The following is a 109,201-nucleotide window of genomic DNA, read 5'->3' as shown; positions in this document are numbered from 1 at the left end:
AGTCAGTCAACAACTCTTCGCAAAGTTTCCTTATGAAACAATATGCTCGCTGAAATTATGGCAGGGAACGCCAGATTAAACATTAAAACTGCCTTCTGAGCACTGTATCTACAGGCTTCCACCGAAAGAAGGAGGCTACCAGAAAGGCATCTCTACTCCGTACGATTTTACTTTCACTATGACATTACTTTGAACAGACTATCAAAAAATTGCAAGGTGATATGATAAAGTAAGGCACAGTTTACTTACAGTCGTTGTTTTTTGAAAAAACGATGCAATCGTTTTCTGCCTTTTCGGTTTGGCACCCTTCATCACGCCGTGTTGGGGTCCTGAACTAGGAGCTGTCCCCGATATGCCTGTCAAACTTGTTGTGGGTAACCATAGCAACCAAGCTCGAGCTTGCAACCTGTGCAGTCTGCGCAGCTCAACCAACCGAATATCAGTCTTTGTTTTGTTTTATGTGAGTTGTTGCAACTATGTATGTACTGCTGTGCACCTCAATAAACCGAATGGTAATTAGTCTTTTGATTTTTCCGTGAGGTTTGCCTTATGCAAAGAAAGACAGCATAGACGGTTTTTCCTCCCTATAAGTGGGGGGGACCGAACGAGGTGAATTTAAATCTGGGTGGGACGAATCCCACCCGTCCCCCCCTCTATCTGCGCCCGTGGCATCCTATATAGATTTTTGGCCTTGTCCATTGTGCACTGAGATTTCTCCAGATTCTCAGAATCTTTTGATTATACTGTGTACCGTAGATGATGAGATATTCAAAGTCTTCACAATTTTACATTGAGGAACATTATTCTGAAATCATTCCACAATTTGTAGACGCAGTTTTTTGGCAGATTGGTGAACCTCTGCCCATCTTTACTTCTGAGAGACTCTGCCTCTCTAAGATGCTCTTTTTATACCCAATCATGCTACTTACCTGTTGCCAATTAGCCTAATTAACTGCAAAATGTTCCTCCAGCTGTTTCTTTTTAGTACCACTTACTTTTCCAGCCTTTTGTTGCCCCCATCCCAACTTTTTAAAGACGTGCTGCTGCCATCAAATTCAAAATGAGCTAATATCTCTCATCTCATTATCTCTAGCCGCTTTATCCTGTTCTACAGGGTCACAGGCAAGCTGGAGCCTATCCCAGCTGACTACGGGCGAAAGGCGGGGTACACTCTGGACAAGTTGCCAGGTCATCACAGGGCTGACACATACAACCATTCACATCTATGGTCAATTTACAGTGGCACTTGAAAGTTTGTGAACCCTTTAGAATTTTCTATATTTCTGCATAAATATGACCTAAAACATCAGATTTTCACACAAGTCCTAAAAGTAGATAAAGAGAACCCAGTTAAACAAATGAGACAAAAATATTATACTTGGTCATTTATTTATTGAGGAAAATGATCCAATATTACATATCTGTGAGTGGCAAAAGTATGTGAACCTCTAGGATTAGCAGTTAATTTGAAGGTGAAATTAGAGTCAGGTGTTTTCCATCAATGGGATGACAATCAGGTGTGAGTGGGCACCCTGTTTTATTTAAAGAACAGGGATCTATCAAAGTCTGATCTTCACAACACATGTTTGTGGAAGTGTATCATGGCATGAACAAAGGAGATTTCTGAGGACCTCAGAAAAAGCATTGTTGATGCTCATCAGGCTGGAAAAGGTTACAAAACCATCTCTAAAGAGTTTGGACTCCACCAATCCACAGTCAGACAGATTGTGTACAAATGGAGGAGATTCAAGACCATCGTTACCCTCCCTAGGAGCGGTTGACCAACAAAGATCACTCCAAGAGCAAGGCGTGTAATAGTCGGCGAGGTCACAAAGGACCCCAGGGTAACTTCTAAGCAACTGAAGGCCTCTCTCACATTGGCTAATGTTAATATTTGTGAGTCCACCATCAGGAGAACACTGAACAACAATGGTGTGCATGGCAGGGTTGCAAGGAGAAAGCCACTGCTCTCCAAAAAGAACATTGCTGCTCGTCTGCAGTTTGCTAAAGATCACGTGGACAAGCCAGAAAGCTATTGGAAAAAATTTTGTGGACGGATGAGAACAAAACAGAACTTTTTGGTTTAAATGAGAAGCGTTATGTTTGGAGAAAGGAAAACACTGCATTCCAGCATAAGAACCTTATCCCATCTGTGAAACATGGTGGTGGTAGTGTCATGGTTTGGGCCTGTTTTGCTGCATCTGGGCCAGGACAGCTTGCCATCATTGATGGAACAATGAATTCTGAATTATACCACTGAATTCTAAAGGAAAATGTCAGGACATCTGTCCATGACCTGAATCTCAAGAGAAGGTGGGTCATGCAGCAAGACAACGACCCTAAGCACACAAGTCGCTCTCCTAAAGAATGGTTAAAGAAGAATAAAGTTAATGTTTTGGAATGGCCAAGTCAAAGTCCTGACCTTAATCCAATGGAAATGTTGTGGAAGGACCTGAAGCGAGCAGTTCATGTGAGGAAACCCACCAACATCCCAGAGATGAAGCTGTTCTGTACGGAGGAATGGGCTAAAATTCCTCCAAGCCGGTGTGCAGGACTGATCAACAGTTACCGCAAACGTTTAGTTGCAGTTATTGCTGCACAAGGGGGTCAGACCAGCTACTGAAAGCAAAGGTTCACATACTTTTGCCACTCACAGGTATGTAATATTCGATCATTTTCCTCAATAAATAAATGACCAAGTATAATATTTTTGTCTCATTTGTTTAACTGGGTTCTCTTTATCTACTTTTAGGACTTGTGTGAAAATCTGATGATGTTTTAGGTCATATTTATGCAGAAATATAGAAAATTCTAAAGGGTTCACAAACTTTCAAGCACCACTGTAGAGTCACCAGTTAACCTAACCTGCATGTCTTTGGACTATGGGAGAAACCGGAGCACCCGGAGGAAACCCACGCGGATAACATGCAAACTCCACACAGAAAGGCCCTCGCTGGCCACAGGGCTCAAACCCGGACCTTCTTGCTGTGAGGCGACAGTGCTAACCACTACACCACCGTGCTGCCCATGAGCTAATATTTTTCATGAAATATTAAAATGTCTCAGTTTAAGCATTTGATATGTTGTCTATGTTCTATTGTGAAAAAATATGGGTTTATGAGATTTGCAAATTATTGCATCTTGTTTCTATTTACATTTTACACAGCATCCCAAATTTTTTTGGAATTGGGGTTGTATCTCTGAACATTAAATGGTCTGACCTGAATTTGCTGGGACACCCACTGCTGGGATGATTGGTAATTGTCTTGAAGGCTCTTCATTTGTAAACAATCTTTCTCACTGTAGAATGGTGAATTTCAAATTGTTTGGAGATGGCCTTATAACCCTTCCCAGATTGATAAGCAGCAACAATTGGTTCTTTGAGTTCATGGCTGGTGTCTTTTCAAATTGGCATGATAGACATAAACAAAAATGCTCCAGAAAATCAAACTGTCAAAAATTCTGCTTTTATATAGATAATTACACTTCTTGATGATTAAATAGTCTCGTGTATTTCATTAGTAGCACCTGGCTGATAATTACTATTTAAATGATTGTAAAAGCAGTAAGGGTGTACTTACTTTTTCCAATCTGTTTAAAAAAAAATCTGTTATGTTTTTGTTGTCACCTGAAGTTATTTGCTTCTTTATAGAAATTAGTGAAAACCATCCAATTGTTATTTAGGTGTTGATAAATAAAAACATGAAGGAGGGTGTACTTTGTCTTTCCCCTGACTGAATATAGTATACATAATACATTATGTAATAAGCAGCATAAATAAATGCCTAAATGTACTGTAGTTGTAGTTAAATACATAATACAACACAAAGTTACATAAGTTATTATAATGTCTGTTCATAAAATCATTATAGACACTAAAAGAAATTTCATTACGCATTACATTTCAAATCTTACATTGCCTAAAATCTGTAATGACCTGGTATTATGCTTTGTATGTTTAGAGCTCATATGTTATAATGCAGTGTAACTTGCAACTACAGTTATAGTGCGTTACAGATTTTGTTTTCACATTGTTCTTATGAGTAGCTCATCTAATGCATTATGTTAAATGACATGATGAATTCATCTAAGTTATGCAGGCTTATTCAAGGTTTAATAAGATACTGTATTTATGCTATATAACAACCCAAATGCACCTATAATGCATTATGGATACAGAATTAATACTAAATATTGAAATATTTCCATTGACTCTTGCAGAACTGGTTGACTTGCAGCACACAGATACAGAGTGCTTTTTTTTCTTTTCTTTTTCTTGCCAGGACTGCTCTGAGGAATGCAATTTGAGTTAGAACAATTTGTCAGGAAGAATGCGTGTGTGTGTGTGTGTGGGTGGAGGTGCGGGAATGGGGATGAGCTATATGGGGTTATATACCTGAGAATGTAATCTAACTGACAGGACTCAGAGGATGCAAAAGACATTGGATGCAGCAATAAAGGCAGCTGTCAATATTTATATTCAGAAAGAGAGATGGAAACCATTCAAGTGATGTAATTTTTACATACAGTACCAGTCAAAAGTTTGGATGCCCCAACTCATTCATAGGTTTTTCTGTATTTTGACTATTTTCTACATTGTAGAACAATACTAAAAACATAAAAGCTATGAAATAACATATTGAACATATATGAAATTATGTGTTAAACAAAAAGTGTTTAAAAAAATCAAAATCTTTCATATTTTAGATTCTTCAAAGTAGCCACCGTTGACCTTGATGATGCTTTACACACTACTGACATTATTTTAACCAGCTTCATGAGGTAGTCACCTGGAAGGCTTTTCAATTAACAGATATGTCTCGTCAAAAGTTGATTAGTGCAATTTCTTGCCTTTATTATGTTTTTGAGATTGAACAGTAAATAGTGAATAATAACAGTACAGTAAATAGCCCTATTCCACAACTGTAGTGATCCATATTACAACCCCGATTCCAAAAAAGTTGGGACAAAGTACAAATTGTAAATAAAAATGGAATGCAATGATGTGGAAGTTTCAAAATTCCATATTTTATTCAGAATAGAACATAGATGACATATCAAATGTTTAAACTGAGAAAATGCATCATTTAAAGAGAAAAATTAGGTGATTTTAAATTTCATGACAGCAACACATCTCAAAAAAGTTGGGACAAGGCCATGTTTACCACTGTGAGACATCCCCTTTTCTCTTTACAACAGTCTGTAAACGTCTGGGGACTGAGGAGACAAGTTGCTCAAGTTTAGGGATAGGAATGTTAACCCATTCTTGCCTAATGTAGGATTCTAGTTGCTCAACTGTCTTAGGTCTTTTTTGTTATAGCTTCCGTTTTATGATGCGCCAAATGTTTTCTATGGGTGAAAGATCTGGACTGCAGGCTGGCCAGTTCAGTACCCAGACCCTTCTTCTACGCAGCCATGATGCTGTAATTGATGCAGTATGTGGTTTGGCATTGTCATGTTGGAAAATGCAAGGTCTTCCCTGAAAGAGACATCGTCTGGATGGGAGTATATGTTGCCCTAGAACCTGGATATACCTTTCAGCATTGATGGTGTCTTTCCAGATGTGTAAGCTGCCCATGCCACACGCACTAATGCAACCCCATACCATCAGAGATGCAGGCTTCTGAACTGAGCGCTGATAACAACTTGGGTCGTCCTTCTCCTCTTTAGTCCGAATGACACGGCGTCCCTGATTTCCATAAAGAACTTCAAATTTTGATTCGTCTGACCACAGAACAGTTTTCCACTTTGCCACAGTCCATTTTAAATGAGCCTTGGCCCAGAGAAGACGTCTGCGCTTCTGGATCATGTTTAGATATGGCTTCTTCTTTGAACTACAGAGTTTTAGCTGGCAATGGCAGATGGCACGGTGAATTGTGTTCACAAATAATGTTCTCTGGAAATATTCCTGAGCCCATTTTGTGATTTCCAATACAGAAGCATGCCTGTATGTGATGCAGTGCCGTCTAAGGGCCCAAAGATCACGGGCACCCAGTATGGTTTTCCGGCCTTGACCCTTACGCGCAGAGATTCTTCCTGATTCTCTGAATCTTTTGATGATATTATGCACTGTAGATGATGATATGTTCAAACTCTTTGCAATTTTATACTGTCGAACTCCTTTCTGATATTGTGCCACTATTTGTTGGTGCAGAATTAGGGGGATTGGTGATCCTCTTCCCATCTTTACTTCTGAGAGCCACTGCCACTCCAAGATGCTCTTTTTATACCCAGTCATGTTAATGACCTATTGCAAATTGACCTAATGAGTTGCAATTTGGGGCGGCATGGTGGTGTAGTGGTTAGTGGTGTCGCCTCACAGCAAGAAGGTCCGGGTTCGAGCCCCGTGGCCGGCAAGGGCCTTTCTGTGCGGAGTTTGCATGTTCTCCCCGTGTCTGCGTGGGTTTCCTCCGGGTGCTCCGGTTTCCCCCACAGTCCAAAGACATGCAGGTTAGGTTAACTGGTGACTCTAAATTGACCGTAGGTGTGAATGGTTGTCTGTGTCTATGTGTCAGCCCTGTGATGACCTGGTGACTTGTCCAGGGTGTACCCCGCCTTTTGCCCGTAGTCAGCTGGGATAGGCTCCAGCTTGCCTGCGACCCTGAAGAACAGGATAAAGTGGCTAGAGATAATGAGATGAGTTGCAATTTGGTCCTCCAGCTGTTCCTTTTTTGTACCTTTAACTTTTCCAGCCTCTTATTGCCCCTGTCCCAACTTTTTTGAGATGTGTTGCTGTCATGAAATTTCAAATGAGCCAATATTTGGCATGAAATTTCAAAATGTCTCACTTTCGACATTTGATGTGTTGTCTATGTTCTATTGTGAATACAATATCAGTTTTTGAGATTTGTAAATTATTGCATTCCGTTTTTATTTACAATTTGTACTTTGTCCCAACTTTTTTTGGAATCGGGGTTGTATGTCAAGAACCGCTCAACTAAGTAAAGAGAAACGACATCCATCATTACTTTAAGACATGAAGTGTCTTTTAATTAATAAAAATAAAGAAAAACCATTGAATTAAAAGGGGTGTCCAAACTTTTGACTGGTACTGTGTGTATCTTAACATAGACTATATATCAGTACCATCGTTATAATAGTGAAAGATCTGTAAGATATGATATATTAATTGTTTTATTGAAAATTCTTGGTTTTGTCATCTTGTCCTAAGGGTGTAAACATTTGCCTTTTATTGTATAATACTGAAGAATATTGGTTTATTCAAATAAAGTTTTCATATTTAGTGGTGTGTCATTTGGTTAAGATAACACTCAAATGGTTGAATATGGTATATGCTGGATTAAGAAAACACTGGACTGTTAGACACAGTAACAAGAACCAGATTCTGGGTTGTAATGGTACAACAATCAAGCTGTATGATTTATATTTATTTTCTTTGGAAAATATACCAATATATTTATTATGTAAAAACATCTGAGCAGCATTTGACAGAACATCAAAAAACAGTTTCACAGATTTTCACTGAGTCACAAACACAGCCCCTGGTACCCACCATGTCAAACAGGTCCTCACATTGCAACACATTGTATTTTTTTTTTTTTAACAATAAAATGGCAGATGATGTTCCTCTTTTCCGAGAAGCTCCTCTAACTTCAGGATCTCCCAGTGGAGAATAGATATTTGGAGCAAAACACTTCACAACACAGCACTGCTGAGGCTTCTTCCTGTATATAATTTACTTGTTGGGGAAGACAGTTTGAGTTTTTGCAGCAATTCAAAGGTTAACAAGAGTGGAACTTAAAACGTATAAATAGACCATTTTTCCCTCACAAACGTGATATTTATACAACAATGTGCTTTCTGCTTATGTCTGTGCTGTCCAAATAATGCTTTCCAGACAAAACATTGCAGAAGATACGCAAATACTTTTTTTTTGATAATTGACTCTGTTGGATAGTATGTGTAAACTCTCACAATTGAATACATCCATATAATATAGACACACACATGCCCATAAATGCACGCACTATATTTCAATTGGCATACGTACATTCATATGTACGTACGTCATAGGTACGTCAAATGTACATTCACACTAAAGCACACAAACTGAAGCAGTGTGCTGCTTATCTTGTCAATCTCTACTGGCCACCATGGTTACAGGTCTTTCTCTCTTTTTTCTTTTTCCTCTATCCTACAGTTTGGCTATCAGTGGAAAGGTTATACTTTTGGAACCATCTGGCTCCTAGATCATCTTCATATTGACACGTCTCGGGCCGCTGGTCTCAGTAAGATCACTGCTGGCTCCTTTCCTCTTGCGTGGAACATACTGGATGTCCACACTTCCTCTGTGCTTGCCTTTGCCTCGGCTCCAAGCAAACAGAAGCACAAAACAGAAAAGGACCACACCCAAGAAGCTGAGGCAGCCCATTGCCGTAGACACAAGAATGGTAGTGAAGTCCAGCACCATCCTGATTGTGTAATGCTCTGTGCCATTGATGAAGGAGCTATTGTAATCAGGATCAAAGATGAAGCTGTGGTTGGCATAGAGAGCCCCATCCCTAAGACCCATGCTTTTGACAGCTAGTGTTATAGACAGGGTGGAATTGCCTGCAGGATTGGATGCCACACAGACATAAATACCGCTGTCCTGAGGCTCCACTACACGGAACTCTAGCGAACCGTTGCCATGGACAACCATGCGGCCTGTGCTTTTGGTGGTGATGTGCCTCCTGTGTGGTGTCAGCCAGGAGACAGAGGGGGGTGGAGCGCCATCTGCTGTGCAGTACAACCATGCCTTTTGTCCCTCTTCTGCTTGGGCCGGTTGTGTCGACATGGCAATGACCCTGGGTTTGGTACATATGACGTAGCGGGAGAGCAGCGGCTCTACTACATCACTGAAAGGTTTCCCAGCCAGAGCAGTAGGGGTTGTACACTGAGGTTGCACCTCCCCAAACTGTAAGGGCAGCGTCCTTTGAAGTAGCCAGCGCAGGCGGCAATCACATACCAATGGGTTCTGGCCAATCAGGAGGTTCTGCAGGGTCACAGATGCTGGCAGTGTAGCTTTTTCCAGTGTAGTGAGGCGATTGTAGGAGAGGTCAAGCAGGCGAAGTGACAGTGCCCCTTGGAAGGCCTGGGCCTCCACACGCACCAACTGAGCCTTGCGTACACGCAGCACTTCCAGCCGGTCCAGACCACGCAGCCAGCCAGCTGGCAGCACCCTCACACTGCTGTATGACAAGTTCAGATGGGTCAAGTAGGACAGGTGGCTCAGCACTGGTACCACTGAAAGGTTGGTATGGGTGATGAAGAGCATACTAAGATTCAGACCCTGAAGCGCAAGAGAGGGCACAATTTCCAATGATGGCCAGTGATCCACCTCAAGATGACGCAGGTGGCCCAGGCCCTTGAAGGCGTGTGGTAGCAATTCTGCAATGTCCAGCTGTCTAAGGTGAAGGCTGGTTAGGCCGTGCAAGTGCGCCAGTGCGTGGCTTGGCACAGCACTCAGGTTACAGCGCTGCAGCATCAGCGAGCGCAATGCAGGCAAGCCACTGAAGGCACGGGGTGCAACAAAAACCAGCTCGTTGTCAGCAAGTTCAAGCACACGCAGACGCCGCTGGTCCTCAAAGCCATAATCAAGCAGGATAACCAGACGGTTCTGGCTGATGTCCAACAGAGTGAGCTCACTCAGGCCAGCAAGTGCACCACGTGGCAGCAGAGTCAGCTGATTGTTGCGCAAACGTAGCGTTCGTAAACGTGGCTGGGCACGAAAACTTCCGGGCTCCACAGATGACAACAGATTGGTGCTTAGGTCAAGCTCCTCTAGCAACAGAAGGCCAGAGAAGTTCTGCGGTGTGATAATGCGCAGACGGTTTTTGCTGAGGTCCAGTGCTCTTGTCTCGATGGGGATGCCCTCGGGCACCTGCGCCAGCCGCTTGCGGTGGCACGAGACTGAACGTGTGGGCACAGAACACTCACAACGGGCAGGGCAAGTACGGACAGGGTACGGGAACAGGAGGAGCAGTAGGAGGGAGAAGCCCACAGCACAGGAGAACAAAGAGAGCAGCATGACCACCTGCAGGATGGGGGAAGGTGCAGAGAGAGATGCAGAGAACAATAAAGATAGAGATGTAATTAGACAGTTTCACTTTTTCACAGACACAAACATACCCAAAACATAAAGAGTATATACCAGCTTGTTCACATGCATACACAGACACATACAGGCGCACACACTAATACTTTTATAGTCAAATGCTTACTAAACCTTTAATGTTTTCACTCAACATTTTAGTCCCCTCTTTTTTGCAAGACATGTCTCACTCTTGACAGTTGTTCTGAATTGGTTGTAGCATGCACATACATACACACACATGCACAAGTGTCCCCTTCAAGCAGCCTTCTCCAAACATGTTATTTCTTTGGAAACCCGACATCCCCTTGGCACAAGTCCTGCTTTCCACATCACAGTCAATAAAGAGCAGGGATTCTAGAGGTATAATCTATAGGTTTTCAAGATTTATATCATCCAAAGACTCTACCTGTCATTCTGTCTCAGACTGCACTTGTTTAAACCTCACTGACAGCAAACAGGAAGTGTACTTATGGTCATCAAATCATCATTTGACAGAAATGAAAGAAAAGTGTTTTACACAGGGTGTTTAGATGTAGTTGAAGCTGAAACTACAGGGTCATTCATTAATGCCATTATAAGGATGATTTTTTTCCACTTATCAAAAGCCTCACAGTAGGCTCAGCAGCTCCCTGAAGAGGTGCAATCTCATTTCACATCCTTACGTGCTTGCAGGATCTTCATATACCCTCAGCAGATCAGCAGGGTGCTGTTCACAACTTGCTTCTTGCACTACTCTATTCCTATTTGCAGGGTGATTTTAAGATCAGAGCATTTTATCATCCACCTAATGTGGAATGCGAAAGAGAATGAAGAAAAGAGTGCAGGCAGTGTGGAGTGGGTGGAGAAGAGTGTCAGGAGTGATTTGCAAAAAGGGTACCAGCAAGAGTGAAAGAGACGGTGTACAAGATTGTAGTGAGACCAGCCATGTTATATGGATTGGAAAATGTGACACTGACAAAAAGACATGAGACAGAACTGGAGACAGCAGAGGTAAAGATGCTAAAATTTACAATGGGAGTGATGAAGATGGACAGGATTAGGAACAAGTAGATTAGAAGGACAGCCCAGGTTGGACAGTTTGGAGACAAAGCAAGAGAGATGAGATTGAGTTGGTTTGGACATGTGCAGAGGAGAGATACTGAATATATTGGGGGAAGGATGCTGAAGATGGAGTTGCCAGGCAAGAGGAAAAGAAGGTGGCCAAAGAGGAGGTTTATGGATGTGGTGAGTGAGGACATGCAGGTGGTTGGTGTGACAGAAGAAGATGCTGAAGACAGGATGAGATGGAAACAGATGATCTGCTGTGGTGACCCTGAACAGGAGCAGCCGAAAGAAGATGATTTTATCTTCCATGTTTTTTTTTAGACATTAATGTATTTCATTAATCATGAGGTGGATGAATTATTCCTATACTCATCTCATCTCATTATCTCTAGCCGCTTTATCCTGTTCTACAGGGTCGCAGGCAAGCTGGAGCCTATCCCAGCTGACTACGGGCGAAAGGCAGGGTACACCCTGGACAAGTCGCCAGGTTATCACAGGGCTGACACATAGACACAGACAACCATTCACACTCACATTCACACCTACGGTCAATTTAGAGTCACCAGTTAACCTAACCTGCATGTCTTTGGACTGTGGGGGAAACCGGAGCACCCGGAGGAAACCCATGCGGACATGGGGAGAACATGCAAACTCCACACAGAAAGGCCCTCGCCGGCCCCGGGGCTCGAACCCGGACCTTCTTGCTGTGAGGCGACAGCGCTAACCACTACACCACTGTGCCGCCCCTATTCCTATACTCTCATATAATATATGATGAGTTATTTGATTAAATGTAGTCTTCATAGTGATTAATAGTTGGGGGAATATATTTAGATGTTTGACACAAGTAATGGGATTTTTAAACCTTCATATGTGTCTAGAGTGCCAAGTGCTACATTTGCTTGGGTGATATGATTAGTCTCTTTGTTGCTTCTGACTGGCCATAAACATAAATGGCAGACATCAATAATCATAACAGTGATTAAAGAATGGGGCACTTATCTCTGAGTGCAATTCTGCCCCATTATAAAAACCTTTGAAAATCTATGAGGATACACTACAGGCCACAAACCATGCTGAAAATATTAATGTCTGCGATATGACTTTTGCAGCATTAGAATAATGTATCATTCCTCCAATCTCTTGAAGAAAGGCTGACTATTGTAGGCTTTTCATTAGTACCTCAGCAGATGAAAAATTGTTTAATATACATTTCTTACATCTAATCTGACATTTGTCACACTTAACATATGAAAAAGGGAGCATACTTGGGAATTCATAAAATCACTAAAAAGATTTAGAGCACAAAATGCAAAGACTGTTTCACCTTCTTAATCTAAACAATAGAGAATGTGCTTTAGTGTAAATGACAAGCTGTTGGCCAGATCTCTTAGGGTTGCTTTGCTCGATAACTCGGAGCGATTAGCAAGTCCTGTAGTAGGCTTTCCTTTCAAATCAATATCAACGGATGCTGTGGCACTTATCATATTGGCTTCTGAGAAGCAGCGAGATGGAGAACAGGTTTCTGTGTAAGAAAGAAACCATTGCCATAACCCCACAGAGTTCAATATTAATAGCTATCTATCCATCTACACTCACCGGACACTTTATTAGGAACACCCATCCGCCTGCTGTTTTATACAGTTGTCTAATCAGCCAATCCCGTGACAGCAGCACAATGCATAAAATCATGCAGATACAAATCAAGAGCTTCAGTTAATGTTCAAACATCAGAACGGGAAAAATTGTGATCTCTGTGACTTTCTCTGTGGCATGGGTGTTGGTGCCAGATGGACTGGTTTGAGTATGTCAGAAACTGCTGATCTCCTCGGGTTTTCACACACAACAGTCTCTAGAGTTTACACAGAATGGTGCAATAAAAACCCAAAAAACATTACATAACCCATAGCAACTCTTTACAACCGTAGTGAGCAGAAAAGTGTTTCAGCATGCAACAGCAGAAGACCACATTGGGTTCCACTCCTGGCAGCCAAGAACAGGAATATTAGAATCAAGAACAAGTTCCTATTAAAGTGGCTGGTGAGTGTATATGTACATTTTTATTTACAGATTTGTCATTTTAGCTTGTTTTTATGTCCCAAATTTCTAAAGTCATATATGCGTATTATTATTATTATTATTATTAACAACAATAATAATAATAATAATATGTTTTCATATGGGGCGGCACGGTGGTGTAGTGGTTAGCGCTGTCGCCTCACAGCAAGAAGGTCCGGGTTTGAGTCCCGTGGCCGGCGAGGGCCTTTCTGTGTGGAGTTTGCATGTTCTCCCCGTATCCGCGTGGGTTTCCTCCGGGTGCTCCGGTTTCCCCCACAGTCCAAAGGCATGCAGGTTAGGTTAACTGGTGACTCTAAATTGACCGTAGGTGTGAATGTGAATGGTTGTCTGTGTCTATGTGTCAGCCCTGTGATGACCTGGCGGCTTTTCTAGGGTGTACCCCGCCTTTCGCCCGTAGTCAGCTGGGATAGGCTCCAGCTTGCCTGCGACCCTGTAGAACAGGATAAAGCGGCTAGAGATAATGAGATGAGATGAGATGTTTTAATATGTAAAAGTATTAAGTCTTTAGTAAAAGTCTTAAGTCTTTAAGTGGTTTATAGGTAGAGCTGATAAGAGCACAGTCAATTTCAGATCATTTTTTGAATGATGATGAAGAGCAGATCTGCAAGGGGGGTTGACGCTAAAGGCTGTGATTCATTAGAGAGAGAGAGAGAGAGAGAGAGAGAGGACAGCTCACTCTCTGAAGGAGTTTATTAAGTTTTAATGAGTTAATAATTCAATTCATTCCTGTGAAAGCTTGAGGCTGACGTGATGACAGTGGCCCTGACTGGGGAGCAGATGCGTGGTGATGTAATTCATCCTAATTTTGGCCGAATTAAAGATACATTTTAGACATTGACGTGATGATTAATCATCATCCACAGCACGAGATCAGATCTATTATGTCAGAGATACCTAGTCAGGCAAGTGGAGACGACTTGTTCTCTTGCGCTTTCTCTCTCTCTCTCAAACACAAGAGACAGAGATCCACCTTCACGTATGTGCTCATACTTCAAGATCACGCTATACAAAAACATCAAACATTAGCAGAGCCACCAATCCAAAGGCTCCCCTCTGTGCTGTTGCTGTGCTTATTGTCTGTGGTGTGTGTGGGTATATAACGCCTCTTTACTGTTCTCTGTGATATTCATAAGAAGAATGGGGGGTTCATTTGCCTTGCTATACTGTTTTTTTTTAACAACAACTAGACACCTCTATCTCAGTGTTTATCACCTCTGCCTGTCTGAGCCTTGCTACCTAAGAACTTGATTTTGGAGCCTGCGGTTTCTCTTACTTTGTCTAATTTTAGTTTATCTAATTTTAGTCTCATCCATTTTTCATTGAGTGAAACCAGTCACTGTGAGCCAAACACCCATCTCCCACAGGGTATGCATGTGCATATATGAGTGAGAGAGAGAGAGACATATGCATATGTATGTTTACGTATGTTATGTATGTAGTGGTATGACCTTGCTCTCGTTGGATCTGTGCAGAATTCAATGCTCCAAGCTAAACTACTTTTGATGTCATTATTCTGTATAGATGTATCTAAATTCAGCTGTCATGAGTCATGTGTATTCTGTCTGTGATCTTTCCTTATAGGTGTAGGTGCTGTAGGATCTCCATGGGTGTCTGATCCAGCAGAGCGAAGCACTATTGACTCCTGTTATTGATCTCTGGGTTCTCACACATTCACTCTCACACACATCCCTCATATCATTACCTGACAAAAACGTGGTTCTGTGCCCCCCATATGGCAATCCAGCTGTCAGCCCATACCTCTTCACGTTTCATATCTATAGAGCTCAGGTGAGAATCCAAACAACCCCTTTAAAAATATTGCATTATGTGTCAATCTTCTATTTGGCATGAGTATGCATTATGAACTATACTTCATGGGTGGGGCTGTGTTACTGAAATATAGTCTGAAAGGAGAAATTGAATGCTTGCCACCTAAACCAATCATGACACTTCCTGCTCTGAGAAAGCATTTTCATAAATAAATCTCTGATTTGCACAAAGACTGTCTTTCATGTGAGCGTGAGATCATCACAGAGATATATAATGGGTGTGCTTTCTTTGTTTTAGTATGTATTAAAGATTTTTTTTCAGAAAACCTTTGCGTATGTTAGAGTGTTTTGAGGGTAAATATGGATTATTGGTCTCACTCTCTCTCTTTGCATGTGAGCGATAATGGGAAAATGGAATTATTTAATGGGCTTCAGTAATGCACCTTAATTCAGAAAGTGTTTACTGAGCTGTCAGTGTTTACTCTGTTTTTCTGATCATGGAGTAAAAATGCTTTCTCTCTCTCTCTCTCACACACACACACGAATCTATTTGAAGAGTTTTAGATATTATATTTATATTAGCTTCATAAGTAAGTACTAAAAAAGATTAAAGATATGTTTGTCATTATTTTCCACACTTCTGTCCAGTCAAGAATGAAATACCGTTCCTCCTAGCCTAAACAATGTACATAAATAACTATGGATAACATCTTTTATTCTATCCACATTCACTGGATATGAGCAATCGCATACTCTGATTGGCTACTCTACTACTTGGATATCAGCTCATATACTGGGAGTAGAGCAAAACAAAATGGTGGATGTTTTGCTGAACCAACTGAGGACGAAATAAAAACTCTACTCGAAAACAACCCCCCCCCCCCAAAAAAAAAAAAAATACAAAAAGGCAACAAAACATGGAATAAAAGTATTTGATGGTAAGAACATATCTTTATTTTTCAAGAATTATTATTATTGTAGCATTTTCCACAAATTGCTACTGTCATTTTGCCAGTTTGTTTAGTCTTCATCTTTAACCATTAAAACTTGACATTTTTAAAAGTTTTTATTTATTGAATTCAAAAATTTAAAAAATGCTCTGTTTCTCAAAATCCAGTAAATGTGGATAGAATAAAACAGTTATTCCACTCAATCTCATCATACATGGCTTATAGTTAATTATGAACTATAAAAAAATGTATGTATATAAAAGATCATAAAAGACTTTTGGACAGAACTCTTTTTGACAGGGAAACAGTTGCCATACTCTACATAGGATCTTTAAATCAAAAAAAGATTGAACCTTTTTATTAGTGTACACTGTAGATGCTTAAATGTTGTGTCAGGATAATGCTGTGGATTTTTTTTTTTTTGTCTAGGTATATCGTCACTGTTCAAGAAAACAGAATGTCACATTTGATTTTCTGTAAATGTCTTACCAAGTTCATGATTTATCCATTTGCTTTATGTTGTGTACTGTATGTGTGGAATGAATCTACCCTAAAGAACATACTTAGGGCTTTAATGAATGAACTGGTGCTCATCAATTGGTATGAGCAAAATCTGAAGCATGTGCGCACGCACACACACACACACACACACACACACACACACACACACACACACACACACACACACACACACACCAGGTAAAATACAGAATGATACAATGTAGAGGCAGAAGAACTGTTACTGTTAAGAGAAATATTCAAAGATATAAAGCAATTAAGCTGTGAAAGAGAAAGAAGGAGACGGGACAAACAATTTCCTGACTATTTCGAACATAGATAACATGGAGTGATGGATAAATTGAAAACAGAAATAAATATGAAACCATACTGATTCATCACACCACCTGCCTATCTCAGATAATAACTCTAACGTGTGTGCAGTCACGTATGTTTGGCCAATAGGTTTGTGTGTGTGTTCGTGTTCATTTCTGTACTTCATACACAGAAGATACCTGCAGTTAAAGCACACTTTATATATAGAGGGACAGAAGGACTGACACACACACACACACACACACGCAGAGAGAGAGAGAGAGAGAGGCAGAGAGAGAGGGTTTGATCAGCCGACGCCTGCTCCAGACATCAACTCTGCAATGCTAATTAACCCTGCAGGCAGAACTGAACAGAGAGAGAGAGTGTAACTCTCACCATCATCTCTCTCTCTCTCTCTCTCTCTCTCTCTCTCCATGACAGAATAACAGACACACCTGAAATGGCTTGTAATTAAATGAATAGCAAAATAACAACATGCTTGTTAAAAGTATTTAAAATAAACACTACAGAATGTAATGCCTAGTTGGTCCAGTACATTCTACTGAAATAACAACCAGTGCTGTTCCTATTTCTGTTCCATGCTCAGCCTCTAACTACACTGCAATAAAGCAGGACACATGGTGAGGTGTTCTCTCTTCCTCTATCCCACACGGTGAAGGCAACAGCTTTTGAACATGACATACAGTACCAGTCAAATGTTTGGACACACTTCGATTTCAATTATTTGTTTTCTTTATTTTTACTAATTAAAAGTCACTTCATGTCTTAAAGTAATGATGGATGTCGTTTCACTTTACTTAGCTGAGCAGTTCTTGATATAATACAGATTACTACAGTTGTGGAATAGGGCTATTTACTGTATTTTTATTATTTACTATTTATTGTTTGATCTCAAACACATCAAAAAGGCAAGAAATTGCACTAATTAACTTTTGACGAGGCACCTGTTAATTGAAAAGCATTCCAGGTGACGACCTCATGAAGCTGGTTAAGATAATGCCAATAGTGTGCAAAGCATCATCAAGGGAAACACTGGCTACTTTGAAGAATCTAAAATATGAAACCTATTGTTTGTTTCCTACCTAATTCCATGTATGCTCCATGTGTTATTTCATCGTTCTTATGTCTGCAGTATTGCTGGACAATGTAGAAAATAGTCAAAATACAGAAAAACTATGAATGAGTCGTGATGTCCAAACTTCTGACTGGTACTGTATCATCTGTTCAAGGCAGATAGGATTGGCTTCCACAAAATGTACTACTTCTATAGTGTAAAGTTGCTTGAACAGAGCAGTTAGACGAGGGCAACATTTCCTTCACAATTCTGGAAGAAAGAATCTCAGTAAAATTGTACACATGTACACCAGACACCCGCTGTGATTCTTCAGCTCTCAGCGCAAAATAACATTAACTGAAAATCTAATAGAATAGAAAGTGAGTCTGCATAAGTTAATGTGACATCTGCTTAAATGCAAATGTAAGCTAGGTAAAAACAAACATTCTGTCATGTTGGTCTTCATTTTGTGCCTTTCTAAAATATCAGGTTTGAATTTTAGCTTGCTGACTCACTTTTCATTTTTCAAAAGATGACTGAAAAAATATCCCCCCCCCAAAAAAAAAAAAAAAAATTCCAATTTCCTCTGGGTGCTCTGGTTTCCTTTTACAGTCCAAAGACATGCGAATTAAGTCAACTAGCTGCTCTAAATTGCCCGTAGGTGTGCATGGTTGGATGCATCTGTGTACCCTGCTTCTCACCCAGTGTCAACTGTGATTGGCTCCAGCTCACCTGTGGCCCTCAACGGATAAACAGTATAGACGATGAAAGAAAGAAACAATCGGACAAGGTCTATAACATATAGATAATAATATATACTCTATAATATATAGTATATAACATTAAAAAAAAACAAGCAACAACTAAAATTATGAGTGGAACATCAGCAAAAGGTCAGCATGAATAAAAAATAAGACTCTTAGCTCTAGAAAATGAATATGGTTTGTATTCTTGTACATTACCACTGTAGAACTTTTACTTTGCTTCATATTGACCCAATCAAGACTAAATTAAAAATTAACTCAATCAAACTACATTAAAAAAAGCTATTAAATGTTTTGGACTTTTGGTACGTAATTAAAGAGCTCCAGCTGCACATGCCACAAAGCAGTTTCATAGCAGCTCAAGTGAACAGATCGACGACGGTCTGCCAAACACACAAACACACACATCTCCTCACATACATATTCAGTTTTAGGCCTGATGTATGCTAATTCATGCACACAATGCAGATTGCGAGTGGGGCAGCTATCAGGCCTCAGCTCTTCAGAGAGTAGTTTGTTCCCAAACAAGCTAACAAGCCAGCAGGAATAGCAAATATGTAAACTCATATGCCCATGCACTTCTGTGCAAAGAAACAGCGGTCACAGTAACAAATACACTAATGATTACCTCGAGTGCTTGGAATTTGCGAAGTGTGCAGTGCATGTAGAAGTAAGCTTCCTAAAGCCAGCGTGGAGCCCCATTCACAGAAGGATCACTACTTCAATGTATTCATAGCCACAGGGACATTGGATTAGTCAGGTATAGGGGAAAGAAAAAGGAGCAGGAGGGAAATATCCAAAAGTAATAACGAGTTTCAAAACCAACTATTAGTAGATGAATCATACAGCTATATGGGTGAATAAATTTTATTAAAAGGCTGTTCAGTGCTCATATTTAGAAAATTGCTTGAAGTCACCAGGTCAAGCAAATGTGGATTTGTGCCATGTATGCTTTTTAGAAGAATTAAAGGGCACAAATGTGGAAGGAGAAATGAGACAATGTTAATTAATATTTAATACAAATCTGTTTGACTTTTTAACAAGCTGAATTTTATTTTATTTTTTAAATTTCCTAAAATGTGAATTTTAAATATTAAGAATTATTCTATCCACATTCATTGGATATGAGCAATTGTGCACTCTGATTGGCTACTCTACTACTAGGCTATCAGCTCATATACCATGAGTAGAGAAAAACAAAATGGCTGAGCGTGTTGCCGAACCAACCGAGGATGAAATAAAAACTCTACTCAGAAACAAACACCCCCCCCATACAAAAAAGCAACAAAATATGGAATGAAAGTATTTGATGGTAAGAATGTATTTTTTTTATTTTTCAAGAATTATTATTATCGCATTTTTCACAAATTGCTCCTGTCATTTCACCGGTTTGTTTACATTCTAAGCGGAAATTATTTTGTTGGACATTTTGTAAAGTTTTTATTTGCTGAATTTAAAAAAAATGCTCCGTTTGTCAAAATCCAGTGAATGTGGATAGAATAAAACAGTTATTCCACTCAATCTCGTCATACTGTACATGGCTTATAGTCAACTCGGCGCTATGCACCTCGTCAGTTATCAGCTCATATACGACTCGATTTTGTGGAATAACTGTTAATTATCTAGGCGTAAATTCACCAATTTAAAATTCAAGACCATTCATCTGAGATTCATCTTGAAATTGCGCACTATGTTGTGTTTTGAATACCGTCACTTCTGGAGGGGCTACAAAGCTGACTACATGCACGATTTCTCAGTTCAGAGACCAAACTCTTGACCATTAGTCCATGATTTGAAACTAATTTTACCCTTGAAGATCTTATGTTTGAATGAAATGAATTATAATCGCATCCATATTATACAAATAATAACAGTTAAATTCAGATCTTTTTTGTCTCTTTCTTTACTTAGTGAGAAAATATGCAAACATATCACCTGTGTCACCAGCTGTGATACCATATGACACAGTGACGCTCAACCACACACACACACACACACACACACACACACACACACACACACACACACACACACACACACACTGTGCTAGGCAACAACCCTTTCCCAGATAATGAACCTCACCCTTTCTTCTGCAGAGCCTAATATTAATACTTAAAGGTCAAACATAAATATTTGAATATTTCTGAATTCACAGAAATCGTTGGTAGCCCAAACCCAGATTCTACTGATTATATTTGACAGCTAAACATCCTTAAAAGTGTCAACAAACCCTCCGATACTTGCACCAGACAAATAAAACTCACCTCCTAGGGGGAACTGACAGGTTCGATTCCATTCTGTAGCATCGCATGTTGTGAAAATAGCCTAGATTTGTAGTTATATTTCTCATATCAAATCTCAGGCTGGTTCTACTGTCAAACTTATTAGCTTGGTTCTTCAAGCACAGCCTGGTGCTTAACAAACCCTCTAGGGTCATTTGTCAGTATTTTTGACACCATTTCATTGATATGCAGACTAGCATACAATCAGCTAATGAATACCACATTTCTCACTTTCTTTGAGTTCAACAGTAACTTTGCCATTAACTACATACTCAACAATGTGTTTTAAACCTGCTTGCTTCTATAGAGATCTTGCAGTCACGTGACCGGAAAGTACACAGCCGCCATCTTGTCGGTCAACAGCACAGCTGAATACTGCTGCACTCGTGTACAGAATGGATCAATTTCAACCTACGGACTACACGGCTCATTTTTCTAATGAACAGATAACTAGATATATGTCTAAAATAAATGATCTACAGATTAGTGACCCTTATGGCTTTCCGGACGGAGTTTTCACGACCGTGTCAGTGGATATGGAACTGCCAGCAGAATACCCGGACGTGTATAATTACCTCATCAACTTTCCCTCGCTGTTCAGTGGTGAAGCACTGCGTGCCTATAAATCTCTGGACAGTTATCTTTACAGAAATTCAGGATTTGTCAGCGACTCAGATGTGGCATCTTGTAAACAAGAAAATGATCCTCACTGGATGGATAAATCACTTAAGTATTGAGTATAGCACTGACCAGCCGATTACAGAATAGAATAAGGTAATTCCAGCTGTAATTTCAAATCGTCCGTCTTGTTTACCTGGCGTTGGAGAGGTAGAGGCTTAGCAGTGGAGGTTTGAGTGGCTGTTTTCTGAGCTTAGTCAACAGGCCGCTCTGCAGCCTCGCTTTTGCTCCCGGCGCTGCCTCCTTAGCTTTGCTTCCAATAACAATCCACGGAGACCCCGCTGGTCTCGCTATCTCGTCTGGAATGTTTTTTTTTTTTCTCGTCCGGAATGTTGTGCATGCGATGGAAATCGCTACAAACCGTCATTTTCTGCTGGAAACCAATGTCCAGTAAGTCCATACGGTTGTAGTGGATATTGAAGTCTGGTACAGACGAACAACATGCAAAAATACACACAAAAAACATAAAAAAAACGTGCACAGGTAGGGAGAGCTTGTAGCCGCAGCCATTGTAGTAGAATTGTATATAGTAGGGTTTTCCAGAAGAAAAGGTAGAAGTAAAAGCAGAAGTAGAAGGCGGAATATGGCGTTTGACCGACACGATGGCGTCTGTCACAATCTGGATCGGCTGTGACGTCACATGCAAGTGCTCCATTGTCAGTGGTTTACTCCTTTAACCTGATCTAAACACTGGTCACCAAAATAAAAGCATACTTCTACCATAGTACAATATAAACTGGCCCAAAAGTCATAAAATATAGTACCTTGCAAAAGTATTCATCTCCCTTAGTGTTTGTCCTGTTTTACTGCATTACAAGCTGGAATTAAAATGGATTTTTGGAGGGTTAGCACCATTTGATTTACACAACATGCCAACCACTTTAAAGGTGCACATTGGGATTTTTTTTTATGACACAAACAATAATTAAGATAAAAAACAGAAATCTGGAGTGTGCATAAGTATCCCCCCCCAAGTCAATACTTTATAGAGCCACCTTTTGCTACAATTACAGCTGCAAGTCTCTTGGGGGTATGTCTCTATTAGCTTAGCACATCTAGCCACTGGGATTTTTGCCCATTCCTCAAGGCAAAACTGCTCCAACTCCTTCAAGTTAAATGGGTTACATTGGTGTACAGCAATCTTCAAGTTATGCCACAGATTCTCAATTGGATTGGGGTCTGGGCTTTGACTAGGCCATTCCAAGACATTTAAATGTTTCCCTTTAAACCACTCCAGTGTAGCTTTAGCAGTATGTTTAGGGTCATTGTCCTGCTAGACCGTGAACCTTCGTCCCAGTCTCAAACCTCTGGCTGACTCAAGCAGGTTTTCCTCCAGAATTTAGTGACATCCATCTTTCCTTCGGTCCTGACCAGCTTTCCTGTCCCTGCAGATGAAAAACATCCACACAGCATGATGCTGCCACCACCATGCTTCATTGTGGGATGGTGTTCTCAGGGTGTTGGGTTTGCGCCACACATGGGATTTCCCATGATGGCCAAAAAGTTAAATTTTTGTCTTATTTGACCAGAGAATCTTCTTCCATGTGTTTGGGGAGTCTGCCACATGCTGTTGGGCAAACTCCAAACATGATTTTTTTAAGCAATGACTTTTTTTCTTGCCATTCTTCCATAAAGCCCCACTCTGTGGAGTGTATGGCTTAAAGTGGTCCTATGGACCAGATACTCCCATCTCCACTGTGGATCTTTGCAGCTCCCTCAGTGTTACCGTTGGTATCTTTGTTGCATCTCTGATTAATGCCCTCCTTGCCCGGTCTGTGAGTTTCGGTGGGCGGCCTTCTCTTGTCAGGTTTGTAGTGGTGCCATATTCTTTCCATTTTGCTATAATGGATTTAATGGTGCTCTGTGGGATTTTTTTATAACCCAACTCTGAGCTATACTTCTCCACAACTTTGTCTCTGACCTGTTTGGAGGCTCCTTGGTTTTCATGTTGCTTGCTTTGTAGTGTTGCAGAGTCAGGGTCCTTCCAGAACAGGTTGATTTATATAGACATCATGTAACAGATCATGTGACACTTTGATTGCACACGGGTGGATCTTAATCAACTAATTATGTAATTTATGAAGTTAGTTGGTTGGACCAGCTCTTATTTAGGGGTTTCATATGAAAGGGGGTGAATACTTATGCACACTCCAGATTTCTGTTTTTTCATCTTAATTATTGTTTATGTCACAATAAAAAAAGTGCACCTTTAAAGTGGTAGGCGTGTTGTGTAAATCAAATCGTGCTAATCCCCCCAAAATCCATTTTAATTCTAGCTTGTAATGCCACAAAACAGGACAAACACCAAGGAGGATGAATACTTTTGCAAGGCACTGTAAAACTGGTTTTCTTTATAGAGCTGCTACTACATATAGCCCACACAGAGCACACACTGTGCACAGGGCAGGATCTCTGTGCTGTGCTTGCCAAAATATAATCACTAATTAATTTATTCAACTCCGCAATTATAAAAAATAAAGATTATAAAATATAAAACCTGCATGTTCATTGCACATTTCTCACTGCTCTTAAATGAACATTCTCCATTCTTATTAAAAGAAAATCTTCCCAGAAATTCACATGGACATTATAATGAAATGATGCTATAATGAAAGGACCACATTTTGACTTGTAGCTGCACTGCATCCCGTTCGTAGTAGATTCTGATAGCATGTCCATCAAACGTCCCTGATGTTTCTGTAATATAAACTAAAAAAAAAAAAATCCATCCATCATCCATAACCACTTATCCTGTGCAGGATTGCGGGCAAGCTGGAGCCTATCCCAGCTGACTATGGGCGAGAGGCGGGGTACACCCTGGACAAGTCACCAGGTCATCGCAGGGCTGACACATAGACACAACCATTCACACTCACATTCACACCTACGGTCAATGTAGAGCCACCAGTTAACCTAACCTACATGTCTTTGGACTGTCGGGGAAACTGGAGCACCCAGAGGAAACCCACGCAGACACGGGAAGAACATGCAAACTCCACACAGAAAGACCCCTGTCAGCCACTGGGCTCAAACCCAGAACCTTCTTGCTGTGAGGCGACAGTGCTAACCACTACACCACCGTGCCACCCCTCAAAAAAATCTGATATATTAAATCTGATAATATAGATACGCGTCTATTGGTGGTGTAGTGGTTAGCACCGTTGCCTCACAGCAAGAAGGTCCTGGGTTCGAGCCCAGCGGCTGACAGGGGCCTTTCTGTGTGGAGTTTGCATGCTCTCCCCATGTCCGCGTGGGTTTCCTCCGGGTGCTCCGGTTTCCCCCACAGTCCAAAGACATGTAGGTTAGGCTAATTGGTGGCTCTAAATTGACCACAGGTGTGAATGTGAGTGTGAATGGTTGTTTGTTTCTATGTGTCAGTCCTGCAATGACCTGGCGACTTGTCCAGGGTGTACCCCGCCTCTTACCCATAGTCAGCTGGGATAGGCTCCAGCTTGCCTGCGACCCTGCCCAGGAATCAGAATCACTTTTATTGCCAGGTACGTGAACACACATGAGGAATTTGACTCAGGTTTCACTTAGCTCTCTTAGTACAAACAGATAAAAAAAGCGTAGACAAAAAACAAAACAAAAAGCTATGTACATGTAGAATCTTTTGGTGCAAAATGGTGCATAGTGCAAGGATGACTTAGTAAATATAAAAATAAATATACAGTGTGCACAGAATGACGGTATGAGTGTGCAGATATTTCACAGCTGATGTTAATGATAATTGAGTCCGGTTTTAGCTGTTCATCACAGAGACAGCCTGAGGGAAAAAACTGTTCTTGTGTCTGGTTGTTCTTGCGTACAGTGATCTGTAGTGTCTCCCAGAGGGGAGAAGTTTAAACAATTTGTGACCAGGGTGTGATGGGTCTGCAGAGATGTTACCTGCCCGTTTCCTGACTCTGGACAGGTACAGGTCTTGGATGGAGGGCAGGCTGACACCAATAATTTTCTCTGCAGACGTTATTGTCCGTTGCAGTCTGTTCTTGTCCTGCTTGGTGACCGATCCAAACCAAACAGTGATGGAAGAGCAGAGAACAGACTGAATGATGGCAGAGTAGAATTGTGTCAGAAGCTCCTTAGACAGGTTGAGCTTCCTGCGCTGGCGCAGAAAGTACAACCTCTGCTGGGCCTTTTTGATGATGGTGACTGTGTTGGTCTCCCACTTCAGGTCCCGGGAGATTGTGGAGCCCAGAAACCTGAAGGTTTCAACAGCAGTCACAGTGTTGTTGGTGATGGTGATGGGCGGCAGGGTGGGGGGGGCTCCTCCTAAAGTCCACTGTCATCTCCACAGTTTTGAGCGTGTTCAGCTCCAGATTGTTCTGACTGCACCAACAGACCAGCCGTTCAACCTCCCGTCTGTATGCAGACTCGTCACCGTCTCGGATGAGGCCGATGACCGTTGTGTTGTCTGCAAATTTCAGGAGTTTAACAGACAGGTCTCTTGAGGTGCAGTCGTTGGTGTAAAGGGAGAATAGCAGTGGGGAGAGCACACACCCCTGGGGGGCGCCAGTGCTGATAGTCCGGGTGCTGGATGTGATTCTCCCCAGCCTCACCTGCTGCTTCCTGTCAGTCAGGAAGTTTATAATCCACTGACAGGTGGAGGAGGGCACGGTGAGCTGGGTGAGCTTGGTGTGGAGGATGTCTGGAACGATGGTGTTGAACGCCGAACTGAAGTCCACGAACAGGATTCTGGCGTACATCCCTGCAGAGTCAAGGTGTTGCAGGATGTAGTGCAGTCCCATATTGATTGCATCATCTGCTGACCTGTTTGCCCGGTAGGCAAACTGCAGGGGGTCCAGCAGGGGGTCTGTGATGTCCTTCAGGTGTGACAACACCAGTCTCTCGAAGGACTTCATGACTACAGATGTGAGGGCTACAGGCCTTTAAGTCATTCAGTCCTGTGATGGTGGTTTTCTTGGGAACCAGGATTATTGTGGAGTGTTTGAAGCATGAGGGGACTTCACACAGCTCCAGGGATCTATTGAAGATCTGGGTGAAGATGGGGGCCAGCTGATCAGCACAGACCTTCAGACAGGAGGGTGACACATTGTCTGGGCCGGGTGCCTTCCTGATCTTCTGTCTGCGAAAAAGCTGACAAATATCCTCTTCACAGATCTTGAGTGCTGGTGTGGGGTCAGAGGTGAGAGGAGGCAGAATAGCAGGGGGTGTAAATGGGTCTTTAATGTCTGAGGGGGGGAGAGGTGTGAATGTGTCAAATCTGCAGTAGAACACATTCAACTTGCCAGCCAGTTGATGGTTCATTGCAGTGTTGGGGGATGGTCTCCTGTAGCTGGTGATATTCTTCAGGCGTCTCCACACTGACGCCGGATCGTTGGCTGAAAGGCTGTTTTTGATCCTTTCAGCGTAGCTCCTCTTAGCTGCTTTCACCTCTTTCATCAGTCACTACGTTTACATGCACATAGAGAGAATCGAATTTCTGCCGTTGCTCGACTGAAATCGAAGTTCAAAATGCCATGTATACACCTTAATTCGGCTGAAATTGAACCGAACTTGATTTCTCGGAATCGAGCTACACGACCTAGTTTATGCGATTTCTGCCGAGCTATTTTGCGCATGTATACCCTATCGAGCTAGTTGTCGAGCTACTTCCAGAAGTGACGAGTGACGAGACCACAAGCGGGAAACACAACAGCCTCGGTCGGCATGACAACGAATCATGACAACGGCATGAATCTTTTCTTTTTGTGGCATTGTTTGCACTGTTAAAATTTAGCTCACTTACTGTATCACCAAATACATCTGTACAGCTGTTGCATAGCTGTGAATTGTGTACATAAACAAGTCATTGTATTTGTGTGTGTGTGTGTGTGTGTGTATATATATATATGTCCAACATCTGAAGAATGTCAATAAAAACAAAACAATTGAACTTTTTGTGTGTTTATTAAGACATAAGTTAAATTGTAAGCAAAAAAAAAAAAATTTTTGTAAGCAAAAAATGGACTTTAGAAAAATATTATTGTGCAAAATAAGTTGTCTTACAAAACAGTGGTCTGCGCCGGACAGTTTGTAGCCATAGTCTGTTAGAGCAAGCCTAACAGCTTGAACACGGAACTGCTAGTGTTGCCAGATTGGGGGTTTTAAGTGCATTTTAGCGGATTTGAACATGTTTTGGGCTGGAAAACGTCAGCAGTATCTGGCAACACTATGCTCTTCTTCATGACGACAACCGGAAGTGTACCAACATGATGGGGCGTGTAGCACCACGTGTGGCTCGGGTGCACAATGCACCTTGCACAATAGCCCGATTTCACTTGTGCATGTAGGATTGGATTTCTCTGGCACCCCTGCTGGGACCCTTTGCTCGATTACCAACAGCAGCTCGATTTGGACGTGCATGTAAACGTACTGAGTGTGTTTCTGGCCTGTTTGTACAGGACTCTGTCCCCACTTCTGTAGGCCTCCTCCTTGGCCTGGCGAAGCTGCCTGAGTTTTGCAGTGAACCAGGGTTTGTTGTTGTTGTATGTGCGGAAGGTCTTGGTGGGTACACACATATCCTCACAAAAACTGATGTAAGCTGTCACGGTATCAGTCAGTTCATGCAGGTCTGAAGCTGCAGCCTCAAAAACACTCCAATCAGTGTAGTCAAAGCAGGCTTGTAGTTCCACTTTGGCCTCATCGGACCATCTCCTCACCATCTTGACTACAGGCTTCGCAGATTTCAGCTTCTGCCTGTAGGTCGGGATAAGATGAACAATGCAGTCATCAGATAGTCCCAAGGCTGCACGGGGGACAGAGTGGTACGAGTCCTTTAAAACAGTATAACAATGGTCCAGAGTGTTAGAGTCCCTGGCGGGACACTTAATGTGCTGTTTATATTTTGGCAGTTCGTGGCTGAGGTTTGCTCTGTTAAAGTCCCCCAAAACAATGAGCAAAGAGTCCGGGTGTTTTTTTCTCCATGTTGTTTATCTGGTCAGCCAGGTGTTGTAATGCCTCAGTAACACAAGCCTGAGGAGGGATGTAGACTCCAACCAGAATAAACGAGGAAAACTCTCGCGGAGCATGATTTGTTTAGAACCGTGACATCAGTACACCAACCTTCGTGAACGTAAAAGCAGGCTCCACCTCCCCTCGTTTTCCCCGTGAGCTCCGTTTCGCGGTCCGCTCAGTGCAGGTGAAATCCATGCAGGTGGAGAGAAGAGTCTGGGATGTGCTCACCGAGCCAGGTTTCGGTGAAGCACAAGGCAGCAGATCTGTTAAAATCCGTGTTGATTGTGTTGAGGAGCAGCAGTTCGTCCATCTTGTTGGCCAGAGAGCGGACGTTAGCCAGGTGAATAGACGGGAGCGCAGTGCGGAACCCCCGCTGTCTCAGCCTGATGAGCGCGCCGGCTCGCTTCCCCCGGTGTCTCCGGTGGAGACCATAGAGAGCTGCTGCTCCTCCAACAAGTAGCTCTGGAAAACTTTCCGGTTCGATGAAAACCGATGAAAAAACTTTACTGGTGGTTATTCCAATGTTTATGAGTTCTTCTCTGGAGTATGTGACCAAAGAAGAAGCGCAAGAAACACAACAAATACACAAAAACATAGAAAGTACAAGAGAGCGAAGTACTGAGACAACCATCCGTGGCGCCATCTTTTTATCAATCAATCAGGATGAGCGGTTATGGATAATGGATGGATAACCAACCAGGCCCACTTCCAGTTCAAATCCAAATACAGAACACTACAAATTTATAGAAACACAAAGTGGCACTGCATTATACAAGTACCTCTGGTAAATTATTTGATGATTGATATTTACACTAACATAATTGATCTTCACATGCAAAAGAGCTCTTTCTCCTTTTTCACCGATGATGACATTAATTATGAGATTGGGCAATGCTGTTGCACCCTTCATGATGTTTTTGACTGTCTATTCATGAAAGAGATTTAGCCCTAAACATTATAAATCGCATTAGTAGTGGACAATATGGGTCTCACTGCAGAGTCGATTTGAGAAATAGACCTACATGTATACAACCCACATTGAAGAACAGCTTATAAGCATGCTTAGTTTGCAACTCAAGAACTGTGTTGAGGAAATCTCTCTTGAAACACCATAGAGCTGAAAAAACAACTTGCTACTTCACAGGCTGTCTCACCCTCACAAGCTGTCTCACATTTTCACACTTCTCTTAGCACGCTTGGAGTTCCCTTACTCCCTGAATTATATTCCCACAACAACCAAACTACACTCACCGGCCACTTTAATACAACCCCGATTCCAAAAAAGTTGGGACAAAGTACAAATTATAAATAAAAATGGAATGCAATAATTTACAAATCTCAAAAACTGATATTGTATTCGCAATAGAACATAGACAACATATCAAATGTCGAAAGTGAGACATTTTGAAATTTCATGCCAAATATTGGCTCATTTGAAATTTCATGACAGCAACGCATCTCAAAAAAGTTGGGACAGGGGCAATAAGAGGCTGGAAAAGTTAAAGGTACAAAAAAGGAACAGCTGGAGGACCAAATTGCAACTCATTAGGTCAATTGGCAATAGGTCATTAACATGACTGGGTATAAAAAGAGCATCTTGGAGTGGCAGCGGCTCTCAGAAGTAAAGATGGGAAGAGGATCACCAATCCCCCTAATTCTGTGCCGACAAATAGTGGAGCAATATGAGAAAGGAGTTTGACAGTGTAAAATTGCAAAGAGTTTGAACATATCATCATCTACAGTGCATAATATCATCAAAAGATTCAGAGAATCTGGAAGAATCTCTGTGCGTAAGGCTCAAGGCCAGAAAACCATACTGGGTGCCAGTGATCTTCGGGCCCTTAGATGGCACTGCATCACATACAGGCATGCTTCTGTATTGGAAATCACAAAATGGGCTCAGGAATATTTCCAGAGAACATTATCTGTGAACACAATTCACCGTGCCATCCGCCGTTGCTAGCTAAAACTCTATAGTTCAAAGAAGAAGCCGTATCTAAACATGATCCAGAAGCACAGACGTCTTCTCTGGGCCAAGGCTCATTTAAAATGGACTGTGGCAAAGTGGAAAACTGTTCTGTGGTCAGACAAATCAAAATTTGAAGTTCTTTATGGAAATCAGGGATGCTGTGTCATTCGGACTAAAGAGGAGAAGGACGACCCAAGTTGTTATCAGCGCTCAGTTCAGAAGCCTGCATCTCTGATGGTATGGGGTTGCATTAGTGCATGTGGCATGGGCAGCTTACACATCTGGAAAGACACCATCAATGCTGAAAGGTATATCCAGGTTCTAGAGCAACATATGTTCCCATCCAGACGACGTCTCTTTCAGGGAAGACCTTGCATTTTCCAACATGACAATGCCAAACCACATACTGCATCAATTACAGCATCATGGCTGCGTAGAAGAAGGGTCCGGGTACTGAACTGGCCAGCCTGCAGTCCAGATCTTTCACCCATAGAAAACATTTGGCGCATCATAAAACGGAAGATACGACAAAAAAGACCTAAGACAGTTGAGCAACTAGAATCCTACATTAGGCAAGAATGGGTTAACATTCCTATCCCTAAACTTGAGCAACTTGTCTCCTCAGTCCCCAGACGTTTACAGACTGTTGTAAAGAGAAAAGGGGATGTCTCACAGTGGTAAACATGGCCTTGTCCCAACTTTTTTGAGATGTGTTGTTGTCATGAAATTTAAAATCACCTAATTTTTCTCTTTAAATGAAACATTTTCTCAGTTTAAACATTTGATATGTCATCTATGTTCTATTCTGAATAAAATATGGAATTTTGAAACTCCCACATCATTGCATTCCATTTTTATTTACAATTTGTACTTTGTCCCAACTTTTTTGGAATCGGGGTTGTAGGAACTTGTTCTTGATTTGAAGATTCCTGTTCTTGGCTGGCAGGAGTGGAACCCAATGTGGTCTTCTGCTATTGCATGTTGAGATGCTTTTCTGCTCACCACAGTTGTAAAGAGTTTCTATATCCTTCCTGGCAACTTGAACTGATCTGGCTAGTTTCCTCTGACCTCTCTTATCAACAAGACATTTCCACCCACAGAACTATCACTCAGTGTTTTTTGTTTTTCACACCATTCTGTGTAAACTCTAGAGACTGTTGTGTGTGAAAACCTGAGGAGATCAGCAGTTTCTGAAATACTCAAACCAGTCCATCTGGCACCAACACCCATGCCACAGAGAAAGTCACAGAGATCACAATTTTTCCCGTTCTGATGTTTGAAGTGAACATTAACTGAAGCTCTTGATTTGTATCTGCATGATTTTATGCATTGTGCTGCTGTCACGGGATTGGCTGATTAGACAACTGCATAAAACAGCAGGTGAATGGGTGTTCCTAATAAAGTGGCCGGTAAGTGTATATTTTTCCAGAGCGCCCTAATGATTTTTGCACCAAATAAAAGGGGAAACAGAGATAAGGAATTTCAGAAGTCTTCCTGACCTGTCCAGTCTCTTATCGTAGGATACCGTATGTATTTATGGTTGCGTAATGCACAATTACCTATAATTACACATAATGCATACTAAACCACAATACTTGAGGCAGATGTGTTATATAGCTTAAAACAGTAACTTTAACTACACTGAATCCTACACATTTAAATCCCCAAGGATCAGTTAAGTCATATAGATTTAATGCTCTTTTTTCCAGCAGGGTTAATTCACTTTAATCCTGCTTAAGTAAATTTCACACCAATTTTCCTGTATACACAAAACAAGTGTCTTACATTTTTTCTTTTTTCAATTCCCAGTGTGCATCATTAAATACTCCCCATACTCATCTAAATAATGAATAATGATTATGTGCATATTATAACCTTAAGAACCTACACAATGTACCATAGTTATCATAGTACAACACGAAACAAGGCTCATGGTTACAACTTCTATGTCGAAAACAGAAATTCCAACCCATCTCCCTCCATCATCTCTGCCCATTTTCTTTCCCTCATTTTCTGTCTCTGAATTGGATCATGCTCTTCAACATCTGGGGGAAACCAAAAAGCTCGTAAGTCACCTTAAAAAGGTTCTGAACAAAGAAGCATAATCTCCCATACATCTTTATTATTGGGCATTGCACAGAGTGAATAACATGCTAGCACTCATTTTTCATTTTTAATGTATTTTGATGTTCACTTTAATGCTCAATGTTTGGCTGGATCTCTGGTCAGAGGGCTGCTGGAGGCACAACTTTATCCACTTTACTTTCTCCTTCTCAGGAATATCAGAGTTTTTCTGCTTTAGAGATGAGCAGCATCCATCACTGTCCCACTGCTATCAGCAGAGGAGATAGCTTCTACTGCCTCTATCGCTTAGAGACAGATCTGGCAAGAGCAAGCATATTAACACTGGCACCTTCCCGTCGCTGACGGGAGGTGAATTAACTATCAGGTCAGTCAGTGACACACTTACTTTTGCACACAGGCAGACCCTGAGATTTCATAATTTTCTAATGAACTGTCCCCTGTCACAATTTCATTGGCTCTGTTGCATACTCAATACACAAGTGTCTCCTCCTAGACCCCCCCCCCACACACACACACACACCACACACACACTTCCTGCTCTTCTTCCCCAAGCGCAGCAGGAATGGACCGTGGGTTACCACTGTGGGAATCTGCTGCATCTCTTTCTGAAGCCATAGGCAGAGTACATTACCACATCCTTGTTTATGACTCACAACACACACTCACCTCTGATCTGTTCCTGTATCCACAACATACATCTACTCTGTAACACGTCTTGATCATACACACACAAATGCACACACACACTTTCTGTCTTTTTGATTCGGCACGAAATCACTTCAGAACACAAATGATAACATTCTCTCGCGGACACCGATGCTTCCCTTTGAATTTGTACTCAGGAGTGGCTGTGTGAAGAGGTAAGTGAGTGTGTGTGTGTGTGGGTGGGTGGTGATAGTTACCTGTGGCTGCGGCTCTTGCCATAAGGATCAGCTTCCTTGTGATCAGCTTCTTGGTGATGAGCCTGGAGGAAGAAAGACAACAGTGCTTGGCCAGTCCTCTGTCTCCACGACAACGCCCGGAAGATGCCACACCTCCAGTACACGCTGCTCAAGAACAATAAGACTTTATCCCCTCCCTCTCTCTCTCCCTGTCTTTTTCTCTTCTCTTATTCTTCTTATGAAGCGCGCGCTTATTTGGAGAACATGACGTGCTCTCCTATTGTGTGTATGGGAATGACGTCTCACTGAACACAGAGGATGATGAGCAAAGAAGAACTGGGATTTTGCAGGTGAGTGTGCGTGGGGTGGTAGACTGAGTTCCAAAGGGAAACCAAGCACTTTTCATGTGCATGACGCACACTAGAGTGAGTGAGAGAGTGCGAGTGCGAGAGAGAGAGAGCGGATGGGGTCGTCATGGAGATATTCAGCCATGAAAGAAAAGTAGGGTGAATTACTGAGGGGAGAGGCAAAAGGGAGGCACCTACTAATTCTCTCTCTCTCTCTCTCTCTCTCTCGCTCACACACACACACACACACACACACACACACACACACACACACAAACAAATATTCTCTCTAGTTCACATTCCCAAGTTAGTCTCTTTTCTCTTCAGTGTTATTAGAGACACTGGACAGTCCTGGACGGAAGCCACTTACAACTGTAGCGTGAGTCTCAGTACTCTGACTTAATGCTTCAACCTTAAGATTAAAATAGCTGCAGTCAAATGCCCTAAAGCTGCCTCCTTCTCTCAGATTACAAGGACTACAACACCATCTCCAGCAGCGACACAACATGGACTCTAATGCTTTCAGCCAGAGTACTGAGACAACAAGGAATGAAACTACATTTAATTTCAGTCACTGAATGTCTGTCTAACATGAATCATCACTGATGATATTCAGAATTCTTCAGTATAACCTCAAACCATCAGAAATTTGGACGCAACTGGGTGTTTCAACAGGACAATGGCCCAAAATACACATCATAGCTGGTTGTGGAATAAGCAGGCAAGCAGGTTAACGTTAAGCTTAAAACAAGTCCTAACCTCAACCCTATTGAAAATATTTGGACTGTGCTTGAAGGTTGGGTCTGTGTCAGGAAGCACACAAATTTAATTTAACTCTACTAATTCTGGGCAGCACGGTGGTGTAGTGGTTAGCGCTGTCGCCTCACAGCAAGAAGGTCTGGGTTCGAGCCCTGTGGCCGGCGAGGGCCTTTCTGTGTGGAGTTTGCATGTTCTCCCCGTGTCCGCGTGGGTTTCCTCCGGGTGCTCCGGTTTCCCCCACAGTCCAAAGACATGCAGGTTAGGTTAACTGGTGACTCTAAATTGACCGTAGGTGTGAATGTGAGTGTGAATGGTTGTCTGTGTCTATGTGTCAGCTCTGTGATGACCTGGCGACTTGTCCAGGGTGTACCCCGCCTTTCGCCCGTAGTCAGCTGGGATAGGCTCCAGCTTGCCTGCGACCCTGTAGAACAGGATAAAGCGGCTAAAGATAATGAGATGAGATTTCTGCCAAGGAGAGAGGTCAAATATCCAACCAGAACTCTATCAAAAGCTTGTAGATGGTTACCAAAAGTGCCTGGTCATGGTGTAACTCGCTTAAGGACATTTAATCAAATATTAGGTGTGCTGTACGTATAATTTTGACCCTATGTTGATTTAAGAAAGCCTTAAAAGTTAAAACTTGTGCAGTAAATTCTTTTTTTCTTTTAAAAAGGCTGTACAATCATTCTGCCACAGAAAAAGAACAGTTCAAATAAATCACTGAATATTGCCATGACATTCATGTTCATGTATGTAAATGCAACTGTACGTCCTGTGACTTACACACACTGTGGCCTAAATGATATAAATCTATCTTGTGTGGTGTCCTAAAGGGAATTAACTCCAATCCTACGCACCATCCACGAAGTAAGAGCTTTCCTTACTGAGAACTTTAGTAAATGGAGAGATGAATGAATGGATAGCCACTGTAGCTAACATATTATACATCACAGATACAGTGGTACTTGAAAGTTTGTGAACCCTTTCACGTGATCACGTGGACAAGCCAAAAGGCTATTGGAAAAATGTTTTGTGGACGGATGAGACCAAAATAGAACTTTTTGGTTTAAATGAGAAGCGTTATGTTTGGAGAAAGGAAAACACTGCATTCCAGCATAAGAACCTTATCCCATCTGTGAAACATGGTGCTGGTAGTATCATGGTTTTGGCCTGTTTTGCTGCATCTGGGCTAGGACGGCTTGCCATCATTGATGGAACAGTGAATTCTGAATTATACCAGCAAATTCTAAAGGAAAATGTCAGGACATCTGTCCATGAACTGAATCTCAAGAGAAGGTGGGTCATGCAGCAAGACAATGACCCTAAGCACACAAGTCGTTCTATCAAAGAATGGTTAAAGAAGAATAAAGTTAACGTTTTGGAATGGCCAAGTCAAAGTCCTGACCTTAATGTTGTGGAAGGACCTGAAGCGAGCAGTTCATGTGAGGAAACCCACCAACATCCCAGAGTTGAAGCTGTTCTGTACGGAGGAATGGGCTAAAATTCCTCCAAGCCGGTGTGCAGGACTGATCAGCAGTTACCGGAAACGTTCAGTTGCAGTTATTGCTGCACCAGATACTGAAAGCAAAGGTTCACATACTTTTGCCACTCACAGATATGTAATATTGGATCATTTTCCTCAATAAATAAATGACCAAGTATAATATTTTTGTCTCGTTTGTTTAACTGGGTTCTCTTTATCTACTTTTAGGACTTGTGTGAAAATCTGATGATGTTTTAGGTCATATTTATGCAGAAATATAGAAAATTCTAAAGGCTTCACAAACTTTCAAGCACCACTGTATAGGGCAATACTAAAGTTATGCAGGTCTGTAATGAATATAGTTTCACAACCACATACAAAAACGGCAGCATCAGAGAAAAATGTGACCTGGCTTGTTTATGACAAAGCTTCAATGGATTTAGTTTCTGGAAGCATGAAATTCCTCAAGGGTATAAAAGCGATGATAAATACAGTACATACTGTATAATCACAGGCCACTTCAATAGGAACACCTGTAACCCTGCTTATTCATGAAATTATCCTATTAGTCCATTACTTGGCAGCAGTGCAAATCATAAAATCATGCAGATGCAAGTCAAGAGCCTTAGTCAAAGCTCACATCAAACATCAGAATGAGGAAAATGTGACTATAGCATAGTTGTTGGTCCCAGATATGCTGATCTCCTGGGATGTTCACCACAACTGTCTGCAGGCTTGTAGTACTTGAGTCCGACTTGTGCCCTAATTTTAAGGACTCGTGACTTGACTTGGACTTGAGCACTGATGACTCGGACTCGTGCATTAACTGCATTTGGACTAATAAATTGGAGATGAGGACTCTGATTTTTTTCTTTATTTTTTTGTCACAGCCCATAATAATTTGGCATAAGATATTTATATTTACATTAATTTTTGTACTAATTTCATCCAAGTGTGTCACACCTGCATGCCTTGGCATGTGCATCATATAGACTCTCGGGTGCGCTCCAGACAGCGTGCGCGACAAGCGGACTCTCGCTCGCGCGCGCACGCACCATAAACGACTCGCACCTGCATAGGATTAAGGTGCAATCAGCATGCCTATACAAAAACTGTGAAAGCACACTTACTTTGTGAAGTATTGAGTTACGTTACTGACACATTACTGAGCCTTATTTCCTTGTTTGTTTTCCTGATCTCTGATTTCCTGTTTCTTGTCTTTGATCCTGCCCAGTCTAGGATTGCCTGTTTCACTGTTCTACGATATTGCCTGCCGTTCTGGATTGTTTACCTGTCTTCACTTGTATTAATAAACACACCTTCTGCACTTACATCCGTCTCCCAACCATCTCTGACAGAACACTTCACACTCCCTGACAAAGAGAATGCACATTCACCTGTTCATGTGTCATGTTCAGGAACAAACTAAGGCCCACTTTACATGGGGACGGTCTGAAACAAAAATGCAAAAGTCCGTTTTCGTTCTCACTTTTTTCCGCGTCTACACAACCGTTTTCAAGGAGGAAATCTGCGTCTATACGGTGACGCATAAATGTGTGGAATTCAATTGGATGTGCATGCCAGGCGGCTAGGTGGTGCTGTGAAAGACCTCCGCTATGTCTGCACGCATGCGCAACGTCTTCCGTCTTGTCTGATCTGCACATCTGCGCCGCGAAAACTTTGACTACTCTGGCTATGGTAAGTAAGAAAGTAGGTAAAAAAGTAAGAGCATACTATACCCGCCTCTATTCATTAACAGTATATGTGCAGATTCGGTATAGATGTTCGAAGGACTCCTGGACGTTTATTAAAGCTGCCAGAGCAGCTTGAAGGTCCGTTGGATCGATGTAATCAGACATGCTCTTACTTTTTTACTTACTTTCTTACTTCCCGGGCTGGCATGTACAGTATATGACATATGTATGACATAAACGCGTACCCGACGTGAGCAGATCCAAGCAGAGTTTCGCGTATTGGGTAGTTTAGACGGATATGCAACGGGGGCTGTTTTTAACTTATCCACTCTGGAAGGCGTTTTCAATTTTTTCCGTTTTTCAGCCTCGGAAATGCCGTCCCCGTGTAGACGAAAGGCACTTCCGATAAAATATTTAGTCGTTTTTACCCGACAGCGTCCTCGTGTAAACGGGCCCTAAAGTTAATGCCGCTAAAACAGCCACCGTCAAACAGAGAGGTTGAAGTCTTGTTCTCGGCCTCGACTCGGATCAATAGTGGACTCGACTCGAAGTTTTTTTTAATGACTCGGACTTGAACACTGGGGACTTGAGAGTGGACTCGGACTCGAGGTTTAGTGACTCAACTACAACACTGACTGTCTGTAGAGTTTACTCAGAACATTGCAAAACAAAACAAAAAACGTCCAATGAGGATCAATTTTTGTTGATAAAGATCAGAGGACAATGGCCAGACTGGTTCAAGTTGACAGGAAGGTGACAATAACTCAAATATGCACTCATTACAAACGTGGCAAGCAGAAATACATCTCAGAATACACAGCATGTCCTTTAAGTGAATAGGCTATAACAGCAGGTACTAGGAGCCAAGAACAGGAAACTGAGGCTGCACTGAGCACAGGCTTAGCTATACTGGACAAGTAACTATTGAAGAAAGACCAGGTGATAAAAAAAAGGCAACATCCATCCATTATCTGTAACCGCTTATCCTGTGCAGGGTCGCGGGCAAGCTGGCTATGGGTGAGAGGCGGGGTACACACTGGACAAGTCACCAGATCATCGCAGGGCTGACACTTACAAACAACCATTCACACCTATTTAGAGCCTCCAGTTAATCTAACCTGCATGTCTTTGGACTGTGGGGGAAACCGGAGTACCTGGAGGAAACCCATGCAGGCATGGGGAGAACATGCAAACTCCACACAGAAAAGGCCCTGTCGGCCGCTGGGCCCGAACCCAGAACCTTCTTACCGTGAGGCGACAGTGCTAACCACTACACCACCGTGAAAAGACATGATTTACATATAATTTTTATCTATTTTCTATTTCTATCTATTTTATCTCTTCTATAATGTTTGCACTGAAATGGAACATAAAGACTAACGTATGCAGGCAAAGGTCTGATATGAAGACAATGCACAGATACAGTACTAATGTTAAGGGATTCATCTTCACAGACACACTATAAAGTCCAGTACTGTACTATTTCAGAGAAAGCTCCAAAGACCAAAAGCTCTCTCATTATCTCAGTTACGGACGTCTGAATAAAAGCATAATAACTCTATGGTATGCTACATCAGCCTGTATGAACACATATGTTGCATATTAACTGCAGAAAACACTACAAGCTATGGAAGCATGTCAAAAGATGGATGAGTTGCAGTCAGCCCCCTTATGGCTGCTCAGCTTCTCCAGGAACAGTCTCCGTGTGAGATGAGAAAGGGTGAGACGGAGATTAGATTAGATGTGGAAATAGAGGCACAGACAGAGCTTTTTAAGTTAAATCTCCATAGGGTCTCAACAGGAAATAGTCCATTGTTGAATTTATACTGTTGAAATAACATTTATGCTCTTAGGACCTGCAACACTGAATCCACTTTTCATTTGTGGCCTACTGGACTAAATAAACACTGTAGGTGTTAATGAAACACTGGGGATTTTGTTTGATAAAGTCCAGAAAGATTTACTGGCAAACAACTAAGCATCAAACAATTACTCATAGATTACTTTTTTTTTTTCAGTATTTAAGGATGCAAATAAAACACTTTTATGAACAAACAAGGAACAGTTGCTAACTTGAAAGACAACCAAATTCATTATCCAGATGAAGCTTTACTGTCTCTTTGAATGCTTGAATAGTTAGTCATTTGGGCAGGCTTTGTTTAAAAGTGCTTCCAAAAGAATTAGTCTTGCTCTATGTGAGTCCAGAGGGCCATATTTGGCTTTGGCATTTGAGGAAAATCTGACATGTGAGAGCAATCAATAGAACATTAGTGATATTGTCGTTGCAAGTTTAAGGACTCGTTCTCGTCTCTCACTCTATATGTGGACCCTCACTTGCCAGTCAGTTGCTATGGGAAACCATTCAGCCATGTCAAGAAAAAGCCTCCAGGGATTCCCGCCAGTGAAGGGTGCGCGCGCGCGCACACACACACACACGCTGTAGGACAGACTGGAAAGGTGCAAACATTAAAGCTGTTTCAACTCTTCAATAATTTCATCCAGGCTAGAAATGATCTGGTGTGAAAGACAGCATCTTGCATACACACAGTAGCGTTAGTGTTTATTTGCTAGTGAGGGACTGAGAATAAATCGGCCTGAATGAAGCCACTGAGACTTCAGTCTCCTCCTCTGACCTGTCTCTGCCAACAGGCCTAATTAGCCTAAAACGTGTGTGTGTGTGTGTGTGTGTGTGAGAGAGAGAGAGAGAGAAAGGGAGAGAGAGAGAAACCTCACTTTAAAATCTCGTTTATATTACTTTGGAAATGCTGAACCCAGAGTTTGATCCAATTTTCCAAATTATTAAAATGCAGGCTTCACAATCCTGCAGCAAGCCAAGACTGTTTGCTGCTGCTTTATGACATTACAGGTAGCTTGGTAGGAAGCAAATTGGCATGATATTAACTTATTAATGTGGTAATTACATACAATTACTAATTAGTCCAACGTGCAACATGTCAAAACTGTGAAAATCCTACAGTTCATGAATTAATATGAATAACAGACAAAAAATAGACATATTGATGCCAAAATAAGAATATCGTATGTCAGTCTGTCTCAGCGTGCGTTTCGAGACCTCTAGGGGTCCATGAAGCTTGGCTAGGGAGTCCGTGATTTTTGGGGTAAAATACAACCCACCATCATCAATGTTCTTATATTTATTATTGAGTACTTATAGTTATTAGCCTGTTTGAGTTGACTAGGGTTTAATCCAACTCCCAATAACTGACAAAGCCTGTACACGTTATGTCAACAGACAACGGAACATTCGGGGGGGGGGAATCTTTCTGGCTCCAATAAATAGCCAAGATATTATTGTACACATTTAAATAATTAGATTATTATTGGAATTGTTGAATTGTATTCAGAGGAGTGTGAAATTTATTTTAATTCTGCTTCACTAAACATGGATATCACTATGCAGCTCCTTAGATTTTATAGCTAATTAATTCTGGAAATGACTCATTGTTATTGAGTGATGTGAGAGGATGTGTGATTACATATAAGTGGAAAGTCTCTAAATCTGCTTTAATGGTTATTGACTCTCAACCTGCTAAAAATGATGGCAAATTGTGTCTCCATCTAGTGGAGTTATGGGCACAGCCCCATACCAGGCCTCAAAAGAAAAGAAAAAAACCCCCACAAAAACATTGCATTTACCATTATTTTATGCCTAAACAAGGATTTCATATATTCAAAATATTTTTTTGTCTTCCTTATTTTCATCATACTCTACCACTTACTGAACAAATGTGTCAGCGCAGACCATGGTCAAACATTGTGTGTGTACTGTGCCTGAGGACCATCACCTTTTTAATGTGTCCATCTTACTCCCACCAGCTGTCCGTCTCAAATCCTGCGGTGGCTGTATTTTTAAAACTCCCGTCATAATGATTCTTGACAGTCACTAAGAAAAGCGATATGACAAATCGTCTGACTGAATAGATCAAGAGAAGCAACTCCAATGAATCACCAAGAGTGTACATCATATCTGGTCGACATATGAGTAACTAACGAGCAGAACAATTTGTTTTTGCAAACCTGACAGATATTAAAACATTTCAGAGAAAAAGCAAACACTACATAAAGCCACATAAAACAACTATGAGCATATAACTATTATTATGAAACTGAAGTACAGCAAGTCTTTCAAAGAAGCAGATTAGTTGCAGTTCTTCACTTTGATAGGTCTATTTACAGAGCTTTTTTCCTTATAATTTCTATAAGATGGGGTTTAGGACAAAAAAAACCCCACTCAATTAATAGTGGATTTTCAGTGAAGAATCTTTTTAGTCTATTATAAACCTTTTCATACAAGATATCTGTGAAAACGCCTCAAGGATAATCACAAGAGCAAAGCAGTGTATGCATTTAGAAGCAGAAGAATGTTGTCACAGGACTGTAGACAGAAGAGAGGGGACTTAAAGCTCATTAAGTCTGTCGTCATCCGTGGACTGATGAGGATAACGCATAAAACCAAAGCACTTCTCGTGAACCCAGAAAGAACATCTTAAGTGCACTTTCGATCCTCCTGTTTAAAGATTTCCTCTCGGTTTCAGTCAGGAAACAGGCATGCATTCATTGTCTTTAAAAAAGAAAAAAATTACCTCAGGCAAATAATGCACTTTTTCTAATTAAAAAAAGTATGAAGTGCATGGATCAATGCGGACCAAAAACTTGAACCCACGTTTGTAATACGTAAAAGGTGTGCAACATAATATTTTAGAGTAAAACAAAATAAAATTTAAAAAAGGGTGAAGTTGTACTGGTGAGGTGCAGCTTTACTGCATCATGAGTGTGACATTCAGATGGAACAGGCCAAGTGTGCAGAAGTACCATACTTTGTGCAATCTGTGGGCCACGCCTGTATAATAATACATAATTTTCTGGGTCTCTAGGGTGTAATCACATGAACATTACACATATACGTGTTACTCAATCTAACCTAAAGGTGCTTGTAACTGCACCAGCCTAGATGAAGGCTAGCCTTTTTTGTGGACAATGGCGGGCTGTGTTTAAGGCACGAGAACTATCCATCCATCCATCCATCAACCAGTTCAGTGATTTGTATATAATATGTTTACATTTATTATTCAAAGAGTAATAGTTATGGATTTTTTTAGGTGATCTTAATAGAAGTGATCAGTGAGTTAATCAGCTCAGCTCAACCATACAGTAAGACTCCTAAATGGCTCAATGGTAGTTTCACAACAGGCCAAGTTTATGTTTGCTTATCCATCATTTAAATTGTTGAATAAAATCTTACTCTACCCTCTGATTAACAAAACAGCATATACAGTACTTTGCATTAATGCTTGTTATAAAATCTATTTAAACAACCATAAAACCAGCAAGGTGTTACATATTTGCTTTCTCAAACTCAGTAAACACTGCTGCATTAATATTATTGTGCTGCTGCGTTTGTGCTTTATATTTCATTAAAAAATTAAGGATTCTTGTGTTTTTATGCTGATTTTCACCTCCCAAATCCATTACAGTACACATCATTATAACAAGCAGCAGTGCAGCCATGCTGTTTCAGTGACACAAACAGTCCAACATACGCCTTAAAATGTCCCACTAGAACTGGCTCTACATCATTCTACTGTGGCAAACAACTCCGGTGTTGATAAGATTCACTAAATGCACTTCAGTCATTGAATGAGATTAAAGATATTAGAGAATCATGAACACACAATACTGATGACTTTTCAGCAGAAGTATGCTTTACTACTCATTAGTTATGACCGTCAACTCCAAATGTCCAGCTAAAAGAGTCGGTTCAATGAGTTGACTCTTTCAATGAGCAACACATCACTACTTCATTACCTTGGGCTATGAGATACACTAGGCATGTTTTTGCACCTGCATCTGTTTTGGGAACTCAGGGAGCATGATCATCTTAATTAAAGCCTCTGTGACTGCAGCCAACTGTTTATAGACCAGCACACACACATCTCATTCTTAGTTATAGATGGAAGAGCAGCATGACAATTGATTTTAATTATTTTCCCCCTAAAACACATACCGCACCAAGAAACACAACACTGTAGTAGAAAGAATTCTTAAAACTGATGCTGATTTGGTTTCTCATTATTGCTAGTAGAAATTGTTTTCCTCTTAATTCAAGTGTTCCTCTCAAATTTTACAACCCCAAATCGGAAAAAGTTGGGATGGTATGTTGAAATTAAACCTGAAAATGATTTGTAAATCTTTGACTGGTCCTGCGCGCAAAACAACACAGCACATTAAATGTTTTAACTCATGCATTTTATTTTTTTCAAAATAACTTAGAGACTGAACATAACTAAAAGACACCAAGTGATGAAGCGTTTCAGGTGTTATTTTGAGGTTACCTTATTTTAAAAGTGTGTAACAATACAGAGTCATCAATGTCATATTTTTCATTTCAAAAATTCACCACACATCATCTTCCACAGTTATGTCTTTGTATTGTTTGTAGAATGTGGTTTTGCACTGTCTTGTTGAAATATCCCTTGAAAAGATGTCATCTTGAAGGTAACATTTCTCCAAAATCTCAATGTACTTTTCCTAAGTTACTTTTGCCGAGGAAACGGACACCCCCAAAAAAACAAAAAACCCTGGAATACTGACTTGTTTGACCACAATACCCATTGTGTGAGGGTCCATCCCCAGGTGCCTCCGAGCCCAGAGAAGTCAATGGCACTTTTGGACACAATTAACATAATGCTTCCTTTTTGCACAATAAAGTTTCAACTGGCATTTGTGGATGCAAGTCCATACTGTAGTGACAAAGGTCTGCCACAGTAATCCCGAGTCCATGTGGTTATATCAGCTATAGATGAATGACGGTTCTTGATGAAGTGCCATCTGAGGGATCAGAGATCACGGGTGTGCAGCTCTTGCGCCCTTTATGCACTGACATTCCTCCAGATTCCTTGAACCATTTAATTATATTATGCACTGTAGAGGGTGAAATTTCCAAATCCTTTCTTATCTTTCTTTGAGAAGCATTGTTTTTAAATATTTCAATAACTTTCTCACACATTTGTTGACAAACTGGGGATCCTTGACCCATTTTTGCTCCTCAAAGACTAGATCCTTCCTGGATACTGATTTTGCACCACATCATGATTACAATCATCTGTTTCAAGTCACATCATTTTTTAATTGTTTTATCTCTTTACTCGCCCTAAATTGCCTCCGTCCCAACTTTTTTTTTTTGGAATGTGTTGCAGACCTGAAATGCAGGAATGGATGTATATTAATAAATAAAATGAAGTTGAGCAGACAAAACATGAAATATCTTGGAGTTCATACAGTCTGTAATGAAATACAAGTCAAAGCAAATTTAGAAATCACTGCTTTCTTTTTTTATTTGCATTTTCCATACCGTCCCAACTTTTCCTGATTTGGGGTTGTACTTTTGCTGAAAAATAATAGGTAACCATTTACTCAGCATGAGCAATAAGAGGTTATATTGACAGCTGTATCCTCAGATAATCAAACACCACTGCAAAAACTGACCATAATCTGGTGCTTATAACTAGAACACAAACCAGTTGTGCAATTATTTTTTGTTAGTTTTGCACTCAGAGCTAGCTACGTTTACATGCACATTTTTTTTTTATTTGGAAAGAATTCATTCAAATAGGCGATTCCAAACATACACTACATTGCCAAAAGTACTCGCTCACCTGCCTTGACTCACATATGAGCTTAAGTGACATCCCATTCCTAATCCATAGGGTTCAATATGACGTCGGTCCACCCTTTGCAGCTAGAACGGCTTCAACTCTTCTGGGAAGGCTGTCCACAAGGTTTAGGAGTGTGTTTATGGGAATTTTTGACCATTCTTCCAGAAGCGCATTTGTGAGGTCACACACTGATGTTGGACGAGAAGGCCTGGCTCTCAGTCTCCGCTCTAATTCATCCCAAAGGTGTTCTATCAGGTTGAGGTCAGGACTCCGTGCAGGCCAGTCAAGTTCATCCACACCAGACTCTGTCATCCATGTCTTTATGGACCTTGCTTTGTGCACTGGTGTACAGTCATGTTGGAAGAGGAAGGGGCCAGCTCCAAACTGTAAAAACAGTCTGCATGCCTAGGTGCTTGACTTTATACACCTGTGGCCATGGAAGTGATTGGAACACCTGATTCCGATAATTTGGATGGGTGAGAAAATACTTTTGGCAATATAGTGTACCTTTTACATGAAAGCGATCAAATAGTTGTGCGTGTTTATTGTGTTCCAAGTGTGCAGCTGGAATAGAATTTCTGACGAGCGCACAATCCCGGAGATCTGGCTTAGTCTGGTCTGTAAAGTTAAATGTTATGACATCATTGCTTGAAGGCCTATTGAACATGTGCAGAAAGCAATCGAATGAGTATTTACATGGTTAATATTTTCCTATTAGATGGATCATCAGAAGTCTACACCACCTCTGCTTTTTTCAATCAATTCCTTAATTGGAATGGGGCATTTCATTCCTACTGAGCTTTAAGCTGATTATTAAGGTCCATGTAAACGTAGCTTATGTCAGTCATCGACCAGATCCCTTTGTGTTTAAGTTTAAATGTTCAAGAGCCTGTTGCCATTTTTAGAGAAATAAATTCAATCCACATAAATCTATTTTATTTAAAGACCTAGTGATAATGTATGGCCGAGGTTGTATCAAGTTAAAACCAATTACATTCAGACAATAAATCATCTATTACAGTAAAGTCCTATATGCTACCATTAACAAGGAATGTAAAATTAAAAATAATAATAATAATAATAATAATAATAATAATAAAAAACACATACTGAATTGCAAAACCCCAAATTTAATAATGTTAATGCCGAAAGAAATAAGGCAGCCTTTTGAAGATTTGCTTGATTACATGGGGGGCTTTATACCACCTTCATGAAATGTTAAGATAAAATCTGAATAAATTAATGTGTTCATTAGGCACTATTGCAGCAAGGCTGCTGGATAAGGGCACACAGATATTTCCTTTCCTCAGCCATTAAATAATTCAACACATCTGTTTAAAAAGGAACACATCAAATATTTTACAATCTCGGAGTCCTGTTTAACAATGAATATGCAAGTTTGTTCGAGTCATTTTTGATGCGACTGTCAATATATTTGGGATTTGAGTCTACATCATAATGCTTTGTTGTTTTTGCTCAGCTGGATTTGATTTGCTTGAGTTAACACTTGTAGTGTATTACATGCTGAGCTGGTGAGTAATGAGGTGAATGGTACTTTGTCAGGTGTTTTCCTTAAAGGTGTACGTGTGGGGGAGTTAAAGATTCCTGTTGGAGCTCAGAGGATTTGTGGTATTTTGAGCAACAACCTGTTAATTTGAAGCTTTGGTTCAGGGCAGAAAGGCAAAGTGCATGAGAAAGAGAAGGGGAGAGACAAAGGAAGGAGGGAGGGGGAGAGAGAGAGAAAAGTCAGGCTCAGAATTTCAGACCACAAACTTGTTCTTGGTAGTTGAGCCACTCTTAGTGGCTGTGTCAGCATGAGACTGATAGCCAATGGTCATCTTCATAGGGATTCCTAACCGTTCCTTATACACCCTCCTGTAGAAAGAAATGACCACCATCAATGCAGCAGAATGTGTCTGCATTCAAACATGCATCTTTCACTATACTTTACATTTCTTTTGTGTTTCTGATGTATGTGTGCACACATCTAACCCTATGTGCGTTACTGCATCTTTGTTCTCATAATCGGTTGTCCAGACAGCAATTTTATCTCCTTTTGTTCGGATGTTGACTACAGCACCGCACACATCATCACTGTAGTCATCAAAAGCTTCTCCTATGAGGCAAAGCATCTGTAACAACACAGAAAGTACATCAGGACAAGAACCACGCTGTAAATAATTGTACATGGGATCAAGATAAAAGCAGCAGCTTCATAAGGATGCTCACAGTTTCCAGCCAAAAACGGTCCAAGTCGAGTTTCCTCTGTTGCTTGTTGAGGGTGATGAGCCAGCGCCCTCCTTTCTTATTTCTCTCATCCTCCCACATGGGTTCAATGCCGTCCTGTAACGCATAAATTGAGCTGTTTTGACAAATCACAACATCAAACTGTGGATCACACACAATTGCAAAATGTAAGTATACAGAATCTTGACTAAAACATCATAAAGGGCTTGCATTTACTCTACACAGACATAATAATAATAATAATAATAATAATAATAATAAAAGGAAGTTCACCTTGAACAGTGAATAGTCACAACCAGACATCAAATTACTGGACAGCTGAATGTGGTTATAAAGCCTAAAAAACACAAACAGGCCATCAACCTCAAACCATCTAATATATTTCTTTGCAAGTTGTGCGTAGATTTACATATAAAATTTAATCCTTACGCCCAAAAATCCTCTACTGTGTCAAACTTGGAAATCAGTCGCAGGTTGGCTTGCCATGTTTTGCTCTTGTCATTTTTAAAGAACCATAAAGACCATCTGCAGGAAGAGAAGCAGTTGCACATCCTCTTTAAATAAATTTATAACCAAGAAACAACCTTGCACACTCAAAACATGACAAGTCTCTTCGCTAAAATACAACCCTGTTTGTAAAGTTGGGACACTATGTAAACTGAAAATAAAAACAGAATACGATAATTTGCAAATCACTGAATCCTTATTTTTCACTGAATATAGTACAAAAAGACAACATATCAAAAATGCTGAAACTTAGAAATGTTATTATTTGAAAAAAAAGTGCTCATTTTAAAACCGATGCCAGCAACATGTTTCAAAAAAAGCTGGGTCGGGGCATGTTTACCTCTGTGTTGCATCACCTCTACTTTTAACAACATTCTGTAAATGTTTGGGAACTGAGGAGACCAACCGCTGTAGGTTTGAAAGTGAAATACTATCCAGTTCTTGACTGATATACAATTTCACCTGCTCAACAGTTCAGGGTCTCCTTTGTCATATTCTGCGTTTCATAAAAAGAGAGTGTTGTGTAGTTTATGGTTGACCTGTTTTGTAATGGATGTTTGATATAACACTCAGGGCTGACAATCTCCTGGCTTGTCTCTTCTGAGTTCTCCTCTTCAGTCTTTGATGGATTCAATATTACTTCCTTGGGAACAGAAATGGCAAACAAATAGTTTACGGAAAGTTCAAGTCTTGCAATTAATCAATAACCAACTTGATTAAATGTACACTGCTCAACTACCTGAAGGCTGTGAAAATAATATCGCGGTCTACATTTGAGTTGAAATTAATTCATTTCGATGTCAGCTGGGACTGGCTCCTGCTCACCTACAATCCACAATTTATCAACCGTTTATACAATGAATGAATTTACGACTCCAAAGCATTCCGTGCCTAATAGTAGGTTCATATAAAAGTAGCGTAATGCCTTAAACGTAATACTGCATGACTGCCTTGGGCTGAGGTGCCCTTGAGCAAGATGCCTAACTCCCAACTGCTCCCCGGGCGCTGTTAGCGTGGCTGCCCACTGCTCTGGGTATGTGTGTGCGCGCATTCACTGCTTCAGGTGGGTTAAATGCAGACAGGAATTTCACATGTGTGTGATGAATAAAAGTTGTGCTTTCTTTCTTTCTTTCTTAATTCTGGATGTATCCTCATTGCCAAACCAACTACAAAATGTATGACTAGGCTTGGCACTGATATATTAAAAAAAAATATATATATATATATATATATATATCAGGTTCACATCATCTAGCTCTAAAACACAATGCCCAGTACAATCAACTGGAACTAAAAACAAACTAGATGAGACACCAAACAGTGCATTCATGTCTGTCTGAGGTTTTATTAGCATTTCAGAAGTAAACCTATTTTAAACCAGCATGGGTCTGCTTGATGTTTGTCATGTTAAGTATTATGGTGTTTGATTGCTTTTGTTTGTTTTCCTGGGCTGGGACACCACTAGAAAGTTAACTCAAATGCAGATGTCGTGGCGAAGGATTAGCCACAGCTGTCAATTTACTTTTAGCACCATGTGGATAGTTTTCTTAAATTTAACTCCGATAACAAACGTGGTGGGAAACAAAACACCGCCTGGTCAAGAACACGAAGGGACGCTGCTAGCTTGCTAACGTTAAGCCGTGTACTCTTTTCATAGCTATATGATAAAGCTATGTGAGGCAGCGTGTACTCAAACACAAACAAAGTCCAGAACAACTGCAGTGGCAGCGACGTGTACAAAATGCACACCAGAAACAAAAAGTACTGTTAACGAGCCTCCTAAGCTAGCTATGACGACTGTGGGAACAAGATGACAAACTAGTCTGAGCCTAACTTGTTAAGGAGTAAGTTACCGCTGAGAGACTCCAGCTCTTCCATTCAAACATGACGGTTAACTTTACTTAAGTCTAACTGTAGCTCGCATTCCCGGGTAATTCTGAACTAAATCATCTCCACACACATTTATGTTGACATATTATCTTATGAAGGCTACAGAGAACTCGAAAAATGAACAATTATTCTTAATGTATCGACTCACCGGTTCTGCAGTCGCCATTTTCCATGACTTGTTCACACACAGGCCTCATATGGAACATTCAGGCTCTGTCCCAAACCGCGTACTACCCTACTACATAGTATGCCCACATATGGGCAGCGTACTATTACTTCATACTATTTAGTACGGTAGTATGCTGTTTTGATAGTAGCCTCATTCTCATTGGCCGAGGCCAGAGCCTATAGACCTAACAGTCCACTATAAACTTAGCCAAACTTATCTCCAGTCCCAAATCAGAACCAGTTGGGAACAAGTTTCCATTTTTTAGAATAACAATGAAACCATTAACATTATAATTTTACACATACAGTGGTGCTTGAAAGTTTGTGAACCCTTTAGAATTTTCTATATTTCTGCATAAACATGACCCAAAACATCATCAAATTTTCACACAAGTCCTAAAAGTAGATAAAGAGAACCCAGTTAAACAAACAAACAAACAAACAAACAAAAAAAACCCCAGTTTTTTTTCATCTGTTATGTTTTTGTTGTCACCTGAAGTTATTTGCTTCTTTATAGAAGTTAGTGAAAACCATCCAATTGTTATTTAGGTGCTGATAAATAAAACATAGAATTGAAGTAGGGTGTACTTTATCTTTCCCCTGAATGAATATAGCACGCATAATATATTATGTAATAAGCAGCATAAATAAATGCCTAAATGTACAGTGGTGCTTGAAAGTTTGTGAACCCTTTAGAATGTTCTATATTTCTGCATAAATATGACCCAAAACATGATCAGATTTTCACACAAGTCCTAAAAGTAAATAAAAAACCCAATTAAACAAACAAAACAAAGATATTATACTTGATAATTTATTTATTGAGGAAAATGATCCAATATTACATATCTGTGAGTGGCAAAAGTATGTGAACCTCTAGGATTCGCAGTTGATTAGATTTCTCCAGATTCTCAGAATCTTTTGATTATATTATGTTCCGTAGATGATGAGATATTCAAAGTCTTCATAATTTTACATTGAGGAACATTATTCTGAAATCATTCCACAATTTTTAACCATAGTTTTTTTTTTTTTGCAGATTGGTGAACCTCTGCCCATCTTTACTTCTAAGAGACTCTGCCTCTCTAAGATGCTCTTTTTATACCCAATCATGCTACTTACCTGTTTCCAATTAGCCTAATTAACTGCAAAATGTTCCTCCAGCTTTCTTTTTAGTACCACTTACTTTTCCAGCCTTTTATTACCCCATCCCAACTTTTTTTAAGACGTGCTGCTTCCGTCAAATTCAAAATGAGCTAATGTTTTTCATGAAATATTAAAATGTCTCAGTTTAAGTATTTGATATGTTGTCTATGTTCTATTGTGAAAAAATATGGGTTTATGAGATTTGCAAATTATTGCATCATTTTTATTTACATTTTACACAGCATCCCAAATTTTTTGGAATTGGGGTTGTATCTCTGAACATTAAATGGTCTGACTTGAATTTGCTGGGGTGATTGGTAATTGTCTTGAAGGCTCTTCATTTGAAAACAATCTTTCTCACTGTAGAATGGTGAATTTCAAATTGTTTGGAGATGGCCTTATAACCCTTCCCAGATTGATAAGCAGCAACAATTGGTTCTTTGAGTTCATAGCTGGTGTCTTTTCAAATTGGCATGATAGACATAAACAAAAATGCTCCAGAAAATCTAACTGTCAAAAATTCTGCTTTTATATAGATAATTACACTTCTTGATGATTAAATTGTCTCATGTATTTCAGCACCTGGCTGATAATTACTATTTAAATGATTGTAAAAGCAGTAAGGGTGTACTTACTTTTTCCAATTAAAAAAAAAATCTGTTATGTTTTTGTTGTCACCTGAAGTTATTTGCTTCTTTATAGAAGTTAGTGAAAACCATCCAATTGTTATTTAGGTGCTGATAAATAAAAACATAGAATTGAAGGAGGGTGTACTTTGTCTTTCCCCTGACTGAATATAGTATACATAATACATTATGTAATAAGCAGCATAAATAAATGCCTAAATGTACAGTGGTGCTTGAACGTTTGTGAACCCTTTAGAATTTTCTATATTTCTGCATAAATATGACCTAAAACATCATCAGATTTTCACACAAGTCCTAAAAGTAGATAAAGAGAACCCAGTTAAACAAACGAGGCAAAAATATTACACTCGATCATTTATTTATTGAGGAGAATGATCCAATATTACATATCTGTGAGTGGAAAAAGTATGTGAACCTCTAGGATTAGCAGTTAATTTGAAGGTAAAGTTAGAGTCAGGTGTTTTCAATCGATGGGATGACAATCAGGTGTGAGTGGGCACCCTGTTTTATTTAAAGAACAGGGATCTATCAAAGTCTGATCTTCACAACACGTTTGTGGAAGTGTATCATGGCACGAACAAAGGAGATTTCTGAGGACCTCAGAAAAAGCGTTGTTGATGCTCATCAGGCTGGAAAAGGTTACAAAACCATCTCTAAAGAGTTTGGACTCCACCAATCCACAGTCAGACAGACTGTGTATAAATGGAGGAAATTCAAGACCATTATTACCCTCCCCAGGAGTGGTCGACCAACAAAGATCACTCCAAGAGCAAGGCATGTAATAGTCGACAAAGTCACAAAGGACCCCAGGGTAACTTCTAAGCAACTGAAGCCCTCTCTCACATTGGATAATGTTCATGAGTCCACCAGCAGGAGAACACTGAACAACAATGGTGTGCATGACAGGCTTGCAAGGAGAAAGCCACTGCTCTCCAAAAAGAACATTGTTGCTCATCTGCAGTTTGCTAAAGATCACATTGCAGCCAGAAGGCTATTGGAAAAATGTTTTGTGGACGGTTGAGACCAAAATAGAACTTTTTGGTTTAAATGAGAAGCGTTATGTTTGGAGAAAGAAAAACACTGCATTCCAGCATAAGAACCTTATCCTATCTGTGAAACATGGTGGTGGTAGTATCATAGTTTGGGCCTGTTTTGCTGCATCTGGGCCAGGACGGCTTGCCATCATTGATGGAACAATGAATTCTGAATTATACCAGCGAATTCTAAAGGAAAATGTCAGGACATCTGTCCATGAACTGAGTCTCAAGAGAAGGTGAGTCATGTAGCAAGACAATGACCCTAAGCACACAAGTTGTTCTATCAAAGAATGGTTAAAGAAGAAGAAAGTTAATGTTTTGGAATGGCCAAGTCGAAGTCCTGACCTTAATCCAATTGAAATGTTGTGGAAGGACCTGAAGCGAGCAGTTCATGTGAGGAAATCCACCAACATCCCAGAGTTGAAGCTGTTCTGTATGGAGGAATGGGCTAAAATTCCTCCAAGCTGGTGTGCAGGACTGATCAACAGTTACTGGAAATGTTTAGTTGCAGTTATTGCTGCACAAGGGGGCTACACCAGATACTGAAAGCAAAGGTTCACATACTTTTGCCACTCACAGATACGTAATATTGGATCATTTTCTTCAATAAATAAATGACCAAGTATAATATTTTTGTCTCATTTGTTTAACTGGGTTCTCTTTATCTACTTTTAGGACTTGTGTGAAAATCTGATGATGTTTTATGTCATATTTATGCAGAAATATAGAAAAATCTAAAGGGTCCACAAACTTACAAAAAACACTGTAGGATAATACATGGTCATGCAAAGATATAAAGTTTATCTTCGAGTGCTGAACATATTTCACGAGTGAGCAAAGCGAACAAGTGAAAATATTTTCAACACAAGAAGATAAACTTCATATCTTTGCACCACCATGTTATGCTCTTTATATTATATGGACACATCCCCAAAAAAACAATTTAATCAAAATTTAATTCAATGTGGATGTTTCAGCCCATAGAAATCCCTTGAAACAACAGCTTCTCAACTTCACACGTGCTCTGGATTTTACTCAGTTGATCAAAGAGCCAACTAGAGTTACTGAAACATCAAAATCTATGATTGACTTGATCTTCATGAACAATGAATATCACTTTATGGATAGTGGGGTGGTTAATCTACCTATCAGTGATCACTTTCTTACCTACTGTGTCCTCAAAGTAGGTAAACCAAAGGCAACTCCCAGGACAATTGAATATCGTTCTTATAAGAACTATGATCGAGAAGCTTTTCTGAAAGACCTGAAAAATATTCCTTGGAACCTCGTGAACAACTGTGATGATATTGATGCGTCTATCTTGACTTGGAATAAATTATTCCTTGACATGGCTGACACTCATGCCCCAGTTAAGAAGCGTCGAATTAATGGCATCAGCTGTCCATGGATGACTCCCAAAATAAAAGAAGCCATGCATGATCAAGACTTCCATCACTGTAAAGCCATAAAAACTGGTTCCTCCTATCACTGGCAAAAGTACCGACAGCTTCGTAACTCTGTTAATGTTGACGTAAGGCGTAGTAAGTCTGACCACTATGTGAATCTGATCCAAGACAGCAAGGGAGACTCAAATAAACTTTGGAAAGTAGTTAACAAAGCTACCTCCCACAAACATGATCAGAGCTCAATTCCTAATTGCATAATCTCAGACAAAGTTCAATATTTGGAGCCCAAGTCTATTGCCAGCGTACTGAACAATCATTTTGCTTCTATCGGTCAACTTTTTGCCAAGAAAATATCCTCTGTGATTCCTATCTTCGCACCTACCACTCCTGATTCTGATCTTAGTTTTCGTCTGATTCAAATGGATGAAGCATTTGTTCTTAAACACCTAAAATGTCTGAAGACCAACAAATTGATTGGATTGGATAACATTAGTGCTCCCCTTCTCAAGGATGCTGCTGATGTGATAACTAAGCCAGTTACTAATCTACTGAACTTATCTATCAAGCTCCACTCATTTCCTCGCATTTGGAAATGTGCTAAGGTTATAGCTCTATTCAAATCTGGCGATAGAACTGATGCTACTAATTATCGACCAATCTCTATTCTGCCAATGCTGAATAAAATTCTTGAAAGAGCTGTCTATCTGCAACTCTATGAACACCTAAACAAGAACAATTTACTCTCCAACAAGCAATTTGGCTTTCGTCCTAAACGATCAACAGCAACTGCATTAGTTAACTTTGCAGATGACATTCTTAGCAACATGGACAATGGTAAACTATGCGGAACTGTCCTCCTGGATCTGTCAAAAGCTTTTGACACAGTAAACCACACAATTCTGCTGAATAAACTATCTTCAGTGGGTATCTGTGAAGACGATCTTAAATGGTTTGATTCCTACTTGACGTCAAGATATCTACGCACTTCTTGTGATCTAGAACTTTCAGAGCCACTACTATACAGCCTTGGTGTGCCACAGTGAAGTATTCTTGGTCCTCTCTTGTTCATTATTTACATTAATGATCTTTCTGACGTTGTCCAACACGCACAAGTATCTCTATATGCTGATGATACAGTCCTGTGCTATTTCTCTTCTTCAGTTGCTGATATTGAAGATAAGCTTAATGACGATCTCAAGATGGTTGGTGATTGGTTTAAGAGCAATCATTTAACTCTGAATACATCCAAAACTAAAGCCATGCTATTTGGAAGCAAACAGAAAACTAACAACATCTCCTCCATATCCATACAAGTACATCTGAAGGAGATCGAATGTATGGAGGAATTCAAGTACCTTGGTGTCGTGTTTTCAAGCAACATGTCTTGGTCCACTCACGTTGAAAAACAGATTTCCAAAATCAACAAACGCCTTGGTCTTTTGAAGCAAATTAAACATCTTTTACCTCAACTTGCTAGACTGTTGTACTTCAATAGTTTAGTTCTACCGCTCTTTGATTATGGTGATATTGTATGGGGAGATAAAGACAACATCACGCTGATGCAATCTCTTCAAACCTAGTCTGGCTAACGCACCATCAAAGCTCTGCGAGCATTTGGTCTGGCAAAGATATTAAGCCCAACCGTTTCCCAAAGCACGTGGTTGACCCGCTTCCCTGAAATGCCTCAGTTTGCTACTGGTCGAAGCCAGAAAAGGCTGTGATGAAGCTTAAACCAATCACATCACTCTTTCCTCTGACGTATGTGACGCGACGGAAACTGCTACCAGCGGGGCTAACTGGTAGATTAAACTCTTACCGAAGCCGGTCGGGAGCAAGGCGAAAACGTCCTTCCTTTCAATAAATACCTCCAGGGCTGCTCTTTGCTCCGTTTTCAATGAGAACTTCCCGTTGAATGCTTTCAATACAGCATCTACCGCTGTGTCAAAGGCCGCTGCTCCATGTTCGTAATGTTTCTAGTGAATGAAGCGCTTCCGGCATAGATTCTGTAAACAATCTATGGCTTCCGGTCGCAGTTCTACTACGTCACTGCCTTGAACACGCCTCTACCCAGGGCCGTTGGAGATGCTCAAAGTTGATTGGCTCCCGATTTTTCGGGAGCTTGGAAGAGCTGGAGATAGCTTGCCTTGCCAGACTAAGCTCGCAACAGGCCCCCGTGTTGCGTCACACTTAGGATGGGCGGGCCCAGGCTACTTCAAACCCTGCATAACAAAGCCGCCAAGATCATCCTGGATCGCCCTCTACAGTCCTCAGCATTTGATGCACGGAAGGAACTCAATTGGGAGGAGCTCACACAACACAGACTCTACCATCGATGTCTGTACGTCTTCAAATGTAAAAACAACTTATTGTCATCTGATCTTAAGTTGACTAAGTTGAATGAACATGGTCGTTATACAAGACATGGACATGAGTTTCATCTACCCACTGTTAAAACTAACTGGGGAAAACAAAGAATATCGTATCAAGCCATTAAAGAATGGAACAATCTGATTTTAAATCTAAATTTTCCTGAACTTTGTTATTGCGTATGATTATATTTTACAATATTACATTTTTACTAATTTTCTTATTTTTACTAATAAGATTATCAAAAATCTTATACATTTTTGCCAGCATTTCTCAGGAGAATAGCATTAATTTTACTGCATGGATAGCGATAACGACAGTGTTCACAGCAAAAGCGAGTTTTACTGCCCTGAGGAAGAAGAAATAAAAGAAAACATTTCAGGAGAAAGCTAAAAACCTCTAACTTGCTAACAGTTTGATCTCATTAGTTAATGAGGCCCATTTTGGACCATGTTATCCTAATACATAATATTACATTAGGTAAAAACTTTAAACCAGTACAATCTCTTCTTCAAAGTTTCACCTGTGATATCCTGGTAAGCCCTGTGATAACCTGGAGCTGGGATAGGCTCCAGCTTGCCTGCGACCGTGTAGAACAGGATAAAGCGGCTAGAGATAATGAGATGAGATGAGACACACCAGTGTCTCACACCAGTCCAGTCATCTCATCTCATTATCTCTAGCCGCTTTATCCTGTTCTACACGGTCGCAGGGAAGCTGGAGCCTATCCCAGCTGACTACGGGCGAAAGGCGGGGTACACCCTGGACAAGTCGCCAGGTCATTACAGGGCTGACACATAGACACAGACAACCATTCACACTCACATTCACACCTACGGTCAATTTAGAGTCACCAGTTAACCTAACCTGCATGTCTTTGGGGGAAACCGGAGCACCCGGAGGAAACACTGGAGGAAACCCACGCGGACACGGGGAGAACATGCAAACTCCACACAGAAAGGCCCTCGCCGGCCCCGGGGCTCGAACCCAGGACCTTCTTGCTGTGAGGCGACAGCGCTAACCACTACACCACCGTGCCACCCCTGCATGCCGGTCAGTGTTAGTAATTACTAGTCATACACGCCGCCTAGTGGTCAGTTAGTAATTGCACGCCTCCTAGTGGCCAGTGTTAGTAATTGCACGCCGCCTAGTGGCCAGTGTTAGTAATTACCAGTCATACACGCCGCCTAGTGGCCAGTGTTAGTAATTGCCAGTCATACACGCCGCCTAGTGGCCAGTGTTAGTAATTACTAGTCATACACGCCGCCTAGTGGCCAGTGTTAGTAATTGCACGCCGCCTAGTGGCCAGTGTTAGTAATTACAGTCATACACACCGCCTAGTGGCCAGTGTTAGTAATTGCCAGTCATACACGCCGCCTAGTGGCCAGTGTTAGTAATTACTAGCCATACACGCTGCCTAGTGGCCAGTGTTAGCCGGTAAAGAAATACAACAAAAGAGGCTGGCTATGATATAAGAAAATTCTACAACCCAGAAACAGATGGGAGCTCCGCTTTTAGGCAGTGCCTAAATCTATATATTAAAAGTACATTTTCTGTCAATGCATTGTTGTATTATTGCCACAACGCTTACAATACCGAATGCCTCTAAAGCAACTGATTGGATTCACAAAATGAACACATGCTGTGCCATCATGGTGGTTTAACGTTAAGCTAGCTAGTCTGTGAAACTCCACCTGACATGCTAGCAAACTCTTTTCAAACTCAAAATCATATTGGGTAGCTAACATTTCAGTGTTTTTGTTGAAATATTTGTGGTGTGCTTAGCCATTTTTGTGTTAATATGTTGGTTGATGCTGTTTTGTCATTATTCCTGTGAGAGGTTAGTAGTTGTGTGCTGTTCTGACATTACAGGGTAGGGTGACCAGACGTACCGGTTTTACCAGGACAGTCCCGATTTGGGGTTGTGTGTCCCGAGTCCCAACAAAAGTCTGTCGGGACATGGATATGTCCCGGTTTTCGCCACTCGCGATGTTTGTGACTGAGCAGCGTGGGAATCATTAGCGGAGAAATGTCTGCATTTACTATTTTGATGAATTGACAGGAATCGCAAACTTTCCTGGTTACTGCCCCCTGGCCCTGTGGCATGGGTGTTTATTTAGCCACATTATTCCAGACAACAGAACGTGTTGCCATGCAACAATAAAATAAACATTAACTGGCGTGAATGTTCTTTGTCTAGCAGCTAGCAGCAGTAATGCTGCAGCAATTATACCGAAAAGAAAATGTACCTTTTCCAAAGATTTACAGGCCCTGTAAATCTTTGGAAAAGGTACATTTTCTTTTCGCCAAGCAAAAACATGGCTGAATCCTGAATGACTCTTATTTGTATAAATAGGGAACTACATAGGCGGCAAAATGTAGTTTTTTTTTTTCCTGCCATGGAAGTGCACTTGTATACCGAGGAGGAAGCCATTTGCATTACAGCCGTGAATGAGGATTCAAAATGTCGGCTCAGCTCAGTTTTCCCTTTCGGGCGCTCTTGTTTTCTGTTAGAATTTGGTAAAGAAAAAAATTAATATATTATTTACCAGCTTAAGGTCGGTCCGTATGGCGAAATACCGTGACCTCAGCCTTGAATACAGACCTCGGCCCAGAGGGCCTCGGTCAGTACTTTCAAGACCTCGGTCACGGTATTTCACAATACGGACCTCCCAGCTGGTAAATAATATATATGTATTCTAATCCTTTCTTGCGGGTTTCATTCATTTGGTTTGATACCATGCAATATTGTTAGCATATCACTTATCCTATGTCTATTACGTCACTCTACCCAGTGGAAAATGAGCGTTGAATATGGTTTACGATATTGCATGGTTGTCGACAACATGATGTCACACATTGGAGACGTAAAACTTCCACACTAGTAAGCGACTGTGACAATTTGCAAACAAACATGGCCGCCAAGTTTGCTTCGTTAAATCAGGAAGATTTTCAAAGAATTTTGAAAGATGTGTTGAACACCCAAAAGGAATGTGTATGTGTAATAATAATAATAATAATAATAATAATAATAATAATGGCTTTTTTCATGGTATATCAGATATATTCCATTCAGCTAGCATATTATTGAATGAGTCTTCGACTCATTCAATATTATGCTAGCTGAATGGAATATATCTGATATACCACTCAACACCAGCCAATATTACTGAAATATGTCACTCAGATCCACGATGTATTTCATATGAAAAATGAAAGATTTTCAACACGAGAAGATAAATTTCATATCTTCAAGTCAACATGTGATTTTCTTTTCATTATATGAACACATTCACAACCAAAAATAAACAAATTTATCAAAACAATTCATCAGTTTCCTCACAAGTGACATGGAGAGATTTATGTCATGGGTTTGGTTCTCCATGCCCCAGATGTAGCTCGTATAAAAAATAGTAAAACACTCATATCAATATATTGTTTTATGCCACTTTTTATCATAACATTAACATGATAAAAATGTTAAATAAAAGTGTTATATAATTAAAATTCTATTCCTGATGAACCTTGCACACTTTTGCCATTTCAGCTAGATTCCTAAGAGAGCTACCAAGCTGCCAAGCTGCTTTTTAAATGTATATTTAAGTTTAAAAAACTTTTGCTAGTTGTTTTAGTAGAACTACACTATATGGCCAAATGTATGTGGACACCTGACCATTACACCCATATGTGGTTCTTCCCCCAAACTGTTACCTCAAAGTTGGAGGCACGCGATTGTATAGATTGTCTTTGTATGCTATAGCTTACAAAGTTGTAGTGCAAGAACTCAAGTGTCCTCCACAGAGCCCTGACCTCAACCCCACTGAAGACATTTGAGATGAACTGAAACACAGACTGCACCCCAGGTCTCCTGACCTGACATCAGTGCTTGACCTCACTAATGCTTTGTGACTGAATGGGCACAAATTCCCACAGTCTGGCTCCAAAATCTGGTGGAAATCCTTCCCAGAAGCATGGAGATCATTATAACAGCAAAGGGCACTAAAGTTGGAATGGGATGCTCAAACAGGGTGTGCTGGTCAGGTGTGCACAAAGTTTTGGCTATATAGTGTGTTAATTCCTATTATTTATATTACTAGAATTTATTCTCAACAATGTTCAGAAATAAATGTATACATGCTCTCAGAATAGCCTTAATACTTCAAAGCATAGATTCCACAAAGTGTTGAAGACATTTCGTTCAGGTTCTGGTCCACATTGAAGCATGACATAATTGCTGCAGATTTGTCAGCAATTATACCAAATCCAATCAGTGCTCTACTGGATTCAGATTTGGTGACTGGAAGTACATCAAACTCGCTGTCATATTCACGGAACCAGGTGAGACAATCAGAATCAGAATTAGAATCAAGTTTATTGCCAAGTACGTTCTCACATACAAGGAATTTGCTTTGGTGATTGGCAGTTGAACAGTTAAAAAAGAAGAATTTAGCAAAGACAACAGTAGCTGTATACATAGAATTAAAAATAGAAGAATCTGAAATATACAAATTTGAAAAGTGGACATATTTAAGGGGTGTGTACATGAGTTGTTGAAGTCCAAACTGTACAATATGTCCCGGAATGTGCAAAAAGAGGTCACATGATGATGATGAAGATGGAGAAGAGACATGACAGTGTTCGAAATACCCATCTGCAGTCTGCATTTTGCAGAATGATTTTCAAGATTGCAGAAGAAAAATTAAACAACCTGCAATTTTGCAGAATGAAAAAATCAGGCTCGGGATACAATGGTTCTCAATTTAGCAAACTAGCGGTGCTGTAAATAAACTGAAACCTGCGCCGCGCGAACCTGACGGCGTTCTCCAGGTCAAAGTTGAGCAATATTACGTAATGGCGACGACAACCAAATAAGGGCAGTTGCCATTTTCCGATGTAAGATTTCGTCACTTTTAATACCCGCCGGGAGGACCCGACAACTACCTTGGCAGTGTTCGGCAGTTTCTGCCATGCATCTCCCAGAATTCAATGCGGCACAACAAACATGGCTCCCAAGAAGAGGATTGTTTCTTTGGGGCAAGAGTCCGACAAAAACGCCCAGAAAACAAGGACGATTTTATCTCGGCAAAACCGGCAGCCAGAGTGACTCCAACAACAACAGTGACAGATCGCGCATCCGCGAGGGGGACAAAAATGAAGACGGTCGGTGTTATAGTTGCATACATATATATTGGTAAATTGTATAGGTTTGGGCGGCACGGTGGTGTAGTGGTTAGCGCTGTCGCCTCACAGCAAGAAGGTCCTGGGTTCGAGCCCCGGGGCCGGCGAGGGCCTTTCTGTGCGGAGTTTGCATGTTCTCCCCGTGTCCGCGTGGGTTTCCTCCGGGTGCTCCGGTTTCCCCCACAGTCCAAAGACATGCAGGTTAGGTTAACTGGTGACTCTAAATTGACCGTAGGTGTGAATGTGAGTGTGAATGGTTGTCTGTGTCTATGTGTCAGCCCTGTGATGACCTGGCGACTTGTCCAGGGTGTACCCCGCCTTTCGCCCGTAGTCAGCTGGGATAGGCTCCAGCTTGCCTGCGACCCTGTAGAAGGATAAAGCGGCTAGAGATAATGTGATGTGATGTGTGTATAGGTTTGTATATATTTGTAACATTTTTATCGAAGGGTGGAGCACAGAGGATGGCAGGACAGAGATCAGGATTGAAACCAGGGGTTTTATTGCCACACTTTTCAGTGAACAAACTCGTACTACAGACAGACACACGACCGGCATCTGGTTCGGGGATGAGCTCCTCTGCTCTATGCTCTCCCTCCTTAAGTAGGGCGCGGTCACTGGGAAGACACACACAAACACAGGTTAATTGACATCAGGTGTAGTGATTCTGCCACTTACCTTCCCTGACTCCGCCCTCCTGTCACAGACCGGCGCTTGACCACACCCCCGCTGCCACATACCCCCACTGCCCGACTCAGGCCGGGCGGCTGTCCGGCCTGCAGCCGACTCCCCCCCCTTGACGGGAGAGGAAGTCCACCACGACCATCTGCGCCCCCGGCCTGTGGACCACCTTGAAATTAAAGGGTTGGAGTGCCAGATACCAACGGGTGATCCGCGCGTTGGCATCCTTCATGTGGTGGAGCCACTGGAAGGGTGCGTGGTCCAAACAGAGGGTGAAAGGGCGCCCCAGCAGGTAGTAACGGAGGGCGAGGACCGCCCACTTGATTGCCAGACACTTTTTCTATTGTGCTGTAGCGCCCCTCACACACCGACAGCTTCCTACTGATGTATAGGACTGGGCGGTCCTCCCCCTCCACCTCCTGGGACAAAACAGCCCCCAGCCCTCTGTCCGACGCATCCGTCTGTAATATAAAGGGGAGAGAAAAGTCACGGGAGTGTAAAAGTGGCCCCCCACACAGTGCGGCCTTTACCTCAGAAAAAGCCCGCTGGCATTGCTCCGTCCACTGGACCGGATCTAGTGCCCCCTTTTTAGTGAGATCAGTCAGCGGGCTGGTGACGTCCGAATGATTAGGTATAAACCTCCGATAATAGCCAGCCAGCCCCAGGAACTGTCTCACCCCCTTTTTGGTCTTGGGCCTCGGGCAGGCCGCAATTGCTGTGGTCTTGTTAATTTGGGGATGCACCTGTCCGTTGCCCAAGTGGAAGCCCAGATACCATACTTCCACCCGCCCAATCGCACACTTCTTCGGGTTGGCTGTGAGACCCGCTCGCCTCAGCAACCTAAGGACGGCCCTCAGATGTTCGAGATGCCTCAGCCAGTCATTACTATAGATGATAATGTCATTGAGGTAGGCGGCCGCATAGGTGGCGTGGGGGCGGAGGACCCTGTCCATCAGCCACTGAAACGTAGTGGGCGCCCCAAACAGCCCGAACGGAAGTGTGACGAATTGGTGTAAACCAAACTGTGTGGAAAAGGCCGTTTTTTCTTGGGATAGTGGAGTCAAGTGGATCTGCCAGTATCCCTTCGTTAAATCCAGTGTTGAATAAAAGCGAGCAGTGCCTAGTCGATCGAGCAACTCATCAATACGAGGCATTGGGTACGTGTCGAATTTAGACACCGCGTTGACTTTTCTATAGTCCACACAGAACCGGACCGACCCGTCGGCCTTGGGTACCAAGACTACCGGGCTGCTCCAGTCACTGTGGGACTCCTCGACAATGCCCATTTCGAGCATGGCCTCGAGTTCTTCCCGAACCACTTTTTTCTTGTGTTCGGGTACCCTGTAAGGGCGGCTATGCACTACCACCCCCAGGGGCGTCTCAATGTGGTGCTCTATGAGGTTGGTGCAGCCGGGCAGGGGCGAGAACACGTCCGAAAGCTAGGTCTGCAACTGGGCGACCTCCGCGAGTTGGGTCGGGGAGAAGTGGTCTCCACAGGGGACCGGAGAGGTATGCGATGTCAATGCGCCTTTTTGAACCTCCGGCCCCAGCTCCGCCTTCTCCGGAACCACTGACACCAACGCTACAGGGACCTCCTCGTTCCAGAGTTTGAGTAGATTGAGGTGGTAAATCTGTAGTGCCCCACCCCTGTCCGTCCGCCTCACCTCATAGTCGATGTCCCCGACTCGCCGTGTGACCTCGAAGGGTCCTTGCCACTTGGCGACTAATTTAGAGCTCGATGTGGGCAACAGTACGAGTACTTTATCTCCCGGTGCTAACTCTCTAAGGTGCGTACCCTTGTCGTACAGGCGGGTTTGCCGTTCTTGGGCCTGCAGCAAATTCTCCTGGGTTAGGTGCGTGAGTGTGTGGAGTTTTGCGCGCAGGCCAATAACGTATTGAATTTCGTTTTTACTTGGTGAAGGTCCCTCCTCCCAATTTTCTCGCAGCACATCTAAAATGCCGCGCGGCTTATGCCCATATAATAATTCAAACGGGGAGGACCCCGTGGAGGCTTGGGGGACCTCTCGCACTGCAAATAACAAGGGTTCAAGCCATTTATCCCAGTTACGTGCGTCCTCACTTATGAATTTTTTAATTATTTTCTTGAGCGTGCGATTAAACCGTTCAACTAAACCGTCCGTTTGTGGGTGATACATGCTGGTGCAGATCGGCTTAATACCCAATAACCCATACAGTTCGTTCAGTGTTCGTGACATAAATGAGGTGCCTTGGTCAGTCAGAATCTCTTTCGGGATTCCAACTCGGGAGATGACGCGGAAGAGTGCCTCCGCAATACTGCATGCTGAGATATTGCGAAGAGGCATGGCTTCTGGGTATCGCATTGCATAGTCCACCAGAACTAATATAAAGCAGTACCCTCGTGTTGACCGATCTAATGGCCCGACGAGATCCATCCCAATTCTTTCGAACGGGGTCTCGATTAACGGTAGAGGGCGCAAAGGCGCTTTTGGAATGGCCGCTGGATTTACTAACTGGCATTCGCGGCATGCCATACACCACCTACGGACATCGCCGTGAATCCCCGGCCAATAGAATTGGGCCATTATTCGGGCTAGTGTCTTTTCCTGCCCTAGGTGTCCAGCCATGGGATTAAAGTGAGCCGCCGGGAAGACCAATTCCCGGCGGCTCTTCGGCATTAAAAGTTTTGTGACTCGTTCTTTAGTTTGAGTGTCCTGCGTCACTCGGTATAACCTATCCTTCATAATCGCGAAGTAGGGGAAGGACGGTGTGGCGTTCGGCTGATACGCCAAAGCGACACCGGGACCTCCCCCTGTTAAATGGCAGGACCCACTCTTCACTAAGTGTGTCATTAAATCCCGAAATCCTGGCCAATCAGTCCCCAAAATTATAGAGTGGGTAAGGCGAGGATTAACTGCCACCTTCACTATAAATTTTTCCCCTCAGAAAAAAATGTGGACCGACACCAAAGGGTAGCTGTGAATGTCCCCGTGCACACACAACACCTTCACCCCCTGTGCTCCCCCCAATGCCTCATTTTGCACCAGGCTTTGGTGAATTGAGGTCTGATTACAACCAGAATCCACCAACGCCTGATATGTATCCCCTTGAATACTCACCGGTATGCGATACGCTCCGGCCCGATCAAGGGCGGCTCCTGGCGTGTCGGGGATCTGAACCACCACGCCCACCTCCATTACCGTGCACTGTTGTTGGAGGTGGCCCGGCTCCCCGCAGCGCCAGCAAACCGGCCCGGGCTTCCTCTCCGCACCGGTGTTCTGGGGCTCACTCACCTGAGGGGGGGGGAGAGACAGACACAGAAGGGAGAAACGGGAGGGCACCGCCGGTGCGGCGGGCCGGCACAGGTGGCGCCGGCCCCCACCTCCGCGGTGGGGGAATGGGGCGAGGACGAGACACAGGAGGAGAGGGAGAGAGAGAGAGAGAGAGAGAGAGAAGAGGAGAGGAGAGGAGAGGAGAGGAGAGGAGAGAAGAGGCTGTCTGCTGTCCTGCCACCGGGACAGCCGCCATATGGTCCTCCGCCAGCTCAATTGCCTGATCCAGTGACGCCGGGCGGTGGCACTGGACCCACTCCGCGGTTCCTGCTGGCAAGCGTGCGACGAATTGCTCCAGTACCACCTGGTCGATGATCCCCTCGGCATCATGGTTGTTGGCCCTCAACCACCGCCAGCAGGCGTCCCGGAGTTGCTGGCCAAACGCGAATGGCCGGCCGACTTCCTCCAAGCGCAAAGCGTGGAACTGCTGCTGCTGCTGCTCCGGGGTGCACCCCACACGCTGGAGAACGGCCCAGCGAAGGTCCGCGTAGGCCAGCCGGCAGTCGGCGGGGAGCTGTAGCGTGGCCAGCTGCGCCTCTCCCGTTAGCAGGGGGAGGAGGGGCGCCGCGCGCTGCTCCATCGGCCACCCCGAGGTCTCCGCGACTTGCTTGAAGAGCGTGATGAATGCCTCTGGGTCATCCTGCAGGCCCATCTTTGTTAGGGTGAGGGGGGACGGGCCCGCGGTGGGAGCGTTGGTGGACCCCGCCAACATGAGGAGGTGCCGGAATGCCTGACGATCTTCTTGCTGGGCCAACACCAGGGCCTCGAACCACTGTTCCTGCTCCTTTCGGAGGGTGACTAGCGCCTGGTGCTGGATTTGCTGGGCCGTGACGAGGGCGTGGACCAGTTCGGCGAATGGGGAGGACTCCATTGGGCTGTTCGGTTGCTGCGCTCCAGTCCCGGGTTTCGGCACCACTGTAACGTTTTTATTGAAGGGTGGAGCACAGAGGACGGCAGGACAGAGATCAGGATTGAAACCAGGGGTTTTATTGCCACACTTTTCAGTGAACAAACTCGTACTACAGACAGACACACGACCGGCGTCTGGTTCGGGGATGAGCTCCTCTGCTTTATGCTCTCCCTCCTTAAGTAGGGCGCGGTCACTGGGAAGACACACACAAACACAGGTTAATTGACATCAGGTGTAGTGATTCTGCCACTTACCTTCCCTGACTCCGCCCTCCTGTAACAGACCGGCGCTTGAGCACGCCCCTGCTGCCACAATATTGTATTGTTGAATCATGCAAAATTATACTGATATTATATCCCTTTTGAAGACGGCAACATTATTTTACCTTTATTCATAGATACTTTTGAATATTTTGTTTTCTTATACCAAGCTACACTAATACATGTTTTGTATACATGTTCTATTTTTTTTTTACTAGTGCTGTCTTGCCTGTGGTGCAGACTAGCACAAAGTAAAACAGTTGCCCTGTAAGACAAAGCTCATACAGTAGGTTCAGTTCTGTAGCTCTCAGTAGTTCTGTAGCTCTCAGTTCTGCCATGATTAGTTTGTACCCAGTTCTCTGTTGTTAGTTTAGAGCAGTGAAGCCCCTGCAGTAGTTCTCAGTTCAGTTCATGACCTTGCACTTTAGAAGCCAGGCAAACACAATGAACCAAAACATCTTTCCATTTGCCAGTTGGGTTTTATTCCTGAATGGCATCAATTCTTTGCATCATCGTAAGATGTAACAGAGTGTAGAACTGAAACCTTGCTTTCAATTTAAAACTACAGGTTGCAGATGCAAACACTGTGAATGAAGTACATTTTGGGTAACAATCTATTGTTCAAGCTAGAAACTTAATCTTGACAAAATGTAACATGACGTGTAACATGAGAATGAATGTTTTGTTTCTTGAAGAACAGTTGTGTTCTATTTTTTATTGTGGTGATCCCTTTATTAGTATGTTGTGTGGAAGGATAATGTGTGCGTGTGATAACGAGTACATTTATGAATTAGTTGGTATACTTCAAGTTGTAGTAGCTCATAGTGTCAGGGCGAGGGGGATGAAAGACCTGTGGAGGTATCATGGAATGATAACTTTGCTGCAGAGAAGGATCTGTGAAGACTGAAATTAAAAACAAAGTGAGAGAATAAAGAATTACAGTAATGCTATGAGTTGTAAAGCTAGATATGATGTAAATATAGGCATTATTAGGTTGAGAAGGGTGTAGTATGGAGGCTTGTGTATTTGCAGAAAATATTTCCAAATTGCAGAACAAAATTTTGACGTTCTGCAATATTGCAGAACACTGGAAAAAAGTATTTCAACCACTGCATGATAAAGAGTGCATGAAAGGAAGAGAATATGTGTAGTGGGTTAAATCAATAAAGCTGTACAGTGTGAGCTGGAATGTGCAATAAAGGTTCACAGAATGGAGATGTATGACATGGCCATGAAATGTGCAAAAATTGCAGTTCAGAGACAAAGTGCATTAATGTCACAGATTAGAAGTGTGAGGGAGACAGTGGGGGTCTCTGACTTTATTTGATGAGGCCAGCTGCAGTGGGGAAAAAGCTGGCCTTATGGCATGAGGTTTTGGTTCTAATGGACAGGGGCAGAGCCACTCTAAATTAATCTATGGCCACCCTTCCGGCCACCCCAACACCACTTTGTTGGCAACTATTTTGCAGAACTCCGTCTGTATGCAGTTGTTCCCATACGGACGCAGTTCAACAGTGCACTCTCTAACCAGTAGTTCTCCACCCAAACACTAGGTGGCGGTAATATACTCAACTTGAATATCAACCACCACCAACACAATTACAGAAGAAGAACAAGTCATGAGCATCCGCCATGATGGTGGATATACAAAGCAACTAGGATGAAAGCTGCTGAAAGCGTGTCTGTAAACAATGCTGAATTTTCTCAGTATTACCATGATTTGAATGATCAAGCAAAGATAGACATGTGTGGTTTTGACCCATATTATTTAAAAAAGTCTTATTCTGAAGATAAGACATTTCTACTGACCATTGAGTACGAATACAGGTCATTTCGTCCAAAGCCTTTTTCATACGCACTATCAGTTATTTTATATTTCAGGTATTTGTTCGAAAAAAGGAAGGATTCTCAATGGAATTTCACTGAAGCAAAACACATTTTTGTAAAGCAAATGAGTGCCATAGTATGGATCATGTTAAATCTTTAGGCGCCGAGCAGCGCTCTTGCGGGGGCTTTGTTCACGAATCCCAGGCCGAGGCGCAGTCCTACCAACCCGAGACCATGCGCTTTCAAAGGGGGAGGCTTAGAGGGAGGTGTCTGTAAAATTTGGCTTTGCTGCGAGCTCTGTTGGCCGAGTTATTAATTTTTAAAGCTGGCTGGATCATATTAAATCTTTAGGTGCCAAGCAGCGCTCTCGCGGGGGCTTCATTCACGAATCTCACGCTAAAGTGCGGTCCTACCAACCCGAGATCATGCTCTTTCCAAGGGGAGGCTTAGAGGGAGGTGCCAATCAAATTTGGCTTCGCTGTAAGCTCCGTTGGTCGAGTTATTAATTTTTTACAGCCAGCTGGATCATGTTAAATATTTAGGCACCAAGCAGCGCTCTCGCAGGGCTTTCATTCGTGGACACAGGAATACCTGAAATATAAAATAATTGATAGTGCATCTGAATAAAGCTTTGGACAAAATGGTCACTGGATGAAGTGTCCTGATTCCCTCATCTCTTCTCTGTACTAAGCCTCAGAGATTCTTCTTTTCGAATCACGGACGGAAGTCTAAAAACCCGGAATGTGACCCTGGCACGTTCCAATTTTTTAGAATTAGTGTGTGTACATAGTGTGTGTACATTTTTTAATTATTGTGTGAGCTTTATCACCAATTAAAAAGGCACAATTTTCACAGCTGTTTAAGGGTTTTTTTTAACTCAGTAATACATTAAAAAGCTTATTATGCAGGTGTGGCAGCGGGGGCGTGGTCAAGCGTCGGTCTGTGACCGGAGGGCGGAGTCAGGGAAGGTAAGTGGCAGAATCACTGCACCTGATGTCAGTTAACCTGTGCTTGTGTGTCTTCCCCAGTGACCCATACAGTTCGCACAGTGTGCGTGACATAAACGAAGTGCCTTGATCAGTCAGAATCTCTTTGGGGATTCCAACTTGGGAGATGACGTGGAAGAGTGCTTCCACAATACTACATGCTGAGATATTGTGGAGAGGCACTGCTTCTGGGTATCGCATTGCATAGTCCACCAGAACTAAGATAAAGCGATGTCCTCATGTTGACCGATCTAATGACCCGACGAGACCCATCCCAATTCTTTCGAATGGGGTCTCGATTAATGGTAGAGGGCGTAAAGGCGCTTTTGGAATGGCCGCTGGATTTACTAACTGGCATTCGCGGCATGCCATACACCACCTATGGACATCACCGTGAATCCCTGGCCAATAGAACAGGGCCATTATTCGGGCTAGTGTCTTATCCTGCCCCAAGTGTCCAGCCATGGGATTAAAGTGAGCCACCTGGAATACCAATTCCCGGTGGCTCTTTGGGATCAAAAGTTGTGAGATCGTCTCCTTAGTCTGAGTGTCCTGCATCACTCGGTATAATCTATCCCTCATAATGGAGAAATAGGGGAAGGATGGGGTGGCGTTTGGCTGGAGCATTTGACCATCAATTACTCTCACTTGGTCAAACGCATGCCTGCTCTAACGGGAAATCCGCGAGGGATTCCCTGAGAGAGGGAGGAGGAGCCTGCTGCTCCTCACTCTGATGCGGTGATGACATAGACGGCTCTGTGACAGCTGCTCCCGCCAATGCCACACCGGGACCTCCCCCTGCTGAACTACAGCAGGACCCACTCTTCACTAAATGAGTCATTAACTCCCGAAATCCTGGCCAATCAGTCCCCAAAATTATCGAGTAGGTAAGGTGAGGATTAACCGCCGCCTTTACGCTAAATTTTTCCCCTCAAAATAGAATGTGGACCGACACTAAAGGGTAGTTGTGAACATCCCCGTGCACACACAACACTTTCACCAATTGTGCTCCCCCCAATGCCTCGTCTTGCACCAGGCTTTGGTGGATTGAGGTCTGATTACAGCCAGCGTCCACCAAAGCCTGATACGTATCCCCTTGGACACTCACCGGTATGCGATACGCTCCAGCCCGATCGAGGGCAGTTCCTGGCGAGTCGGGGATCCGGACCACCGCACCCACCTCCATTGCCGAGCACTGATGCTGGAGGTGCCCCGGCTCCCTGCAGCGCCAGCAAACCGGCCCGGGCTCTCTCTCTGCACCAGCGCTCTGGGGCTCACTCACCTGAGGGGGGAGAAAGACAGACATGGAAGTGGGAAACGGGAGGGCACCGTGGGTGCGGCGGGCCGGCTGGGGTGGAGCCGGCCCCCGCCTCCAGGGTTGGGGAACGGGGCAAGGACAAGACACAGAAGGGGTGGGGGAGAGAGAGAGAGGAGAAGAGGAGATCTGCGATCCTGCTGTGGGAACAGCCACCAAATAATCCTCCGCCAACTCGATTGCCTGATCCAGCAACACCAGGCGATGGCACTGGACCCACTCCGCAGTCCCTTTGGGAAGTCGGCCGATGAACTGCTCCAGTGCCACCAGGTTGACAATTCCTTCAGTGTCGTGGTTGTCAGCCCTCAGCCACCACCGGCAGGCGTCCCGGAGTTGCTGGCCAAATGCGAACGGCCGGCCGACCTCCTCTAGGCGTAGAGCGCGGAAGCGCTGGTGTTGTTGTTCTGGGGTGCGCCCCACATGCTGGAGGACGGCCCAGTGCAGGTCCGCGTAGACCAGCCGGCTGTTGGCGGGGAGCTGTAGCGCGGCCAACTGCACCTCGCCCGTTAGCAGGGGGAGGAGGCGCACCGCGTGCTGTTCCACCGGCCAGCCCCAGGCCTCTGCTGCTTGCTTGAATAGCGCTAGGAAGGCCTCGGGGTCGTTGTGCGGGCCCATCTTCATTAGGGTGAGGTGGAGAGGGCCTGCAGCAGTGGAGGTGGTGGACCCCGCCGACGTGAGGAGGTGCCGGAACGCCTGACGATCTTCCTGTTGCACCAGCATCAGGGCCTCAAACCTTTGCGCTTGCTCCTTTCGGAGGGCGACCAGTGCCTGGTGCTGGCTCTGTTGGGCCATGGCGAGGGTGTGGATCAGGTCCACGAAGGGGGAGGACTCCATGGGGCTGTTCTCCTCTGTGCTCCTTTCCCGGGTTTCGGTACCACTGTAAGACTTTGAGTGGGTGGGTGGAACACAGAAGTACGGCAGGCCAGAACTGAGTTTTTAAAAAACTTTATTTTCAGCTTTTCAGCTTTTACACTCTCCCAGTACCACAGACACGCGCACACACACATCAGTTGTCTGGTTGGGGAGAGAGCTCCTTTCCTCTGCTCTCTCTCTCTCTCTCTCTCCTTATATAGGGCGCGGTCACTGGGGAAGACACATAAACACAGGTTAACTGACATCAGGTTCAGTGATTCTGCCACTTACCTTCCCTGACTCCACCCTCCGGTCACAGACCGACGCTTGACAACGCCCCCGCTGCCACAGCAGGTCTTCATGATGTAATTCTACATGGGATGGGGTCCAGGAGTGGGTCAGTGATGGCTTTGAGGTGGTAAAGCACAAGGTGCTTGAAGGATTTCATGACCACAGAAGTCAAGGTGATGGATCTGTAGTCATTTAATCCTGTGATCCTTGGCTTTTTGGGAACAGGGATAATGGTGGAGGCCTTGAAGCAGGCTGGCACATGGCATGTCTCCAGTGAGGTGTTGAAGATGTCTGTGAACACTGGAGACAGCTGATCAGCACAGAGCTTCAGGGTAATTGGTGAGACTGAGTTGGGACCTGCTGCTTTGCAGGGGTTTGGCTTCTTAAAGAGCTTGTTAACATCTCTCTCCAGAATGGAGAGAGTAGAAGCTGTGGTGGAGGGTGGATGGGCATCCAAAGTGTGAAGTTGTAGAGAGGCCCTGGCAACAGTAGAGGTGGAGGAGGTGGTGGGGTGGTGAGTTGGAACTGGAGTGTGGAGTCACGGGAGATGTTATCAGGACAGTCCCACTGTCTTTCAAAGCGACTTGTGCTTTGTGACATTGTGCAAGATCATGCTGGAAGTAGCCAAAATAAGATTACTAAACTAATAAACTATAGCCATAAAGGGACACGCATGGTCAGCAACAAGGGTGTTTCTAGTTATTGAAAAGACCAGGGGCTAAGTCAAGTATTCCTGGAGCTTGTATTTTTTAAGGGAGATTGGCATAGATATAGTTTGGCGAGATTATATCTAACTTTACAAGAAAGGTTATGACATCTTTATTACTGATTTTTGCACTGCTCTTTTTAAATTTATGTACTTCAGGTCCTGTCTCATTATTAAGTCATTATCAACACCCATAATGTTTCAGGAAACTGAGGCATGTGTCAATTGACTATGAAATATCACTAGTAAAATTTATCATCAGTTTAATAAAAATATATAATTTCTCATTCACATATCTCTCCTTTAGGACCACAAAGACAAATTCTAAGCTACATTATTATATTACAACATTCAAAATCCCAGATGACATCCCGTCTCACAAGACTATGATCATATAAATGTCTTCCAAGTTCCCCTCTCTCTCTCTCTCTCTCTCTCTCACACACACACACACACACCATTTTCTCCAATGCATCCAGGCTCAATTGACTGCAGCAGCTCATTTGTGGTGTCTGGACAACACTAATTTATGTTCACATTAATATCTCAGGGCGGCACGGTGGTGTAGTGGTTAGCGCTGTCGCCTCACAGCAAGAAGGTCCTGGGTTCGAGCCCCGGGGCCGGCGAGGGCCTTTCTGTGTGGAGTTTGCATGTTCTCCCCGTGTCCGCGTGGGTTTCCTCCGGGTGCTCCGGTTTCCCCCACAGTCCAAAGACATGCAGGTTAGGTTAACTGGTGACTCTAAATTGACCATAGGTGTGAATGTGAGTGTGAATGATTGTCTGTGTCTATGTGTCAGCCCTGTGATGACCTGGCGACTTGTCCAGGGTGTACCCAGCCTTTCGCCCATAGTCAGCTGGGATAGGCTCCAGCTTGCCTGCGACCCTGTAGAAGGATAAAGCGGCTAGAGATAATGAGATGAGATGAGATTAATATCTCATGGCAAAAAAAAAATCTATATATGTGATTAATATGCTAAAGGTTGGCTATGATAGGGTTGGCTGGCTGGTTCTGCGTAGGCTACATGTAGCATTAAAACATATGATTAAATTATGTCAGTGTCATGGCGTTGTGAGTCAGAACACAAAGCAAACTACATGGCTTCCCAAGATTACAACACCCAAGGTTCACAGCGCCCCCTGTCTCCATCTTATTAACTTCAGCTGTCTCTCTTTAACAATCATCAGCAACACTACTTAAGCCTTTCCCTCACTCTCCTTCAGTACGAAGTATCGTTCTGTGTCTTTCCAGTCGTACCAAGCCTTTCTAGTCTACCTGCTTTCCTGTTATTGAACTTTTGCTACATTTTCCCGTTATCTGCCTCTGTCCTCTCTCTGATATTCTGTTCGACAATCAACTGACCCTTGCTTGGCTTTGACTATGCGTTTTCTCACCAATTTGGCTCTGCTTCCTGTTTGCATCCCCGCTCTCCCCTGCACATACATCCGATGAGTGCCTGCAATCTGACAGTCAGGGCAACTATTGGTGTCTACATGAACACAAATTGTTGTTGACCTGTTAAATAAACTTAGTCAGGGCAAATAGACCACCACTGTAGATATTCATTAAACCATTTGAGCTTTTGAGCTCACCTGGCACACTAATCAGACAGACCCTTCACTGTAAATTCAACATAACCAGGCTACACGGAGTGGGTTTTGTGCATTAACATAATTCAATAGGTTACATTGTTGATATATTCTGTATACACACCCACAGTCGATGACTTACCATCTGTTTTCATCTTGAAAAATCCAACAATAGTGGATTGTTTTTTGAAGTCATCTTCCAACCAGTTCTGAAGGTTCTTCTTCTGTTGGCAGTTACCAAAATTTTGAATGTGCACTGTTCAGCGCTCAATTATGCCCCCCCCAAATATTCAGATGCTGCAAGTCAAGTTCCGATCTGTTTCAGTCAGTTGTTTTCGATTAATCTCTTACTTTTTTAAGGGTGAAAATACCCAGGGCTAGGCTCAAAATACCCAGGTCTATAGCCCCGAGTAATAGGGCCTAACAATGCCACTGGTCAGCAACAATACTTAGACGGGCTGCAGCATTCAAATGAGGTCTCACCAGTGTGAGCTACTGACACAGGGCAAGTTGGGTCCAGGAGGGCAATTCTTCAGCAGAGAGGCCAAATTATGAAATCATTAAGATTACCTTAACTTGTCAGCTCAGTGATATTGCTAAAGTATGGAATCCAAGGCAAAATATACTGAAAACCATATTTAAAAATCATCACCCCAATTATAACAATGTCTCGTCACAGAAATCTTGGTTTGAATTTTAAGAAATGAAAGTTAATTTTTTTCTGATGTAATTCCATTACTGACTTTTCTTTCCTCATAAAAGATTTTGCGTTCAGAGTTAAACATAGCCAATTTGTAAATGCTTTTTTTAGGCTCAAAGGCACGGTGGTGTAGTGGTTAGCACTGTCGCCTCACAGCAAGAAGGTTCTGGGTTCGAACCCAGCAGCTGAGGAGGGATTTTCTATGTTCTCCCCCTGTCTGCGTGGGTTTCCTCCCACAGTCCAAAGATATGCAGGTTAGGTTAATTGGTGGCTCTACATTGACCTTGAGTGTGAATGGTTGTTTGTGTCTCTATGTGTGTGTGTCAGCCCTGCGATGAGCTGGCGACTTGTCCAGGGTGTACCCTGCCTCTCGCCCATGGTTAGCTGCGATAGGCTCCAGCTTGCCCGCGACCCTGCACGGGATAAGCGGTTACAGACAAAACAACAAACAACAATTTTAGGCTCAAAAGATGCCCCGTCCAGTGTGAAATTTTTATTTAATACCATTATCTTGAGTACTGCAACTAAAAAAGTTACCACATTTTGCTGTGAATGTAATTCTGTTACTGAAGAACTACCCAGGAATTCATGCTGTTGTTGCCAAATTCTGACCCTATCATCTGCATTGCAGAAATTGAGGTTTAGCAGACCAAGTGACACTTTTTTCAGCTCTTCAACTGTCCACTTTTCATTGAGCCTGTGAACACATTATAGATTCTTGTTCCTGGATGACAGAAGTGGAAACTGATGCAGGGGCGTAGCTGAGGGGGTCCTGGGGTGCCCGTGACCCCCCCCCTCCCTTTGTCGGACCATACATTTTTCAATAACTGCATAAGAATAATAAAAAAGCGCCCACTGTAATTTTTCTAACATTTTTTTAAAACTAGATTGTCATCTCAGCCTCATTAGGGTTTCTATAACCTTGTATGGACTGCCTGTGGTTTGGGCGCGAAAACCCAGTTCTGCGCAAGCGCAACACAATCACAGTAGAAAGCATGGTCAAGGTGCCAGTGTAGCTGCAGTCTTTTTAGTTGCGAATTACGAGTATTTCCTCTTGTATTAATAATTCACCATGTCAAAACAAGCTAAACTTTCCTCCTTCTGTCGACATGAAGAGAGGTAAGCAATTTATTATATTTTTTTTCATCAAAGTTGCATTTTGTGGCTTTGAAGCTAAGTTTTAGAAAGAAAGCACAACTTTATTCATCACACACTTGTGAAATTCCTCTCTGCATTTAACCCATCTTAAGCAATGAACACACACGTGAGCAATGAGCACACACACATACCCAGAGCAGTGGACAGCCATGCTAACAGTGCCCGGGGAGCAGTTGGGAGTTAGGTGCCTCGCTCAAGGGCACCTCAGCCCAAGGCTGTCCCATATTAACCTAACTGCATGTCTTTGGACTGTGGGGAAAACTGGAGCACCCAGAGGAAACCCATGCAGACACGGGGAGAACATGCAAACTCCACACAGAAAGGCCCCCGCCCAGAACCTTCTTGCTGTGAGGCGACCGTGCTAACCACTTACACCATCATGCCGCCCAGTGTCCGTTTCTAGAACACAGCGTGGAAGAAACAGCAATAATGGAATTTCTAAGCTACCTGAAACTAGCAATGGTAATTATTTTTTGTTACATAATGTACTCAGGCTACCAGTCAGTGTGCAGTGTGTGACCCCCCCTTTTGAAAAATCCTAGCTATGGCCCTGGTAAGTTGAGTAACAGTAAAGAGTGGTTATTTGAGTTTCCATAGTTTCCCTTCAGGTCGAACCAGTCTGGCCATTGTCCTTATCTTCCTACAACCGCAGAAGCATAGCTGATGAAGGACTTTTGTCCCAAATGGGACACGGTGGTGTAGTGGTTAGCACTGTCGCCTCACAGCAAGAAGGTCCTGGGTTCGAGCCCAGTGGCCGACGAGGGCCTTTCTGTGTGGAGTTTGCATGTTCTCCCCATGTCTGCGTGGGTTTCCTCCGGGTGCTCTGGTTTCCCCCACAGTCCAAAGACATGCAGTTAGGTTAACATGGGGCGACCTTGGGCTGAAGTGCCCTTGAGCAAGGTACTTAACCCCTGACTGCTCCCCAGGCGCTGTAGTATGACTGCCCACTGCCACACACTGAGTGTGTGTGCGTGTGTTCACTGCTTCAGATGGGTTCTAAAAAATTTTCTGTTTCTCTGGAAACTTTTACTACATCCACTATCCACACATAGTTGATTAAATAAGTAGAATGTGATTAGAAAACGGAATATTCGGACACAAAGTAGTCATTACAGACCACAGAAAGCTTTATTATTACTTCTATAATGCTTCTGTGCTGTTTGGAGAGGTTGAATGTACTTCAGTTGTTCGTTACGACCCTGTGACGTCACACGAGTCCCGTATTTGACAACCGAAACCGGAAGTGTTTCGAACAAGGCTAGCTCTTGAGTCTCTGTTAGTTGGGTTTGTTCTTCGGGTGCTAAAATGTCAAACGAGTTGTCGACAGTGAGCGAGGCGGCGATGATTAATGGTCGCGTTTTCCTCGAGTCAGAGAGTCGGAGCAGGTATCCGTGTCAGTACACAGACAGCGAGCAGGTAAATAAGGTAACTGTAACCACTGGCTGCCTTAATCTCTGTGTGAGACTAACAACAGGAGCTACACAGAAGCATTTAAATACACATTTTGACATTGTGACCTGTCGGTAGCTTCACGGACGTCTTTCTATTTGTCATGTAAATATGTAGGCAAATTGCACGTGTTCGTGCAAATAGGACTTTTTTTTAAAGTTTGTTTAAATTTGACTGAGTTTTAATGTTTCACTGTGTCCTATGCTAAACTTAGCCATATTTTATTCATCCTGAAATTAACCTCTATCTTTGTTTTTTTATTTTTTATTTTTTGACGGGGGCGGCACGGTGGTGTAGCGGTTAGCGCTGTCGCCTCACAGCAAGAAGGTCCTGGGTTCGAGCCCCGGGGCCGGCGAGGGCCTTTCTGTGCGGAGTTTGCATGTTCTCCCCGTGTCCGCGTGGGTTTCCTGCGGGTGCTCCGGTTTCCCCCACAGTCTAAAGACATGCAGGTTAGGTTAACTGGTGACTCTAAATTGACTGTAGGTGTGAATGTGAGTGTGAATGGTTGTCTGTGTCTATGTGTCAGCCCTGTGATGACCTGGCGACTTGTCCAGGGTGTACCCCGCCTTTCGCCCGTAGTCAGCTGGGATAGGCTCCAGCTTGCCTGCGACCCTGTAGAAGGATAAAGCGGCTAGAGATGATGAGATTTTTTGACGGTTGGGGGGGATAGGAACTCTGCCATTGTCACCTTTTCTATTCTCCTCTGAATTTGTTCCCACAGATTTTATCTTTAAGTTTATATCTTAACAGCCCTGACATTTTATCTCCATTGTTCCTCAGAGGTTATTTAGGTACTTAATGGTTCAAGGTAGAATATTTTCTCTTGAAAAGTGAAGTTAAACAAAGCTTCTTCCTGGTTCGTCAAAAGCCCACATGCTTCATACTGACTAACCGCAATGTTTGGAACTGAAATCCTATCCTTAAAGCTCAGAAATGTATGTATACACTTTTGGACGGGGTTTATAGTTATGTATGTATTGTACACATACTGCAAAAGTAGGTATACAGTCAGGATTATTCCAGTATTACCATGCTTGGGGAGGAGATGGGCGCCATCAAGCAATCCAAGCCCAGAGAAAAGACATAAGAGATGAGTGACTATGCCATGCCTCCCTACGACTGCAATACGGTTACGGGAATGAACAAAACAGAACCAGTATTATAATAGTGGTGCTATGTTTCATTTAATACTAGAATTCATTAAAAGATAGGGTTTTCGCACGCAAGCCACATTCTGTTGATGCCATGATTCAGTTCATACTGGAGGTTTGCCACGAAATTGATGCTGATAAAGACCTTTGTGCCAGAGTGTGCATGGGTTTTACACCCTTGACTAGTGGAGTGTGTGAATGCCAGGGGCAAACAGTTTGAACATTTAAGGGATTAATATATTTATTATTGATATGTTTGTATAATCAGTAAAATGACGTTTTGTTTTTCATTACTGTATACCTACTTTTGCAGCCCCCTGTAAACTATTTTAAACAAGCCACGTGACTTTCTGTTAATTTCTAATTACATAAGGATACAGTCCAAAGGTGAAAAAAAAAATTTAATCAAACGCTTCTTCTTTTCTTAGAATGACCTCAGGGCAAGAGCACCACCTCCTGGCACCTCTAACACCACATCTGAATCCCAGGCTGCATTAGATACAGTACCAGAAGCAGCACTAGTGGATGACTGTGAGAAGCTGGGTACTCTGTTTGGGATGTTCAATAAGTGCCTGAGAAGCATGGGCTTCACACAGCTCTACTTTGGGGAGAAGATTGTAGAGCCTGTGGTGGTGCTCCTCTTCTGGCTGCTACTCTGGTTCCTCGGTGTCCAAGCCCTGGGCCTCGTAGGAACTCTTTGTATTATCATCATTTTCCTTCAGAAGTAGTGGCCTAAGCAGGATGGAAGGATTAAGTTATGTGTGTTTTGGTGTGATCAAACACAGATCAGCATAATGAATGTCCTTTCATAATGAATAGCATTATAACATATGATGGGTTTAGGTCTTTTTTCTTTATGAGCCTCAAATTACTGCTTACATATACAGTGCCCTGCAAAAGTATTCAACTTTTATAAAGTTTTTATAGACATATACTTTAATTTTTATTGTTTTTTTTAACAGTAATTTATAATTGAGCAAATCTAACAGAGTTCAGTTAAAACACTTTTATGTGGCACTGTAAATGGAATGGGACGAGGTAGGAAGTTTCAGAAAGCTGATATTGAAAGTTTTCTTGTCATCTATGCACTAATTTAGATGTTTTTGATATGCATGTTTCCTTCAATATTGTATCAGATTGTACAGACTGTTGAGTGAGTACAAATTCATAGCATGGATGTTAATGGCACTTTAAGAGAAAGAAAATGATACTCGTTTACCTTACTGAAACTAAATGATCCATATCAGTCATCCTAAGTTGTAGTTTTTCATGCATTCTCCACGCAAGTGCACTAGAGGGCAACCTCTTCTTGCTCCCTATCTCCTGGAAAACTGATTAAGAAATTATCTCCTTATAACAAACAGTAACACTTAGTTGATAAAAGTCCAAATGTACCAGTGCATGGCAGCAATGTACCAAAAGTACCAATGGCATGCCATTCACAGCCTAGCATGAGACCTGCGTGTAAAGCAAATTATTCATTCTTAATGTTTTATATGAATTGAGCATTTACATTATGGTATCTAAGTGCAAATGTGTGTTCGTGTATGGTGCCCTTGTTAGACTGGTGGCCCATCCAGAGTATTTTCATGCTTTGCACTCCAGTGTTCTTCGGATAGGCTCCAGATCCACTACAACCTTGATCAGGATTACTAAAGATTATGAGATGGATGTATGAATAATTACCATTATTTCCTTCTGTGTTCTGCTGAGAAACATATTTATCCACATAAGTGTATCATTACGGCATAATTGCTCATAATATCCAGAGGTGTATATTCATATGATTCTTACATAACATAAAGCATCGCAAAGCTAAAAAAAATCATTTTAATAATTGTATATTAAAACTGGCATGTAAAAAAACACATGTTGATGCTTCAAAATAATAACTAATTTCTGTTCTTTAAAAGAGACAAAATTTGAATTAAAAAGTAAGTTAAGCTGTAAGACCATTTACAGCTTCCTCACATCTGAAAATTATTTGTGAATATGATTATTTGTAAATGTGATTTCTAAGTGCAGAGTTATTTGAGTTACAACTGTAACACAGCCATACTGTATGTTTTGCTTATGACTAATCCATTGAAATGATAACATTTATACTTTCTTTGTAAAAAAAAAAGTCATCAAAGGCAGTGTACAGCTGTTTCCTGATACCTCATTTAGCAGACTTTGTGCCATAATTTAGATCATTATTTATGCATCTTGCTGCATTTTCTATCAGCTCTTTTGGGAAATTTTTATTTGAAAGAAACAAGTGTTATATATTTTACTTCTGTATCTGCAGTCAACTGTCAGCTTAATATTTGGCTATCTAAATAAAGGTTATGTTTTTAAAGAACAAATGTACCATTGGATTTGAATATTAGTTTGGCAGCTATATGAGGGAATATATCCACACTGCAACATGACCATGTTTACACTTCAGCCATTGAAATACTGGATGCAGTATGTGCTGTATATTTGTACTGATGAGATTCATTATTTGTAATTTGCTCTATAGTATTTAAATGTGGTTTTTATACACCTTGTTTATACTTTGAATATAAGTATTTTATAGTTACTTTGGTTCTCTCATACAAAGTTTCTTCCCCTTAGTACTAGTGCAGCTCAAAAAATTAGAATATCATGAAAAAGTTCAGTATTTTCCATCAGTTATTTAAGAAAGTGAAAATGTATTATATTCAAGACTCATTATGCATGAACAAATGTTTCAAGCATTTTTCTATTTTAAGTTTGACAATTATGGCCAACAGTGGCAAAAAAAAAATCTCAAAACATGAGAATATTTAATTTCAAGTTTGAGTAAAACAGTATAAATACCATGTATCTCTGTCTAGTTCAGTACACACAACCACAATCATGGGGAAGACTGCTGATTTGACAGTTGTCCAGAAGACAATCACTTACACCCTCCACAAGGAGGGCAAGCCACATGTCAAGTCAAGTTTATTTGTATAGCGCTTTTAACAATAAACATTGTCGCAAAGCGGCTTTACAGAATTTTAACGACTTAAAACATGAGCTAATTTTATCCCTAACCTATCCCCAATGAGCAAGCCTGTGGCGACGGTGGCAAGGAAAAACTCCCTCAGACGACATGAGGAAGAAACCTCGAGAGGAACCAGACTCAAAAGGGAACCCATCCTCATTTGGGCAACAACAGACAGCCTGACTATAATATTAACAGTTTTAACATGAGGACAGTTTCGTTGATGTTATAGCTCTTCATTGATGGAAACTTGAGTGCAAAACTGTTCATGATAACTGCAGTCCTAAAGTTAGCAAGACAACTGTAGTCCTCAGCCGTAAAAGCATTACTGTAAGAGTCCAGAGCATCCTCCAGGTATAACCCTCAACTATCCTCATGGGGCCGTCCTTCACAGGAGCAATGCGATAAAACTCCGACCAGACACAGGGCACCAGGATGGACCAAGCAGGCCCAAGGGGCAGAAGAGGCCAGCATCTCAATCCCAGGACCAACATGTAACTCAGAGGGACAGATAAGGTCATTGCTGAAAAGGCTGGTTGGAAAAGGTGCACAAGCAATGGGGATGATTGTAGCCTTGAGAGGATTGTCAAGAAAAGTTGATTCAAGAACTTGGGAGAGCTTTACAAGGAATGGACTGAGGCTGGTGTCAGTGCATCAAGAGCCACCATGCACAGACATCTTCAGGAAAGGGGCTACAAGTGTCACATTCCTAATATCAAGCCACTCCTGAACCAGACACAACGTCAGAAGTGTCTTACCTGAGCTAAGGAGAGAAAGGACTGGACTGCTGCTCAGTGGTCCAAAGTCATCTTTTCAGATGAAAGTAAATTTTGCATTTCATTTGGAAATCAAGGTCCTAGAGTCTGGAGGAAGAGTGGAGAGGCATAGAATCCAAGGTGTTTGAAGTCCAGTGTGAAGTTTCCACAGTCTGTGATGATTTGGGGTGCCATATCATTTGCTGGTGTTGGTCCACTGTGTTTTATCAAGTCCAAAGTCACTGCAGCTGTCTACCAGGAGATTTTACAGCACTTCATGCTTCCATCTGCTGACAAGCTTTGTGGAGATGCTGACTTCCTTTTCCAGCAGGACTTAGCACCTGCCCACAGTGGCAAAACTACTACCAAATTATATTACTGTTGGCAAACCAACTCGCCTGACCTGGACCCCATAGAGAATCTATGGGGTATTGTCAAGAGGAAGATGAAACACCCAACCCAAAAATAGAGACGAGCTGAAGGCCACTATCAAAGCAACCTGGGCCTCAATTACACCTCAGCAGTGCCAGAGGCTGATCAGCTCCATACCACGCTGCATTGATGCAGTGATTCATGGTATAGGAGCCCCAACCAAGTATTGAGTGTATAAATTAATATATATTTCAGAAGTTGGATGTTTCTGTGTTGTAAATCCTTTTTTGATTGATCTTAGGAAATATTCTAACAACTTGAGGTACTGGATTTCTGATTTTCATGAGCTATAATCCATAATCATCAAAATTAAAACAAAAAAGTCTTGAAATATTTCACTTTGTGTAATGAATACTGAATATATGAAAGTTTAACTTGTTGAATTAAATTACAAAAAAAGAGAACTTTTTCATGATATTGTAATTTTTTGATATGCAGTAGTACTTTTTTGCGCTTGTGAGTGGCATTATCTGCATTTGAACTTGCAATCTCCAAGCAATAGGGAGAGCTCCCTTTTTTCTGTTGCACCTCTTGAACACAATAAATAAGTTGCCAGGCAAAACAAACCTCGCCTGGTAACACTTATGATGAATATGAAGGAAGATATTGTGAAAAAAATCCCGGTAGGTACCCTGTGGGTACATGTGGCTACTGCTTATAAATAAAATTGTTTTCTGATACCATGTCCATACAGTAAATATAGCACATATATTTACTCTATGAGGCAGTGGCGACAAAAATGGAGCGTAATCCAAAAATGAAAAATTAAAAAAATCACAGAAGTAAAATATACCAAGTGTCTGCACTTTTATATTATTCTACTCTTACCTCTTACAGTTTTTGAAACTGAAACCTCCGAATTGAGGCTGACACACACACACTGTCGCCATGACCCAAACTCTTATTTTCTGGAAATGGTCCGGCACTAGAGCTCAGTGGAACGCACTTTCCCTCTGTAATAAGCATAAACATGTCTGAAAGCAATTTCTTTAGTCTAGTCCATTTATTTTGAATGGTGAACCAAATTATATACACTCACCAGCCATTTTAATTGGAACATGTGTATGCGCATGCGCAGTGCGCGATTGTTACACTCTTACATTCTACAGCTCAATGACATTGGCTAGCGCCTCTATATGAGGCAGTAGACACAGCAAAAATGATTTTGACTTTTTAGTGACCTTGACCGGATGACCCTCAAAATGTTGGAGGTTCTATTTGAGACCAATGCCCATCTATCCTGAAAGTTTCATGAAGATTGGTCCAGCCGTTTTCCCGTAATATCATTAACAAAGAAACAAAAAAACCCAATCGAAAACAATACCTTGCCCCCTGGTGGACTCCATCCCGGGCGAGGTAATTATAACACTGTCACATCCACCTTATTACATGTCTATGATTGGCTTGTCTGTGGCAATTGCAAGAGCTTGTGTGTAATGTACGAGTTTGTACACTGCAGTGTCCAGGTCTCAGCAGCCACTGGGATCATCCAGATCATCATCCAACAGCAAGCTGGCAAATGAATGAATGAATGAATGAATGGCTAGAGCAAACAAGGGGTGAGCAACAAAACAAGATGTCCAGAGCACAGCTAGTCATAAGCCAGAACTTTGCTGAATAAACACATTATTTTAATGATTCTAAAAAATGGGTTGTTTTACACTTTGCTTTAGCTATTAGGTAAACCCAGTTTTAGAAAACCAGTTTTTGATCTGTGGCCACACATAGATTGAATGAGCTAAAAGACAGTCTTCAGCACTGTTGAGTATTTACAAGGCAATGGTAGTAGACTGTAGACCTTACATTTACAGCATTTAGCAGAAGCTTATATCTAGAGCAACTTGCAAAAGTGCTTTGTAATCTCATTACTTGCTCAAATTACATTTGCTTGCTCATAAAAGCTCCTTGTGGAACCATGCTTTTGTATGTACCCTGCCATTCTACATTTACATTTATGGAATTTGTAAGATGCCCTGATCCAGAGCAACTGACTTACTTCCAAACCAGATTTCCAAAGCATTTCAAGTTTCAAAGCATTTCAAGTTCAAATACTTACAACCCCGATTCCAAAAAAGTTGGGACAAAGTACAAATTGTAAATAAAAAGAGAATGCAATGATGTGGAAGTTTCAAAATTCCATATTTTATTCAGAATAGAACATAGGTGACATATCAAATGTTTAAACTGAGAAAATGTATCATTTAAAGAGAAAAATTAGGTGATTTTAAATTTCACAACAACAACACATCTCAAAAAAGTTGGGACAAGGCCATGTTTACCACTGTGAGACATCCCCTTTTCTCTTTACAACAGTCTGTAAATGTCTGGGGACTGAGGAGACAAGTTGCTCAAGTTTAGGGATAGGAAGGTTAACCCATTCTTGTCTATGTAGGATTCTAGTTGCTCAACTGTCTTAGGTCTTTTTTGTCGTATCTTCCGTTTTATGATGCGCCAAATGTTTTCTATGGGTGAAAGATCTGGACTGCAGGCTGGCCAGTTCAGTACCCAGACCCTTCTTCTACGCAGCCATGATGCTGTAATTGATGCAGTATGTGGTTTGGCATTGTCATGTTGGAAAATGCAAGGTCTTCCCTGAAAGAGACGTTGTCTGGATGGGAGCATATGTTGCTCTAGAACCTGGATATACCTTTCAGCATTGATGGTGTCTTTCCAGATGTGTAAGCTGCCCATGCCACACACACTAATGCAACCCCATGCCATCAGAGATGCAGGCTTCTGAACTGAGCGCTGATAACAACTTGGGTCGTCCTTCTCCTCTTTAGTCCGAATGACACGGCGTCCCTGATTTCCATAAAGAACTTCAAATTTTGATTCGTCTGACCACAGAACAGTTTTCCACTTTGCCACAGTCCATTTTAAATGAGCCTTGGCCCAGAGAAGACGTCTGCGCTTCTGGATCATGTTTAGATACGGCTTCTTCTTTGAACTATAGAGTTTTAGCAGGCAACGGCGGATGGGACGGTGAATTGTGTTCACAGATAATGTTCTCTGGAAATATTCCTGAGCCCATTTTGTGATTTCCAATACAGAAGCATGCCTGTATGTGATGCAGTGCCGTCTAAGGGCCCGAAGATCATGGGCACCCAGTATGGTTTTCCGGCCTTGAGCCTTATGCACAGAGATTCTTCCAGATTCTCTGAATCTTTTGATGATATTATGCACTGTAGATGATGATATGTTCAAACTCTTTGCAATTTTACACTGTCGAACTCCTTTCTGATATTGCTCCACTATTTGTCGAAGCATAATTAGGGGGATTGGTGATCCTCTTCCCATCTTTACTTCTGAGAGCCGCTGCCACTCCAAGATGCTCTTTTTATACCCAGTCATGTTAATGACCTATTGCCAATTGACCTAATGAGTTGCAATTTGGTCCTCCAGCTGTTCCTTTTTTGTACCTTTAACTTTTCCAGCCTCTTATTGCCCCTGTCCCAACTTTTTTGAGATGTGTTGCTGTCATGAAATTTCAAATGAGCCAATATTTGGCATGAAATATCAAAATGTCTCACTTTCGACATTTGATATGTTGTCTATGTTCTATTGTGAATACAATATCAGTTTTTGAGATTTGTAAATTATTGCATTCCGTTTTTATTTACAATTTGTACTTTGTCCCAACTTTTTTGGAATCGGGGTTGTACATCCAGATCACCTACATGGTTTTCTTCTGGAACTACTGGAGACTGCATGTGAAAATCAGAAGGGTTCATAATACTTACTGATACATTGCTCAGATAATGTATTCCCTGAACATCCATCTATCCATTATCTGTAGCCACTTATCCTGTACAGGGTTGCAGGCAAGCTGAAGCCTATCCCAGCTGACTATGGGCGAGAGGTGGGGTACACCCTGGACAAGTCACCAGGTCATCGCAGGGCTGACACATAGACACAAACAACCATTCACACTTGCAGTCAATTTAAAGTCACCAATTAGCCTAACCTGCGTGTCTTTGGACTGTGGGGGAAACTGGAGCACCCGGAGGAAACCCACACAGACATGGGGAGAACATGCAAACTCCACACAGAAAGGCCCTCATCAGCTGCTGGGTTCGAACCCAGGTCAGAGGTTGCAGCTCCATGATCAATGAGCATTGAGACAAGAACGATCTGGCAAGTACCTGCTGGGCAGAGGTAGGCACGGCTTGATAGTGCTGCATTTGTGTGGTGAGGAGGTTGAGTGAGTTGGACAGGGTGGCAAGGTTGCTGGATGGCCGTTCTCAGATGGGTGAGAAAGAATTAGAGACAAGAGGTTTAAGCTGTGACATATGGAAAGTGGGGTGAATACATCGCATGGTGAGTGGTAATGCCAGTCTGACAGAACATGAATTGATTACCTTCCTGATGAGGAAGGGTCCTAGATATCTGGGCGCCAGCTTGCGGGAGACGGTTCTGAGTGGCAGATGGTGCATGGAGAACATGGCTCGCTGCCCCACCCGGTAAGTGGGTGCCTTAGAGCGGTGTTTGTCAGCCTGCCTCATGGATGCTAGGGTGGAGCGAATGAGTCTTCTCCGAGCTGATGCTCATGTCCTCCTGCAGCGGCGTATAGCGGCCAGGGATCGAAATTAACTTTTTTTCTTTGTGTCCCCCAGTGGTCCCGAATTCTGTGTTGTATTGTCCCGAATGGAAGCAATAGTGTCCCCATTTTTTTCCTCTCTGAAATAACCAGTGGTTAATATTATCATATGAAGTTACTATTATATTTGTAACTATGCAATTTTGAACCCTTTATATCATTTTTACAATAAGTCACAAGACACAAGCGACACATGTCCAATACATCATCTACTTCAAAATTACAGTTATTGCATTTTCAGTTTATTAAACTTTGGCGATCTCACTGTATGAATAGATACCCGTTTATTTAAAGGGGCCAACTAGCTCATTCAGAAAAGGTTTCAACTCCCTACATCTGCAGTACACTTTAGTTGAAAATAAGACCCCTTTTATGTTCATTTCATCTACTTATACCTTGAATATCTGTTGGCACTTATAAGGCCAACTTATAATTTTCACCATTATCGTTATCCATTTTTATGAACTTTCCGTTATCCATTACCGTTATCCTTTTTTATGAACTTTCCGTTATCCATTTTATGAACTTTCCGTTATCCATTTTATGAACTTTCGCTGCCGGGTGCAAATGTTAGCAACATCAGCATAGTGCAGGTCCTAGCCCAGTTGTGCTGCTGACTGACTAAACTTTCTGAACTAGAAAGACACCAAGAAAACTCACTTATTCTGTTGAACGGTATCTTCCGTCAATATCATCCACATCATTCCTGTTGTATTTTATAACGTGTCTAACAGTGTTCATTAAGTTCATTCAGTTGCTAGCATTGCCTGCAGACCAGGCGATGACACTTTGGATCCTGAAGGTCCCAGAGATGTTATGTCTGGGCTTTCAGTTTCTTCCCCGCGGTCGGTCCGCTTCAACCACTTCAGCATTTTTGTTCTGGCAAGAGTCGGCGCAGCGTGTGCGGTAGCAATTCCATTCCAAGTCCATATAATGCGGACTCCGGCCGAAGATTCTAGAACAGAATGCGCTGCTCTGTAGCCTACGGATGCAGGTGCATCAAAAGTGTAGCTACTATGTATTTTTCGCTGTTAACGTTTTAAAATTAAAATTGACAAATTAGGTGAATGTCTACGTATGTGTTACGGCTTTGTAAATAATGTTAATGTAGAACTTTTTTTCTAGATCTATTTTTTTCCATTGTCCCGGGATTGTCCCAGATATGATAATTTTGTGTCCCGAAGACATTTTTTATGGTCCCCGGGACGTCGGGACACCGTTAGTTTCGAGCGCTGATAGCGGCGTATAGGGTACAGCAACCTCCTTCCCTTGGTTGGGGAAGAGTGGTGGTTGGTAACCTAGGGAGCACTGGAAGGGCGAGAGGCCTGTGGCAGATGAAGGGAGAGTGTTGTGAGCATACTTGACCCAAGGTAAGTACTTACTCTAAGAAGCAGCATCCCTAGACGTCATGCACCTGAGTGCCACCTCCAAAGCTTGATTCGCCCGTTCCGCCTGGCCATTGGTTTGAGGATGGAACCCTGAGGAGAGGCTACAGGAGGCCCCGATGAGTTTGCAGAAGGCCCTCCAGAATTGCGCAGTGAACTGAGGACCCCGGTTGGAAACGATATCAGTGGGGAGTCCATGTAGGCGGAAAACGTGAAGGATGAGTAATTCGGCGGTTTCTTTAGCTGTTGGAAGCTTGGGCAGAGGGATGAAATGGACTGTCTTGGAGAACCGGTCAGTAACTGTGTGGATGCATGTGTTGCCACCTGAGTTGGGGAGTCCTGTGAAGAAGTCCAGGGCGATGTGAGACCAGGGTCGATGAGGAATCGGGAGGGGTCTTAGCAGGCCGGCAGGGGGTCAATTGGCTGTCTTGTTCCGGGCACATGTGTTGCAGGCTGCCACGAACTCCTGGATGTCTTCCTTGATGGATGGCCACCAGAAGCGCTGTTGGATGAGTGCCAGGGTTCGAGCAGCTCCCGGATGACAAGCCAACTTGGAATCATGACCCCACTGCAGCACCTGGGTTCACACAGAACAGGGAACAAGCAGATGGCTAGGTGGTATGTTGCTTGAGTTACCTTCTCCGGGGTCCTGCTCCAGGGCCTTCTGCACCAATGTCTCTACCTCAAGTAGGGCAGCCCCACCAGACAGCATGGAGGGAGGATGGTTTCAAGCAGGGGTTCACAAACTTTTCCATGACAAGGCCCCCCAAACAGCATTAGCTTCTGGCCGGGGACCCACTTTGCAAACCCACAGACAATGCTACAAAATATGTAAAGAAACATCAACTTTTAGAATGTTTTCTCTTACTTTTATTCAATATTCAATAATTGTTACATTTGTTTATCATAAGAATATTATTAATTAACGTTTTCAACACAAATATTTTCACACTGAAAAATAAACTTTCAACAAACTGTTGATAAGAACAGCACAAAAGAAATCAAACCACTCTCAATTGTGTGTGTGTGTGTGTATGTGTGTGTGTGTGTCTGGGAGTGACAGACGGTTTACACTAGTGGGAAGAATGGGCTTGGTGGCTCCTACATAGTTTGTCAACCCTGGGCTTAATCTCCGTCAGTGCCATACGCATGTCATTGTACACATGTAGACGTGCTCTTTGTTTGGTTTTGAGTACCTTTAAAGTTGAAAAGCCAGACTCACACAAGTAGGTTGTTACAAAAGGGAGAAGGCATTTCAATGCCCTGTCAGCCAAGCTGGGATAGTCCTTTCTTGCATGTAGCCAGTAGTTAGACAGGGGAAGAGCCTCAAAGTCCATTTTTAAATCCCCTGAGTTTGTCATCTCAATCAGCTCCTCCTGTGACTTTAAGTCCAGACTAGAACCGACACCGGGGGCAAAGGGGTTCCTAACCCAGTTTAAATGTGTGTTTTCGAGGTCAGGGAAATAGTCTTTGAAATATCCTTGGAGGTGCTCCAGGTGGGACTGGATCAATGGAGAGACGGAGCCCAAATCATCACATGACAGCAGCTCCTGGTGAAGTAGTGGGAACATTTCTGTAACTCCCTCCTGGAGCTTGTTTGACCACAGCATGATCTTTTTGGAAAAAGCACGCACTTTGTCTTGCACCTGGAGTATGTACGTGTCACATCCTTGCATGCTTTGATTCAGTACATTTAGATGCTGGAAAATGTCTGACATGTATGCAAGTTTGCGGATCCAGGTTGCATCGGTGAACCGATCTGCCAGCTGATGCTTTTCAGATGAGAGGAACTCTGCAACCTCCCTCCGCAACTCATAGACACGGTTCAAAACCGCGCCCCGTGACAGCCAGTGCATGTTCGAGTGAAGCAGCAGCCCCTCAAAATGAGCGCCCATCTCATTACAAAGCAGGGTAAACAGTCTGTGTTTCATGGGACAGGCTTTAATCAAATTCACTACTTGTATAACCTCCTGTAGTACCTGATTCAACTCGTTATCCATCCTTTTTGCGACCAGTGCCTCGCGATGGAGCATGCAGTGTGTGGCCACTACATGCGGGGCCTTCTGCTTAATGAGAGCGGTCACTCCACTGATCTTCCTGGTCATTGCCGCGGCTCCGTCCGAACACACCCCCACACAACGGGCCCAGTCCAATCCGTTAGACTCAATGTAATCGTCCAAAACTTGAAAACTGTCTTTCCCAGTAGTTCTTCTTTCAAGTGCTTTACAAAATAGTATTTCCTCCACAAATCTTTCCTGTGAAATAAATCGGATGTACACAAGCAGTTGGACCTCATTGGATAAATCTGTGCTCTCATCCAGCTGAAGTGCGAAGTATTCGCTGGCTCTCACCTGCTCCAACAGCTGAGCAGATACATCTTGAGCCATGTCACCAATCCGTCGGCTCACGGTGTTATCAGAGAGTGGGACAACATCGATTTTTTTGGCAGCATCCTCACCAAACAATTCTTGGAGAATGTCTTTGGTGGCTGGTAAAATCAAATCTTCTCCAATTGAGTGAGGTTTCTTAGCACGAGCAATGTGGTACGAGGCTAAAAATGATGCCTTCAGGGCCCGCTCTGGGACAGTAGCTTGCTGGGTGAATGCAGCAGATTGCCTGACCAAATGCTCTTCTTTGTGTCTGAAGAAATCTACTGTTTTTTCGGCATCTGTCGGATGTTTTTGTACCAAGTGACGCTGAAGTTCGGAAGGTTTTAAGCACTCGTTTGACAGGGTCTCCAGACAGAGGACGCATTTCGGGCAATCATGGCCATTTTTCTATATGGCTGTAAAGCCATACTTCATGTATGCTGCCTCATGTTTTAGGATTTTAGTTGGCCAGGACTACTTAGTTTTTTTTCACAGCAGTGTCCTTCACAGCAGGGTTGTTGGTTTGTTCTGTAGGTACAGCCACATTCGTCTTTTAGAACTACAGATCCCATCAACCAACTTCCGCGATGACCTACATCACGCCTGGGCGGGATTACCTACATCACTTCCTCCATGACTCTATAAGTGACCCGGAAACTCCCAGCTTGGTCTCTCTCGCCCCTGGACTGCGTCGTCTACAGGCACAAAGAGACCTGCTCATCAGAACATCCGAGACAAAGACGTCTGCCTGGCAGAAAAAGAAACTCAGCGTGTTTTCGTTTACCACTGGCCACGGTAAAACTACTTAAATCACGCCATCTCACTCAGATTGAGTTACAACCGGTTTTATTTGTTCATTATAAGTAACATTACGACTGCAGCCCAAAGCAGTTAATTAAAAGTTAGAAGCGACCGGATTCCTTCTGACTTAATCGCTGTGCACATTGTTTGATCAGAGACTTTTCCTCACGAACACTGAAGTTCGGACCAAGAAATTCTCTGCGCTTTTACAGAAGCCTCCACGAGCTCTGTGAACTCCAAAAATTTCGGGACATCCCTGCATAATCTTGCATAGAAGCAAGATACTTGAAGTAAGACTGGCATTTTGGGCAAACTAGTCTTAGGAATTAGCTTTATGAAGTAGTGTGAATTTAAACTCAGGAATGGTTTAATTGTGCACACTGTAGACACTCAGAGTGTTAAATTGAGTATTGTTGTTCTATTTTTGCTATCTCAGTTGTTTTAAAAGATAAGTGCTGCATGCCTTTTTCCTATCCTTCCTAACCCCTTTAATTTCATTATTACACATATTTTGACCTCATCAAGATTTCAGTGGATTTAGTAATGTTATAAGCTAGTGGAATTAGCTACCACGGCTGATTCCTTTGTCTCATTAGCAACTGTGCTAATTCTTTATCTCAAGAAGCCACGTGGTGAAACCCCCCCCCCCCTTTTGTCCTTAGGCCACGAGGCGATACACACACACACACACACATAGACACACCTTAGATAACATTCCAAGCCCTGATTTATTCCAAACTTTACTGTGCATTCTCCCGCACTCACATTCAAACTCTCTTTGTCTCCTCCTTCCCATACTGCGCAGTCGTGCACGAGACACACCTCAACAGCTCAGTGGCTCGCGTAGTAGTAAGGAGAAAATCTCTGCCTCGCACCCCTCCCTCTCTCTCTCTCTCTCCACACACACACACACACACACACACACACACACACACACACACCCTTGCTCTCCCTCTCACAGACACACGCACAGACATACACATATTGATGACCATTTGAATGTATTCAACTGCTATTACTCATTTTTATCGTTGTTATAATAAATTCAACTAGACAGGGACACTCTAACGAGTGCAAACCCCGCCTTTTCCCTATTAAAATACATTGAGCGAAAATTTCGAAGTTCTGCCATGACCTTGACCTTTGACCTTTGACCTCCAAAATTTAATGGTTTCCTTCCTGGGTGATTGGCAACACATGTACAAAATTTGGTCCAAATCGATCCATTGGTTCTTGAGATATCTTGCAGACACACAGACAGACAGACAGACAGACAGACAGATACACACACACACACAGACTGACGCAGGTGAAAATAATAACCCCTCCGACTACTGTCGGCGGGGTTAATTATTCTGAAACTGTGATTGTTTTTGCTGATGTATTCTCGAAGTCACACAATCTCAAAGAATTCCAAGGTGTACACTATGTGCACAATTATTAGGCAAGTGAGTACTCTGACCCTACCATTATTTCTATGCATGTTTTCCAACCGCAAGCTAGATACACTTGAATGCTAATTGGATTTAAGCATTCTCAGGTTGTATTTATTTGTGTAATGAGGGAGGGTGTGACCTAAAGTAATTAATACCCTATATTAAGGTGTGCATAATTATTAGGCAGCTTCTTTATCTCAGGCAAAATGGGCCAAAAAAGAGATTTAACAGACACTGAAAAGACAAAAATTGTAAAATGCCTATCAGAGGGATGCAGCACTCTTGAAATAGCTAAGCTATAGAAATGTGAGCACAGAACAATCAAACGTTTTGTTGCAAATAGTCAACAGGGTCGCAAAAAATGTGTGGAGAAGAAAAGACACAAATTAACCGCAAAAGACTTGAGAAGGATTAAACATGAAGCTACCAGGAACCCATTATCCTCCAGTGCCACAATATTCTAGAACTGCAACCGACCTGGAGTGTCCAGAAGGACAAGGTGTTCGGTGCTCAGAGACATGGCCAAGGTAAGGAAGGCTGAAACACGACCACCACTAGACAAGACTCACAAGTTGAAATGTCAAGATTGGGCCAAGAAATATCTGAAGACAGATTTTCCAAAGGTTTTATGGATGGATGAAATGACAGTGACTCTGGATAGACCAGATGGATGGGCCCATAGCTGGATAACTAATGGACACAGGGCACTTTGACTCAGACACCAGCAAGGTGGTGGAGGGGTAATGGCATGGGCTGCTATTATTAAGGATGAGCTAGTTTGACCACTTCAGGTTGAAGATGGACTTAACATCAACTCCCAAACCTACTGCCAGTTTCTAAAAGATACATTCTTCAAGCAGTGGAAGAAGTCTGCATCATTCAAGAAGGCCATGATTGTTATGCAGAACAATGCACCATCACATGCACCCAAGTACTCCACTGCTTGGCGAGCCCACAAAGGCCTTAAAGATGACAAAGTAATGACATGGCCCCCTTCCTCACCTGACTTAAACCCTATTGAGTACTTGTGGCCCCTTCTTAAGCATGAGATATACAGCGAGGGAAGACAATACACCACTCTGAATAGCATTTGGGAGGCCATGGTTGCTCCTGCACAAAAAGTTGATCGTCAACAAATCAAAAAACTAACAGACTGGATGGAAGGCTCATGGCAGTTACTGAAAAGAAGGGTGGCTATATTGGTCACTGAATATTTTTGAAATGCTAGAAGTGTTTATTTGTTAATTCTGAGTTGTTTATTTGTTACACTGAAAATTAAAATAAACAAGTGAGATGGGAAACTTTAAGCTTTTCATTTAGTTGCATAATAATTCTGCACACTAAATGTTGCCTAATAATTCTGCACACTTATATATTCCCCTGAGAAAGCCTAAACTCCCCTTTCCTTTGTTAATCATTCTGGTTTTAGGTTTATTAACAATTTGGATTGACTGAGAGCACTGTATTTGTTCAACGATAAAATTAATCATCAGGAATACAACTTGCCTAATAATTGTGCACACAGTGTATATGAGTGCCATTGGCTGTAGCGTTTATGTAATACGGTAAGTGATACATTATTGCTGCATTGGTAGTGATCATAATAATTTGGAATACACCATAATTTAGCTGTTTGGTAATTTATTATTAAGCAACAAAATTAATGGTATTATTAATGAGACTGATTTAATGAAACTGATTTAATGAGATTGATCACTCAAGACCAATTGCACCCACAGTTCCTTCAGTCTCTTCTTCAAAAACCTGTCCATTTTGCGCTAGCAATACGCTAGCTTGAGGAGCAAAGCAGCTTGATAAATGGTGCAAACCGCAACGTCACAGGCAATGGGAGAGATGAGCATGGCAAACAACGTTTCGATATGATGTATTATTATTAATAATTATATTTTATAATAATGATTAAAAAACTAATTACAATATATTTAATAATAATTATTTAAAAATATTTTTTTTCGTAATTTTTTTGTTATCGTCCCTCCAACTTTCTGAGGCCCCCCTAGCGCCCCCTGGCGGCCCCCACTTTGAAAACCTAGGGTTTCAGGCATACTAGACTCCTCCTGGCAGGCAGAGAATATCTTGGACAGGGCGTCAGGTTTGCCGTTCTTGGAGCCTGGGTGGTAGGAGAGCGTGAATTGGAAACAGGAGAAGAAGAGAGACCATTGGGCTTGCCATGAGTTAAGGCGTTTGGCGGATTTGAGGTATTCCAGATTCTTGTGGTCAGTCCAGACGAGGAAGGGGAGATCCAACCCCTCGAGCCAGTGCCTCCACTCCTCTAAGGCTAGCTTGACAGCTAACAGTTCTCTGTCGCCGATGTCGTAATTTCGTTCAGCAGGGGACAGCCGGCGAGAGAAGAAGGAGCAGGGGTGAACCTTGTTATCGTTGGCCCTCTGGGAGAGGATGGCTCTGACCCCAGACTTGGAAGTGTCGACCTCCACGATAAACTGTTTTGTGGGATCGGGTATGGTGAGAATGGGTGCTGTGGTGAACTTGTGCTTGAGCATGGAGAAGGCTCTCTCCAATTCCTCCCCCCCCACTTGAATGAGGTCTTAGTCAAGGTTAAAGCTGTGAGAGGCCCGGCCACTGTGCTGAAGTTGCGGATAAAGCGCCTGTAGAAATTGGTGAATCCCAAGAAACACTGGAGCTCTTGTTGCGAGGATGGGGTGGGCCAGTCAGCGACTGCCTCAAGCTTGAGGGGGTCCATCTGGATCCTAGCTGGGGAGATGATGAACCCCAGAAACAAGACAGAGCTTTGGTGAAATTCGCTTTTCTCCGCCTTGACATATAGCTTATTTTCTAGCAGGCGCTGGAGGACCTGCCAGACATGGCCCTGATGTTCCTCCAGGGAGCGAGAGAAGATCAGGATGTCATCCAGGTACACAAAAACGAAGATGTTGAGAAACTCCCTCAGGACGTCGTTGACGAGTGCCTGGAAGACTGCGGGCGCGTTGGTCAGGCCAAAAGGGACCACAAGATACTCGTAGTGGCCAGTGGCGGTGTTGAAGGCTGTCTTCCACTCGTCCCCCTCCCTGATCCTGATGAGATGGTAGGCATTGCATAAGTCCAACTTGGTGAATATCTTGGCTCCCTGGAGTAGTTCAAAGGTCGTAGTCATGAGCAGTAGTGGGTAGTGGTTCTTGACTGTGATGGCGTTGAGACCTTGATAATCAATGCATGGGCGGAGCAACTTGTCCTTCTTATCCACAAAGAAGAATCCCGCCCCTGCTGGGGAGGAAGAAGGGTGGATGATCCCAGCTGCCAGAGACTCGGAGATGTACTTCTCCATAGCTTGCCATTCGACGGGAGACAGAGAGTAAAGTCGCCCTTTGGGTGACGCTGTCCCGGGCAGGAGGCCGATTCCACAGTCATAGGGTCTGTGAGGAGGGAGGGACACTGCTTGGGTCTTGCTGAAAACAAGTCTTAAGTCCAGGTATTCCAGAGGCACATGAGAGAGGTCGGGAAACTCGCTGGCTGGAGGCTGTGGTGGTCTGGCGGGAGGCAGAGCAGAGTTCAGGCAGGAAGCTAGGCAGGAATGGCTCCAGCCTATGATGGTGTTATTGGCCCAGTTTAGGTGAGGGTTGTGCAGCGTCATCCTAGGATGATGGGTACATGGGGGTTGTTCATGACATGGAGCTGGATGGTCTCTGAGTGGTTACCAGAAATCCTCAGGGTAAGTGGGGCGGTAAGGTGCGTGATGGTGGTCAAGCTGGTGCCATTGAGTGTCAGGACTGTGAGAGGGACGTCAAGGGCAAGTAGCGGAATTCCCAGACGCTTGGCGGTGGCAGAGCAGATCAGGTTCCTGTCTGCCCCTGAGTCAATGAGGGCCTGGAGATGGTGATGCTGGTTGTCATGGATGATGATGACAGGGAGTAATGGTCGATCAGTGGGGGGCTGGTTCCGAGTGTTGCCCACCAGGGCCCCTCGATTCACTGGTAGGGCTTGTCCTTTTAGCGGGCAGGCTCGGCAGGTGTGTCCTCACTGACCACAGTAGAAACAGGACCCTGTGCTCGGCCGGCGTTGTCATTCCTTCATTGACACCCATACCCGGTCTACCTGCATATGTTCGACAGACAAGGTGGGAGGTGGAGAGGAGGTAAAGCTGGGGTGGGTCTTCTCTCTCCTCCGTTGCTGGATCCAGGCGTCGATGCGGTTGGCGAGGTTCATGAGACTGTAGAGGTCTGACGGCAGTTCCCGTGATACCAGCTCATCCTTAATGATGTCAGACAAGCCATACAGGAACGCGTTGACCTGGGCATTCTCGTTCCGACTGCACGATGCCGCCAATGTCCGGAACTCAATGGCATAGTCCGAGGCAGACCGGGACCCCTGCTGCAGCTCCATAAGTTCCCTAGCGGCCTCCCAGCCGGACAGAGAGCAGTCGAAAGTTCGCCTCATCTCTTCGGAGAAATCTTTGAAACAGGAGCAGAAGGGAGCATTGGTGTCACAGACCGCTGTTCCCCACTCCCTGGCCTTGCCAGTGAGGAGCGTGATGATACATGCCACCCGGGAGCATTCTGTGGGGAAGGTCAGAGGTTGCAGCTCCATGATCAATGAGCATTGAGACAAGAAAGATCTACAAGTACCTGGCTCTCTATCATAGGGCTGAGGTGCTGGGAGTCTCGGTTCGCGGGAAAAGGCAGTGGCAGGAGCTAAAGTTGGAGACTGCTGGGCAGAGGTAGGCACGGCTTGATAGTGCTGCATTTGTGTGGTGAGGAGGTTGAGTGAGTTGGACAGGGTGGCAAAGTTCTGTGTAATCTGTTGGAGGTCTTGCTGATGGGTCCCGAGGAGAGTCCCTTTTTGCTGGATGGCCATTCTCAGATGGGTGAGTTCCGCTGGATCCATGTTGACCAGAACGTACTGTTAGGGGTTGTGGAGGTGTGGTGAGATAAGGATCCACAAACAGAACACAGACAGTAATCAAATAAATAGAGAGATTTAATCCAGGGAAAAGAGCGTGGCACAAGGGTAAACAAACGGGACAAAAACAAATGGCAAAAATAATCCAGATAACAAGAGACAGAGAACTAGACAAAAACACGAAACAGGCAAGGACAAAAAATGCTAGGACAAAAAAAAACAAAAACAAGAAAAAAAAACCTAGTGCAAAAAACCATGAACTAGAATAAACCCTTAGTGCAAAAACTATGAACTAGAAATATGAGCTTCAGCAAACAGCCATGAAACATAACAGAGCCACATAAGCGGCTAGAAGCAAAGCCGACGTATTTACGATGCAACGCTACCCCCCCCCCCCCCCCCCCCACAATTTAACATTTAAAGTACACAGTATTGCATCATCACCAGTGTTCTGTGTAGCCAGCGACCCTCTCTCTGCCCATCCAATGGTGGCCTCCTGAAACAGAAAGGGCAAGACATACCCAGAGACCTGTCCTAGATCAGCCCAATCTCCCATCACCCAAATGCACATGAGTCACACCTGGCCATTAACGACATGTTGTTAGTCTTTAATAAATGGATGGTGTTGGAAAAAAAGTTAAGCACACCACTCAATCACAGCACACTTAAACAAAATCACAGGGGGGAAAAAAATCACTGCACACCAAGGGAAAGCAATATGTAAATCCAGTGTCAAGTTATTTACACAACCACCCTTTCCCTTACTGTACTTCTATAGCAGACACTTCAGTGATTCTGAGCGACGGCCTTAACTTAAAACAGCCTTTTACAGGGTGTATATATATATATATATATATATATATATATATATATATATATATATATATATATATACCACACACACATTTTAAATCATTGTATATTAGGTAATTTCACATATACCATGTAATTTTAATAGTGTTATAATAGTGTAATAGTTAATAGTGTTTAAGAAGTGTTACAGAATTTAAAGACATCATTTTATTGTTTTGTCACCACCTGTTCTCAAACTGACACACACACCCCTCTTGCATAACAACCATTGCATACACAGCAGGCACACACACACATTTGATTATTTAATTTAAAACAACCAATTAAAACACAGCATCCAAATACACAGTACAGAGAAATTACTGTCTCTCAGATAATACAATATACGCAAATGTAACAGAAGTCATTGCATTGTATTGTAACCAGTCTTTATTCTGCAGGTCCAAAACAAAGGCACTTTGTGAATGGTGTGGCAGTGTCCAATGGCAATGGCACTTGTATTTGAAAAACTGGGCTCTACAGTATATAGGGAAATTGATAATTACATTTGAAAAACAAACAGGGAAGAGCCCCAACACATCATTCCCATAACTAACTGCGTTCTTAAAAGTGACAGCGGATTATTACTATACACAATGGCGAGTGGATCTACTGAACCTATTACACAGGCCTCCAACTAAATGGCGATGAGCACATAGACAGTGTACACACACAGGCCTCTAACTTACTGTAAACAGCCACTGACACAGACAGGACGCGCGCACACACACACACACACACACACACACACACGGGCCTCTAACTAAAACGGCCATGGACGTAGACGATGTACAGACACACACACAGGCCTCTAACTAAAACGGCCATGAACGTAGACAATGTGCACACACAGGCCTCTAACTGCCACTGACACAGACAGGACGGACACACACACACACACACACACACACACACACACACACACACACACACACACACACACACCTCTAACTAAAATGGCCACGGACGCAGACGGTGTACACACACAGGCCTCTAACTGCCACTGACAGGACACACACACACACACAGGCCTCTAACTAAAACGTCCACGGACACAGACGGTGTACACACACAGGCCTCTAACTCACTGTAAATGGCCACTGACACACACACACACACACACACACACACACACACACACACACACACACACACACACACACACACACACACACAGGCCTCTAACTAAAACGGCCATGGACACAGTGTGCACACACACAGGCCTCTAACTTAAACGGCCATGGACGCAGACAGTGGACACACACGGGCTCCTAACTTAAACAGCCACTCACACAGACAGTGCACACACACACACACACACACACACACACACACACACACACACACACACACACACACAGCCCCGCAACTTAAACGACTATGGACACAGTGTACACACACATAGGCCTCTAACTTAAACGGCCATGGACACAGAGACAGTAAACACACAGGCCTCTAACTTAAACAAACACTGATGTATAGAAAGCCTCTGTCCATCCTCAGTCACTGCAAGCTGGCAGCCCTCTCTCCTCTCTTCTGCAAAACAGAAAGACAAAATGCCAATAAGGAAGCAAAAACGTAAGAATTCATTAAATATCTTGGCTCCACCCATCTACAAAATCCCCAGCCCACCCACCTCAACCAACATTTTGTATGCTCCGACCATGCCCTATATGAATTTGAATGTTAACAATGAAAATGTTGTTTCCATCATGCCCATTGAAAGCAATTCATTCATACACACTTTTGGCTTAGTAGGTAATAGATCTAACTACCTAGTTGTTTGGGTCCTCTGCTGTCGACGGCAGCCATCCAACCGGTCCCCGCTCAATTGGAGCCAGTTTTTTACCTCCTTCTCCACATCCGACTCGGTGACACTTATCATTTTTGCACACTGATGCTATAAGAGACAATATGACGCAAATTACCACATTGCATAGACCACCTTATTTTGGGAAATTGTTTCTTTGTAGTCAACCCATAGTTAGGCAATAAATACATACTATCAAAATATAGAAGTAAAACGGATGAGTAAATAACAGTATTTTATCTCAGACATAAGGTCTAAATTAAAGAAATGGAACTTCCCCTTAAACACTTAGTGTGACTTACATATTAGCATAACCATCAGACAAAATACAGGTGTAATAAGTATGAAGTAGGCCTGTGTCCTGTTCCTTACAATGAGAAGTACAATATGCTGAAAATCTAGTGTCACCTGGATATATTGTTACACTTTAGGCCTCTGCAGGCAAAAGCCTACCATTTACAAGTGTTTGTCACTATATGGCACCATATTAACCATAAGGTATAAGGTATACACCATAAGGTTTACGATGTATTGTTTTGGGATGGCGTGTGAATGTTATGAAATAAGTTTTTATCGAGTTATTTATCTAAAATACTCTGAATTTCATGAAAAAAAATCCAAATTCAAGATGGACACCACCCTGTGAGATCACAATATGCAAATCCCAACATAAACTTTGGGTCATCCTCAATATTTTTCTCATTTACAGTTTACTCTATCTTTTATCACTTTCAAGGCACAGCCTTTTGAAATTTAGATGCCAATATTCAGCATTTTTTTAAAATACCTGCCACCTAAAGGGTTAAGACTCACCAAAAACCCTGTCTAAAGCCTGCAATGATTTTGGTAACCGTGACCCAGCTGTAATTGCACTTAAGCCTTAAGAGTTATTGTATTCCTCACAAGCAGCCGTGGTTGAAACGGTCCCAGACAGGTGCTACATTTAGTCCTGTTACAATTGACACATCCATTATGGTAAAGAGTCCCTTCTACATCTGTCATTTTAAAAACCACATTATTTAAAATTACCTTGTTTCCCTGGACAATCAGGTCAATGCTTGTGGTACGATACACTGTTTAGGGACAAAAAAAGGAAAATTATGAGAATAAAGAAAACATCACTTTACATTAAATATAAGAAACATCTTGGGAGACAATGCTGCTGTACATACAGACAGAAGTAGTTTTATATTTAAGTTATTGCTTTTTGGAAATTGGCACAAACCTTCTGATTGAATTACGCTTTAATGGTTGTCATTACTAGCAGTATCTGAAAAACTAGGCCAAATAGTAGGTAGTTTAGGGACAAAAAGGTTTAGGGACAAAAAAGCCAAAGTCATTACTAGCAGTATCTGAAAAAGTAAATATTTATTGGTGCATTTATACCATGGCACATTTCACCCTCCACAGATAACAGCATCCTGTGATATAATATTACCATATTGCATAACATGAAACGACAATAAAATCAAATATTGTTCAATCAACCAATTTGGGCATGTGCACACACGTTTGAAAGTAGACTAAAGCCCACTGCACACTACGTCCGGTAATACGGCTGCGAGAACTAAGGGAAATCATTCATTGTCTATAGAGATCCGCAATCCGTATGTGATTTGGGTCAGAACAGATAGAACGGTGTGGAAGAAATTCCGCATCCGAGGCTCTCCGAATGAGTTAAAAAAGAAACTGAACTCCTCCGAAAAATCCTGCATGGTAGAGTGGTGTTCCTATGGTGATGATAAACAAATGTCATGTTTCCCGCCAAAGGTAACAATGCAGTTAAGAAATATAACATTTTAAATGTTATAAACTATACAACATGGCGATAATTTCCAAACGTGATCCATATTAATAATACAAACCAAAACATGTACAAAAGAAACAAACCATTACTGGTATGATGAAAACAAGTCACTACCAAACACAACGCTAATTTCTACACATGAGCAGTATTAATAACACACACCAATAAAGTGAAACGAAGTGTTGTTAATATGAAAATACATAAGTTTGGTAATCTACTCTGCCTGCCATGTTTCAATCCGGCCACAGACCATGGAGCAACCTGCTCTGACTAGACTTCCCGCCTTGTGGTGGATACCTTAGCTATCAACAAACTTAAGGCACGTTTACAAACGTTTCCCAACAGAAAATAGCTGACTACTGCGTTAAGTTGCAGTGTAAAAGTATAAAGTACTGATTTACTATCCATGTCATGTTAACCGACTGCTTATGGGAATAATTTTCCAGACGGAAATTAGCTAGATAGCTAACTGAACTAGCCATAGACTGTATTGTATACAGTCGTTGGAACTAGCCCTTTAACGAGGCCGGGCAAACATTAACGTTTTAACGTATTGCACACCGACTCATAACTACCAGCATACTACTACATTTCTAAGTTTATTAATGCTACCTCCTTTCATTTAACACCAAAGTGATAAAACACCAAAGTGACTTACCTGAAAAAAAAAATTGTTGGCTGAGTACACTGCTCTCACTCAGTCAAATGTGCTGAAGGCTGCTGGCTGCCAACCGCTTAAGACCCAAAGAAGATCTTGCACATGCGTGCTGACACACAGAGGTAGAGAAGATGCATGGGGTATTCCAAGTTTAGAGGATGTGCACACGTTTAGGAATATGTTCTCTCGTTGTCGATTAGGGACCGGGAACATATGTAAATAAATAGGTTAGTCATTTGATACCCATGCAAATGTAACCCACTAGGTGCTACAAGGTTCAGAATATATGGACCAGGACTAGATTCGTAGTGGGAGGGTTGGAAAAAAAAGAGAATGAGGACAGACACAATAGGTAAATGGAGCCACGAGGTACGTTTAAGATAAATTTACTGTACCAAAATAAAAAATATATATAAAATAAAATTCAGTGCAATAAATCACTGGGTACTCAATATTCCACAGTATTCACAATCTTTCAACAAAAAACAAAAAATAAACTAACTAAAAGTGTCCATATGGAGTGTAATGTTCCGTTAATGTCCTTGTCGATATCTGTCAGCGCGCTCAAGTCTCATCTCATCTCATCATCTCTAGCTGCTTTATCCTGTTCTACAGGGTCGCAGGCAAGCTGGAGCCTATCCCAGCTGACTACGGGCGAAAGGCGGGGTACACCCTGGACAAGTCGCCAGGTCATCACAGGGCTGACACATAGACACAACCATTCACACTCACACCTACGGTCAATTTAGAGTCACCAGTTAACCTAACCTGCATGTCTTTGGACTGTGGGGGAAACCGGAGCACCCGGAGGAAACCCACGCGGACACGGGGAGAACATGCAAACTCCGCACAGAAAGGTCCTCGCCGGCCACGGGGCTCGAACCCGGACCTTCTTGCTGTGAGGCAACAGCGCTAACCACTACACCACCGTGCCGCCCCGCACTCAAGTCAAAAGTGTTTATGTCAAGTCAGGGGGATATCAAAAAGTCAGGTATGCGGTGGTCCTACCACACTGATACATAAGTGAAAGCGAAGAAGGGACGTGGTGTCCTCTTCGGCCTTGGTTCCTCACTCCTCCAATTAAGGAGAGATCTCACTGGGGGCTCGCCATCTCCCATCAACAGGGGAAATCTAGATCCAGTTCTAATGATTCTCAAAAACCCAGCCTGTATGAAGACAGGACTGTTATTTATATGACATCACTAACTTCTCTCTTATAGCCATAGTCAGTATATAAATCAACACATTACTGTAACACAATAATGATTAAATTAATTATCTTTCTTAACTGTACAGTTTTTTTTCCCAATGTAAGTATTTCCCACATTTTACACAATCAAACTTTTTACACATAAATTTAATCAGTCATGAATTTTAGCTGTTCAACCATGAATTATGTTTAACTTAGTTGTAAATGAACATATTCATCAGTTTCATCATACCATATATCATCTCTCAATATATAACCACACACACAGTATCAAAATAAACATTATACCTTACTTCTTTTAAGTTATCAGAGCAAGAATATGCAGTTTTAACTCTTAAAGTTAACAGAAACAGTGAACAGTAATGATAAGCCAAGTTCAAGTATTCATGGAGCAAAGACACGTTTTTCTGCCACCTCTCGTATCAACTCACTGTGTGGCTAATACAGTTAGCATGCGCTAGCGCTAATTAACTCGGCAACTCACCAAGATGATGCTGCCAAAAGTAGGACTACTCCTAGCTCACGGATCCCCGTACACCTCCGATGTCTCAGGTAAGTATTTTCTAATGGATAGTCAGTGTTAATAACCGCTATTATAACTAGGGTTGCAAAATTCCCGGGAATTTTCAGAGTGGAAAATTTCCATGGAAATTTTGGGAATTAACGGGAATTTCTGGGAATTTTGGGGAACTTTCGGGAATTTTCAAAACCAACTTTACTTAAAAATTGATACAAAAAGATGAAGGTCCTTTTATTCGTGTTAGGATATTTCTCTGGGTCTCTGTTCTGTTCAGAAGAACATACAAGCAAAACCAAGCATGTAACTAATTAAACAACTGAGAAAATTAATAACCACCAAATGTTTTACAAAAACAATACGGGTTTTCCCTGGTACATGTATAATGAATTAAACAATAACCTTAGACTTTGCGAGAACTTCTCTTCAAAAGCAACTTTAACTCGACTTGTGATTTTGAAGACCGCTTCCTGTAACTTTTTTTGTTTACTAATTATACTTCAACTTGAATTCCTTTTGCAACTGGTTTGTAAACCATATCCTGTCAAGTAATTTGCTTGCAAATTATCGGATTAGAAGGTGGCACGGTGGTGTAGTGGTTAGCGCTGTCGCCTCACAGCAAGAAGGTCCTGGGTTCGAACCCCGGGTCCGGCGAGGGCCTTTCTGTGTGGAGTTTGCATGTTCTCCCCGTGTCCGCGTGGGTTTCCTCCGGGTGCTCCGGTTTCCCCCACAGTCCAAAGACATGCAGGTTAGGTTAACTGGTGACTCTAAATTGACCGTAGGTGTGAATGTGAGTGTGAATGGTTGTCTGTGTCTATGTGTCAGCCCTGTGATGACCTGGCGACTTGTCCAGGGTGTACCCCGCCTTTCGCCCGTAGTCAGCTGGGATAGGCTCCAGCTTGCCTGCGACCCTGTAGAAGGATAAAGCTGCTAGAGATAATGTGATGTGATGTGATTATCGGATTAGAAGTCATGATTAGGGTCTACAATGCTATTAAAACAATGACATTAAACAGCCTTGCTCCAGATTCAAAGAAAAAAGTGGCACTAATATATTTTACAAGCAGCAAAACTTATTTCAAGACTACTAGTAATTAGAAATTTTTAATTTTACATTATTTTAATAGTCCTTGTGATGTTATGATGTGATACCTTTTGTGATTAAATCTGTAGACAAGTCTTCAAGTTTTGTAAAATTTTGTAATAAAAATGGTCAAAATTGAGTTTTTGCAAGATTTTTTGAAATCACTACTTGTTATGCAATGAGTTAGATTTCCAGTTAATTCTTACCAAAAGGGTACACTCTAGAAAAATAATCTATTCAATTCAAAATGACTAGATATCTTGTCCGAGGGACACTTAATAGAAATCTATTCAAATGCAGATTCGAGAGGTCCCCAACACAAAAAATATGTATTCAAAATATGTGTAATAGACCAAGGGATACAAGACCTTCTACACTTTTGTGGTAGGGAACTTGGGAATGCGCATTTGACCTTTGACAATTTTGACTGGATTTCTATTAAGCGTCCCTCGGACTAGATAATTGAGAATAATAATTTTTCACTGAAAAATCTGAATATAATACTAATATTAAAAAACTAAAAGCCTTTTATTAATTGGCCTTTAGCAACATGTCCTATTCTTAATTAGCACAAAACAGTACATAATTGAAAGAAAGGCTTAACGTGGGTTTTAATTTATTTTTCTGGCTGATGAAATGTTTTAAAATGTTTAAAACTTAATAAATGCCAAAATTGAAAATTCCCCAAAATTCCCAATATTCCCGGGCCCTTCAAAATTCCCAGAAACTTTCCGGGAAAGTTTCCAAAATTCCCGGAAACTTTCCACCCCTTTGCAACCCTAATTATAACTCTCTCTGTATTTCTCATCCTCTCCGGTCACTGCTGCTTTGACCCGCCATGCAACTCACTTGACTTCTGTGTGAAGAGGGTGGGACTTGTTCCCTCTTGACCAATCATATGTCCACTCTATGAAATGCGACAATTAAGGATTGTGTGTGTGTGTAAAATAACTGATTGACAGACTGATTAACAAATGAAATTAAATTAATAAGGAAACTATAGAAGGGCGGCACGGTGGTGTAGTGGTTAGCGCGGTCGCCTCACAGCAAGAAGGTCCGGGTTCGAGCCCCGTGGCCGGCGAGGGCCTTTCTGTGCAGAGTTTGCATGTTCTCCCCGTGACCGCGTGGGTTTCCTCCGGGTGCTCCGGTTTCCCCCACAGTCCAAAGACATGCAGGTTAGGTTAACTGGTGACTCTAAATTGACCGTAGGTGTGAATGTGAGTGTGAATGGTTGTCTGTGTCTATGTGTCAGCCCTGTGATGACCTGGCGACTTGTCCAGGGTGTACCCCGCCTTTCGCCCGTAGTCAGCTGGGATAGGCTCCAGCTTGCCTGCGACCCTGTAGAAGGATAAAGTGGCTAGAGATAATGAGAATGAGATGAGATGAGACTTTAGTGTTTGGGGAACTACAATAGACAGCGCATTCTCGGAAATGTCCCGGCCGGGGCCAATCAAAAACCGATGTAGATGGGATTCAGGGATGAACACAAAAATAAAAAAAAAAGTATAATCTTCGCCCCATAGCCGATGTCATGATCTAATTATAGCTGATCTGAGGCCAACACTAACCCGATGAATGTGTAGGGTACTTCTCGATTTTGGGCCAATCAAAAGCCGACGTAGATGGGAGCAGGGGTGAAAAAAACTGGCCAATCATTGTACGATCAAATTATTTAAGAGTGTTCCTACCTATACAATCTTAGGCCAACATCGGCCCGATGCATGCGTGTTGTTGGGGTTGTAGACTTCAGGAGGAGCTCTGCCACACCCTTCTCCATCACCCTGTTTGACTCCCCAGTAACCTCTGTGGAGTATTTCTGCTTCCTGGGTACTATAATCAACCAGGACCTTAAGTGGGAGACGTATACCTGCTCTCTCACCAAGAAAGCACAGCAGAGGATGTAATTCCTGCTGCAGTTGAAGAAGTTTGATCTGCCAAAGACAATGATGGCACATTTTTACACCACCATCATTGAGTCCATCCTCACCTCCTCCATCACCATCTGGTGTGCTGCTGCCACTGCCAGGGACAAGGGCAGACTGCAGCGCATCATCTGCTCTGCTGAGAGGATGCAAGCTTCTGTCTTTTCAGGACCTGTACAATTCCAGGACCCTGAGGAGAGCAGAAAGGATTGTGGCCGACCCCTCTCACCCCAGACACAAATCTTTTGAATCACTCCCCTCTGGTAGGAGGCTGCAGTCCATTAGATCCAAAACCTCATGCCATAAGGCCATCTTTTCCCCCACTGCACCTGGCCTCATCAATAAGGTCAGAGACTCCCACTGACTCTAACCTCACACTTTCATTCTGTAACATTAGTGCAGTTTGTCTCTGAACTGCAATTTTGCACATTTCAAGGGCATGTCATGCATCTCCATTCTGTGAATCGTTATTGCACATTCCAGCTCACACTGTAAAGCTTGGTTATTGACTTAGGTTATTG

General features: G+C 42.5%; 3 protein-coding genes across 4 annotated transcripts; 1 reads left to right on the top strand and 2 right to left on the bottom strand.

The window, feature by feature from the left end:
• Positions 1-8,206: 8,206 nt before the first annotated feature.
• Positions 8,207-33,526, bottom strand: lingo2b (leucine rich repeat and Ig domain containing 2b). The gene is made up of 2 exons (XM_060924679.1): positions 33,464-33,526; positions 8,207-10,036 (listed from the first exon to the last, which is right to left on the bottom strand). The coding sequence occupies exon 2, from the start codon at positions 10,028-10,030 to the stop codon at positions 8,207-8,209; it is 1,824 nt and encodes a 607-aa protein (XP_060780662.1). The 5' UTR covers positions 10,031-10,036; positions 33,464-33,526.
• Positions 33,527-46,320: 12,794 nt separating this feature from the next.
• Positions 46,321-50,281, bottom strand: eif4eb (eukaryotic translation initiation factor 4eb). The gene is made up of 7 exons (XM_060925686.1): positions 50,194-50,281; positions 48,695-48,798; positions 48,078-48,173; positions 47,922-47,985; positions 47,631-47,744; positions 47,394-47,533; positions 46,321-47,276 (listed from the first exon to the last, which is right to left on the bottom strand). Exons 1-7 carry the CDS (start codon positions 50,209-50,211, stop codon positions 47,162-47,164), a joined length of 651 nt encoding a protein of 216 aa, XP_060781669.1. The 5' UTR covers positions 50,212-50,281; the 3' UTR covers positions 46,321-47,161.
• Positions 50,282-77,806: 27,525 nt separating this feature from the next.
• On the top strand, positions 77,807-81,498 carry fam241a (family with sequence similarity 241 member A). Of its 2 annotated transcripts, none has more exons than XM_060924678.1 (2): positions 77,807-77,991; positions 79,604-81,498. In XM_060924678.1, exons 1-2 carry the CDS (start codon positions 77,881-77,883, stop codon positions 79,901-79,903), a joined length of 411 nt encoding a protein of 136 aa, XP_060780661.1. In that variant the 5' UTR covers positions 77,807-77,880; the 3' UTR covers positions 79,904-81,498. The 2 variants fall into 2 exon arrangements, with proteins under 2 accessions (XP_060780661.1, XP_060780659.1); XM_060924676.1 differs by having other exon boundaries at positions 77,807-78,000.
• The last annotated feature ends 27,703 nt before the right edge of the window (positions 81,499-109,201 follow it).

The sequence above is a fragment of the Neoarius graeffei genome, chromosome 7, assembly GCF_027579695.1.
Source record: "Neoarius graeffei isolate fNeoGra1 chromosome 7, fNeoGra1.pri, whole genome shotgun sequence".
NCBI lineage: Eukaryota > Metazoa > Chordata > Actinopteri > Siluriformes > Ariidae > Neoarius > Neoarius graeffei.
The sequence above is the reverse complement of the archived record's forward strand: the minus strand, read 5'-3'. Positions and strand labels throughout refer to the sequence as shown.

Bases quoted from the DNA above. Each gene is read 5' to 3' on its own strand.
- lingo2b (XM_060924679.1), bottom strand. From the start codon at position 10,030: ATGCTGCTCTCTTTGTTCTCCTGTGCTGTGGGCTTCTCCCTCCTACTG.
- eif4eb (XM_060925686.1), bottom strand. The intron at 47,534-47,630 runs GTGAGCATCCTT...GTGTTGTTACAG, and splicing joins ACCGTTTTTGGCTGGAAACT to ATGCTTTGCCTCATAGGAGA. The intron at 47,277-47,393 runs GTTAGATGTGTG...TTCTTTCTACAG, and splicing joins GATGCAGTAACGCACATAGG to GAGGGTGTATAAGGAACGGT.
- fam241a (XM_060924676.1), top strand. From the start codon at position 77,881: ATGTCAAACGAGTTGTCGACAGTGAGCGAGGCGGCGATGATTAATGGT. The intron at 78,001-79,603 runs GTAACTGTAACC...TTCTTTTCTTAG, and splicing joins ACAGCGAGCAGGTAAATAAG to AATGACCTCAGGGCAAGAGC.